Genomic DNA, 142,040 nt, shown 5'->3' with positions numbered 1-142,040 from the left:
ACTAAAAGCAACAATTACGCCACACTAGCCTGACACGGCCAAAACTAGACTGGTCCATTTTAATCTCAATAGCGTGACGGCAGATCAACCGAAGCCTCCAACTGCATCCATACGATAAGCCTCTCGCGTTGCCTTTTAAATCCCTGACCCAAATTGCTGGCATGGCTCTGAGGACGGTGCTGTGGCCGGTTGGCAAACGGTAGATATTAATTATTAAAGAGATGTTGTTGGTTACAAAAAAAAGCTTTGTGGGTTTGTTTGTCTTTTTGTCATTTCACATTCTCTGTAATGGGACCCTTCAGGCCTGCAGGCTGCGGGGATGGGGCAGTATTGCTGCAGGACTTTGACACTGTGTCTTGATGAACATGCAAACATCTGCTCGCCTGTGTGCATTGGACCAGGGCTGACGGAATTTTATAGAATGTGAACAGCTTAAGGCAAAAATGTGCAAAAATATTGTATAATACTGTATTCACACTGTTTGCATTGATGAAAGCGATTGTACAATCATAAAATACAGCGTTATAACGGTTTAAAGGTACAAGTGGCAGGAGCATGAAAGAAAATAGGCCGTCTCTTCCTATCTACACATATAAATGAAGTTGTCCAGCGACAAATTAGCACCTAAAACGCAAAAGAAAGTAGGTCAGACTCAGGGGCCCGAGATCATGTACAATGTATCGACACACTACGTCTATTTCCATCTCCGACCCCCCTGCGTGGTGTAATGTGTCCAACGCTAAAGCCGCGATCAAAACGCTGGGTACACAGTTTCAAGCCTTGCAAGCGTGCGCAAGGAAGCTGTTCTTAAATCTGCCCAAAACAACACAACATTGAAAATACATGAAAAATTGGAGGGAGAGAGAAAAAAACAGGAAATGGACGAATACACTGAGGTTCTTTCCACACTGTAGCTATTTAGTGTGATAATGGCGTTTGATACACAGGACACAAACACCATTGTCACACTCCACAGCTCTGGAGGACAACGCTTGCTTTAGAGATGCAGACGGAGGTGTTGCAAAAACGGACTGGAGCCCGGATGACCTGATGAAACAAGAAAAGAAAAAAGTAGTGTTAGTTTGTTGACGTGGGCAATCGGTGAAAGTGACAGAAAAATAGGTTTGCATGGCCACCTGGCCCTTCACATTTATACCCATTAATATAGCAAAATATAATAAACAGAAACCACTGAATTATTGTGGAAAACAAGCGTACTAAGTCAATGTTAGAGGCTTATCCAAAGTGTCCAAAGTCCAGTAGTGTCCTTCTTTTTTTTTGCTGGTTGTGGGGATGACTGCAGCTGTGTGCACACGTGTGAGAAACTGACAAAGTAAGAGGTCATCTGTGTGATCCCCTTGTTTTCCCACCGTAACAATCAATCTCTCTTTAATTTCTGTAAATGTGGTTGATAAATACAGGTGGTCCCGGCCCTATGGCATGCCCACTTCCATCTTCATTAATACATACATTTATCTATGTTACATGATGTTTATGAGCTGAAAGTGTTTTTTTTCTCTCTTAGCTGTTAAATTGGTCATCAAAAGAATTATAAAGTATCAACTTTGAGTTGTACACATTTCTGAAGGAATACAGACAACAACAATCTCACCTCAAGTTCCTGGAGTGGATCCTCCAGTCGGCCTCCTGCTGCTGCTTCTCCCTGCTCCCGTCTGCCTTCTGCTCATCCCCTCTTGCACCAGCAGGTCACATCTTCGTCTCCCACTCTCTCTGTGCCAAACGGTTAAAAGTCCACTAGTCCGTCCGCAGCTGCACGTTCACGTGGGGATCCGTGGTGTGCGTTCTGGTTTAATGCCGTCCCGTCCATGTCTTTATGTAGACAGAGTAGGGTTTGGACAAACAGCCAGGTCCACATCGGCGATAAGCTAAAGGGGAAGTATTGATCGACCCTGACCAGAGGCAGAGATAGAGGGTGGAGGGGTGGAGGAGGGGGAGACCAAAGAACCTGGTGAAGCAACAGGCCCTCAATGCCGAGGTTTCACCGAAAGTCACTGTGAGCTAGGCGGTGACGGATCTTGGCAGAGGAGTGAAAGATGTAAAAACGTGGAGATTGGTGGAGTTGAGGGGCCAAGAAAGTCAGCAAGGTGCACAACCAGCGGGCACCAGTAAATGTTTGGTTCCATATTTTCATAATCTCATTGAAAGATTCAAATCGCTGCAGTGCTTCGCTCCATTTGAAAACACTGCACACAGTGAATGTCCAAGTGAGTCAATGGGTAGAAAACAGTTAGTAGTTGCTCTATAAGTGGTGCCATGTCCCCGAGGATTAGTTTCATAGTAAAACCTGTCACCTAAAGGGCAGATTGCGAAATAGCATCACTTTAACTGCAGGTCGGACGGTGTCACGCTGCTCGGTGTTCCCCCTCTGAAGCTCTATATGATCCACGCAGTCCTTTACATTATCACATAGTGCACATAGACAGTATGCGTCTATCATAAACCGAACTTAGTCGAGAGTCTCTCCTGTAGAGCTTTATGATGGTGAATATCTGTTTCTGTCCTTTCTCTACACTAAAGTCTGAACTGTATGGATTTTCATGAATGCATGACCTTCAAAATCAAACATTTTAAAGGTCAGGCCGGATTAAACTTTGCAGATGAAGAACATCAGAGTTGAAAATATTATTTTGTATTACAGTACGTCATGATTTCAACCTGCTATCATTCTTTTTTTTGGTGTCGCATCAGGGTATCATAAAGGAAACAGAGGCCTGCGAGAGACTGACAGACCACGAGGCTTCACCTTTACCAGAACACTCTCGTCTCTCACTGGAAACAAGAGGGATGTGTTTGAGCATTGATTCCTTCTCTTTACAGCAGCTAAGATTTTAATCCACTTACATGAAGATCAAACTGCATTCACACTTTGGGACTCCTTTTTCCCGGCAGCTGGAATGTTTTAGAAGGTGGATCTAAAGGAGAGTTGGCTGTCGGCTTGTTTGTGACCAGATCGAGGATAGGAGGTCTTGATAAAATGTCCCCAGACTGGCAGGGTGGCTTTTATTTGCTCGTCCTTGGAGCTGATAACTCCTAGATTGCCTGTGTGAATGAACTGAGGTCCCTTCACCACAATATGTGCAAATACACACACACACACACACACACACAGAGAGACACACATAGATACACAAACACAAAGAAAGTGATAAAGAGTTGTAAACCATGTTCATTTCTCAAGACAGATGCACTAATTCTCTGAAAGGTGATGTTACCAAACAGGTGCACAGTTGAAACTGTGCTGTGGTTGGCTGGACGTCAAGACTCCATCTAAAATGTGAATGAGTGGAAACATTTGCCCTCAGCAGCAGCGGCGGCAGCAGCAGCGTCTGTCCATGTCGCAGCACAGCCTTTTTTTGAGAGCTGTGACGTCCCGTGAAAGGAATATGTAGACACAAGTAAAAAAATGTGTTCTGATTCCTAACAACTGCTTCACTTGAAGGGCCATTCAGTTGTTTCTGTAAAAAAAAAAATTCAGTAAGAAATTACTATCAAGGTAAAAGCAATGCTCAAAGGCACATAGGTCAGATCAACATACAAAAGTCAAGAAAATGTACTTGAAGTATCCACTCCACAAAATGGCCCCTTTCAGTGTTTTTTATGTTAGGTTGGTTAGGTCAGTTTCGTTTAATATCCATTAACATTTCAAAATAATGTTTAAAACCAATAGTTTATTAATGCAAAGATCAAATTCTCAGTTTTTAAACCTAATGTTAATACAGGACTGTTCCAGTCATACATTGGTAAAGGAAAATTTAAAACCTTAAAAAAATAACTAATTGGTGACACATGATAATTTGTCTAAACTTCTTTTCTTCTGGTTTGCTTCAAGTTGAACAAACTTAACTCATTTGTGTTTAAGTCATTTAAGTATAGTAAGTTTTTTGGTGCTGGTTGGTGAGCAATTTTCTTTATCTATAATATCCCTTTTTTTAAAATTGTTATCATGAGTCTTCTAATCATGTTTCCATTTTGAACATGAGTAAAAGTAAAAGTCCAGCCTGAATTAACTCAAACGACAGTCTGAGAATTCTCATTTTTTATTTGACGGAAGCTGAATGAACCACAAAGAGTTGCAGAGAGTGGTGGAATCTTTAACAAAAGTGATATTTTGCATCATTTAGTAAAAAAAGAAAGAAAAGAAAACCCACTAATCTTTACAGTCAGTATGAGAGGATGGGCTCACTGGAGGAGGGAGGAAACACAAAGGAGGAACAGGTAGAGAAAAGAAGAAGCGATCAAACGAGAATACTAAAGAGTGTGAAGTCGCAGCTTCACTCCGGTCAACTTTTTCTACTTTAGCAGCAGCCCAGATTTACAGAATATTTATATTGCACCAGGTACATGCTTTGAATGGGGGGGGGGGGGAAGAATCACATTCAAGTTAGTGACAAGACATACAATTGGTGACATGACCTCAGAGTGATCTATAAAGTGCCCTTTAGGTTCAACGGTGTTAGAAAAAGGAGAGAAAGAAAACAAAAAAGAAAAACTTTTTTCTTTGTAAGAAACGTGCTGCTTTATATTCAGTGGCAATCACAGCTTTTCTCTCAAGCGCACGCGTGCGCGCACGCACGCACGCACGCACGCACGCACACACGCACGCACGCACGCACGCACGCACGCACGCACGCACACACACACGCGCGCGCACACACACACACACGTGCACACACGCGCACACGCGCACACACACACGCACGCACGCACGCACGCACGCACGCACACACACACACACACACACACACAGCTTCATTTTAGAGTTGTTGATCAGTAATACTTCTGTTAAATGTAATACATACATATATTTATATATCATGACAGAATTTAAAATGGTATTTTTTCTTTTCCAAGAACAATTTACAGCATTATGAACAGCAACAGGCTTGAGAATATTAATATAATCATGTGTCCGAGAAACTAGCCCCAGCCCCCGCCCCTCCTCGATTACACGTTCAATTTACTATGTAGTCAAAGCAAACACAAGATACAGTTTCATGCTGCTTCCATAGCACTACAATAAAAAAAACATTTTATTCAACACATTTGCTATCACCATAACAAATGATATGGATGAATCATTTCCCAGACGAGCCAGATTGACACTTCACACACCATGTCATATAGAATGTTTCAAAATAGTAAACAACATTGTTTGTCAGTACAAATACGTTGAGAGTAATTCCCTGCAAGAACGAAAAATCTTTGGGGATTATGTCATCCCCCGGCTCTTGAATCCTCACCAGTGGTTTAGAAAAAGAAAAGAAAAGAAAGGAAAATATAAGTCTACAAAAGGCTGCAGCGGCAGTTTTCCGATAACACATCATACACAAGGCTCTACGGGGGGGTTAGGGGGTAGGTGGCCGATTTCCTGAAATGTGACTGGCTAGCATTCCTAAGGTAATCTGGTGTTGGTCTAAGGATTTTTTACAGAGCCGTGATCACCGTGCCATTGTAGTTTCTCCAAGAAATAGTGCAAGTAGGAGCCAGATTAAGGCCGTGCTAAGACCCTCACCGCTGCTCGAATACTGTGCTATCGTGACATACAGGAGCTATTGAAATGCATTAGTGTTCTCCAGCACTGTAGATTTTCACAGAACAAGGGGTAGAGGAGGAAAGAAGTGGCGGGTCAGAGGCCAGGTCTCGTCATTCATCACTTATGCCTGTGGATGTCAGATTTCATCATTCGACAGTGCAGCGCCGCCGTTCCCCCCCCCACAGCACCTTTAAGGAGTGAGATATAAAGACGTAGGCATGTTGGCTCGACAAGTCGCTGTACAGTTCTCAAACCACTGTGCCGTGTTGGTGGCTCACAGTCAGGCGTTACAGTACAACATGCTTGCACAGAACTGCTACGGCAGCTGGTTTGATCTATCCCCGTGGCTTTTTTGTTTTTTCATTTTCATCGATGGTCGGTGGAATTCACTCGGGTTTAGTCGACGCCCTCGAAGCCCTGCGCGTTCTCCACAGCCATGAGGAGTTTCTCTCTCAGGTCCTCGAATGATTCGTAGGTTGGCAGATCCAAGCGGTTGAAACTGAGAAGGAAAACATTTGATTGATGAATTTGACAAAATGGTTAACAGGGTTTCTGATTCGAAAATAAATCTACTTGACTTTAGTGCACTCGCCTCTCACATGGCGCTTATGCATGGCAACGATGTGCCGTCTATCAGCTGGTCTACGCTGAAATATTTCCACAACTATTTAAAAAAAAATCACCATGGTATTTTTTTACCAACATTCATGGTTCCCAGAAGATTTATCCTAATAAATCTGATGATTCGCTTACTTTTCAAACTTCATATTTCACTCAGTGAAATATCTCAAAATTAAAACACTCATGGCATCAACATTTATGTTTGTTGATATGTGCCAATATGAATAAGTTATATTTTACAGAATGAGAAATGCAGAAAATGTGTATTTGTGTTCACATTCTATGTAAAAAAAAGTATTTCTGTTCTGTATATTTGGTTGTATTTGTGTTTTCTTCATGGTTAAACTGCAACTGCAATTACATTTCCTTTGACGTAAAGGTTTGATAGCGACATCTTAGGAATCTATGGAAAATATTTTTCAAATTTTGGCCTATTTATCAGTATTGGAAATTCTTTGCTCTTAATATCAGTATCTTCCCCCAAAAGTCACTATCTGTCGGGCTCTAGTGGAGATATTCATGTCCATCTCAGGTTAAACCTCTCACATGCCCTCTGGTACGGACATGTCCGATTCTTTTGTTTATGAGCAACTTATCTTCAATAATAATAATAATGTCTAATATTACCATAGGGCCTGAGCTGTGCTTGTGTTGATTAGCAAAGGTTTGCATGCTAAGATGCTAAATTACCAAAACATTAAACATTAAACCTCTCTAGCATGTTTTGATACTAGCAATGCCATTGTGGTCATGTTAGCATGCTGATGCTCAAAGCACTGTTGTGACTAAGTGCCAACTGAAAGCCGCTGGGATGGCTTGTGGTATTTTTCGTGCGTGTGTGTGTGTGTTCCAGTAGTGACTTACCATGTGTGAGCTCTTGGCAACTTTTCAGGTGTTCCCCACTGCTCAATTGTGAACAGCTGAGGACCATTAGAACCTGGCACAAAATGAGAAATTACAATTATGATGACAATGTTGACATGATCCAGAAACGCTTTATTAGACCACAAATTGAACTCGTGGTCAGTTCAAGAGATTGAATTTCTGCAATAGAAAGAGGAAGAAAGACATAATTTGGATAATTCATGTAGATCATTAAAAGCCTTGTGCATAATTTAAAAGTATGCAAAGTAATGCGATAGAATGTAACACTCTTAAGATGTTTAGATTCTCAACAAATCAAGACTTATGTGACAAGGATTCTTACAACGGATTTCTGTGCCCCCGGTGCTTTTACACCAAATATTGATTCTAATTTATTATTTTCCTGTTTCCACTTTATAAAACACAGTATTTCATATAGATGAATGTAAATAATGTCACATAATCTTACATTTTTGGTCATTATCCATCTGCTTAACACACATATATCTACAGTATCTGTATGTGTACAAGCCTAGTGATTCTGTTCCAGGAACTGCAGCAGCAATGCCTACTCATCATTTCTGGAAAATTTATTTTTGTGTCACTATTACTTAATGTATGTTTAAAGAAAGGAAGAAAAAAAACATGAACTGTTATAGAAAATTCAAAATAAAAGGAACTTGGACTTATGGGGTCCACCTACCATAAAGCTCAGCAAAGCCGTTCATTGGTACTCGAGATGTTCCTGTCACAAACTGGAGCAGTCGGATTCTCTTTTCAGCATCCATCAACAGGACGACCTGATAAACAAGGAAACAAATCATTAATAGCTAATCAATAAAGTAAACAAATCATTTTCTTTTGATTTACAGGAAATTATTCAGAAAGATTTGTTCCAATAACCACAATTTCATCACAGAGAAGATGAGGAAATCGCTCAAGAACGCTTTAGCAATGTAGCCTTGGTGTGTGTGTGTGTGTGTGTGTGTGTGTGTGGGCGTTTGAGCCGGTTCACTTAATCAGATGACATGACATTGTTGTCTCACTGTGTGCGTGTGTGAGGGTTTTTTACATGCACAAATTATGGCTTGTGTGTGTTGTTTGCCGTCTGTGAGCGTGTGTGTGAGTGTGCATGTTAAAGTGCAGATGATAACCAGGGCAGGTAGAACTACTTCAGGCTCTTTCATCAGAGCAAACAAGCCTGTTCGTCCAAACAGACTTTGATCTTCAAAAGCGAAGCCAGCAAACCTGCCGCGGGCCGACCAGAGGAGAAAATGACTGGGACTTTTACTGTGAAAGAACCAACTTCCATGACAGATACTTTGGCAAACGTGTGGCTGACGATTCAGACTGTTGATGTCCGAGCGAGGCTGTGTTTTTGGAGCAAGTATGTACGAGTGTCACATCTAACATACATACCTTCCAGAACCACTGTATGACAGGATGGTTGGGGCAGTATCCATTCTTGTAAACAGTGTGTTGTCTCCAGTCGTTGACATCGACGTCGCCCAGACCACACATGAGCAGCTACACAGAGACAGAAAGGGAGGGAGAAAAATTTAGAGATTTACATATAGCAATTGCTATTTTTCTCCTCAGACACTAGTATAGGATGCAATAAATGTCCGAGTAAAAAGCTCAGGATTAAGTAGGGCTGCAACTAATCATTTTCGTTTTAAACTAGAGCACTTAAGAGAGTGCAGACCTCCACTCAGGAGGCTGAGGATTCAAAAACTTTCTGGATCCCTCTCATAATTTAATAACCTTTTACCATGGCCGAGACCTATCTTTGATAACATTTTCATGAAAATCTGTCCATAGCCCTTTGAGTAATCCTGACAAACAAACAAACAAAAACGGAACAATCACATTCCTTGGTAGATCATATCATCAATTATAGGATTGGTAAATAAAACATAAAAAAATGTCATGTTTAGGAGGTTTTGTTCAAACAACAATCAAAAAATCAAAAGATATTCAGTTTACAATAACAGACGACGAAGCAAACTACTAAATATTCACATTTGCAAAGCTGGAGCGGCTACGTTTTTTGGTATTTTATAACAGAAACAATCAATATATTAAAACAAAAGATGACAGATACATTTTTCTGTCAATCCACAACTTGATTTACTGACTAATCATTTCAACAATGTATCCGTACCTCCAGTTCGTTTTCATCAAAGATCTTGATAAGATCTATGAGAATGAGCTCAGTGAATCCCTGGAAAGGAAACAAAATGGAAATTATGACATTTTAATTCTCAGTTCAACTCAACAAAGAACAATTCACCAATATCAATAATAAAGTATTGAAATTATATTCATTAAAGTAGGTTTATACACATTGGCTGAATTTAAGCCTTGTACATTACGTAACCATGCCAACATAGTCTGTGACACACCGCCCCCACGTGGTTAAAAGTATAATTGCATATAAATACCTCCAGGAAGGCGTTCATCTGCTTCTGGACCCGGTTGACAAACCTCCACTGGATGACCAGGCTGTTAGAGAAAATATCATTGAGATGTGAATAAGAAACCTTTTTTCATTATTATTATTTGTTTGATATATTGTTCAGATATGATAACATCATCACTCATTTTTGTCTCTTACTCGATGTATTCCTTTTTGTTGTCGTTGGTGACCACCATGTCTGAGCCGCTGGGCTTCAGGTCGACCTGGTATGTCTGGGAAGAAAAAAGTACAACAACCGTAAAGGACTGAAGACTCCTGATACAAACCATATTTCTTTATTGCAACTAAATTCATATTCAGAGTGTTTGATTTTAGGTTTGCGCACCTGTCCAAAGTTGTCCTCATCAATACAAAACCTCAGGTCCAGCTCAGTTGGATCATTCTCCAGAATCCACTTAAGAGAGTTGTAGTATTCACTGTCCTGCAGGGCAGATAATTAAAAAGTTGGCTTTAATCTGAGTGACTTTAGGGCTTTGTTAATGTAAAACTATTCAAATCAACCCTGAGGTCAGTATTCAGAACCATTAGGCTATTTCTGTTTCACGGCACCAGGTTTAGTGCCTCAGAACTGCAGAAGGTTTGGACAATTTATCAGATGATAATCGAGTAACAATGAGACTTTACCACAGACTCCATGTCTTTAAGGGAGATCTGTTTTCCCAGCATCATCTTGTAAAACGGACGGATGAAAAAACCTAAAAACATCGATGAAAAAGCTGCATTAGTGTCCACTTACGTGACAAACCCCAAAATGCACCAACATAATTACAAAAGAGACGAGATAAAACAGCAGTTTACCATCTAGCAGCTTTCCATGGAACACAGCCATTCCTGCCACGCGGCCGATGAACTTGAAATAAGAGAGGTGGTCCTCGTTGCACAGGCCAGAGTTGGGGTTGATTTGGAGAGTGTAGTTGTCCCTGGACAGACACAGAGGGAGAAAAGTTCAGCAGTGCTAATAGCTTTATTGCTCTTAGTCCCTTTGGTTATTAAATCATTAAAAAGGGAAATACAAATAAAACTCACTGGACTGAAAAATAATTATTTGCAGCTTTAAGGTATGAAAAGGGTTTTGTTTAAAAGCCAAAGAACAGATTTGATGACAGTGCAAGATAATTGATGAATTTACTTTATGAGTGCTTGAGATTTATTGATTTATTTTCTTTTATATTAAATTCATGCCACTTTACTGGATACTTACTTTGATTCAATGCAGCTTGTAACTTAAGTGAAGCCTTATGGTTTTGTAAAGCAGCATGCACGCACACACACATAACATTGAAATATCCCATTTAATTGTTGTTTTCACAAAAAAAAAAAATCACTGTTAAATGGCACCCACGAGCAAATACACAAATGACTACAAAAAACCTCAAGGTGGTTGCCAAGCCTCAGCTTTCCATTTAACTGCAGCTTGATCATAATGTATAAATATAAAATCATATGTGATGCCCACAATGTGGTTTGATTTAAAAGGGTTTCTTGTCTTTTCAATCACTCCATTATTCTTATTATTAGTGTTCTTTCTTGAGCCCATGATGGCAAAACACTTTCATCACGTGATGTGTGCTGTATGTGGGAAACATTTGTTCCAGGAAGGCGTTTTGAATGACAGGAAAAGTTAATCATAGTGGAAGGAAACTTTAAATCTCATTGGGGAACAATACAACACTCTCTACTCCTCACTGTACCTCTGTGCAAAAAGGAGAGAGGAATTTTTCCATGACCTCAAAAGTATAGCATGTTTTTATCAGCTTTGCTTAACACTATGTCCAGTGTCCTGCCTCATATCCTGATGAATGCTTCTTCGGAGCAGGTTGTAAATGTACAGCAGAAGGTAACAAGCAGAAACTTACGTGGCAGAGTATTCGAACAGGCCGTAGTAAGGGTTGAACATCTCCTTGGATAAGAGGAAGAACCACTCTCTGGCCACACCGCCGTAGTCCAATCCCTTCTCCGACTCAAACTCGATCCACAGCCGCGCCTTCAGAACATCTGGCCTCTTCAGGGACATGATGCGACGGTACGACTCTTCGAAGATGTTGTTCCTGTGCAGCTTCATTTCGAATCGGTTGGGGATGTCAGCCTGGAAAAAAAACACAAATAACTCACTTTAATGCCAATTTAATGCCGATAATTTACTGATTGAAATATTTAAATACAATATTGTAATATATGTCATTTAAGAATGGGCAAATGTTTCAAAATGTATAGAAAAAGTCCAGGGAGCTGAAGACTCTCAGAAAGTCATCACATTTTTGTATCAAAAAAAATCAGCAAATACAATTTCAAATACTGTTCAGGACTCAATAGCGTACATTACACATGCTCCAGCATAAGATTGAACAGTTTCAAAATGTATCTTTTCAGGACAGTGTGAAGAAAGTTAAATAATTTTTTTTTTTCTTAAACATCGGTTCTTACAGGTTTCTTCAGTTTCTTCCTGAAGTAGTCGTATTTCTGCTTGAACTCTCTGGAGTAGGGAACAGCCTGCACGGACAACAAAGAACACCCAGTTGAGTAATGGTCACAAATGATCAGTATCCTCATTAGGAATCAACTCGTGAGGTAAATGCTTCAGCACTGAACTTCAAGGAGTGTGACATGGGGAAAGGGAAGTCAGCGACAACATTTGTGGTTCACAGAATGACAAGAAGGTGACGGCATGTTAAGTGACAACCACGGCGACAAAGTGATTCTCTTCTGTTGTGCAAAGACACGCCGAGGCTGATGATAGTGTGTGACAGATAGAACTACAGTGTTAAGAGGAGAGGTTGTCGCCTCTGTGTAGCAACACCGTTGTGGCAGAGACTCTACTCACAGGTCCCGTGATGGCTGGACTCTGCAGACGAGGGTCCTCCCACTGTGTGTTTTTTGTATCTAGATGAAGCAAACACAAAAAAGCTTTTTAGGCACAAATAGGCCGTGAAGTTTTGCTGGTGTGTCTCCGCTTTTTCCAATATCAGAAAGTGATCTGAAAAGCTTGGGCTCTGGGAATCGTACAGTATTAGTCAAAGAAATTATCAACAGTTTAAATCAATAGTGAAAATACCATGGTTGCGGGCGTGGTGAAATCCACCCATCAATAAACATACCTCCATTGTGCCATGAATAAAAATGAGTGGCTCAAATAATATCGATATAGTAGAGTAGAGATAAATGGAGATAAGGAAAATACACAATCAAATACATGCTTGACACAAGAAGTGACACAATGTTGTCTTACTGTGGTCAATGTAGAAAGTGCGTCCGTCTGAGTGAATTCTTTCTTCCCATCCAGGCTGGAAAAACAAGGAGGATGAGGGAGAGTGAGGACAAAACACACAGTCACCATTACACAGCACTATTAAACAGGCCATGTTCAAATAGTAATTTAAATCCATCCACATCGTTTCCTTTTTTTCTTTTCTTTTAAATTTGTGTTTGATTGAACTATGAACACCGGACATTGGCAAGGTCAATCAACCAGCATCAAAGGAACCGAAAGGATTTCCTCTCCTATTTGAGTCAGGTCTGAGACAGCGGCAAAGCAGGGGTACGACCACAACACAAAGTTTAATCACCACTACCAGCTACAAACCAGTACACCACCACTGACATGGTGACAACTCAGTACAGTGTCACAGGCCACACACACTCTTACGGCAACAGCAGTCAGGCAATTAAAAAGGATTACAGGAGGTCGAGAGTCGAGGGGTGGAAAAGAGGGCGAGTCTGACAGTCGGCCAAACAGGGTGTACGTACGCTATGTATACACTATGCATACTAATGTGTGTTTCTAAATAAGCTGCAGCTGCATGAGTGGACACCAGATCAAACACGATAACACATGCAGCGAACAGCAAGTTCCTTTTGTCTTAAACTTCCAACCCTCCCTCTGCCCCTTATCCAGCCACGTTTTCCCTCATTCGATTGCTCCTTGTAAATACTCTCTCATTCTAACAGATGCCCACTCTGCTCGTCTTTGTTCCACTTTTCCTCAACTCGTCTATCTTTGTCCCAGACACCGATTACAGTACGCAAGGATAGAGCAGTCTGCGGGGGGCTCCAAATGTTAAAAATGCTAACAGAAGAAGGGATGGTGGTGGTGAAGGGAGGGAGCACAGAGAGGGGGAGGTGGGGTCATATATTTATTTATTTTTTAAAGGAAGGGAGAGGTACAGTCCATCCATGCCGGTTATGAGAGAGAAAGAGAAAAGAGAGAAAGAGAGAAGGGGAAGTGGGGGGAGAAAAAAAATTGTGCAAGGCTGTCTGCAGGCATTTGACCAGATCGGACCAGATCAGACAGGTAAGAAGGCAGGCAGAGGGAGGGAGGCACCAACCAACCTCCTCTGGTAGGTTCTGCCAAACAGACATGGCCAGGTGTAGAAGAAGAAGTAGCAGACATTAGATCCACCAGAACGGAGTGAAAAGAGAAAAGAGAAGGAGGGAGGGAGAGAGAGAGAGAGAGCGAGAGAGAGAGAGAGAGAGAGAGAGAACACACATGCACACACACCACACAAGCCTGTGAGATGTACAAACCCATGAGGCTTTCATTATTCAACATCTAGCTATGGTAACGTTAGGCCCGTCTGTTGGGAGCTTGTGTTTGTCACATGGATATAAGTGCAGGTGAAAGACAGTCTTCAGCATCTAATTAGGGATAATCAAAGCCCCCGGACTCCGCCTTCTCCCCCCTCCACCCCCGTAACAGGTCTATAAAGCAGACTTCTAATACAGTCTGATCACATGATCATGTCTCATCTTTTTTACTGCAAAAGTCCCATCCACCTACTCTACATCACTGACGACTGAGTGGAGCGAACTAAGTTGGACTGTAAACAAAAAAAAATACAACTTCGACATGAAAAGTCACAGATGGTGCAATAAGCTGAATAATACTTTTTCCACAGGAAACATATTACAAAGTTATGGTAATCAAAACAGACTGATTCGTTAAACACATAATAAAATACATATTGGGAATGGCACTTGTAAATGTGAGAACAAAGCTGAGCAGTTATTGGGATCTGCCAGGTTGTCATTTGTGAATTTGCGGATTAAATATGCAGTTGGTCTAATCGTGACTGTACTTACAGGAAGAGGACCGAGGTCACCAGGCTCCATTGAGTTCTTATGCCTCATATGAACTGGGTATTTCAACCTGGGATCCTCCTGGTTGTCAAAAGATAAATGGAAGATTGTTTTTTGTTTTTTAATCAAATGTTAAATACATTGTGAATGTGAATTTTGATATAGTTTTTTCTGGCTAAAGGCAGCATCTCTTGAAATATAACACAGCTCCCTGATGTTCCCTATTTCTGAGGAGCGGAATCCTAATAAGGGCTGAAATAAATGTGAAATTGACTTTCACACCACCAGGTGTCACTGTCACATTCAGTGTGATCAACACTAACCACTGTCCTAGATTTTCAGCAGCTATTTGATTACTCAAACTGTCAAATACGGCTCACAATCACAAACAGAAACAAAAAAGATATATTATACAACAATATTCTTTCATGTGAATTAGTACAATCTATAAGGAAAATAGAGAAAAGGACGGTTCCTTAATTTTGGCAATTTAGCTTTATGTTTTGAATTTGTGTTCATTTTTGATTGATTTCCAATTTTCCAGGAATTCACCTACAGTACAAATTCAAACCAAATACTCATTTGTTATTGGAAGCTTTATAAATCTTCCTATGCTGAAAAAAACTTTTGTTGAGGTTATGCCAGCAACTGAAAATGGTCAAAAACTGTTATTAGTTATAAGTTATTCCCCTTGAAATAACTAAGAAATTGTTAGAAAGTCAAAGCACTTTTCTTCATGCATATTCACCAAAAAATCTCCTTTCCTAAGGTAACATCACCCAACCTGTTATGACAGTGTGAAAGCTCACCCATGTGGTTGCTCTGCTGTTGTGGTCGATGAAGAAGGGCCGTCCGTTGGGGGCTATCCTCATCTCCCAGCCCGGGGGCAGGAAACTCTGCTGTCCCTTGTGCTGTGACTTGGGGGAACTGTAGGGAGACGGTTGGGGAGACTGGGGATTGGAGAGTGTGTCCTTCACAGCCCTCCGTACCTGGATATTGTTGGCTCCCTAGAAGAACATGAATGAAACGTATAATGATTTCAGTCCCATTTCGACTATAGAGAGAGGATTATAAATGAGTGACAGCAGGAAACAAAAGCATCAATGCAGACAAAAACGAGGGCAGAAAAACCTTCCAAAAGTTGCCTTGATAATCTTAGAAAAAACATCACCATCGTCACCACAATATATCATCATAACTGAGAACGCTGGGGATAGCTCGTCATCTAAAACGTGCAGGGAGCTAATCAACACCCGTACTGCGAAGTGCACTCTGAACCAGCCTGTCAGTCAAGATGTCAAGAGAAAGGTGCATCAATGCTTTGCAGATGGCAGCTTTTACCAAATCTCTGCATATTGCTTCTGAGGTTAATGGTTAAAATTACTGCTTGTTTTTTAGATTTTCACTCTGCCATCATCCCCCAAATGATGCCCAAGTCAAAAAAGTGAAGCGAACATCAGAACTCTTTATATACTTGTTCTGGTAATAGACAACTTGGTCAAGGCTAAATGAAAAATAAGTAACAGCATGATTACACTAGTTGGAAAACAAAACACCTACACCTACAGGAATTCCTTATATTTCTGACATCTTAAAATCTAGTAAAGCAACATTAAACAGTATAATGAGTCTTTCCACATCACATTGTTCTTTTGGAAGTAATTATCTCCGACTGATCTGATTTTTAACAAGAGAAAAACCTGCCTTAATTAATCTACATACCTTCCGGCTCCTCTGTAAGTGGTAATTACAACAGTCTGCTTTGAGCGTTTCATTTCCTTTTACTTCCACAATGCCTTGTTAACATAAACACACACTCACACACACACAAACCTTAATTAAACAGCCTTCAGGTCTGCTCCCTTGCTAGTAGCAAAGGATCGTCTTAACTGACTGAAGCCCTTAAATGCAGTTTAAGTTCGAGAAGAGATCATCCACAAAAATACAATGTGTTGATCCTAATTAGTTGGGTTTCTGTGGTGTATATATAGCTACACTGCATTATTAAAAGTTAAACATTGATTTTTTGTAAAAGTTTCACACATTTTCTAAACTGTGACTCCATCAGCTGCAATAAAAGGCACATGCAAAACTTTAAGATAATGACACGAACGTTCACAATACATACCGCATACACAAAAACACAGACATGATGAGAGCAAGACATCTGATAGATGCAACAGAATCCAATCCAGAAAAATGTTGTGAAAAATGTTGACATTTCAACATACTACCTTTAGTTTCACTTTACTGCCCAGTTTGATTATTAAACCCCATGAATCAATGAGTAAGAGACTGGCTTCATGATAATGTGGCCAATTTGTAACCAGGGCACGAAAAATGCCAACATACTGGAGAGAGATTAAAAAATGACTGAGTCATTACTGATCACTGACAATCAGTCATTGAAACAATTCAGCCGTAATTTAACAACGTACAATTGTTTTTCTCCAAACAAAGTCATAATTCAAATTATCCTCTCTACACTGTCCCAACACCAAGAGTGTACAAGCAGCAGCTTGTACACTCCACTGTTGCCTGTTTCAAAAAATACTTTCCTTCAGATTTGTAGTGGCAAGAAGCTTTTCAGTGTTTAACAGCTGCGGCAATTCTTCCTTTAAGGTATTTATAAAGGATGAAATAACCACAAGATCTACAGGAACAATAGATTTTTTTGAGGCTGCCTTTGTGTTGTTAAAATGGCCTCTGGATTTGATTTTGAGATTTCGTTTCCAGGGTCGGTATGACTTTGGATGTCCTCGGGTTTGCTTAAGCAAATTACACAATCATTTGGGACCTGTGATCAATTTAAATTATAAAACTAGCGGTAAACTGAACCATCTTGGATTTACCACACCAGCTTCAGCCTTTTAGTGTTATTGTTTCAAAAACACACCACACTGCAGAATGAAACTCTTTGACTGTGCCAAGGGTGCAACAACAAATCCATCATGGAACACACAAATCAAATGGTAGTTTAATGGAGAGTTGCTTTGGTGCTCAGTCACCAGCTCATTTAGATAGATAGAAAGATAGATAGATAGATACTTTATTTATCCCAAGTTGGGTAATTCCAGTTCAAATATGTTGAAGATGAAAGACAGACAAGCATGAAGAAAGAAAATTGGCACCAATTGAGAGATGGGGGAAAAAAGAGATGAAGAGAAAAGACCACTTTAATGGTGAGTTAACATTTCCATGGGATAGGCAACAATGGAGTTAACCTGAAAGAAGGAGACACCACCAAAGATGAAAAGTGTCATATTAAAAGAGGAAAAAAAGATGTGGGTATATGGAGGAGTGGGACCATGCAGAGGGCTCATTCTCACCTCTAAGGGGGTGGAAAGGGTGACGGTAGGGGAGCTGAGGCTACGAGGTCGTCGGACTTGGGGCTCATGGAGGTGGTTGTTGGAGGCACTAGAAGAGGAGGAGGGGGTGGGTGGGGGTGCCAGGGACAAGGCTCCTCCTGATGCTGATGTCGATGCTGCTGCTGCTGCTGCTGATGATGCTGCTGCTGCTGCTGCTGCTGCTGACGTGCTGGCTCCGTCTTCAGTCAGCTGTCGGTGAGAGTAGCACTTTTGAAGTTAAAGGGGGTTTGGAACAATACATATTATAAGTCATGCTGTCAAGGGTTCTTGTCTGCAACGGAGAGGTCTGGATGCAAGGGAAATGAGATCCTAAAACGTCAAAACGTGGGTCATTTAGGCGCAGAAAAGCAATCATTTATGTCACTTGAAATATAAATAATCGTTAAATTATGCATCCAACTAGAATACGGGTGCAGGGAAAGGCAACACAATGGGCTACGGCTACAAACTGTTTACTAAATCACTTGTCAGTGTCCTCTCCTTCTGAGTAATGATGAAAGTTAGATGAGAACCAGAGAATGAGAAGACTGCTTGATGATAGACAGATGAACAGGTATAATATAACCGACAGTGTTCTGATAAAAGCAGAAATGAAAGGGTGGATTTCAAAGAGAGACATGAGCATTAACCACCACACCCAGTCCCATGTAGTAGTCTCTCCCCAAACTCAGACTACGTGGAGCTGCCTCACTTGCAGACAGAACGACAGGGGGGAGACGAGTGAAAAAACAGGGTAGAAATGTGGGAAAAGTGAGGGGAAAAAAGTGGTGGTTGCAGTTCCATGCCAGGGTTTGGAAGGACGTGACCAATGCAGTACGCTGTGCTTCATCCAACGTGTCAAACTAAATGCTAGACGAGAAGGAAAATGTATGATAAAGTTGGACAGAATAGGAAACTGGACAGACAGAATAAGAGACTTATGCAAAGTTGTCCCTCCTTCCATCATACTTTACGGCTACACACAGGAGAAACACAGAGGGGATAGAGGAGGAACAGGTGCAGTACACAGGCAGAGGCCATGACAGGGGCCACGGTGAGGTCCAGTCCCATGCATAGAGAGACTGCCAGCCTCCAGACCTGCTGTACCTGCACAATTGGCCTAGTCCAGGTTGTGGTGCGGCTGTTATGGTTGACGTAATAAGTTCTTCCCTTGGCGTCCTTCCTCTCCTCCCATCCAGGGGGCAGGCCAGGGGTGGTCAAGGTGTAAGCAGTCGCCGAGGGAGACTGGCCAAGTGTAGAGAGAGAGCAAAGCAAAGACAACTCATCAGTACAGGCAAATACGCTCATGAACACGTGGAGGGAACAATTCTGCATGGAAAGAGAGTCAGGCCACAAATCAAGGTCTGTTTTCAGTCAAATCGAGTGCAGAGCCAATGTTATTCAACATATTTCTTTTTCCTCAAAATCTTTTCCCCCATTTCAGCTGCACAATGACAGAAACAGTTTAGGAAGAGGAAGTAACAAAGGAGGCTTTACAAACAATGGGGGAAATAGGTGAACACACAAAACACAATGAAACACAAAACACTGGTACAGAAAATAAGCATCATGGGGAAAAGTAATGGATTATTACTACTCCAATGAACTACTAACCGTTTGTAGCATAAAGCTTACTGAAAAACAGCCAACTCAACGTTTACAACATTTACTGTGGTAATATTTAAGATGTGGCTGCACAGAAATGACACCATTGAACATTGGACACATTTTATGCTGTTTTAAGGCTTGCAATCAATAGCGGACCAGAGGAATTACTTAATATTTAATTGACTACCGGGTTGCCAGATTAAAAGATAACACAGATGCATACACGCACACGCAAACGTACAAGTGCATCCAAGCACTTCAGAATTTCATGACATCACTATTATTATGATAACTAGAGAAGAAATCATTTGGCTTCATAGTCAGTTTGTTTTGAAGAACAAATCAATCACCTGCCGGCGACGATGTGCATTTTTATGAATGTTTAGACAAACTAGCATTGTGGATTTCATAGGCAACATTTACTGTTTTATTTTTCATGCATCGTGTTTCACGAAAATGCGGCATTTTGTATGCCGTCTTCTTGGATAGTGATCCGTTTAAACAAAGCTTGATAACTACTGGGCAAAAACTAGAACACGCAGTAGGATATAAATGTCTGAAAGTCGTTGTGAGGCTTTCTACCCTCATTTAGTGAGAGGGGACAGATACAGGCCATCTTACTAGGTGTTTGTGAACCAAGGGGTGTACGACGTAAAGAGTTTTTACTGTATATGAACTGAGATATTACCATAGGCTCCTCACCACCTGAGACTGTTTGAGCTCTTGTTCTTCTGGTCTGGGAACTCTGCTGGTGGTAGACAACAGGGGAAGATGGTCTTTAGTTCACAGTATGTTATGTTTTCATTGCCAGGGGGGGTCATCTTGGGGCAAGAGTGTTCGGGCAGTGGTGAGGGTTGAGTGAGGAAGCACTGAATGGACAAAGGGGGGGAATTAATTCTCAAAGGAGGCGAGGGTTGACAGAGCTTGGGAGATTCTTCTGATTATGGACCTTGGTGGGAAAGTGGTTGTGAATATTTTTTTTAAAAAGGAAAAAGAGAGGACACCCACTGAAGCATATGAGCTGTGATGTGGACAGGCAGCAGAAAGAACAATGTATTGTGCAAGAAACCACTGTTGTCGTGTGGAAGACTCGATTACACAAAAGGTAGGTTAAGAAAGCTTTTACCACTGTGCTGCCAGGGAAGTTTAGATGGTGCAGTGGAAAGTAAATCAATTTAAAACCAAAGAAATTCAAGACAGTGTGATCTGCAGAAGTTTTCAGGCTTGCATTTCCCTGTTGGAGGGAAGACACAGAATCTTTTCCCTGAACAGAGTTTAATCCCAAGCTAACACACAACCGAAGTAGAAAAGCACGTCCTGAAAATATTAGGGCCGTGAAAGTGAATTACTAAGCTGGAGTTCACAGAAAGTTCACAAAAAGAGATTGAATTTCAGACTCAAACTTTGGTGAAAAAAAACACACCAAATGACCAAATACTTCAGTTATTAATACGATGACAGACAGAGGATGTTTTGAGTTTGCATTCACTGGGAAGGAGGGTTTAAGGAGAAATAAAATCCTGTCTTTAATATAAGCCAGTTTAAAATAAGGCCTGATATACAGGAGGCAAGCCACACATACATTGGCCAGTACAAGGAGCCTCCGTCCAACTACATATTCATTTAATATCTGTAAAGAAATTGCTGCTTTCCTGAATAAAGTGGTCTTTCAATCTTTATATAACCAACAATACCTTAAATACTCAATCGCTCACTACATCCAGGGGAAAATATGAAACCCTGGACAGGAAGCAAACACATGCAGAGTGTAGTTTCCGCTGACATTAGCACCTGTATTTTTCCTTGGCTTTCACTATGCAGAGCTCGGCGCTGTGACTCAGCTGTGTGACAAACATCTGATTCAGATCTTGTGACAAGTTTGCTGAGCTGAATCCCCAATGATGAGATTCAGACTGACTCAAGGCCTCTCTGGATAACATCCAAACTGATGTGGTACTGTTCTTAATCTTACTTCCCTGCCACTGGTTTCTTCTGAAATGGACAGGCTGTTGGCACACGGGATTAGAGCCAGTGTTTCTAACAGCACATAAAACACAGCAGCGAGTGAATCACCACGGGCAGAAAGCAAGAGTGGGGGAGGAGGGGGAGGAAGAGGTGTGGTATTCCTAAGGAGGCAGGAAGAAAGGGATGAACAATTAAAATCGAACAAGCAACGGAAGCGGGAAGGAAAGGTCAAGAGTAAGCAGCACCTGCCTTGCAAAGACGACTGGAAATTTTAAGAGGAGGATCAGAGGCGGTGAGTTTAATGTGTGGTACACCAACACCAACAGATGAGGTTAATGACACACCAACACATAGCTGCCGGGGCAATCACAGAACAAAGAAAAGGATGTTCACTACGCTAGAAGTAACATCACAATGAAAGTGAGGATGCCAGAGAAAAACATTTCTCCAGGGCAGGATGGAAAGACATGTGGCGGTTCAGAAATATGTACCGTAAGAGGAGGAGCCTGGGCCTGTTCACTGACGCCATCTGTCATACTAGAGGAGCGGAGTCTGTTTGACAGCTGGCTCTGTTTGAAGAAAAGAAAAAAGTAAGCAGGTAGAGAGTAGAAAAAACTTATACCACCAAAACATTTAGATGTGGATTGGTTTGCGTTTTTCACTACAGAAAACTAGTGTTTAAAGTCTCACCAGAACAGCCGAGCTTGGCCCCGGCACTTCGCCGTTGGTCTCGGCAGTGAGCGACAGCCTCAGATTCAGATCTTCTGAAAACTCCTGGGTGACAGGTGTTGGTGGTTGCTGCGCTGTCGAGATGGACGAGGAGGAGGTGCCCGGCAGCGACGGGGGCGAGCTGTCGCTAGGATCTTCTTCTGTGATGAGCTCCCATGCCTACATGAGCAACAAGGAGACGCTTGGTTCTATGTTTGACTCAACCATGATACAATAACAGCGCGTGTGTGTCTGTGTGTGTGTATACTCTCATTATGCATGTATATTCTCCTCACTCACGTTGTCCAAGTCCATTGGCTCCATCTGTTCATTCTCTAGGTCTTCACTGATGTGGCGTCTTGATCGGAAAACGCGGTGTGCTTCCTGATGGATCTGCCGCTGCTGATTGTCGTTCTCGGTCTCTGAAATCACATCCCTAAGAGAGAAGTAGTGATGACAAACAAAGAATTGAGTTATTAGGTCACACATTTACTGCTAGAAATATGAATGAGCAAAAGTATTACTGCTGTGTAAACGAAAACTAAAAACGCAATGGATAGCTAATGAAGTAGTAAGTCAAAAAAAAATTATTATAAAAAAAACATTTGATTCAGTTGCTGTCAGACTGATGGAAGTCAAGAAATGTCCGCACACCAGCTAATGCTCCAACAAATGTATTCATTTATGCACCTCAACGTAACATGGGAAGTAATTAAAAAGTTTGTGGGAGCTTCAACTGGTGTGTGGACAATTCTTGTCTTCTTGCTTTCGTCGCTTCTGTCCAGCACCTAGTGATTATTAAGTTTGGATGTCTGTGGTTCCCTAGTCTTTCTGAAATAATAAGCCTGATTCCCATCGAACTGTAATTTGTACCTGCTCATTCTGACTCAGGAGCCAATGACATATCTATGGCAAATGTGACTATCAAGATATAGTTGTCTTTGATCTGCATTATTTCTTAAAAGGTATAAATTGAGAAATTCTGCTTATTCAATTTCCTGCAAATGTGATGATGCTCTCATATCTCTCTCAAGTCTAAAACGTAAAAGGGACGTAGAAGAGGGACATTATTGCGTACATGGTGGATGGCCGTTTCCACTGTGTATAGCGGTTGTTATGGTTGACAAAGTATGTGCGTCCCAGGTTGTCCACCTTCTCTTCCCAGCCTGGGGGCAATGGGGGCAGCAGCTGCTGTGGTCGCTGGGAGCCTGAGTCCGCAGACTCGTCCCATCCCTGAAAGAGAACGTTTGAATTTTTTTGTCACAGATATTCCAGTGAGCTGGTTTGAAATACAAGCATCAGTAAATAGGTCTGGTTTAAGTAGGGATTCAAGCATGGAAATACATTTAACTTGTCGGATTTACTTGTGGCTGGATATTTTTTTTTTCTCTCCGAGTGCTGTGTTGTGGTTTGAAAAGTTTTCTTTAACATTTACTGGTGTTTATTTTTGTCTGACAAGCTGCTAGAAGGATGGGATCTTTCCCTGACCACAGGATCTAAGTGCTAGAGGATCCGTGCAAGTGTTTATGATTAACTCTCTTTAAAGGATAGGCAGACAGAGGAGGTCAACCATGAGAAAAGTGTAGTGTTATGTCACTTGTGAAGAGGTAAATAGAATTTTTCACAGTGGAATGTAAGTTTTCATACTCTGCTTGCTAAATGTCACCTTCTCAATGAAACCTCTCACCAGTTCCATGCTCTCCCTCTCTTTCTCACTCACTCTGTCCTTCACAACCCATATGAATTCCACACTTGAAACCCACATACACATGCAAGGACACAAAAGAGGAGAAGCTCCTATTTCTCGAAATAACAGGCCGTATAGTAAATGGTTTTTCCAGACCCTGGAAAAGACTTTCACCACAATTCTGGCTGCATCTCGCTGCCAGAATTCTTCAGAAAAGAGAACAAAAAGAAGAATTGTCCTTTCTCTCCTCACTCTTAAGCAAAAAAACACTCGCACATATTTCTGTCAACGTATGACATTTAGTTTCATCTTTGAGCTCATTTAAACTGTGTTTCCTTTGTGTGTGGAAGGGAACAATGGAATTGGAATCTGGTTTGGTTTCAGGTTATTATGAATAAGTTAAAAAAAATACCCCTTGGGTAAGGCAGAGTCAGCAGTAGAACAGTGGCCAACACCTTACCTCAGCCTCCTCCCTCATTTCTCCGGCCTCCTCCTCGTGACCTCCTTGTTTGGGCAGATAGGCCATCTTCAGACGCAGGTAACCCTTCACCCTGGACTTGTGACTGTAAGATTGACATCGGTAAGAACGGAGCGTCTTGAAATCAACACATATTAAAACCAGGTGGCCTGCACCCTCAGAGCCCAGAGTTTCCAAACTGCCTACTAGAACCAGATGGTTTTTCACCTTTCAGTGTTCAACTAACCTCCACGTGAACTTAGTGCTTCCTGGAAATACGACACCAGTCTGGATGGCGTGGCGAGTTAAATCGCTGTGAGATTAATAATCCGTCCGTCTACTTTACTTGGTAATGGGGGCAAAGAAGATCCAATTCAGACTAAGAAGTCTAACTACTGGCATTTATTTCCCCTGATTACCTGTCACATCCTGTTGGTCACACCTTGTAGAAACTGACCTTCTGGGCCGCAAGAGGAAGTCTTTAAACGTGTAGGGACGCTCCATCGCCGGGTCCTCTGTCTGCGATTTAAAAGGAGGCATTTGTTGACAGCAGTCAATTGAGCACTTGAGCAAAACCACATGTTAGGCTGTATCACAATATCAGAGTCATGGGTCTAGAGCGCAGCTGCACAGCCATCGCACGGTCATTATGCAATGCTGAGCTTCTCCTATTACATATTGAACAGCAGCGAGGTCTGCTGCCAGTCACAGCCGTCTCCCGCTGCCTGTGTCAGCGGCCACTCACCCCTGACTGCTTTGTAATGCAACTAAATCAGAGGGTTAGTTTCCCTATCAAATGTACAATCTTCAGTGCAAGTTTTGTAATAAAGAAATACAAAATAAATGAAAATGTCTACTTTTGAGCAACTGTGACAAATGAATTTCATCTCTCGTGTGGACTAGATAACTCCCCTAATCATCCCATCTTAAACATGTGGAATTGATTCAGCTCGTAGAAGCCTGAACTCAAACGCGAACGTGAGTTTGGGCAAGACCTCATGTTGTATGGTGCATCGCACTGTATTTGGAAAACACCTGAAGGAGCTCAAACTTCCACAAGCAATCCGGTTTTACTTCTGGATGAGTCTGCATGGCCGTCCTGATTCATGAAAACTGAAAGCAGAGTTTCTAGGAAAAGCCAGTATAGAAAAATAGGTGATGACTAAAGTTGTTTCCAGTAACTGTGAGTACAACTGCAATTCCTACAACATGAAGTCATGCTAACCTGATGCACCAGATGGTTTGTTACGCAGAATCTCACTTTCAAGAAACCCAGCTCCCTTGCGAGGTTATAGCAAAAAAACTAAAAATTAAAAAAAACTAATTAAGCAAGTCAAAACAAACCTTAGAATGCAAATCGCAGCATCTACACTTTGCCCTACTCGGCCAATTAGTGTAATGGCTCAATCAATATGTTCAGCATTAGGCAGCGTTAGCCGCATCAGGATCAAATATTCTCTATCCTGTACAACGACTTCACTTCAGCGTGACTCTATTGCTTCTATCTGCAAATAATTCCCTGGCCCTACGGGAGCCAAAAAGGACATTAATAATTAACCCTGACACCTTTTTACAGATATGCTTTCAATGGTTTTAAGACTTGGGACAGAAATTTCAGAGAACCACAAACCAGCCCGACAGCAACCGAGTAGAGGATGTGCTGTGTCAGAATGAGCTGTAGGTCTGTTTGTTTTAGTTCCAGGTCCTGTTCGCACACATCAAACGTAAACTCCCGAGCAACACACACTGGCTCTGCGTGTGACTGTTTTCTTGAGCTATTGTCCCAGCAGTCCAGTTCTCCAAGCGAGCGCATGCCAGTGTGTGAATTTGACAAGTGTAGCTTTTTCCATCAGTTCTGACGGTGGCATGGCCACAGGACAGCCACCACTGTTTATATTCCAGACAGCCCGCCGTCCACTTCCAAAGGAGGAGTGTGCTGTTTGATCACAACAAACCACTGCTTGTGTGTCTAGCACTTTCTCACACTCGAGACAGCTACGCACAAACACACTCTTTGCCTGACCTTCACAGAGGTTACACAGGCAGGGCAAAATTCAAGATAAGAAACAGCTGAGTGTTCAAAACAGTGTTATAATAGTCAGTCTGGCCACACCCACACAGAGATGCAAATAAACTTACCGGCAGATGACTGAGTGGAACATCCACCTGACCCAGGAAATCATCTCTGGTCTAGGAAAGAAAAAGAGAGGGTCACCTTGAGCAGCTTAATTTTAGAAATAACAGCCTTTAGAGTCTGTCTGGGAAATACCAACATTTCCAGCAGGGGAAAAAAAGAGGGGAAAAAACCCACAATGTTGAGGTGAATGAACTTATGCACCAGAAGGACCAGAAGCATTTTGTGTTTATTTATCACAGAAGGAGTGAGAGAGACACTGATTTTCATTTCCCACACTTAGGAATAACCTCTGGTTTTATTGATGAACACTTGTGGAGATCTGAAAATATTGGATGGTTGCAAACCAGGAAAGTGGAATCCTGTTTCAGCAATTTTTAGCAATTTCAACTACATCTTCGTGAAAATATATCACATAATATTTGCTTGCATATTATAGTTTATCAGGTGAAAAAGGCTTTTATCTTCTCTAACAATGAGCACAAATTTCCACAGGTGTCCAGGCACACAACTCAGTCCAGGGTCTGATCTATGGACACGCTTATTGTATAAATATAGGAGGAGAACCCGTGAAGCCAGAAAAGGAAAAATAACATCCATTACAACCAGATAGAAGCCAAGTCAGCCATGACAGAGGGAGAGAAGGGTGAATGTGACAACAGGGAAGAAATCAGGGAAGGTTTCAATTTAGGAAACCTGTAGATTTATCCATCTTTTTGCCATAATTGATGCAGACTGAGGGGAAAAGGGGGAGATTAGACGGATAACTGAGCTGCACAGCAGAAGCCCCTGGGGAGGAGCGGTGATTACCTGTCCGAGATGGAAAAGCCCATTCTTGGTAGAAGCCTGTGTGTGGGACACAACTTATTTAGACAACGGGCATTAACTAATAACAATAATGTCCTTTTTGTAGACACTGGTTTGACAAGAGAGGCTGGATCATACATCAAGAGATAGTGTTTTCCCAGTGTGATCCACCTGTGGGTTATGGGAGATTTAATGTGCTGCCAAGGGGTCAAGCATTAAAAAATAAAAAACAACCTTACCATCTGTTGTCAATTGTAGACTTGCTCTCTTAATAAAAGAGTAACCCTGTAGTGTGTTGGGCTGCACAGTGTTCATTATTTTTCATGCCTTGATGTACAACAGAGGACATTTCCAATATAATGGGATCTGTTTAAGATGCTTCAGCGCTGCAGTGATAAAAATTCTGCATGAATTTACGGGATTAATTTGAAATTGAGCACAAACCCTAGTGAATCCAAAATGAGCAATTCACAGACATATCAGTATCTGCGTTTCTGTTTGCTGGTATGAACATTTTTTATTTTACAGAATAACCAATGCAGAAAAAAAATGTGAATTTACTGTATATTGACATTTTACATGTTCTATATTAGATTACAAGATCTATAAGTTTTGTTGTATTTGTGTTTTCTTTTTATTTATAGTTATTTATAATAATGTTTATGGTTGAACTGTAAAATATCAAGCCTCAGTTACATTTCCTTGTCATGACGACATCTTAGGTTATATATAGGCCAATATATCGGTATCTGACATTTTTGACTTTCTAATATCAGTATCGGCATCATCCCCCAAAAACACCTATCTGTTGAGCTCTAGTTTATTTATAACTCATTTGGCATAATAAAGCTACCATTGCAGCATTCTTATTGCAGTTTGACTGATTTAGTTAAACTAGAGATTTTTCCCAAAAACAATCGATTGGTTGGTACTATTTCAGTCAACCAAGACACTATCCTTGGATTAACTGCAGCCCTATGATTTAGTCTTGAATAATTTTTGAAAACCTGAAGAAATGTAGTTTTGCAATGTATGAACGTAAAAAAAAAAAAAGTAGGACAATCATGAGCCTTTACAAATCGTAGTTTCCTGCAACTATGTTTTCTGAGCACAGTATTTCACTCTGATCTGAGGTTACGGTGTACAGAAGTAACACTGGTTTACTCTGATGGTCAGAAGGAAAAAGTAAAAGCAGAGTGTGTGGCAGTAAGTGGACTGGGCTCCCACCACTGTTAACACACCTGAAACTTAATGGTGAAAGGTTGCAATGAGTCACATAAAAACACAGTTATTAATGCACAGGCATGTATATAGACAGTTGTGAATGCGTGTGTGTTCTCTCTGACACATACATCAACATCAATCCTTCTTGAAAAAGCCAGAGCCACTACTGTGTAAATTACTTACTGCAGTATTTGCTTTCATGACCCAATTCATCTAGTGCTTGCATGAATCCAAAGAATTTAAATTTCAACAGTGAAACATATTATTTATCCGAATTAGGAAAGAGTAACCACAAAAGCTTGAACCACATCATGCATGGCAGTATAGTTGAGACACCATTTCACTTGTGTTGATCTAGCTAATCGGCTAACTGTTTCTCAGCACTCACGATGAGCATTTAATCTTGAGCAATATAAAAAGTAATGACCCCGTAGCTTGCAACATATGAATTGGCAGAAGCAAAAGCAGTTTCCTATGGGACACGTGTAATCCTATGACACAAGGCTGTTGTTTTCTGTCCTTAACCATAACAAGAATTTTAAGCTGTGAGTATGTTTATGCAGAGGGATATAATTGCAGAGTCATCAGAGGGTCACAGTTGAGCCTGCAGCTGCCTCCCAAGGCCAGGTTACACTCAAAGAGGGGGGGGGGGTTGTCCCCTAACTGACGACCAAGATAAGGAGCACAAGAAGAAGAGCTAGAAGCCTCGTTGGAAATTACAATCTAAAAAAATATAAAGTTTTATACTTAATACATTTATAGTTCATTCAAATCACAAAACTCTTCATACTCACATTCTTCTAGCTCAGATTTCGTTATTTACTCATCACTCAGTAATTTTCTGCGACAACATTATCACAGTGTAATTGGAGTGCAATTTAATTTGTAGCCCTTCGGCTATGAAATATGGAATTTTTTAGTTCAACTGCAAGATTTTGTCGCTGTTTATCACAAATAATCCACATTACCAAAAGTTATCAAGCACAATGTTTATTAAAAGTAATTATTTTGCCAATTTTTTTGGTGTGACACCACAGCTTCACTCCTTTCACCTGCATTGGACTTGGACAACTAAAACCACATCTGTAGGCATGTCTGAGCACCACAAGATGAAAGTGAGAAAAAAAATGTGTTTTCTTTTCTTCCCAATTGTTTTTGCCACTTTAGGAAAGCAGATAAAGTGATAAGAACCGTCCATGATAACCGCTGCTGTGACGAACTGCTATGAAACTACATAAAGAAATGCCAGCAGACTGGGAGTTAATGATATAGAGGAACCTGGAACAAGTCCAGGCTGTCAATGAGGTGTGAACAGGTTGTCTCACCTACTCAAGAGTCTCTATAGCTGACACAACTGAATTATACCGGTGCGCAACTCAGATCAGAGCGGACAGAGAAAAGCCCTTCACAACAGAAGATTGGAATCCCTCTCACATGCTACTGGACCAGAGTAAAAACGAGAGTATCCCCATCCATCCCCAATCCTGCCTCAGGTAAATATAACAGGCCCAGGGCCGTTCAAGAGCTATTTCTGAATTGCAACTGGAGGGCATTGAGGCCGGGCTGTAACAACGGTGGAATTGCTGTCGGCAGCTAGTCTAGCTGGCTCACACATGGAGTATCCCATGCAGGGCTTTAAAAAGGGGGCAGTCACACTCCAGCCCACCAGTCGGGGAAGACCCGTCATTATGGTCTAAATGAGGGTTTCCTTGTTGCATGAGAAACAGAGTGCCCTGGGATAACACCGCACCACGTGCTTTCAAATAAAGGAAAGGAGGTGTGTATAACGCATTCAGGTCAAAAAGTGCTGTCAAAAAAAACTGACTTAAGTACGTTAAGATTGTAGATCCATTAGTGGCGAACAGTCAATGTCAGCAATTCAGTTACATCATAGGTCTGATCGTACCTCAGGTCTCCAACTCTGTGACTGACAAAAACAACAAGACATTTCTAACATCTGGGTTCAAGATTAGCAATGCTTAGCATAGAGTGGACTGGAAACAGTTGAGCAGCACTAAGTAGAACCCGGAAATGGTTGTGCAAGTAGCCCATTCACTGGCTTTGCACAATAGTTTGAAGCCTGGGGGGTGATGATGAAAGTGCAACCTTCCGTAATGTTTTGCTTCCAAAGGTTGAACAAAGAATAGAATAGAGAGCATAATTACAAGACTTCAGGCTTGCAGCACTCTGGCGACTGAACGGGTCCCGCGCATAAAGTGTAACTACAATAAAGTGTAACGGTTCAATTTTGGGCGGGGGGGTGTTTTGTTGCATGTCATACTCCTTCTCTCTCTCTCTCTCCCTTCCATGTTTTTATTTTGCTAAAGAATAATTTTTCTGGAAAAAAAGGCTCCAGGCTTTTAAGTAATGAAGCAGCTTGTGGTCATCGTTTGGGCTGTAACGGTAACTTAGTTCTTAATGAGTCACAGGGCAGCTGCGAGGAGGACACAGATCCATACCAGCCGAGAGCCAAAGACGACATGCCGCCTGCCCACTCTCAAAATCAACAACCACGCTCAAAACAGACTAAAGATAGAAACAGTCAACTCTCAAAGACCACTGGCTGCAGTTACGGGTATTACCAAACTTATATGTCACATTTCTGTGAAGCAGAAGGCAACAAATGATCCATTCAACCATAAGCTAAAATTGCAAATTAGATGCCTAAAAATACACTCTTAGCATAAATTTTACTCTGCTCCGGTTTCATTTGTTACTTCCACAGCCCAAATTCTTTCGATTCCATCAGCCACAATACATTATAAACTATCATAAATGCATCTAAATGTCATGAGTGATATGACCCTTCACTATTTGTTGTATTTATTTACAGTTCATTCTCAAATTGTTTTACCGTTGAGACGGAAAGACTATAATGGTGTAGTGTTTTTATAATTCCTACACAAACAGTGGAGAAACATGATCAAATATTTTTTCCCCCATTTAAGAGCACAACTTCCATTTCATCTTTACCTTGGGATTATTCCTTGATAAATCATTGCCAAGGCTCACATCCTGATCTCCACCTCCACCCGAGGTGAAGTATATCTTGAAATGAGGCTGCCTTCGAGGGGTATCTCCACTGATTTTGAAAGTGCAACCATTGGATCTGTTTCTTGCTTCCATTCTCGGTGTCTCCATGTCGGTCTGTGTCTCCTCGATAACTTGGCTATCTGCGCCAGCTTTCTGATGTTGATTCTCCGGCAACAGCCTCTGATAAGATGAGCTTCTCTCCAGTCGAATTTTGGGGTAACGCACCATACGGCTACCTCTTGAGCTGGCAAAGCCAACATCAGTGCATTCTTCCTGTGATGCAGCAGCCTGCTGCCTGTCCTGGCTCTGATCCTGGTCCTGATTTTGCTGGAGCTGAAACACTAGTCTCTGTGCTCCACCGTTAACGCCAGAGCCGTGGTCCAAGCTCTGCTGCTGGACGGACCAGCTAGTACCACCATACGGAAGGATTCTGAAATGCTGGACATCAGAACCATCGGGAGAGTTTCTCCGGATACAAATTCCACCAACACTGATGCCAGGTTGTCCAGTATGCCCATTTGAACCAATACTAAAGACTCTGCGTTTCGGCAGGTTGGGCTCTGTCAGAAAAGTTCGTGAGTTTAAAGAATCTGGGCAGCAGTACGGAGGAGGAGGATGTTGAGGAACATCTGTTCGGATCTGTGGTTCAGTATAGGCAGGTGCAGGTCCTGGGGGAGTATAACAAGGTGGCGGGACATCGTCAGCATGGCCAATGGAATCGCCATTACTTGATCCATTTGAACGCTGCAGGGAGATTTGCATAGAGGAGCTCTTAGTAGGCCGTGGGTCAGTGTAGGCGGCAAGCTGAGGTATAAACATGGAAGAGCTGCGTTTAAGCAAAGGCTCCGAGTGTAAACCAAAAGCCCTCGGTGGTGCGTGCCGTGCAGCGTGCTCCTGAGAGGGCCCAGATTCTGGCGGCGCGCTGGGCGCCCTGACCACGTCATTGTCTCCCTGCTGCTCCTCACAGTCGCCTTCCAGTATTTCCGGGGCTGTGTTACTGCGGCCTGAGCCAAAGTACAAACGCAAACGTTGTGCCATTTTCACCTCGCGTCCCAAAACTCGCGGTCCGTCTCACTTTCTCTCTGACTGGATCTTTGGTTCCTCCTCTCTCCTCTGGCTGCCGTCTCTGACTCTTAGTGTCGCCTACTTCTCTCCTTTGGCTGGCTAGATGACTGATCCCCTTTTTCTTCCACTCTGTCTCGCCTCCCCCCACCCCCCTCCCACCCTGTCAGAGTCTCTTCCACAACTTTCCTTCCCACAATGAACTGTGTGGAGGAATTAAGTCACAAAAACTAAAACAGCCACTGCAAAAGAGCAGACAACTTTAAACTACGCACTGAGAGGAGTGGCAGAGTGAGGGCTAAAGAGAGGAAGGGTGAGGTGGGGAGGGAGACAAAAAAAGAAGAAGGATCCCTCTATGCCAGACTCTTAGCACTACCAAGCACTAGCGACAGACAGCAGAAATAGCCTGAGTCGAGTGACGGCCAGCATTCCTGAAATGATTGGATAAGAGAGGCTGGCGCTCCTGGTTTCCGAGGTGACAGTGGGTTGCCTGTCAGTCACGTGACTAAAAAAAATGGCCCCACCACCTCCTCTTACAACCTCATGCTGCCCTCAAGTGCCAACTGGCCCCCCACACACATCCTACTTACCCCTGTCCATCCCTCCCTCTCTTCACATGATCCCTTTCAAACTCCCGCCCACTTGTCTACCTCCTCACCTCTGATCAACGTCCTCACCCCTGGTTGCAGGCAGTCACCTCATTTTTAGCCCCAATAACTTACCTCTTAATTTAGACATTAACCACCACTTTAATCTGCAATAATCTCTTGCCTAAAACTGCTGCCTGAGTTAATGTGGCTCAATTTACCTTCCTCAAAACACCAATGTCTTCATCATTAAAGACTACTTAAGTAGCTTATGATAAACATTACTGGTGAATATGATCTCTACTCTCAAAACTATCTCTTTATTAATACATGGCCTATTAATGTATGGCCCACAGGAGAGGTGAGGTAAAAAGAAGAAGCATATCCATCTGTTTCATACAAGCACATGTAATATGACATACAGTACGTATCCGCTTTCAAAAGGTACACTGGTCACATTTCTAAATGAACCATTAATTACCACTATAGTCTCACAAAAAACCAAATCCAAAGGACAAATTGAGCCCCGTTACTTCTGGCAGCTTGGAAACAGCAAAAAAAAAAAGAAAAAAGAAGAAGCATAAGGAAGTTGTTGCTAAAAACGGACCAGAAGGAAAAGAAGAAAAAAAGGCAGCGGGAGAGTTGGGAGAGGACTATCTGACAGATTGAAGCTTTGATAAGGCAAAGAGCACATCCCTCTCTGGGGAATGATATCCAAGTCTACTTCAAAAAGAAGAGACACCCACCGCCTCCCATACACAGCCAAACACTTAACTGTCTGGTGGTTTTACAGGCCACTCTGTTTGCATCCCAAAAAACGCCCAAGATACGGCTCAGCTGTCATCCTAGTCGACAATGCCGAAATGCTGATTCTTAAGCACTTGTAATGTTATTTGGATTCAGGCCGAGATAAAACAGACAGAGACATTTCAACTACATAATGTACAATCATGAGGGAGTGCTTTATCCCGAGAGACGGCAAAGTGATTCACCAGTGTATGAGCATGTGAAAATGGGGGGTTTTAGTCTACTTTGCCCTGAGGCCATGAGCTACTGGGGGAGTTGTCAGCCTCCATGCACAGAGGAGAAAAACCCCCCATGAAAATTTGGCCTTTCAGAGATATAGTGTCCAAAAAAGTGGCTCCCTCGTCCCAACTTTTACAACTGTTTTGACTTGATAGTTTACCCTGTATCAAGAAGCAAGCTGCAACAATTCTGACAGCCTAGTCGCTGATAGTGTACCACACTGGGGGGAAATAAAAAAGCACGATGGAAAGGAGGGCATCAAGGAGAAAAGTGCTGTTGACTGAAGACATAGCAACAGCCAAAAGGAAGAGGAGTGCAGAAAGAAACTGTGGCTTGGCAGCCAGCTACACTTAGAGAGGACATGCTGCCTACAGTGTTAGGTACAGTCAATAAATGGGTGCATGAAATGTTATGGAGAATGTTCTGTATAAAAGAAACAAAATACCAACGTGTGGTCCAAAGGCAGCAAGCCCAGCTTGCCAAATGACATAACATGCCTGCTACGAACAAAGCATTTCACTGTATTGTGAACCTTTACATTCTATCTTGACTTCCAGTCTCATATTTAGTCCTCCTATATTTTGTAGAGACTTGCATAAGGTGATATTGAGTGCATCTAGTGCATTAATTCGGGTAAAACACAAGTTTTCATACATGCTATAGCACAAGCTTTGTCAAACTTTTATCTCATCTGACAAATAAACCACAAATTAATGGATGCAGGAGGATAAACAGCCCCTTCAGAGAAACACGGGCCAGTGGTGGAGGAGCTGCCTTGGTATGCACCTAGAGATAGACAGAAAAGCACCTCCAGACATATAAGGAGAGGACGAGGGCTTGAGGCTGCCAGGGCTGAACTTGTGTCATGCTGCAACGGAGAGCTCCCGCTGTACTCAAAAAAAAAATCGGAGCTGCCCTTTTCTTCGCGGGCTGAGAACTAGTGACTCTCCTCTGCCGAAACATGTGGAACATGCACAATACGCACCAATGTGCAATATGCTCTGATTCTGAGAGTGTGCAGAACATGCACATGAAAGAGACAGACTGAGATTTTCACCTGATTTAATTATCATCAAAAGTGAAGAAAACTTTCAAACTCCCACAAAGATCGACCCAACCCCCCCATACACAAAACCAGTAGCCCTGAAGCTGTGAGGAACAGACAGTCTGTGCCTCATCCAGCCGAGAGGACCAATTCTACTTTGGGCAACGTCATGTCTGATTGTTTTTTTAATCCAACACCAAACTCCAGACCCTCGGAGTTGCTGAGAAGCCATTAAAAAAAAAGGAAGGCATAAATTCCTTTTGGAGAAGCCTTTTGCGTCTTCCAAAGAACAATGTCTTCATTATGTCAACAACCACTCACACACCTCTCCGGAGAGGGAATTGATTATCAAGTCCTCCTCCTGATGTCTTAAGTACTGCTACACTTGACGATTGTGCAGACATTTAATCTAGTTGTTATGGCAACTGGGAGCCTGCGACAGGCTTACATTTTTACAAGGCAAGGATCTCTTTTGTGAGGGATATCTGAGAAACTTGACTTAAGAGGAATGTACAAGTTGGTAGTGGACCACAGTCTTGAAGCAGAGCAGACAAACAAAGTCATAAGCTGCCTCTGTCCACTTTTACACACAATGTATTTCTCTAGCTTGCTATTTGCCCAAGCATGCAGCTGAAAACGAAGACATGGGGGGAGCAAATAAAATCAATACAATTCATTCAGGTTGTTAATGATCCCTGTGGTAAAATGACAGTCAAAGTATTCTAGGAAATTGCCTTAGAATGAAATAAAGGCAATATAGTTTTACAATGATCACGTTTTAATTTGGTGGAATATCTTGGTGGCAAAAGTAACAAATGGAAAGCAAACTGTCATTAAAGGAAAGGGAAGGAGATGCTATTAAGAAAACACAATTCTCAAAAGGGAATGTTAAAAACATATCGTATGACATAAAACAGGCATGCAGATTGCAGTGGGTGTGACTAAATAAATCAACTTCAGATGAGGTGTCAAAACATGACATTGTTGAAAAAAATTACTGTGCCATATACAGTTGGCAACAGAGGGAGTGATGGGAAAGAGGTCATGTGAGCGTGAGCCTTACCAATCTGTTTTCGTCAAACACCTCGAAGAGTAGCCTGTGATTCTGCGGACACACCTGAGTTGGCAACAAAATAACAGGGAAGGCGAGAAGCAGCAGTCATCCAATGGTAATGTGTCGTACAAAGCTGATGCATCACAAAATGTCACTGTTGCTAAAAGGTGGACAATAATTTGTTATTTCTAACATGGGACTGAACTGTAATTATTACATTGAAAACTAGTGGAGGAAAAAGCATAAGCTCGTAGAGTCTAACATGGTCTGTGATTACAGTGGTGGAGGAGATGGGACTCGGCTCTCGGTTAAACTACAACCAAAGATTAACAACTCTGACACCACCACTCGAGAGTAAACATGTGACAATAATAACAGGCTGTCATAGTGAAGTGACAATGGCAAAGACTTGGGAAGATTTATTAAAATATAGAAAGAGTTATCGAACGTGAACTCACTCTGAAGTAGAATTCCTCGTTCCATTTGGGATTGAGAGTCTGAAACGCAAAGTACGGACACTGGTTAGAAACAAATACCTAAAAAGATGTGTTAAAGCACAGTGAAGATCATGATTGGTGTACACAGAAAACAGAAAAGATGTATGCAACCTGTCCAACTCAGAGTGAGAGGAGAGGGGAGAAGTGAGAAATTGGGCTCAGTCTTGTGAGTCAATGATCCTCTTACGTTGTTAGAGGACGTTTGTAGCTAACATGCCCCAGTGATTGGCAGTAGGCCCAAGATTAACAGCCTAATATCCATGAGGATTTTCACCCACTTTCTGGATGGATCAGTACGTGAATGCACAGACTTGCTTCTTTTGCCTCACACGTTGAATATTTTACTGGACTGAGAGCTATGTGGCACTTCTCGTTAAAATTCCTCCAATGATTGAGATGACGTAAACACTAGAATGCCAGCGAAGTCTTAATTTCACAAGTCACTCTGATTAATAAACACTTTACAACATTTTATGGCCTGCGATAAAATCACATCTCTGTTAAAGACAAACTGCTGAGGCGTCAGGGTTTTGATGAACCCGATGCCCCTTGACAATAAGCCAATTCAACACGACTATCTGACAAATTCTCCTCGGACGAATGATGACATCATCCTGGAAAGTACGCCAAATATCAACATTTTGGCAAATCCTCAGGGTGACATCTAGTTAACGGTATGCATCTCGGGCTGGCTCTTCACTCCTTTGTCATATTTGCCGTTATTTTATGCCATTTTGCCACAAGCCAAACTCTTAGCTTCAACAAGAAGGATTCCATCAAAGGTGGCCCACTTAAAGACACACCGCCCACAGAAGAGGCGAGCGGTGGTGCTTCTTTTTCTGCTCCACATAGCAGTGCATTGTCGGCTATTTTTAACCTATAAGGCAAGCATGGCCACTGGCAGCATATGTCTGCCTGCATGGAGGCCTGAGCTGCCTGACTGCAGCAGAGGGTTGGCAGCCAGCGACATGTAGTTATCGGTAGCTAACAGGACAGGAGGAATTTACAAAGAAATAAAGGAGCTGCTAGCAGAGTCTGGCTTCATGATGGCCGCAGATGCAGGAACAGTGTCGACCAAGTCTTCTAAGCCCAGCAAATTATACATTTCCAGCGATCCTGGCCTTGGGCAGTGAACAGACTTCATTTTTAAACATATATCTCCAAGTATTAAACTAAATTTGGGATGAATATGGACATTTAGTTAAAAATCACAGCCTGCTTTGAAATTAGGATATGATCTGAATAGAGTTTACACTAGCAGTAATAGCTCCCCCTGCTGTGAACAGACCTCGGCCACTGGGGTAAAAACTTTCCTAATGTCTCCCTCTGGACTCTCGTGAGGAGGAAAAGGAAGCACTGCCGTCTGGTGTCATCCTGTAGTTTCACCTCTCTCAAGATGATATCATAGCCTTGATTTAAAGGGAAAGGTGGTGGCAGTGGTGACTAGAGACTAGTCTGGTGGACGGAGAGAATTAACTTGACCAGCTCGAGGTTACACTTATCTGTTGCAGTGAAAACGCACAACATGACAGAAAAAAGCCCTGCATATGGTCTGCGTGATGATTTTTTTCAGAAACACGGAAAAGGCGGAGAATATGGGTGAAGAGTGTTGTTGTGCTACAGTTCCTCCCCCGGGTTTACGGGTAGACGCACTCACTGCCTGTCACATCACAGCTCACGCTATAGGAGATGGGTTCCTCGCTGGTTCCCCGCTGGTTTAGCCAGCTAGATATCTGAAAAATGTCGCCGAGGCCTCGGTGAGTCACTTTTATCGCGTTGTTGGTAGATCACGCATGGCGATCGAGTGCCGATTTGCGAGCCCCGATTACACGCCCATTTTCCCCCTGATTTGCTGCAACTCCAGTATTTGTCGGCGAGTTGAAACTCACCCTTAAAATCGCGTACTGTGAACTCGGCATAAGTGGCTATTACAGTAAGTGTTTGGTCCAGGTGCGGGAGGAGATTACTGTTGATGAAGTGGGCAATCTGATAATGGTGCAAACACGTTGGAGTTCATAACGTCTCAATCAGCGAGCCAAAGGTCTGCCCAGGATACAGGAATACGCAGCTCAGATCAAAGCAATTATTAACCTTAGGACTTACCTTTTTAATTGTTTTTGTTTGGACTAACGCAAGCTCTTTGTTTTCATCCGCAACATAAAGGGAAAGCTTGACATAAGGATCACTGTAGAAAGAAAACAGAGGGAAAAACAACACATGATTTTAATCCCAAAAACATATCAAAATATGCAGATGGTATTTTCCTCGGTGGAAACACTAATAGGAGGATAGATACATTTCAGTTCCAAAACCATAATGACATTTTCCCTAATTGGTGACAATAAACAGGTAATCAGGTGATATATCGCAATAAAATATTTGAACTAGAGTAATGACATTAACAAGCATTAAATATAGGGATCTCCATTTTTTAAAAAAAAAAATAGAATATATATATATCTATGTATATATAGATATAGATATATACAGCCTTGTGTCCCCAACTTCAGTACCCATTTTCAATCCATCATCATATAAACTGTGGACAGAGGTTCTAGAGCGCATGTTGCTAGGCTACACTCTAATACACTACTTGGGTCTAGACCTGAAATCTGAGCCCAGCAGACAGAAACAGCTTTTGCATTTGGGTATTGTGAGATAATGCCATAAAGCAAGTGTGCCAAAAATAGAAGCTGAAAAGCATTTTGAGGTGAGCAGCGAAAAAATTGTAAGCAGAGTGTTTCTGACTGTGCTGTTTTAGAATAGCCAACTGGTTAATTCGAAGGTGCTGAGAGAGTAGAAATCTAGTTGTGGATTAAGAGAGGCGGAGCTGCACTATTCACCAGGCAGACCAATTACCCTGCTGATCTCCACCAGGTACAGTCAAGTGTTAGGTTATCGACATTTCTAAATCTCCCTTTGAAAAAAAACTTCTCATTAGTCTGGTCCACTGTGATGTCAGAGCAACTAGGCACATTTCCTACATAAAACATTTTACAGTTACACCAAACCTGGAAAACAGAATTATTTTGAGATTTACTTGTTGGAATCAGAATCAGAATATATATATATATATATATATATATATATATATATATATATATATATATATATATATATATGTGTGTGTGTGTGTATAGTAGAAGTGTCCACAAAAAAACCTTGGGAGCTGAAGGGACTTAACGCCTGATTCTGTAATGTGCTTGTATTCTACCAGCTTTACACAGAAAAAAATAACCATGATTAGAGCGACTGCTCTGAATGGATAGTGGAAGGGAGGAAAGGAGGTGACTTTTGAGAGGAGGAACATTTCCAGAACATTCCGTGGCATCTGGGTAGAGCATGCAGTTCTTCTCAGATAATTCTGCTGCGTAAAGCAGTGTTTTTCGTTTACAGTCATCAACGCGTCCACTCACTCTCTGCTCACTCTGACATTCTCGTTTTGGAAAATGTCAAGAGCAACATTCTTGCATACAACCCATGTCGGAAAAGTTCAGGAAAATGTCTGGACTTCAGTGCATGTCTGAAAGCAGCTATGGATATCCAAATTCCAATTCATACGAACTGTAATATAATATCGCACTCAGAGTTAGTAGAGTCAGAAGAATTATTTTGGGGGGAGTTATTATTTGGTGAAAAATGCCTTGTCTTAACAAAAGCCAACGTAGTTCCTTTTGCTATCACTACATAACCGACATTAGCACTATTGGCTGTTTAATCAACAAGAGCTTCAAACTTATAGCTTATAAAACAAGGAGTTTTACTATGCCCCCTTTGGAAGTGTGACCTCTACAAAGTTAAATGCTGACCTCGTAACATGTCGTCCAAACTGGTGAGTAAACGGCTGTCCATGCTAACGCTGGCTAAGTAGCAATCGCAAACAAAACTTACATATATCACCTTTAAATATTTTCATATTTGATAACCTTTTAAAATTTTTGGCGTTTTTTTTCAGACATAATTGATTATCCAAGACGCTGCCAATCAATGAATCGACTTTTCAAACATCTACTTCAGAGATGTCAAAGTTTACCCATAATGCCTCATTTTTCTGTCCTTTTCTTCGACCCATGTGCCCTGAGATAAACTCCTATCACTGTCTTTCTCCAATGTGGATGTAAGGCTACATAAAGAATTACATTTATGCTCTTGGTAAAATGATTAGTGTTGTGCGTTACATAAATGACAGTTTGATCACAGGGGCTAGGTTAACACACAGGGTTGGAAATTAAATTTTAATCACATTCAAACTAAGAACTATGAACAATTTGGATCTGAATCACCATAATAAATTTCCATGGGAAATTTTAGGTTGTTCTTTTGCCATCCAGACCCTAATATAAGCAGTAATCTAATTGCAGTATGGATAAGGCAAAAATAAGATTTCCCTGCCAGTTGGAAAACAGCCTTATGTTTATTCGAAGGAGCCAACTGACGGCGAGGAAAAGGGCACAAGAATTGGACAATATTAATCTGCAAACATCCCCCAAGCAAAACTGCAGCGGCTGTAATGCCAATTAACGTCTTCAGGAGCCCCACAGACTCAAATTGTGAGTTTGTGTGGTTCTGTGATGTGCTGTGTGACTAAACAAAAACAATGGTCCTACTGTGTATCTCTGCTACACTGAGATTTCTTCTGGTCTCCTTCCCTCTATTGACAAAAAAAAAACCTACTGAGGCAGACAGACAGGCTACTTCAGGTCAGCGCTTGGAGATGAAAGCTATCACGGGATGCTGGATTCTAACAGTGGCTCGGGCCACTTGTTGTTTTCTTGCATGAGAGTTCCTCGAGTTTCTATCAACACCTCAATAAAACAAAACAAAATAAAAGACCTCCGAGTGTTTCATTTGGTCGGAAACACAATAGAACAAAGCAGCTGTATGGAGAACACGGCAGCAACAGGAACAGCTTTGGAGCAAAAAGAAGAAAAGAACAAGAATGTCAGTCCCCACATAAAAGCATCTCACGAGGGGACAGGCTGCAAAGTCAGCGCTGTCTCCTGTATTGACAGCATTCAGTGTTTCTACGCTACAGTTCGGTCTTCGCCTGACCATGACTGAGCTGTCATGCCAGCAAGGTATCAAGATGCTCACACATGCACTCATGGCATGTGAGTAGCTCTCACAGTGCTGAACATACCAGGTGCTTTCTTAGCTCAGGTACAATGCATTACCTTAAACAACAGTAGGAACGGTGTTTAAATTTACATCAGATTTAATCCATTTTGAATCGGATAACTGTTTTCCTTCTCCCTGCTTTTGCAGCTCAGACCTCCACCATCTCCCTGCTCCACTGGTTTCCATCCTCATCCATAGCACCATCCATTCCATCACCATCTTCAATAAATTATCATTTAACCTACAACTTGCCAGCCACTTGTCTGCATCTGCACCTGGGTTCACTAGTTCAGAAGCCTGTTCTGAGCATTCCTTAAAATGCCATTACTGCAGTACAGCTGTACATGTTAGCAGTACATCGTTTTATACAGTCCTATTCAGGTATCTAAGAATTATTTTCAGATAATGTGTTATCGAGAATATACATGGGGGGAAAGCACCAAAAGCAAACAGAATAATAAGTGCATCCCCATGTATAATTTTTGACTAGCTTAATATTTGTTTTACTTGGTTCCTGAGTTGATATTTATGCAACATTATGCAAAGTCACATGGAAGTTATAGTAACAGTGGGTTCTATTTCATCACAGAAGGGGAGAGGAAGTCAGACAGCGCGAGACAAAGGGCCCTTGATGAATGTAACAATTCAAAGGCCCTCAAAGGTTTAAGTTTAACGTTTGTCCCTGCTCATGTGTGAGAAAGTATGAGGTATGTATAATTATTAGTCAGACACTCGATCTGGAAAATCTGCAATAGAAGTCGGTTATGAGTAGAATAGGAGGCAGGTAGGTAATCATTGATTTAACACTTAAGAGTTCAAGGTCTTTGTAAGTAGAAGGAATGTAGTGAAACTGTGGAACCCGGTGTGCTCCCAGGTTGAAAGGACAGACTACAGGAGACCCTGCAATTCAAAGTGCAGAATGCTGAATCATTACTGTTGACTAAAATAAAATGTAGTCTTTAAAAGTGCCAAACGCCATCCAAAATGCACACTATCAACATATAAGCCTAGTGCAATGTCTCAGGCAGGGCTGGTGCACCTGATCCCAAGCAGAGCCCACAGCAGGTGACCAGGACACACCACACGTCTCCCGATGACATGAGAGCGCCATAACAGCGTAACTACTAAGACAGCGCTGATGAAAACAGCACTTAATGTTGCTGCCTGTGACGCTCACCTGGCTCCAATGATGTCTTTCTTCGCCAGATCAATTCCTGCAATGACCTTAACCCGCAGCACTCTGGTTTCATTCTGCAGAAGAAAGGGACATTGATGATCAACACATTTCATCAAACTCAAGGGAAAAAAAACAATCTCAAAATCTCACACAATCAAGTCACTGGGCCGCACTAAACCTGTCCTCGTTTTGACCGTCAGCACGGTCTCATCTGACTGCATCTGTACCGAAATACTGCAGAGAAAATACACAATGATCTGCATTTGCTCATAGGTCTTACTTTGACTAACCGTGTGTTTTCATGAGCATTATATTGGTTAATGTGTACATGTATGCATTTATTTACAACAGCAGAAGAAAAAAAAACTCAAGTGAGGATCACTCACGCACATCGCTTCTTGGTAGTTGAGTATTTTACAAAGAGAATGTCAAGCCTGACAACAAATCCCAGGTATGACAAGTGTTTAGCGGAGGGAGCAAAGCAGGGAGTGGGGGGTTAAAGCTCAGCCCCAACCCAGCTGTTGCCTTAGGCCGAGGTCTTGTTAAGTATAGTGTTACTGAATGTTAACATCTCGTGGTATGCAGACTGAAACCTTCACTTTTGGTGATTATATGTGGTGATTTGATGTCATTCACGTGGTGAATGTAAAGCCCCAAAATACTAGACAACCCTTCTTTTCTATGTATTGCCATGTGTTGCACTGACTGTATGTTTCCCCCCTTTAGTAATGAGTGGCACTAAAATGGTAGAAAAAAAAATTAAAAATCACATGAAACTTTAAATCTTCCCTACATGCTGGATGAGTTCAAACTCAGTCATGGGAACGCCCATATTTACCTTCTTGAAGGGACTCGTGTAAATTATTTTCTGTCATCCCCAAAAATCTGCTGCCTATTTCTGACTGCAATGTCTAGCAGGTAGGTGGCTGGTGTGTGTGTGTGTGTGTGTGTGTGTGTGTGTGTGTGTGTGTGTGTGTGTGTGTGTGTGTGTCTCTGTGTGTGTGTGTGTCTGTGTGTGTGTGTGTGTGTGTGTGTGTGTGTGTGTGTGGTGGGGGGGGGCACGTGTGGATGCCGAAGGCATCGCAGAGCTCACCACACACGCGGACACCGACCCTCTTATGACAGGGCAGAGACGTGCGTGCCTCCGCCTCGGTCTTCGAACTCGTTTAGTGGTCAGCTCGCCATCGAACCGCTTCGACCACTGACAAGAGGCGGTGTTTGTCTGGAATTAACCAAATCGAATCCTCCTAAATAGCACTCGCTGGACGGCCAGCGGTCACCCGTACATGAATACAAATGGAGCATTTGTCGGGGCTGTCAAGCTTCCCCGACGAAGTGCCGCAGTCGTGTCTGGAGCTGGGGGAGAGTTAAACGCGGAGCAGGATATTGGCAGCTGCCTGAACATTACTACGGAATGTTGCCCATGGGTTAAAGGCTCGTTAGCTTCGGCTAACGCTGGTGTTAGCCCTCAGTGCGAGAGACACCTATTCGTGACAACGCCGCACACGGCAAAAAAAGGCTTGGTTCACATCGAAGCTTACCTCGTCTTCTGAAAGTCCATATATCGGCTCGTAATTCGCAGCCATATAGCCTGCGGTCCAAGCTGTGCACACAAAAACAAGCCGCTCAGCAAAGCGAGCTAGCTAGCCTTGAACAATAAAGTCCCACTTTCCTCTCTCTGTGTGTGTCGTGCGGTGAGTCCACGGTGAGACCAAGTCCTCAACGGGTGGTTTGCCGGCAAGACAACGTAAAACCTCGCCAGTGTAGTCCGTCCAGGACACTACTGGGAAATATATATTTATTTAAAAACTGTATCCAAAATGTTTCGAGTGAGACAGATCGTTTTTGTCAACTACCGAGCTTATCCCCCAGAAACGCTGTGACACTCGACTTCCTCCTAACAGCTGAGCCAATCGTGGGCAGAGCGGTCACGATTGACGTCAATGTCAGCCAATCGAGTGCGGCGAGCGTCCTTTGACGCTCCTCGTCGGACAATAAAATGTGCAGAGGGCGTGGAGCTGAAAGCGTGTGTGTGTGTGTTGGTGAGTATGTGTGTCGTCTATTTTTTTTAGGAGTTAACTAGTTGTCTGGGGAAGGTGGTCTAGCCATTGCCGTTCAGCCATAGCGTTCAGCGCGTTCATGTCGGAGGCGGGGCTTGCTTGTGACAACCAGACAACCAATCACAGGCCACGAAAACGGATAAGCATCAGACTACTGATCCGCGTCACGAATTTAGGTCGAGACAGCGGCGAAATTTAGGGGAATTAACTCCTGCTTCCTCTGACTCGGCATTCACAGACAGGGCTATGATATAAAACATGCAACAAGCGAGAAAATTGTTTTGTATACAGTAAACCCCAATTGACTAAAATGAGCCTGTGTTATGCGAGGTTATAGCTTTATTAAAATACATGAGCATATAGATTGAACACCGTTGCAACTACCAAAACAATGAGTGATACAAAAAAATACCATTGTGACACAATAAATGTGATATATTATTTTTGTTGACTAAAAGTGTTTGCTGTTAATTATTTGGATTTTTGGTGCCACTCTCTGATAAGGCATTATTTACAATGGTTATAATAAACTGTATTCAAAGGCTTCATTAATGGTTAATAAATCCTTATTGATAATAACAATGCTGTACATATTATTTATATGCCATCAGTGAGAAAAACGCTTGTGTTTCCAGGTTGTGGAAGATTCTCCTCCTGCCTGACATTTAGCTTGTCTTTCAAGTAAACTCTTTGATTCATTAGGGGGTTAAGGAAAAACTGTTTGACCGCTCATCTTCAAGAGTAGAGCTGCAGTGCACCTGGACCAAAAATCCATCTATAAACTCCTTGTAAACATTTACAGCTACAGATTTGACTAGCTCAAAACTTAATACAGTACAAATGCAGAGGGGCAGTATATCAAATGTGAAATGCTGCTGACAAGAGCTGTTTGACGATTTCATAAATTAAAAAGTTCCCATTCTGTTGTTTGACCCTGTTTGACCCTGCTGAATTATAAGGGTGTGGTAATGGATGTGTATTTATTTTCAGTAACATTGTGGTTATTGATTGCTATAACACTGCCATTTACCCTGCAGTGGGAGTAACAAAGGATCATAAACTCTGGTAAACCATTAACAATTTTTACGAGTTTTGCATTTTTTTTAAATAAGTCTAAGGTTTGTAGTTAAAATTCTTAAACAATGAAAATAATAACATATGATGTGATACATTTACATGTACTTTTTTTTAAGGGTGGGATAAGTTTCCCTGAAGTAACATATGAGGACATGAATTCAGTATCAGTATCAGTCAGGATCAGATCCATATTTAAAGATTTAAAGACGTTAAATTGCGTTTAACGACTCAAAAATACATGGAAAACAAAAAAACAGAAACAACAAACAACAAAGTTGCTTGTATATTGTGCAGTTACCGAGTCTGCCAGATGAGCAGAAGTGTTTTGTTTCATGAGCTTTTTGGTCTCAACGCAAAACGTGATCTATTCATCACTTTACTCCACCACCAACGCTCCGAAGTGATGCAACATTGGCCAAGTTTAATTAAAGGGGTCACCACTGCACTAATCATTTTTAGCTCCATGACATTTATTTTGACTGTGCTTGCAGATTTAGGTCAAATATTCAAGATGAGACGACCCCCCACCCAATACCTACAGCTGCTGTTGTGTTGAAGGAAAGCCTGAACTGAAACCCTGACTTTTCCTGAAACGACTCAAACATGTTATTTTCTCACCCTCAACATGAAAAAGGTCACCAATCCAACAAGCCGCACTGATCCAGTAATAGGGTCCGCTGCTTTGGGTTGTCAACCCAGTTCCTACGAGCGTCGCTAGATGTCGCAACAGAGTCGCGATAATCTCATCCTCGTCCCGGTCTGTCCCTGCAACGCGTGCACGTGCCCAGCGATTAGAGAGAGGGGGAGAGAGAGAGCAAATGTCACGCTGACACAAGTTGCACGCTGTGTAAGTGTTTTATTGAGGAAGAGGTGGACCTCGGTGCTCCACTTATCTTCGATTGCAGCTCCTTTTAAACCAATGGCAGCATCAACGAGCAGGTACAGACATGATGCTCACATACCGACTTCTCCGAGGCCCCCACCGCTGCGCACACGCCCCCTAACTCCCATGAAGGACGACAACAACAACAGCAACAACAACAAATGAAAAACGATTATGCTCGAGAGAAAAAAAATATATATAATCGTTGAGGGCAACCCGTCCGGCGTGTCCTTGTCCAAACGTTCACTGGCATTCGCCGGGGCCATGTCCCATAATGGGACTTTTAAATCAATGTGAAGAGCAGATGGCCGCATTACATAACATTATTGCTCCTAAGTAGAGCTGATAAGGGGAGGGCGAGAGCTTTCCCAAGCCACCCTGGATACAAGCAAGGCCACAGTCACCCCGCCCAGAAAGGTCATCTAACACACTGTGTAAACCCTTTCTTAGTTACATTCAATTCACAAATTAATGGCAATGTGCATCAAGGATTTTAATGTGACCACCCACAAAAAGCAGGATACAGTTTTTTTCTTTCTTTCTTTCTTTTTTAAATCAAAACATACGCCTAAAAATTGCACACAGCTGCACTTTTGAAACGCTGCACACCGGGTACCTCACATTAAGAAGGTTTGCTCAACCTTGCCTCTTTTATGACTTCAACAAAGCCCAATACACAATCATCATGTTGAATATCCCAAGAGCCTTCACTTGACCCTTTCTTCATTTTGATGACAGGCGGGCACACGTCGCTGTCAACGCTGTGTGTGTGTGTGTGTGTGTGTGTGTGTGTGTGCGAAAAACACTGGTTGCAACAAACAATAGAGACGATGGTCGCTTACAAAGATAGATTTCTAAAGATCCTTGGAGGCATGTGTTTGTGCTTCCTTCTGTTTCCTCCCAGCTGTGGAGCGGAGTGTCCTTGATAGTCATGCACACTGTGAAATTATTTTCCAATGCTTAGGTTGGGTTAATTTCAGCTACATGTTTTGTGTCTGCAGAGAGAGTTTTTCATGCAACTGCAGTTGCCCCTCATTCTTCTTTTCTTTTTTTAAAAATCCTGTTGTTATGAGATACACGGAGGCACCTTCACATCACGTTCACAGTTACATCCTGTCATAAAAAGTTGTCAAACATGGCTGTACCGTACCCCTCTTTCAGAGAACTTGTATTTGGTGTGAAGACGACTTTTGTAGAATTACATTTTATCACATTTTCATATCATGCATAAATAGGAGCGAGTGTGTCAGGGACAGACCATGCCGGGAAGGGAAAGGAGCGCATGCCAAATACAGGGAGACATTACTATGTTTACTGCTCCCAGTAAGAGGAACCGGTGGAAGGATCAGCACGGTGTCAGCAGGGCACAATGTTCCAAGTGTCACAATGTATTTTACAATATTTGTTCATACGCAGAGCGAGGACGAGTCACTAAGGTAGCCGCAAACGGGCGCCATGTGTTGTCCAGAGGGGAGGCGACTGTCATTGTTTTGCGGATCCCAAAGATGATTATACCCAAAATGAACACAATCACAGCAAGGCCACACTGTAGGCCTTGGTGTAACACAGGGCCCCATTTTATTAATCTCTGTCAGTGGGGATATAGGTTACCTGGACATTTCTAGACATACCTGATAAGTACAAACAGATAAAAGGCCTTGTGTTTAAATTTTTGAAAGCTGCAGGTATACTATCTCACCCTCCCTCACTGTTACATTTCTATTCGTCATCATTTGAGGTCTGCATATACTTCTATTCTTGTTTGGAGCAGCTACAACGAAACCCAAACTCTCCCGGTGGACTAATTAAAGTGTTTCTGATTCTTATCTATGCAACACAGAATTGGCACCTGTCGTAGGTGGATAAAGGTTGATTGCAGGTTTGTGCAATGGAGCTTCCTGCCGGTTTACTAATGACACGCACCCACACATGCAAGTATCATCATTTTTATTTTATTTTATGTAGCACAGTTGCACCTGCACAGTTTGGGGTCTTTGTCTGAGCTTTGTGTTAACTATTTTTGAAAGAAGGTGTAAAAAAACCCCAAATAAAAGTGTGAACCCAATGAAAAAGTGTTGACACTGTTCGACTCCTGCGGTTCTACAAGAAGTTGATGATGAAGATCAAGTGGCTTGTGCGCCTTAGCAATCGAGAGAGAAAAAAATCTGTCCCCGCCCCGCGCCACCCGAGGGGGCGGGGCTTACGGGGAGGCGGGGCAGAGATGGAAAGGGGGAGAGGAGAGTGGATGGTCCCTGGTTACTTCACCGGCTGCAGGGCTGAGCTCACCACACCGAGTCGGCCGGGGATGTGCGCGCCGCGGGCTCCTGTCATCCCGGTAAACCAGTTGCACGAGACGGTGACTCCGCTGCTCCTGGGAGCCGGTGGTCGCCACGGCCGAGGTCCGGAGGGGGGAGACGGAAGACTCCTGTCCGGCTGTAGGTGAGTCTGTATGAACTGTTGACCAAGTCCGACGGGGCCCGGCAGGCGCGCGTCGTGACATGAAGTGGACCGCAGGACTTTGATTGGCTCTGGGTTGAAGCAACGACACAGTCAATGGAACCGCAACGAAGGTCATGCAATAAAAGGCCAGTCGGTTAGTTTGTGGTCAGCCTGAGGGCGCAGGTCTAGTTCATCATCATTGTTAAATTGACATTATATGTTATGCCTGCTACTTGGCTGGACATTGTGAAAATGGGTTTGGAGTGAGGAAACTTTGGGAAAGTGATGACATCACGGTTGGACCACTGAAAGTTGTTTGAGGGGTGGGACTTGGTTTTTCAGGGTTTTGGATCAGAACTGTGTGTAGGTCATGGTAAGGGTCTGGGGGGGCCATTACATCAGTGACCTTATAAAGATGAAAGTACAAGTGTGTGTGCTCCCATAACAAAATGACAACACAATATGGAAACATGCAACAATATGGACTGGGGGGAAAAAAGGAGAGATAGAAAAACTTAAAACTCACTAGAAATCAAAAGCAACTTAAGTCTTTGGATGGAAATCTGTGAGAGTGACAGAAGGTTTCCAGACCTGTCTGTCCTATGCCATGTAAATGTCGACTGTTCACACATATATGTTGTGATGTCTTCCATGGTCAGGGACAGGGAAGGACTGCCACAGTTGTATGTGTGTAGAATTAGAACAAGTGAGTGTGATCTTTTTTGTGTGTCTTGTCCTCGGTGTGGACGCATATTTTCCCCGGCTGTCAGCTGAGCGATTGACGGGATGTATGTATGTCCTTCGGCAATCGTGCGAGGACGATGGTGCTGGTGTGTCGGCTGTTTGATGGGATTTTTACATGGAGCACGTGCTGCTGGTCCTCGTCTGCGTTTCCGTTCACTGTCAGGCTCGCCACGGAGAGGTGAAATAGGCCATTGGCCATTATAGCACCAAGCTGATCAACTCAATACTGGATTAAACTGTGAGGCGCCTGCGGCTTACTGACTCTTTCCACTGAAGTCTTGCACCGGGGCATTGACTACTAAACTACCCCTGTAATTATTCAGTTTCACGGCCGCCTAAAGCATATAATCAAACTCAAAGTGTTTTCACATGTCAAATAATTATTGACATGCTTTATGTTATTGTTAAGCCTTTTTTTAATAGTTTTTTTTTTTTTTTTTACTGAAAGTGTGAATATCAAAGGTTCAAAGCAAAAGAAAGCAAACTGTGATATATAGATTCTCTTTACAGGACAGATATATCATACCTGTGGAAATAATACATGCAAGCTTTACTGGCGTTATGTTGACATAATGTGGTTGGTGCTTAAAGGGTCAACTGTTGCTATGACACACAGTAGTTGTTAATGAATGATAATAAATTCTATTCTCAACCTCATGACTGATGCCTGTAAGACCAGACCTTTGTGGTGAGCTGGGATCTCATTGCACCCACCATCAGAAAAAGCGCACGGCCCGACTGCCTGCAGCTGCAATTGATACTTGGCTGCGCCACCTATATAAAATCTATACGCAGGCGAAATCAGATGTTCAACAATTTCACCACAAAAATATGCAGTTATTGCCTCACCGGGCTAACGTGTCATTTAGAAGTCGCCGCTCAAATCAAATCTGTACCGAAGAAACATTACTTCTCTCTCCTAAAAACACAAGAACCGTAATTAAATATAATATTTATAATATAATATAATAAAGAAAAATACCCCAGTTGTTTCCCATATCTGCCTTACCTATTTGGTCACTTTGAAATGACCTGAGATCAGTGGCATGATTTTTACCCGCAGTTAGCGAGGGGTCTTTTGTCTTCTGTCCTTGAAGCTTATTCTTTCTACTGCGTGGAGTCGGTTTGGCCTAGAGAATAGAGGAAGTGCAATTTTACAGGCAACACATTTACAAGCAACAATGAAGGAACGCTGCTGCAATGGGAATCAAGAATGTTGATTTTGAGGACTTTTATAACGACATGTAGTTAATGGTTTGGAGCTATAAACTGTTTGATGCTCAAATGTAAAAGGTTGTGATGAGAACTTTATTCCTGTCATATATACCCTCTTAGTATCGTGGTACGCTGTTTGTTCATGTAGCCTGTGCGGACACATTCAAATGGTACCTGGTGTGTAAATGCACGCCACGACATTTGTGCACCGTGCTTGTGCCTAATTTGTGTGACATTGTTTTACTTTCTACTTAGGTTTTTGCACATTTTGAACCCTGTGCGTACAGTTAATGATATATTGTGCCTACAAGGAGAACATGGAACAAAGAGAGTAATACACCTGCATATATTAATTAATATTAAACTTTACATGTTTTCAATGTTCAAATATTAATCCTAAATTCTCATATTGGGGTTGTATAAACTCATGGTGAGGGGGAGAAAAGTCTATCCCCACTAGAAGCCTCTCAAATCTGTACTGTTCATTAATCCTGACCATGAATGTATTAAACAGGAAAGAAAACTATTTTATTTTCATTTACTCTGCGACTTCAAGTTCTGGGCCTTGTTTTCTGTTGCTCTCTAACACAGACTGCCCCTACTAAAAATATTCCATGAAAACCACTGAGGCCGGTGATCAGACCAGTTTTTTTCCACAGCGCCGTGTTTAGTCCGCTCCAGTCTGAGCAGGAGTTCAGTTCAAGGTTTTTTTATTTGAAAGCACTGTAAGTGATTCCTAGTATCTGTCACTCCTTCAGTCAAAAGTGTACACACAGTTCACGGCAATCTTACAAATTGTAATGTACGGTATCTATATTTTCTGATAAGATGCCACATTTGTAACTCTCACCTCAAGAACTGCCAGAAGACATATGTGTCATGCTATGTCAGCCTGCTCTTCTGATTTGTGAATATGTGTTCTTCACTGAAAGTCCTGAAAGTGAACGGGCACTTTTTCCCTGTTCACATACTGACGCTTTCAAATCACGTAGCAGAGCGTTCGATCCTTTAGGGATGGGAGTTATCCAATGGGATTCAGTATGTAATGTCCCATTTACTTATTTGCACAGCATGGAGTTACTATAAACCTGAAACACATGACTGGAGAGTTAATCATTTCAGGATACATTGCGCACTTAACTGATTCTTAGAAAAGCTGTACGTCCACTGCTGTGGTGCTCATGCGTGTCCGTCAGTGCCGACCCTGCCTGAGATTCAAGCCTGATTGACCTTTGCAGAGGTGGACTATGTTGCACGGATACGTGTGAGCGGATCAAATGCCGCCTCACTGCTCGTATTCTACCGTAACTTGTCAGTCGACACATCGTCTCCTCACCTCTTGAAGCCGAGAGGCCACTGACGAACGCCAGTCATAAATGTTTCATATTCACGGATCTGAGATTAGGTCTTAGCCCCTTGATGACCAGAATGACACATTTCAGATTCTCTTTTTCATGCATGACACTCTTTACATTGCACTTGGCAGTAATGCCACTAGTAATACCCAAAGTGTGACATTGCATTTAGTTACTTACTTATATATGGATCATGCTGGTCCACGTCAAGGGGTTTTTAAAGGGTTAGGGTTAGGGATTTTAACCTGTGTAGCACATAAGGCCACCATGTTGAAATAAAAGTCCTTTTAATTTCTATTGTGAACAGAGGTGTGACAGTATAAACTGTGTAGTGAACAAAGAAGACGGAGGCTGAATGTTACCGAGGTGTCTTTTTTCTTTTTTCTTTAAAGAGAACGTTCTCCTGATGGGAATCCACATAGCATACTTTAAGTGTAACACACAGACCATAATTAACTTTGAGTGATGAGCTTCGCACTATTGGCCAGTGCTTTCCCTGCTTAGCAGCTTATTCAGTTTGGGCTACCAATTACGTAAGGAGGCTATATGCAGCAGGAGGGTAATCCAGTGCCTCGACCCTAATGCCAATTATCAGATCATGGTGAAGTTCCTGAAATGAAGGCACCGAAATGAAGAGTTGGTAACAGTCACACGGTGCAACTCTTTATGATATTAAGGAAGTTCAAATATTTTCTATTGTATTGTAATTATCTTGAGGCACAGCATGACCATTCAAGTTACCACCGGTCTCGTTGTATGTTGTTAAAGTAGATTTATTCAGGCCTATTTTGACTTGCAAAATGCAAAAAAAAAGTCAAGTCAACAAGACCATCGGTCAAAATTCAATAGCTTTGTTTTTTTGAAATCTTGTCTTTATACGGTGTTTGATTCAATTGTTGTGCCCCGATGTTTCCACTCGAGCTCACTGTTGATGTTTTCAACAAAGTGTGTATGAAATATAAATACACATACACAAACACACACACACACAAACATGGTACAGGCAGGACATGCACTCTAGAAAAGGTCCGAATCAATATAGCAAATTTGGACGGCACAGTGACTTCTCACTGGCCTAACAGAAGTTACGTGGTATTCCTGTCGGTGAATGCATTTTATATTCCATATCCTGGTACCATCAAGCATTTTGCGAATACATAACTTGTTACTTGTTACATTCAAATGAGACTCAAATTATGGAGCATCTCTTCAAACAGTTTGTCAGATGCGGACCTTGTTTTGCAGCTGATTTCTGTGGGAGGGGGTTGTTGTTTTTTTGAGAGCCCAATGACTGTCAGGTGTTGTAGAGGCATTCACATATAACACGATTTATTAAGACTCTGCTGTATTTCATTCGAGGACATTCTTAGTATGTGAAAATCCATTTGTTCATTCTTGAGCTTTCGTCCTGGCTCATGAAGAGGTCTCTCTCTCTCTCTCTCTCCCGGTTCAAAACGTCAGATCCTCCTCGGCAGCAATTCCGCGTGTGTGTGTGTGTTCTTTGGGGGGTGGAATGGGGCAGCCGGCTGTGTGTGTCCCTGGTGTTGAGGCAATAGTCTGAACTCAGGTTATGCAATCGGTTACGCTGCATGTGCCAGCTGGTAGAGGTTGTCAGAAACTGAGAGGATGTTTTTTTAATCCTTAGTGAAACAGCATACATTCTCTGTAGAAGGGGGGGGGGGGGGGGGGGGGTTCTCCACTCAGCCATCACATTAACTGTTCCGTTAATGGCAAGATTCATTCAGTGATGCTCCAAGACCAGTGCTTTTCACGTCTCTTCTCTATCATTGCTGAAATGTTTTCCAAAAGCGCAATTAACCTCAGCGGCAGAAGTGTGCAGTGATTCATAATTATTTTGTTTGTGACATCCTTTTGTTTATATAATTTTTGTTTCTGCGCGTATGACTTAAGTGTCAGAAAACGTGTGTTTGACTGTAAGAAAAACATCCCCGCCGCATCGAGCAGTTTCCCCTTTGTCGTGAGGCAAACATGTTGTGACTGAATACAGGACGTGCAGGTCGTGCTGTTGCTTTGGAACGACATCAAACACTGTGGTTCAAGTGGTTAGTCAAGAGCGCCGACCGGAGAGCTCACTTATACGTGCACCTTTGTTGTGTTTTGTTCCTCGACAGCCCAGGTGCTGTGGTGCCACGATGAAGAAGCCCTCGGAGGCGGTCCTGCTGCTGTTGCTGCTGTTCTTCACGCCGCATGCAAAGGGAACGCGTAAGTGTCTTGAAAAACGCAGGCTAAGTTATCTTCCTGCGCTACTGGCAATAAGTCAAGAGGTTGTTGGTTCGTAATGTTTGGCGCAGGAAACAGGAGCCCGAGCTGCTCAATTTACAGGAGGATGATGTTTTTCTGCTATGTAACATATCAGGCACAGTTTACACTAAGATGTGATCTGCCGGCGTCCGTGCGACAACATTTATATGGTGCCATGATACACCTCGTCTAAGTGTGTCATCTAGTATTTATCTCGATTCCTTCTTTTCAAACATTCCTGTCTTGTCTGTAGGCTTCAGCCCTCCAGGGAAACCCGCTCTGACCAGATGCCGCTCTCCGGAAAAAGAGACCTTCACCTGCTGGTGGGAGCCAGGCCCTGACGGGGGACTGACCACGACCTACGCCCTGTACTATCGCAAAGAGAAGTGAGTGGCTCGGACTTTCATGCCGAGGTCAGATCCACTTAATTTAGTTCGATCCCGGATTTTGGATCACCTAACTGTTGAGGTCGATCGCAGTCACCCGTATGTTCAGAGGGGTGGAGGAGCTGGTTGGATCTCGCCAAGACCGAGGAGCTCTGCAAAGTGTGTCGGCAAGTGTTAGGACATCACATCACATCAGTGTGGGGGTTCTGCCCTGGTTGGATGCGGATTTTAAAAATTGTGCAGGGCTGATAACGGTGCTGACAGAGACGGAGGGGACGTCTCAGACCCCGGTATGATCAATGTTCCATTACTACTTAGCCCAAGCCAGAACGTTCGAGTGATGTGTATGAAATTGCTCCTCATATATCCATCATCTATGGAAAAGGTTTAAATTGTCATTTAATCACACTGGAATCATACGAGCCTGTCGCCTCGCTATGGAGTTGTTATTTAAATATACAGAAGCTTTACATAAATGATGATTTGGACGTACACATTTTTCTCCAGATTTTACTGCAAGTTAATCCCGAATCCAGTCCTCATTAGTGTATTACACTCTTTTTATTTCAGTGAGAACATATAATAGCTCCCTCTCCGTTATGCTCATTCCTTGTATATATCCAAGGTATTTTAGCTCAGTTCACTTCATTTGAGTCTTTTCGTGCAGAGTATGAAATCAAGGAGGCTGATGGACTAGTGCAGCCTCGAGAAAAGCTAAGACCAAGAAATTATAAATGGGATATATCTGTTATCTGTTAATCTAATTTAAATTATATATTTTTTTAAATTTTAAACTGAAGAAAAAAGGTGAAACGCATAAGATAATCCTTCAGAAAAGTAAACACTTCTCAGTACGGTACATTGTTGCAGATGATAACAACTGCCAGCATCTACAGCACATGTAACCTCAGACTCTTGACTTTTAAACCAAAGGAAGCCCAAGCAATTGTTGTATTTATTTGCTGATGTGATGGCCTCTTGTTTTCTTACTTACTGCAGGTTCTCTATAACGTGTTTCATCATTTTTTAAAAATCCTAAAGTTAACCAGATGTTCTTTTACTTTTCAAAAATCAGCCTCTGCTCTGAATATGTCCACTCTTTCCTTGTTATTCTGTGTCATCGTCATCATACACATACTACAAAGAGCATACAAGTCATTTTAAAAGAGATCATTGCCGCATTGTATAAATAAAACTAAAAATGATAGAACTTTATTCCAGAGCACTTATCTTCACAAGGTTATAACGTTCTTTACAAAACATATAGGAATACAACAGTGCAGAGCAAAACAAGACAAAACAACAATTAGAAAGATAACATAGAAGAAAATTATTATTTTTTCCATGCTTTCTCTGAAATAAAGCCATTATGGATATTCCAAATACTAATAACTTTTTTCTGATCAAGATGATATTAATAATATCAGTCTAGGGAGGTTATAGACTACCATATGTCATCCTCTGACTCCAGTACAAGTGTGGTTGGCAGCTGCTTACTTTAACTTCACGGCAATGGGCTTAACTCTTGGGTGAGCTTAATGCACTCACGCCGCTGATCCGCTCCTCAGAACCAATCAGCACCCGTCGCTGCCACTATGACAACGGCACGTTCCTCTCCTCCCATTCTGCTGGGGATTTGACCCCAAGAGTCGTCAGCCGTTGTCAAGTGTTCGTACACGTCAGCAGAGTGACTCCAAAGCAAAACATCCTTCAGATGCAGAGGCAAACCAGGGGAAGCAGGGAAGACAAAAGTGTTGGAGACAAGTCGAACACAATGTAACACAAGATATCGTCAGAACAGGAAATTTGAACTTAATCTTATCCGTTCAAAATAGTAGCTGTCCACTTATGTCTTTTACTGTAGTGAACGGCTCTGAACGTTTTCTTTCATTTCTTTTAGAATTGTGTCAGGGGGAATGCGGTTCCCATGGAAATGCAACAATGCCATACATTCTCATGCCTTTGACTCTTGCCCGTCTTGCAGCTCCGAGGCGGTGTACGAGTGTCCCGACTACCACACAGCCGGGGAGAACTCCTGCTTCTTTAACAAGAACGATACGTCCATCTGGGTCAACTACAACATCACTGTGGTGGCCACCAACACACTTGGCAGCACCTTCTCCGACCCAGTGGACATAGATGTGGTCTACATTGGTGAGGGAATGTTAATGCTACTTTTTTTTTTGGGGGGGGGGGTTATGTCTTGTCACTGTTTAGCATGATGTTGAACGCACAATTTCCTACGAGGATTTAAAAGAATTGTATTTTACACTGGAGGTAAAAAAACTATTAACATTTAACTGAAACGTCCCTTCACTACGATGGACGCCGTCGCGTCAAACCCACATACGACATCCTGCTGCTTAAAATACTCCAGATATGTGTTAATCCATGGCTGAAAATACAGCTGTCCCCAACAACTGCACTATTTTCTCCTCTTTGCGGGACATTCTAAAAAAATATCTACAGTGCCCATCTGTTTTTTGGAAAATACTTAGCCTTCTTTTATTAATGTATTTGTGTCCCATTTTGGAATAAGGTAAAAAATAGGACATGGGGATGAGAGCCACAGACACAGACAACGTGTGTTGAGAGACCAGATATGTCTGGTTTTGGTCCTACTTCATATTATGCAACAATATATAAATATCGTATGAGGTGTGGAATTAGTTACATGCTCTCATGCTACAAGATACAAATGCACATTGTTTGGTTTATAAAAGATATTTAAAAAAAAAGAAGGAATGTAAAGTCATAGAACTAAAAGACTTGCCCTTGAAAGCTGCTTATCTGCGAGTGCTCCTCTTCCCTTTTGTCACTGACCTGATATGTCTATCAGTTCTAAGCGATGTTGAAATTCTTGGACCTCACAACTGACGACAATTTGTATCCAATAAGATAACTCAAAGCCCAGATATTAATGTTTATCTCAAGCATGCCGTCACACACGTCAACACATATTTGGGGGAGTCCTTGGTGCAATGACAGTGTTTAGTCACTGGGGGTTAGTGTTGGGTCACATTTTTCCACATGGGAGGAGACATGGACGCACACGCTGAAAATATACGTTCAACCTGTGGCCTCACAGTCCAAACATTATCCCCCCCCCCCCCCCCCCCCCAGTCAAGCCTAATCCACCAGAGAAGCTGACAGTGACTGTAATGGAGGACAAGGGCTGGCCCTTCCTCCGGGTGTCATGGGAACCGCCGCACAAGGCCGACACCCGCTCCGGCTGGATCACGCTCATCTACGAGCTCCGCGTCAAGTTGGAGGGAGAAGATGACTGGGAGGTACGTAGCCCATCACTGCGCCCTTTGGTCAACATGTTTGTCTTCCAAACTGGAAATTTTAAATTCCAGCCACATGTTAGTGAACTCCTGTGCTGCACTGTCTGACCTCTGATCTGGATGTTGACAGGATGTTACATTTTGCCCAGTGGATCCGTTCAATTAATTCCCTCATAAAATCAAATAAAACCACTTAACCGGATGGTGTGTGTGTGTCTGTCTGTGTGTGTGTGTGTGTGTGTGTGTTGAATTTCCAGATGCATCTTGCAGGCCAACAGAAGACGTTTAATATTTTCAGTCTGCGGTCAGGCGGTACATACCACGTCCAGGTGCGCTGTAAGCCCGACCATGGCTTCTGGAGCGAATGGAGTTCCACCTCCTACATCAAAGTTCCTGACTGTAAGACATCACCCATGGCTTTTGAGATGCCACTACTGGAGCTAGAACAAAGCGCCACAATGTTTTTCATATTCTCTAAGGAATCCCTGATTGAAGTGTATTGTTTTAGCCTCTATTGACTGCGGACACGCCATTTATGATCATTTAATTTTGATGGAGCACATTGTACTTTTCTTAATTTCAGCACAGTCATACATTTCTAACAAGCTTCAGTTGGTCTTTCTAGAGCTATCCCAGCCAAAGCTACCTAAAATTAAAGGAATACATTTATCATAGACCATCAAATTAATATTTTCGCTTATTGTACTTTTATATTTAGGTATGTAGGGGTATCTTAAGATTTCCGGTGCCTTCCCACAAGCCTATGCAGCTTATTTTTCTACACCATGTTTATTTTATAGAAGGTGTAATGCATGTTGTATTGTATTGGGTAGTATATATATGCAAATATACTTAGATGAGTTAGATGAGATTATCACTCTCACATCTCTTTTGTTTAATCCATGCAAACCACACGTACAAATGGCTCGTTGTGGTTTTACACTGGTGTTCATGTTTTGTGGATGAGAGGAGTGTTTCCTAGAGTTCAACCCTAAAACCGCAATGTGTCATTTTCACACTCACTCATGAGAGTGAGCAGATTTTATACAGTATTATACAGTATTAATCCCCATAGAAAGAAATAGATGACGAGATTGTACAAGGTTGTATGTTATGCAGCATCACTCACTTGTTTCTACAGATTTCCATCGAGAGAAGTCGGCGTGGATCCTCATCATGGTCTTCACTGCCTTCATCTTCCTCATCCTCACATGGTTGTTGCACATGAACAGTCACAGGTAAAAGAGGGATCATGAATTCCTAATGCAATTTTTTCAGGGGTCAAATTTGGCTTATATTGTGATATTTATGAATGTGTTATATTCTAAAGACGCACAGGGCTACTGTATTTTTAAGGCTCATTATTTTTAAGGTCACAGATTCAGTATTGGATTATTTTAAGATATAAGGAAAAGGAAAACAGTCTGATTGCAGCTTTATGGGCAAGTTATACTTATATTTATAGTATTTATTTATATTTATAGCATCCCATTAATCCTATCTGTAAATTCTGTAATTACTTTTGTACATAGCACAGACTCTTGCACTATCTGCTTATTGCACTTCTGGTGAGATGCCAAACCTCATTTCGTTACTCTATACTTGTATATGTGTAATGACAATAAAGTTGAATCTCATCTCATCTCATCTCAAGTTCAACGAGACAATGTGTGAATTTACTGTGTAATGACAGTGTGGTATTTCGACATTTACTTTGGTATTGCAAGATACATGGGCTTTTATAGTATACAGCAAGTGAAGAATTTTGTTTTTTATCTGTAGATTTTTCCTCTGCTGCTCTCAATCCCTCAGTTTGATCTTCTTCCTTTTTTTTTCATGTGAGAAGTCTGAAGCATTGTATCCTGCCGCCAGTCCCTGGCCCTAAAATCAGAGGATTTGATGAGAAGCTTCTCAAGGTAAAGCAGCGACATACTGACCATTTTTTGAATGTGCACAACAACAATCTAAATCAAATAGTCAAGTTTAAATGAGTCAAAAAAAACGAAACCTCTGTGTGATCATTCTTTGCGTATAGAACGGCAAGTCTGAGGACATCTTCAGTGCACTGGTGGTGTCTGGTTTCCCCCCAACCATGTCATCCAATTGTGAGGACTTGCTGGTGGAGTATTTGGAGGTGTATGTCCCCGATGAGCATGAGCTGATGCTGGAGGAGGGCAAGGATCTACATGACCATTGCCTGAAATCTGAGGGCTCCACCTCGGACAACGACTCCGGCCGGGGCAGCTGCGACAGCCACACTCTGCTAATGGACAAGTGCGGCGAAGCGAAAGAGCAAGGGAGGCAAACGGAGCAGGAAGAACGGCCAGTGGAGACGCAGCGGCACCAGAAAGAGTGGAATGAGGACACATTGCCTTACGCTCATGAGGACACCGTGAGCCCTGACATGTCCAGTGGAAGGGTCAAAACCTGGCCCTCTGTGTTTTGTCCACTGCCTCAGTACAGCTCGAGCCCACCGAACCATACGAGCTCGCTTGAGATAGCCAAACAGCACTGTCTCTCCGACAGCCTCTTCCCCCCTGGCTCCACCTCCTCCTACCTCACCCATCCTGGCCATAGCACCAAGGAGACTCTCGGACCAAGCCGCTGGGAGTTCAGCCTGAGCAACAAGCAGCCGCGTTCGCTGCATCCCCAGATGCAGACCCGCCAGCAGCTGCAGGCCCGCAGCGACATCAACCTCTCCAACGTTGGCTGCGAGCAAGCACCTGCCGGTCTGCTGCCGCCCACCGCCCGGCCCACTGAGTACGTAGAGGTCCAGAGGGTCAACGAGGAGGACATGGTGCTCCTCAAGCCCGTCGCGTCGGGCCGAGGCTGTGGCGACGGATGCCCGCGGCTGCGCCAGGCGGAGGACTACAGCAAGGTAAAGGGAGTGAACAGTGACCATACGCTGCTGCTCCAGAGAGAGGTGATGGGCGAGGAGGCGGAGAGGTGCCCTTGTCAGGACCAGGAGACGAACGGAGAGACAGATAGCTGCATCACATCCTCCACCGTGACCACCACACAGAAGCCTCCAGCCTGCAATTACACTGCCGCGGCCGTACAGGACAAAATGGCCCCGACAGTGAGTGGCTATGTTGACACTGCCTCCATCTTTACACTGCCGACTTACTAGGCAACCGGCAGGTCTGGGACATCGTGAAACCTGTTGTAAAGTTGGTACTAAGACAACTGCAGTGAAACTTAAAAAATTCTAAAGAATATGATTGATTCTGATTGTATACGATGTTGTAAACGACTATGTATGTGGTACTACATGCTGTCCTTATGATTAATATGTTTATTTTTGTCTGTCATAAATCTTTTATATTATATTTCAGGAGATTCATACTGGTGTAATGTCAGTATTTGTTGAAATTATTTGAATGAAATCAAACGTGCATGCTCAGGCATAAAACCTTTTGAGGTTTGTTTTATTTCAGTTTTTCTATGTGCAGTTGAATGTAAAGCTGTCGGCTGGATCCCACACAGATACAGTATATACAGAGATTTTGTGTCAAGAAGAAGAAAGAGAAAGAATGTATTGCTGTAATTTTTCCTTGTGAGACAATTTATTTATATACAGCATATTTATTACTGCTTTCATCTGTGAAGTCATAAATACATATTTCTACAAAGGGTTTTTTTTTAGTTTGGGAAAAAAGTGTCATGATAATTGCTTGACAATGTACAACACTAACCTTAAGTGACTTTGTCTCTGTTGTTTGACAGTGATAAAATGCTGTGTTTGGTCTTTTTTCACCCCACTCATTTTGCAAGTACATGCATCTATGTATAGCTTTATAAACAGCCAATCCAATAAACCTATACACAAAATGCAATCTGAATCAGCTCTCAATATTTCCGGAGAGCTTGCTGTAAAAATGATCCTTGTAATAAATGGACAGATTTTTTTTTTTAATTGTTCCTATAAGGTTTTAAGCATGTTATCGCTACCAGTTTGTAATAATCAATGATGAGGCAAAAAATGTGTGATTTACCAATACCCTCTGATACAGACTGCTATTGTTTTTCCAATGTTTTAAAATATCAGATCATAACAAATAGCTCTGAGGTTCAGAATCTGTAAAAGAAAAAAAAAAAAAAATTAAAACAACCCACCTGGCATAAATGTTTCCACTTTGGAATTTTTTTACAACATTGCCATATGGATTTTAAAGTAGATTTTGTACACAAGAAAGTTACCACTTCATGCTCAAGCTACAGTATCATGAGCCGACCCACCTGGTCCTCTGCTGGCCTGCTCCTCTCGCTGTCGACGGTCTGGTCCGTGGCAGACGACCTCCAGGTCCTGGACCTCTTCATGTGCAACTCGCTGAACCTGGTCAAAGAGAAAGCTCCATTTTTCTTTTAGGCTACTGCAGTAGACTGTATGGTTTGACATGGCATAAACATCCTTATTAAAATATGAATAAAAGGCCACAGCTAAACACAGACACATTTCTTAGAGCTCGTTATCGTCCGTAAAAGGTGTGCGTGCGTGCGTGCGAGCGCATCCGGTGACGTCACGGGTGGGCGTGGTTCGCTGTGGTTCATTGGCCCCCAGACTTTTTTTTTCTTTTCTTTTTTTTCGCTGAGCTATAAAAGTATCCGAGGCGACAGGTCGGCCGCCGAGAGTGACAGGAGCAGGACGTCCGAGTGTGTCCCCCGGCACCTGAACGTCATGTACAAAGCGGCGTCCCGCCTCAGTGGCCGCCGTGCGGCTCTGACTGGACGGTCCTGCCGTGGCCCCGGATTCCACATAGCAACTGGTGAGTCGCCATGGAGACGAGGCAAAGTCAGAACTAACTGGTTCAGTCGGTTGTGGTCCGTCGTGCAACCTCAGATTACATGGAAGTAGAATCCGTGCAAAGTGACATTTATTGTCACTTTGCACGGATGTATTCCAGTTTAGATCTGGAACTATATGATGCTACACATCATATATATATATATATATATATATATATATATATATATATATATATATATATATATATATATATATATATATATATATATATATATATCGAATGCTTCATTTTGTCCAACACCCAGAGATATTGATGTGTTTTTGATTTGATTTACAATGGTATGTGAGCTGATCACCATGGCTTTTGAGGAATTTTGAGAGTTATTTTTCATTTGGTGTGTGAGATCACAGATCACCTTGGGCAAAGGGGAGGATCCAGGAAGAAAATGTTTTTGTTCTTTCTTCAACATTGCAAGACAGGGTGTGGGGTAATTGAGCATAGTTAAGGGACTGTTTGTGTGTTATCAGAATTAAACCATCCTATTTTACACTTTTAAAGAAAATTGAATAAATGTCACTGAACGTCACCATCTTAAATTTCAATTGCAATTGTTTCACAGGTGCATTATGTCACAAAGCGTCCTTCAGGGACCTTCCCACAGACATCCCAGAGATGCCCCCTTGCACTTTCAAACCAGAGGAACACAAGGTGAGAAAAAACAACGTCTTCCAAGCGCCACCACTGTGTGACGAGCTCAGCCCGAGGGGGAAAACGAAAAGATAAACTACTGTACTCACTGTTACTCCTATTCTCCTGTTTGACTGTATTTGCCTCTGTTCAGGGTATGTCCAAAGAGCGGATGATGGAGATCCGCAGGGAGAACTGCAACCCCATGGTCATGAAGGTAACCTCCTACAAGAAACCCGTGTTTCTCCACCAGGGACACATGCAGTGGCTGTGGGATGTGGATGGGAAACGATATCTGGATTTCTTTGCCGGTGTGGCAACTGTCAGTGTGGGCCACTGCCACCCGTAAGATCTTTTCTTTTTTCTCATTATGTCACACAGTCATAGTGAACACGGTAACAGCGGTGCCGGTGTCATTTGGATCTGATTTCCGATATCTGTGTGTGTGTGCAGGAGAGTAACAGCAGCTGCGGTGCAGCAGTTGAAGAGACTGTGGCACGCGACCAACCTCTACGTGTATCCTCCTCTCCATGAGTACTGTGAGAAACTAGCGTCCCTCCTCCCAGATCCTCTTAAGGTACAGCAGTGGATTTTTGCTCTTATTATCTTCTATTCGCCTGGAGGAAGGAGTTTGGGTCCATATGTTGGATAAAATTTGTTTTTCTTTCTCTAGGTGATATACCTGACCAACAGTGGCTCAGAAGCCAATGACCTGGCTATGATGATGGCTCGACTTTACACAGGCAACTTTGATATAATCACATTCAGGTACAAGTCTTTTTTCCTTCAAATTGTAGATGGAGAAAGACTGGCAATCATTTTGGGCTTCATAATGATGTAAAAAAAAAAAAAAAAGATTTGTCAACTTTTATGGTAATGCTCTTACTTAATTACTTTGACTTTTAGAAGGCTAAAGACTAAAAAAACGTTTTAAAAATAAAATGTTATTGTCTCGATGGCAGTTAGTCCCTCTCGCCAGGTAATTCAAGAATCTATCAGGTCAAAAATACAAGGTTGATGATTCCAGCTTCTGCTGGGATATATAGTAAATATTCTTTGTAAATGTGTTTATAATATATTTTCATATCCACCAGTATGCCACACATTAGCATGGTCATTAAGAAGAGGTCACTATGAACAAAATTTCCCCCAATTATTTCTTTCATAATTTTTTGTCTTCCAGGGGATCGTACCACGGTGGCAGCCCACAGACCTTGGGTCTTACTTCCAACGCACAATATAAATATCCCATCGGCACTGGTTCAGGCTGCGCAAATGTATGTATACAGTTATAGAATGGAATCAGTATATGGAATACAAGGAAATATTACAGGAAAAGCACACAATTGCCACACTGTGTAATGTTGATCATAAGGTAAATATTTAAACTTGGTCGTATAAAGTTACTGCATACCTGTACACACACACACACACACACAAACACGCTACCAAAACCCTCAGGCAGCATCTGTCTAAGTAAGTTTGCTGTTATTCCCAACTCATTTTGTGTCTCCTCTGGCTGTTGAGGGCTCATGTTATGTGCATTGATTGAATTATTTCCGTTTCACAACTTTGGCACAAAAGTTTTTTTATTCATCTGAAATATACAGGCACACTAATGTCACGATTTCCATGTGCTGTGCTAATTATGAGTGACTGGCTGCGGCTGTCGGTGCGGCCCGGCTGATTAGGTTTCTGCCCTATAAACAGACCATCTGTCCTGATGTGTTCCGAGGTCCTTGGGGAGGAAGCCAGTGCAGGGACTCTCCGGTTCAGACCATCAGAGAGTGTAGCTGCGCTCAAGGTACACAAACGCATGCACACGTAACTCAACAAGCACGCCCGCACACCTCGCTTTTATTGAATGTGTTGTGTTCATTGTTTTAATTGTGTTCCTTTTTAATTGCATGTGAATTTACACGCAGCGCAACATCTTTTGTTAGACTGAATGCATGAATTTTGAGTGTTCTGTGTCCATCCAAGGTGAAAAAAACATATTAAGGTGTGAACTTAGTTTCATATTGATAACAGGCCTCCATCCTACTTAAAATGTATTTTACTTAAATTATCTGCTGTTTCTTCGGCGGGTACAAGGTTACAATACACAAAATGGTTCCCTTAGATAAAATCCGAAAGAACTCTAGAGTTGCCTGTTTGAAGTTCAGTGTCACCTGCTGTTGATCATTTACCGCTTTTACCTTTAACCTTTCACCATTTTCAAGAATCTTAGTTAAAGTGTGCCTCTCAGCTCGACAGTGTGAGGACTGCTTTCCTCAATACAAACAACTGTTAAGCTGCACTATGTCAAAATCAGCAACGTTGTTGCTGTATATCTTTAAATCAGCTGCAGGGCAAGTTGTTACAAAATGTTTAGAAAGTTATTCCATGAAGGATGAAACACAATACGTCAAACCATTGCTCAGCCCAGATATTTAAAATGAAGATAAACATTCTTTTTTTGAAAGTCCTATTTGTTTACACGTGTTAATGTCTGGGGTCTAGGGCTATAAACGACTTGTCTTTGTCTATCCGACAGGTCATTGCATGGCAAATGAACAATACATTGGACAGCTCAAAGACACACTTGCTACTAGCGTCCCGAGTCAAATTGCTGCTTTCTTTGGGGAGCCCATTCAGGTACCATATTCTGTTGTGGACTACAAAGATAGCCTTAGAATTATAAATGTTACCCATAGCCGTGTTTGTTACTCATAGCCGTGTCTGTTGCAGATCTGTTGCATTGCCACATTGTATGTTACCTTCTTTTTTTTTACCACATGTCAAAGATGGACTATTCGCAAGTAAATACACAATTGCACTTATTGAATACTTCCAGATTAAATCAGAACAGTCAGAATAGAGTCATCTGTAATCATGCTGTACACGTTTACTTTCTGTAAGTGCATGTGTTGTTTACAGATGCGGCCACTTGATGTGCATTTGTTTGGTTTACACAGGGAGTCGGGGGAGCTGTGCAGTACCCCAAAAACTTCCTCAAGGAGGCTTATCAACTTGTGAGAGAAAGAGGAGGGGTCTGCATTGCAGATGAGGTTAGATGCATACTTTTTTTTTATACTTTATTTTATATTTACAATTTAAAAACAACACAACAAGTTCTGCACATTTCAGTGGTTTAACAACATGCTGTTTTCACGTCTGCATTTATGAATGGATGAAAATCTTTGGATTGGGATTACATCATCATGTTGTGATATAAACAAATAAGTAAAATTGTGTTGGACCGACATTTTCAATCTGCATTAACCGATTTTTTTTTTTGCCCACTTGAAAGCAGAGCAACGAGCTGTAAACACTGAAACATTGTCGCTAACGATAAAGTTGACATTGCAACACAAAAAGATCCCTATTTTTAAAATCCATTAGACACCAATCGATATCATAATTTCTTTGGCGATTTGTGCGTGGCAACCTGCCGAATTTTGAGTCCCACCTTCATTATCCCCAGACACTCTGTTTTGGTTTCAATCAAACCCCGGATGGAAATATCTGGCTACGTGCTCCGTTATGTTCACCAGTTAGTGGTTTGCCGTGTCAGTCTGCTGTTCAGTGCAGGGCAGGTTTTTCGCCCTAAACAACCGCTCGCTGCTGCTGGAAATTAGGCAATGACACAGAACCAGAGAGCGAGATTACTTACCTTGACAGATAAGGACTTCTGCACACGTGAGCTTACTGTTCCATAACAAAGTTCCCATATTAGGCCCAAAAAAAGCTACGTAAAGCTTATACCATAAGGTCAGGTACTGTTGGACTGCTATGGTGTCTTTCACTATGTTTCCATCACTACTGTTTCAAAATGTAAAATAAATGTAAACACCTACTTTGCGCTGAGCAGGTGCAGACTGGATTCGGACGAACAGGAACCCACTTTTGGGGTTTCCAAGGGCATGATGTCATTCCCGATATGGTAACAATGGCAAAAGGCATCGGTAATGGATTCCCAATGGGGGCTGTTGTTACAACACCAGGTGAGATGATACTGTCAGACATAGACAACTTGCAATATATAAAAGATTATATACAGGTGTATAGTTTGCGTGGTTTATTAGTGCAAGTTGACAAGATGCTTGGGGGAAAAAATTAGACAGATTTACGCCAGTAGTGATGAATCAATAGGGGCCAATAACACTCGGGCTCAAAGCAAGAACAATTGATTCACAGTTGGACGGATATCCAACGACATTTCCATGAACATACTCAGAAATGAAAGTTAAACACCGGTACTCCCAGGAATTTTATGTTTTGTTTGCATTCTAAGGACATTTATTTTTGGATGAGGTTTTTAATTCGAAGCAGCAGTGGGTGAGGGTGTGAGCATGTTTGTTCATGCTTTTTTCCCAGAAATTGCCGCCTCGTTCGCCAAGGGGATTCACTTCAACACCTTTGGAGGAAATCCTGTGGCTTGTGCAGTTGGTTCATCTGTGCTCGATGTAAGAATTAATCTCCTCTTTTCTACATTAGCCCCATTTGTCCGCACGAATGCGACCACATTTGAAAAGTAAAGCCTCTTGATCACGGAGGCACTGTATGACCCCTTCTTTCACCAAACAGACTATCAAAGAGGACGGCACACAGCAGATCAGCCTTGAAGTGGGCACCTATCTAATGACAGAACTGGCGAAACTCAGAGACAAGTATGAGATCGTCGGTGACGTCCGTGGAAAGGGCCTGCAGATCGGCGTGGAAATGGTCAAAGACAAGGTATGGAGTTCCATCTCTGCTCACATGCTTGTTCAATGTGTGTCTGTGCTGGCCCCGGGGGCAGGGTCCGGCGGTGCCCCAGTTAAACATTAGCCGGTGCTGCATTTAACCATCTCTAAAAACAATCTCAGAGGCACATACTCCAACATGCCACTTAGTTAGTGATGGATACAGTACAGAGACGTGCGTTGGAATGGAATGAAATTGAGAACTGCGATGCTATCTTGCTGTATCATTATTGTCGAGGATTTTTACCATTGAGTCCTACCCCCAGTGATCAGTCATCCCCCAGTCGTCATGTTTGTGAGGCAAACTTTAGGGATCGCATGACTCTGGCCTCTTGCTAGAAGTGGTGCATGCAGCAGCAGTAAACACCAAAAAATTTTAACTGGCCCCATAGAAGTGGCTTAAAATTTGTAATGGCCTCTAGGAAACACAGGGTTGTTTCAAATATCGACACAAACGACAGCCTCAAAATGACTGTTGGATTAAAGCCACTGTGTAATATTTAGAGGAACTTATTCACAGAAATTGAATATATTGTCCATAATTATGTGTTCATATATGTATAATCACCTGCAACAAAGAACCAATGTTTTTTCGTCAACTTTGAATGAGTAAGATATAGTTACATGAGGTGGACCCGACCTCAGTGTAAGACGCCACGTTTTCGGCGCGCCACCATAAAGGGTCCCTTGTCGGGTGCTCAATTTGTTGCGTTTTGCAACTTTACCACCAGATGCCGCCAGAAAAGTACAAAAATTACACACCAGGGCTTTAAATAAAGAGACAATTTCACAAATGTAAATCTGACAAAAAATGGATGTCCCCCCGTCAATGAAATAAGACGAGGTTAACAGACCTTAACATGTCCAGTTGTTGTTGATTATGAGATTATCTGCATCATCTGTGCATGGTCATAATGTTGTGGTACATTGTTGTAGTTTATTTTACTTTGTCCTTTATGCTAACTGTAGCACACTCTGTCTCATTCACGTTTTTTGTCTGTCATCCACAGACCAGCAGAGACCCGCTGCCTCCTGCGGCGATAAATGAAATCTTTGAAGACGTCAAGGACATGGGGGTCCTTATAGGGAAAGGAGGAATACATGGACAGGTATCTGCACTCACATCCATCATATTGTTTTGCTGGATCTGCATGTGGGAAACCAATACAGTTTAAAACAAAAAATTTAAAACCAGTTAATGAAAGATGTCTGCATAGCATTACATTTTGATATTGGCTTGATAACAGTTTTGTGATGCTTTGGTTTAGATGGAAATTTGCCCACAGCTCTGATTATCACTTATGACTCTAAAGCTGCTTTCAGACATGCGCAAATGTTACTGAGGGCGTTTTCTGAAAACCTTTTCCTGCCAGCCCCCCCCCCTTGTAAAACTTCCAGAAAATGTGCGAGCGAGCACCTGTGAGAATACAGTAGGAAAAATCTCTGGACCAATTCGACCCAGGTGCTGCCTCACCTCTCTGACCCCGGCAATCTGCATTTCTTCGGACGTCGACGGCAAACATTCGAAAATGTCCGGACGCAATTTCATGGACATTTTCCAGAGTTCATGTTTGAAAACAGCATAAAAGTACAATAATTGTGGTGCAGCCTGCCTTATAAAGGCAGTCGGACCGCAACGGCACAGCATGTTGCTTTTAGCAGCTTCGTGATTATTATCCTCAAGAGAAAAACCCATCACACTTTAATATAATTTGAACTGCAATTTACAGCTTTTTCTGAAGAACACACAAGCCCCAGGTTTCACACAAAAGCCCAAAGCTTTGTGACCAAAGTTTTATTTTATGAATATTGCTACCTTTACTTGAACAAATATTCCAGATTCAAGTGCTTGCCAAGCCGTCAATATGGGACAGAATAAGGCACTTTACCTCCTTAATCTGCATCTCAGGTATTTAATAATCCCCACTCTTGTCTTCTGTTTCATCATTTCAGACGTTTCGTATTAAACCCCCCATGTGCATCACAATGGAAGATGCTGATTACTTCCTGGCAGTTTTTAACAAGTCCATCCACAACTACATGGAAAGAAGATGAAAGCCATTTCGACCATCTGAGTGGTCACATAATCACAAAAAAGAAAAATTGTATCGTTCATTTTTAACAACTGACAATGTTTGTAACTGACTTTTTTAATTCACTTACTTGTTCGAGGACTGAGTAATTTCTTCTTTCACAAGATATAGTCTTGTTTTAAATGCCTGAACAAGTTGGTTTTTTTTGCACTTAACTCCCTAATGTTTTGTATTATAGATTCATGAAATTACACCTATATCCTGATCAAAATATTATAACTTTAGAAAAATAATTTTCTTTAGCACTGTGAGATTTTTACCAAGAAGTGCCACTGTGATGAGGAACAGAAATTGTATGCATATTCCAATTTAACTGATGGATGATTTTATGATCAGTTAAATGCAGCTGACCACTTGTACCAACTATTAAGATAAAAGTAATTGGGGTTTTTTGGGGGGGGGGGATTAGCTTTTAAAGTACAATCTTGGTTTCCTATCTTTCTAACAAAAATATAATCTAAAAGTACTGGTGTATGTTTTGTACAGGCTTATCTAATTACAGCTTATTATCAGAAACATTAATTGAAATCATTGCAGAGTTGCATAAATACCAACGTGCATTATCACATTTATTTTCATAATACCACTACAGAGCTCTCTGTGACAAACAAAGAGACATGGTTCTTCAAACAGTGAATCATCTGATAATGGGTATTGAGTGTTTATCGTAGAGACGTGTGGGTTTTCATCCACTGGTTCAGAAGCACAGTGACTTAAGTTACAATGAAAGGTACTGAAAAACTGCTATTCACATCTGGAGCACTCAGTCTCTCAAACATATACAGCCACCACAATGACAAGAACATTGTGTAATTTAAAAAAAGACTACCCTCTCTGAGCTCAATCAACCATTACAGTCCTCCTCAAGGGCTTATTTTATATTTAGTTCATCTTCCTCCTGGGAGACTTCTCAGAGAGTCGTTTCTCATCGGTCCAAAGCAACGTGTGTTATCTGTTCTTCTTCTTGTCCTTTTTGCTCTTGCTCGTGGAGCTGTGAGAAGCGCTTGCGGACAGAGCGGTGGAATGGCCGCTGGTCTTCAGATGGTCAAACAACTTGTTTCTTGTGGGGAACTCTTCGTCACAGATCACGCAATGGAGGATTACTTCCTTCTGGGGGTGGAAATGGGGGATATGTGATTTAGTCAAATTACAACCAAACTTGATTAAAATGTGCGTGTGTGAATGGATAGTGTAACTTGTAGTTTAAAATGCTGAGAAAAAAAAGGGTTTTCCTGTACAAACCTCAGGAAACTCTTCTCCTCCTGTATTTGACTTGACGTTCTTTGGTTTGTCTTTTCCTCCTCCCTTCTTTCCCTTCGTCTTCCCAGAGCTGTGGATGCAACATTAACACTATAAAACTCTAAAACAACTTATGTTAACTAAGGAATCGACTCTGTTTCATCCTTTATTCCTCAGACAGCAGTCAGCTCTCCGTCTCCTGCTCAAAACTAGAGCTATAAGAAAAGACTCGCATTCACTGGACAGTCAGACACAACTCCTGATCAGTTGTTGCTGTTGCTCGGTGTCTGTGCAGAAAACAGAAGTGGAGACAGCAAAACCTGGACTGACCTCTTGACCTCTGTGGGAGGGGGGTCATCCTGCATCTCAGGCTCTGTAGGGTCTGCAGACTTGTCTGGGGCGTCTTCCTCACTGGTGGTTGGTTGTGTTGGTGGTTTTTCATTCTTCTCCTCTTCATCTTCCTCTGGAGCACTCTGCTGTGGACGAGGAGAGCGTGAACAGAGAAAAGAGGAGGTTTTTATAATAACGGTCATCGAGGGAAAATTAAACCAAGCAAAATGGATTTATAAGAATAAATACATCACTCACGTGTACGACTTCCTTCTGTTTCTTTTTCCTCTTTTGTTTTTTGGACAGCCTGTGTAGGTGGAGAGAAAAATATTTTTGATGTAAAAAGATTTTTTTTTTCTATTATGACATCCAGCATTAGCTACATACCTTTGCCTTGGCTTTTCCTCCTCCTCCTCCTCCACCTCTTCCTGATCATTTCCCTCTTCTCCTCCCGCCTTCTTGTCAAGATTCAAACCCAGGCAAACCTCCTCTTCCTCCAGCTGTTGTCGTAGCAATGCAACCATCTCCCTGTGTTTTTTAGACTTTTCATGATTTTTCATACTGTAAAAGACAAAAGAAACGATTGAAAAGAAAAGTAAAAGGCATAAAGAACAAAGATTAGATAGTGTATAAAGAAGCCCTTTACAGATTTATATCGTAATTGCCAACAAATACTGAGGGAATCATTAAAAATAATTACAGACAATGCTAAATTAGAGAATTGTTATAATTTTTGTTAATCACAATTCTGATGCACTCACACAGCCCTACTTGTCAAATGTGAAAAAATAAAAATAAAAAATCAGGTCAAAATATGTCCTATTTGTTTTTCATCATTGTAATTATTGTTTGTTTTGTTTAAGGAACTAAATCAAATTCATTTAAATGAAGTAAAAAAATTATTTTACTTCATGAAAGTTTTTTCTGATTTTTTTTTAATACAAAATTGGTTAATTTGAATTTATTTCTTAAGACACAAACAGTGTGACTTTATAATACCACGCTGAAATCAATCAAAGTGAAAACATTTGACGTTGCGACCTGTACATCAGTTTTTAAATTTTGGCCCCTGTGCAGTTGCAGAAGAGCGGAGGAAGGTGGAGCAGGAGGGAGGATACTCACGCTTTATCTGATTTGAATGATTTGTCACAGGCCGGGCAGTACAGGTCATCATAATAATCAATCGTCAGTTCGTCTCCATCAGGCTGATCTGCATTTGTGAATGAATATTTTATTCATAGGTTAAAAAAAAAGACTCAAAAAGACTAACATTACTCATCAATGTAAATATTTGGAAACCGCTATCAACAGCAGCAAATGTATCTAATGGTGTAATGCCAATTATTACCTGCTTCCTTTGAAATAATTTCAAAATTAAAATGTAACCTTATAAACTACAGTTTACTGGGTGTAAACAGACAACTGGGATGTTGTGACTGTGTCTTCAGTTCTTTGATTATTCAGTGGAACAGAAAACAGTTTCCTTTAGTTTTAGCCATGGAGCTGATTGTATAATTGACACGTGAGCTAACTGGGAGTGCAGTAGGAGGCTTCCATTTATAGTTCAGCCTCAAATCTCACCCGTTGGAAATCATCAACCACATGACAACATTAGATAATTCATGCTCAGGTTGTAATATGCTTTAATCGTATTCCCCACAGTCACTGTGTTTACTCTATTTCATTTGCTTTGCGACACGGGACATCCACTTTCTGTCAGCACTGAATGAGGCTTTTCAGTGGGCATGACTTTGTTTCATCTTGTTCATGTTCTCTTCTCTCTTTGTTTCTCTCTACCGTCAGTAGAAATGTGTAGGAGCTAATGTTGACTAATCGCAGTTCTTGAAGTTCCCACTTGATTATCTTCATATTCCCCTAGCCCTGATGAACATACATCCGGAGGAGTATAAATAAAGCTTAAGTCTCACACTCACTGACCTCCTCCCTCTTCGCCGTTCTTCTCCTGTGTGTCCATATCATTTTCCTCTTCTTCACTTTCTGAGACATCACCAAACTCCTCTCCATACTGAGCCTCGATCTGCTGCAGCTCCTTCTCCAGTTCAGACATGGCCGCCCAGCTCTGCTCCTTGTACTCCTCTGCCAGTCTGACATGGACATAGAGTACAACACAGTAATATTAGTATAAAAAAGAAAAAATGCCACACATTCGCCAACAATCCATCCACCGCTCACTTGGCCTGGCTGAGCTTCTGCTGCCGCCTCAGCTCCTCCGCCTTCTTGACCTTCTCAGCGTTCTGCTCCTCCACCAGCTTCCTGTGGGCCTGCACACGCCGGTCGCGCTTGCGAACGAAGGCCACAAGTTGCCGCACCAGCTCGTTGCGCTCCTTTCGAGCCTTGTCCCTGGTCTTCTTGTTCTCCTTCTCCATGGCCCTCTTCTCCCAGCGGTTGGAGGCCTGCCTCGTGTCGTACTCCTCCTTCCAGGCAAAGTTTTTGCGAGTGCAGAAGCTCTGCCAGTAGCCATAAAACAGGTGCACTACCTGCAATATGGAAACAGAGGCTGTTTAAACACATCAAACAAGTACAGAGCCTTTTTCACTGTTTCAGATATATAATATTTTAGTCTGTCACAGTTAAATTGGTTTGGTAAAAACAGTTTATTCATGTGTAAAGAACTCTTTACGAATCAGGGGGAGGAACAACCTTTGAGTTAGGTATTAAAAGTGTGGGGGCCAGCTTACAGTCTCATAGTCACTGTTAGAGTCTCCAAAAGGAGGAAACTCCTCCTCGTCTTCCTCATCTTCCACCTTGGCGTGCTCCATCTCCTCCTTCACAATGGACTCAAAGAGATTCCTGTATACTGTGTAAAAACCCTAGGGACAGAAAGTGGATAAAAAGAAAACGATACTTATTTAGGAAATAGATGTTTCTGAGATGCATTTGTACCATCTGTCTCCACATTCCCAAAGGATGAGGAGCCTGACGACCACGTGCTGTGGTTAAAGTGGTGGCCTCTAGTGGTTCTCTGCCAAACATGTTTTTTTTTTATTTAGACAAAAAAAAGATTTCTACTGGTGTTTTATCAAATCTTGGGATTATTCCCTGTGTGGTTTAGTTCGTGTAAGGAAAAGTGAAGCTTGCCCACAGTCCATCAGCTGACATAAATATTATCATTGCCTTTTATCGACCTTTTGGTAATCTCTTACTTCCTGTCTTATTATAAACACATATCAAACAAGGACAGACAGTCTGGCCTATTATTAGGTCGTGTGGTGCCACAAATCCTGGGTTACTTTGACTTTTGAAATTAGGAGACATCAAATCAAATTGTGTGGAATGCTTAGAGTTTAAGATTCTTTGTCTAGCTAAACCTGTGCAGATTACCATTTAAGCATATTATTATACTTAGATGCCTCATATAGCTTTAAAACTCTTTGAAAGTCCCCAAATATCATTTGGTCTCAAAACAGATTTAACCCTCCAGCGGAGGTTTGAAAGCAATTTTCTCTGTCAGCCTGGGGTCGGTTGACGTTTCTCTGGTCTATAATTATTATTTCATACAACTGTGTGTGCACATGAGCAAAAACACTCACCTTCTCGTCATCTCCAAAGCCAGAATAACAGGTGACCGTGAAGTACTGCAGCAGGTCAATACTGTCATCTTCATAATCCCCACTCACTCCTCCTTTCAGCAGAGCCTCCCTATGATTGTCGTACCTGCAGAGACATAAATAAGCCACACGGTCACAGTCTGCACATAACACAGTAGTACTGCAGAGCTCTTCTTGACTCAATACTGCAAAAGCTGAGAGAGTATTTTCATGAATAGCACTGAAATAAATGTATATATTTGTACGCACCAAGCTCTTTCCTGTGGATCACTCAGGACATCATAAGCTGCCTGAATCAGCTTGAAGTGCTCTGCCGCCTCCTCGGCACTGTCCAAGTTTTTATCTGGAAATTAAAAGGGAAACCACAAATTAACCATTTCAATTTTAAAGAAAGAGATGCGGCAAGTTCCAAAGGCACAATTCCGTCATCGAGTTATTATTTACATTGTGTGTCTCACTCGATGATGGAATTGTCGTCATCGATGGAATTGTCGTCACAATGTAAATAATTATGTCATGAATTGATTCTGCTATCATTATCAATTATTCTGCTGGTTATTTTCTTGATTAATTCTTTGTCTACAAAATATTCAGCACGTCTTTTAATGTCTTATTGAGTCCGAGCATCGGTTAAAAAAATGGAAAGATATTCCGTCTACATTCACGTCAGAAAAAACCCCAAGCATAAACTCCTCACATTTGTGAGCTGTAACAAGCAAATATTTGCCACTTTCTTAAGAAATGTGGTTTGAAACAATCATTGAATTATGTCAATGTATTTTCTGTCAATTAACTGTTTTTTGCAGCTCTACAGACAATTATAGGTGCTATGGATTGTTATCTTTTTCAGTCAGCTTCACTTTGTGAGGCTAAATACAAATCTGCAGAAAATTATATAACAAGCAATAATCATAACAAGCATATTTTTGAGGATTTAAACGATAACAATCACAAAGAAATATGAAGAGTAGTCCACGTCATACTAACATATGACTACATCTTTAACAAATGCAATGATCCTTTGGAAATGTTGCAAACAGATCTTAAATTTTCACACTGTAGAGGTGAACAGAGCATTTCATACAGGTGAAGTGTTGACACTTTTACATCAAATCTCGTTTCTACAACTCACCTGGATGCCATTTCAATGCCAATTTACGATAAGCTTTCTTCAAATCGTCCTCTCCCGCGTCTCGTTTCACGCCCAGTATCTCATAGTGGCATTTCATAGTGAGACAACCGTGAACAGAAACCTGCCTCCACAGTGAACACTCAGTAAGATGTTGCTCACGTTGTCCCTGGCGAGGATCACTTTAGCATTTAGCTAACCGCAGTATGCTAGCAACCAAGCGGCATCCCTGCTTTATCTCTGAAAGTATCCAGACTTCTAGGGTGAAAGCGACAGTATTGTAATCGTTGGTCCTCACATAGTCAAATCTCTGCGAAGTTCTTTATACCGACAAAACAGATTCTACACAATAAGTTATTTTTGCAAAAGCTTGTGGCTGGGACCGGTTAGGACTACCGACACGAGAGTTGTGCCTAGTGCCGCTGAAATCTCGCGATAATCCGTCTTCTTCTCTCAACAATTTCGGCTGATTTGAAGCTTTAACTACACATTGCTGCCCTCTGCCGTTCTAATTATGCCAAGATCTCAGATTTACCGTCATTTGGCTTAAAAATAAAAGTTGGAACAAAAAGACCAAGAAATATTAATAAGATATCTTAATTTATTGACCTGTATTTCTTATTATCAGTTGCACCAGCTGTATGTAATGCATCATTAAATGTGATGGATCCAGGACCAAATTACATTTACATTGTAAATTCAATTCAGTCTTGATTTTATCTCCCTGAGCAGAACTTTTGCTCATAATGTGGTTTATTCTCAGGTTGTCCCTGTCTCATATTGTCAACGATCCAACCAGCTTTGAAATTTGGATTTCTGCTAAAGGTCAGATTCATCATCTGTATTATTCACTATTTAGCATTGTTGCTTTGTGATGATGCGATTGGGTCACAGGTATCGGATTGTGTCATTAGTTTGCCCATGATGTCCTCTAGTGGTTGACAAGAGACTTGCAGACTTAGGGCAATTATATATACAACTCTAAAAATATGATTATAGTTTATTGAACCAAATTTCCCCACTGTGGGACGAATAAAGGAATATCTTGAACATTTTAATTTCCTTGGTGTCAGTCTTTAGGTTTGGTCTGTTGCATAGACTGTATATGTTTATGCTCTGTAATTCTTTTTGATATATATATATTTATTTTATTTTATTTTACCTACAGTACCACCTCCGCGACACTAGGGGGCCCCATCGCCTCCCCCGTCCACACGTGCGTTGTTTGGAGTTCGTCTCTGGGGCTTCACGAGACTCGAGTCGGCGTGTTGAAGCAGTCATGTCGGCGTTCAAGAGAAAACGTGGGGGACAGGGCGCCGTCGGCAAAAAGGCAAAGAAGGCGAAAGTCGTCGCAGACCGAGATGGAGCACCGAGCGAAACCGAACAGGGGACGAAGAACGAAGTCACAGTTCCAGCGCCGGTGTCGTCGGTAAGTTGTTAGCCTCTGAGTGTGGCTAGCTCCTTAGCTCGTTTCACCACGTCTACCTGCGTGCGGGGTGTTTACTTTACAGAGTGTCGCACTGAAACGACCAGTCAACCTTCTCTCCGAGTCGATTCATCGCTTCTCAATATGACATATAAGGCTCGTGTACAAATGGGCAAAGCGGATCGCCAACGCACGAGTTGATCGGGAGTTTGATCGCCAACGCACGAGTTGATCGGGAGTTTGATTGAAAAATGCAAATTTCCTGCCAGTTAAAAGACCTCCTGTAGCACTTGATGCTCGACGAGATTGCTGCAGTTTGTCAGAAGTGACCATCTCTCTCGAACAGGGCAAATGGACCAACAAGGAGCGAGTTCTCATCTTCTCCTCAAGAGGCATCAACTTCCGGACCAGGCACTTGATGCAGGACCTGAGGACCATGATGCCTCATTCGAAAGCAGGTGGGTCTCCTCCTGTGTCGTCCATGCTGAACGATGTTCCAGCCAGATACACGTGATGCTGCCACTCGTTATGTTGTCGCGTTGAGCAGAAGTGTGGGTGCTGTTGGACTATCATAACTAAATATGTTTTTTCTTGATCCCTGTTAGATACAAAAATGGACAGAAAGGACAAGCTGTTTGTCGTCAACGAGGTGAGTGTGTTGTCCAAACTCTGGCCACACTTTGATAAAAACCGCAGACGTTACGGCACAGTTAAATGTCATCGTTGTTTTTGCAGGTGTGTGAAATAAAGAACTGCAACAAGTGCCTCTTTTTTGAGGCCAAGAAGAAGCAGGACCTCTACATGTGGTGAGTGTTTTACATTCTCTTAAGCACGAACCTCCGGTGTTGTAGAACTTATTAAAAGTGAATTCATGAATGTTCTTGTCTCTCCAGGATCGCAAACAGCCCTCACGGACCTTCTGCAAAGTTCCTGGTTCAGAATAGTGAGTGATTTCTTTCCTTCAGTCCAGATGTTCAGCAGACAACAGCCACCATGTACCACGTGGGAGAAAAAAACTGAGTAATGTTATCGTCTCGTCCACAGTTCATACACTGGCTGAACTCAAAATGACCGGAAACTGTCTCAAAGGATCCAGGCCGCTGCTGTCGTTCGATCCGGTGAGTAGTACCGTTCAATTCAGTCAACTTTATGTTATCGTGGGAAATTCGTGTTGCCAATGTGTGCCGTGTGCAAATTCCAATTAACGATGACACCAGATCATTTCACTCAATAACACAAGAGCTGCTATGATTGGAATTTAATTACTGATTTGGATTGAGTGTTTGATTCATAAAATGTCAGAAAACCGAAGAAAAAAAATGCCTAAGAAGAACAAACAGGTTATAAAGGGAACATTAATCATTCTTCTCATGTTTAGAGCTGATAACTCGGGGAAAGGCCAATTTCAAATCCTGAACAATGGCTCACCTTTCGTTTCCTCTACTTATTTTCACCAACAGAAATTTGACAAGGAGCCCCAGTTTGCTCTACTGAAGGAGCTCTTCATCCAGGTCGGTAAACAAGACGCCTGTCGGAACAACGATCTGACTAAATTTTACATTGTATCTTCAAGCATTAGTTTGTTTGAAAGCTGAGCAGGTTGTTCATCTCCGAGGAAGTTCTCACTGCGTTTTTCCCCGTTGCAGACATTTTCCACTCCACACTACCATCCTAAGAGTCAGCCGTTTGTGGACCACGTCTACACGTTCACCATTGCAGACAACAGGATATGGTTTAGAAACTACCAGGTAATGCACCTTAAGAAAAATGTATCTTCTAACGTGATGTTTTCAAATTTAATGTTAAATTATTTGTATTTACTTTTTCCTTTTGCAATAACTTCCTAGTCCACTCTTTCCATGTTCAGATCATCGAGGAGGATGCCTCTCTGGTGGAGATTGGACCTCGCTTTGTTCTCAACCTCATTAAAGTCTTTCAGGGAAGCTTCGGAGGACCTACCCTCTATGAAAACCCTGATTTCAAGTCTCCTAACATGGTAAAACCCAGTTCATGCCTGTTGAAACTATACGCATGGTATTTCTGTAAATAAATTATGCAGTTTGATGGTCACACTTGGAGTGTACAATGCCTTAAACACATTGAATGTCTCCAAAAGTTATACAGAGTTGGAACTGTGTACAGTCGTAGTTCCTGATTGGGTTAATCGCGTTCTCTTCACACCCTGACAGCACCGGCGAGAGATCCGAATTGCGGCAGCGGCAAGAGTCCGCGAGAAGCAGATGGTGAAGGAGATGCAGAAAATGAAGAGGACAGAAGCCAAGCAGGATTTGTCCAAAGACATCACGGCCGATGTCTTCCTCACGCCGGCTCCAGAGAAGCCCGTTCACATCGAAACGGAAGCGCCCGAGCCGAGATTTTCAAATAAAAACAAACGCAAAGCAATGAAAAGGCAAAGGCAACGCAGGTAGCCGAGTGGACTGGATGACGAGTGAATGACTAATTGCTGCCATTAATCAGTTTTGTCTCAAGAAAGTAAAACAATGCAACAGTGTGGTCGGGTCTGAAATCGAATATTATGAGGCATTTGCTAGGTTAAAAAATACTCGTCATAATTATGCACATGTTTGTGTTTTTGTATTCATACATTATATATTTAGCTCCCTTATCACAAGGATTGTAGCTGGTCAAAAGTCTCAGCTTTTCTGATGCTGCCAACAATGTTTGCCCATCCTTATTCATACAAAGTACATTGAACATCAATGTAAAACAAAAAAAACTTGTTTATTGAGTTTGTCTACAACTGTTTTCTATGTCATGGAAATAAAAACAATTCAACCCTTTGTCTGTATCATCCGATGTGTTCTAAAGACAGATGTCCATCCACATTTCAACACCAGGGACACATTATAGCGGAGTAGTGACGTAGACTCACGGATTTACAGGCAGTGTTCATATGTCAAGGGGCTTCTTGTCTTAAGCTTGGTCTCCACAGTAACAATACCACATACATACAGTAACTTTATATGCAATCATGAACTCAATATAGTGATGTAACTACACCACAGGCACACAACAAGAACAAGTAGGTGACATTATTATAGTCCAGTAACAATGTTCCACTCTAATGTATGATTTTCTATCCTTTATCCATCATGTCCTCAAAGTCCAGCACCGGCTGTACTGCCTCCTCTGGCAGACGGAGTCTTTTCATTCTTGCAACCAGTCCAAAGCAACTGGCCGCAACTGAAGATGAGGCGCCTGTGTAAAAGTGGGGGAGGATTTCGTGGATGCGCCGTAATCACTCCACCTCCTCGTCGGGACAACAGTAATATTCCACGAAGCAGATCTGTCCGTCGTCGTTCCTGACCAGGTACTGCAGGGAGAGGAAGCCCCTGCTGTCGGTCCTCACGGACACTTTACAGGACAACGCCAGGGCTTTGGTGGACGGCTTCAGCAGGGACATCTTGTACCTGTCCGCAGTCAACAGAGGGGACGGCACAGAATATAGAGCTTTAATTATAGTGCTGTGTGTGTGGTGAAGGAGGTTAATGTTACTAACACTGGAGCACCGCTAAGGGTTGCATGATGTCACTGGCTTGTGTGAAACACTTAAATGGAACAGTGATAAATTAATATAATGTAATGAATGAATTAGGAAACTCACCTGTTCAGACTGCACCTTACTCCCTGAATTTATTATATAAAAAAATTTCAAATATATATTCTACAATGAGCACTTGGGAAGCAGTTTTTGCCTATTAATAAATGTTTATGTATTCTATTAATCCTTGCACTTTCGGGTAATATCTTCATGGTTGAATGCACTTATTGTAAGTCGCTTTGGACAAAAGATTCTACTAAATGAATGTAATGCAATGGAAAGGAAATACAGCCTATACCACACATTTAATTGCCGCACATTTAATGCCAGAGCCACTGCTGTGGCTCTGGCATTGTTTGTTCTGGTTGTCATGCTACTGTCCAATTCCCTCCCAGTCCACCTCAGAGTAGTGACAAGTGTTGTTTATTTCTCTGTAGTTTTTAATGATGTGCCTTGCTGTTCAGGACTCCGTGCTCACCTGTTGGTTTGTGTCTTGGTGCACTGGAACAGCTCCATCATGTCAGAGTCTTTGGGATAATCATAATGAGCGTTTCCGGAGTTCCCAAACGTAGATAACCTGAATGGGGAAGAATAAATTGACGGGAAAGTTGTTTGAAAATTGAATTTAGATTTTGCATCACCCAACAGAAAATGCTTTACACATCCCTGCATCCTTAAAAGACTAGGTAGGTGAGTATTTAAAAGTATTTAAGCTTACTGAACATGTAGTGATGCCTCATAAAGTAGTAGTTTAACTAGTAGCGGCAGTATACTGTATTTGGTAGTAGACAATTGTTTTCCTATACATTTAGATAGTTTTGACAACAGACCTAAAGTATGGCTGGCTCGGGGACATGGTGATCTGCAGCACCTCGCTGGTCATATCCAGTTCAGAGAAGGGTTCTTTCAGACTCTCCGACTGCAGGATCACCTTTAAAAGACACCCAGAGACACATAAGTAGAACCCAATTACATGTTTTCAATCATATGTAATAATCTGTGGCTTTCACGGTGGATACCGTCTAATATAAACTTAATTAATCTGTAAATTAAGTTAATGATCGCAAGCTACAGAAAACGTTGTATACAAGGATCTAAAGAAACAGATTAATATTGGTTTACTATCTGTTTTTTTCTAGAGCTGACAAGTTCATGTAGATCATTTAAGTTTCATTATATGAAAGTGTCAAAGTTCACCTTGTTTGTGACGTTGGTGCTGCAGAACTCAAAGTCAATCGGCTCGTCTGGTTCTTGTGTGTTGATCTTGCAAACCGTCACCACGCCGCCCTCCTCCAGGAACAGGGTCAGAGGGAAGCCGTACCCTCCGTAGCACATCCGCAGGGCTGTCGACACTCCTGCAACATCAGACGGGGGCGATAATGAAAAGGTTGAGTCAGGTGTTGAAATAGAATTTGATGTGGCTTTTTCTTCTTTTTTTTGCCTACTCTAAAATCTGGTTCTTCTTTTTCTTTACCTGGCACTGAGCTTCCTCCAAAGATATTGAGACAGTCCAACAGAACAGTGAGATTGACCTGAAAACCCACCAAATCTTCCTTTATGGTGAACTCCTGGAAGATCTCAGCCTACAATCAAAAATTTGCTATTAATAAAGTCGCCTTCAAAGAAGATACAACACAGTGTTACAGTTTGGACAAACCAGGACAATGTGCACTACACGATCCCTTTCCAGGTTCAATACAAATGTGAATCTAACACACCTGAATGAATGCATTGGCCTGCAGACACTTGGAGTCTTCCACTGTGACTTTCAGGCCGTTGGGTGTTGCGTTGAAGATGGCGTGGTCTTTGAAGGTGATCGCTTTCAGTATGTTGGAGAGATTACGAGCATTGTCCAAACTGGCCACGAGGACGTATTGTTCATCGTCAGCCTGCAACTGGGTGGACAGAGGCATCGCGGCACTGAAACGAAGACACATGAGAATAATGGTTTGGATGTCCGAAATTCCGAATGGGTAAAAACCGACATGTTAAACGTTAAATGTATCTTTCACGGGGCTGTTTCTTCCATTACAACAAGGATACCATTTAATATTTCAACATGAAGCTGAATATGTAGAAGATTGAGTGTTCCCACCCAGAACTACATCAGAATGAAAACCCGCTTTACTTATCAAAACTTAAGACAAAACTGGACTAGATTAAACCAGGAAAGAGTATTTCAAACACATTTTCAAATGCGGCGAATAAGTATATAAACATGTTTTTAGAGAATAGGTTAGTGGCAGCAGTGATGTGTGTGTGTGTGTGTGTGTGTGTGTGTGTGAGAGAGAGTGAGTGAGTGAGTCGATTACAAATTTGGAGTTCAGACACTCACTCGGTGGTGTTTTCAACAACTGCGCCACGGTTTGTTACTTCCGCTCCTCCTGTCCTCTTCCACCGGAAGTAGGTCCTTGCGCATGCGTGGTAACATTCCAGCGATATCGCCAGCGAGAGTCCAACAACAGACGAGGAAATTCCTCTCCACGCCGACAGTACGCGACAACGCCGGTGTTTTGTGATCCACAGAGGTGAGGATGACTGCTTATTGAAAGAGGCGTGGGCGGTAGAATGTTGTCTCGTAGGCGGGGGTTAGCTGTAAACCTTTACACCTGTGGTGTTGTTAACCGTTGCGCGGCGGCTGGAAGCTAGCGTTAGCGTTAGCGTTAGCCTGACATGTCGGACGTGTTTCTCTGATCGGTAACTAGTTACTAGGTAACAGACGGGATCTGGAAGGGTTAAAGATTAAGGACTTGACGAGGAGAGCTGACAACACATGCATGTCTAAGTGGCAGGTCACCGGGCGCTCGCAGCCTGGTGAGGTGTTGACGGCAGGTAGGTGGAGATGTGTTTGCCTGCTATCAGATACAGGTCGTGTGTCTTGAGACCTGCCTGTTGTGGCCGCAGCTCTGTCGCACTAACGCCCCCTGTCAAAGTCTGTCAACACTGCAGCGGAGCAGGCCAATCATCTGTGTGCCACACTTCTGCCAAAACGTCGTTACTGCTGGTCACGACACGCACCCTCTTGAAGATTGAACCATCTTGTGGTTAAAGAATAACACATTTGCCCCGATGCTGCACAGAGTACACATTTCCTGCCACTTAATGCATCTGCACCGCAATATTGTATAAGGAAAATATTTGCTTTTACTTCACTAGCCGGAAATTGCTGCCTGCACATTGATAAATGAATAAATAATAATCTGATATTTGTACATCATTCACAAGGGATCATTTTCTGCCCTGAGAAATTTGACTGTGCATTTTCAGACTGTACTTAAATATGTCAACATATGGAGGATTTTGAATTCTTGGCTTTAACTTAAATCAAGGCTCTAGATAGTCCCCCCTCCACTGGTTGGTCAAAACACTGATTCAGAGACAAATAGTTAAAATCGTTTAAGTTAAAATTGAATTAAACCCAAAAATACAATTTGAGATTGTGATTTTTATTTAAATACCCCATAAACAGGACACCATGGTTTGAGCTTTATTTATCGACAATCTTCTCCTATATTCATCAAAGGTTAAAAGGTTTGAAGTCCTGCACATTATTTAGAGTCTTGATCAGGTATCAAATTCCCAATTGTGATCCCATTGTGCTCTGTCCACAGTGCTGAAACATTAATGGACCTCATTCGCGAAAAAATCACACACAAATCTTCGCAAACCACCTCGTATCAACCCACTAGCACAGAATGTATTTGTCCAAATTGTAGGAACCTCTTCATAAGTTCTCAGTAGTCAATACTCAGTCTGCTACTTTGTAATTACAGTGGCCTCATGGACATGTAAAGTATGTAGGAATTTATCCAAACCTTTTAGATCAATTTAATTACCCACAGGACTATCCCCATTTCAGTCACATGTGTTGTCTTGAATAAGAAATATATAAACTGCCCTTCTTAATATTTTCTTTCTGTGTTTTAGGTTCTTCATTTTGGACGTATTTTTTTGTCTTCGCCACAGTCATGGTGTGCATTCCCTGTATTGTGATTCCTGTCCTTTTGTGGATCTACAAGAGGTTCCTGGAGCCCATCGTTTATCCCTTCATCTCACCATTCATCAATAAATTCTGGACCAAAAAAGCAGTGCAGGAGACTGGAACCAGTGACCAAAAAGTTAGTGAAAAAAGTAATGGGACATGCAAGGTAAGCTCGTGATCTGAATAACACAAATATTCCTTTTAAAATACTTTAATTATTGTGCTATTCATTTCATCTTGATTTCCATAGTTCTCTATTACAGCGATTTCAGATAAATGCTTTAAATCAGTATGTCTACAAGAATGAAAATGTTTCCACAACTCGCCTGATACACAAACAGCAACCAATTAAACACAGCAAGCTCATGTATTTTGTCATATTTATGTTAATAAAAGGGAATTTTTAGGGTTAATTTGGGTTTCACTTGACCACATCATGACTCATACTAGTGTTACCGTTCAGCCTCTTGCATGAGTGTCAGTTGTTTCAGAAGAATTTATTTTTTTCCTTTCAGGATGAAGGCAAATGTGACACCACTTCCAATGGATCTACTGTAGCAGCAGATAAGAAGACAGACTGACGACTTGAAATGTTTTTAATGCATCCAAAATACTGTAAATATTCCATTAATATAATATAGATAAACTATGAATTAACTTATCAGTCTTCTTTGAATCGATTGGTTTTTATAACCTTCCAATATTTTGTGTGAATTCTTTTTTTCACTCGTCATTTACTTCAACATATTGGTTATTGTTATATTTTCCCTGTTAAACATGAAATAAAATATGCATTTACTTTATTGAGTATTCAGCCTCAATGGAGAAGATTTTTTTCTTAATTATGACCTAAAACTGAATCTAATAAAAAAAAGATACTGAATTTATTTCTGCCCTACTCTACTCTCCGCGCTTCCACCCCAACCCGCTGTCTCACTTCATATAGTCAATTCATTAAGGAATCAATATGACATACAAATGTCATACAAATAATATCTCTCTGTAAAGCTGGTTTGAGTTTGATCTTTGTCACAGATTTAAAGAAAACAAGATTTTAGCAGTTTTGACATAGTGACACTTCCTATAAAACATTGGCGGTGGAATGGTTAAGTACTCGCCTGTTGTTGAACAAACGCTGACAGACATTAATTAAAATTAACCTGTAATGAATAAATCGAGATAATTACTCAATCTTTTGAAACAAATGCTTTTTACCCAGAAGAGCAAAAACTCCTTGGTGTACCCCACTTCTCACCTGATTGAAGCAGGTATTGGCTCCAGCCCCTTAAAACCCTCAAAGTACACAAGCTATGGATGGAAATCTATTAGATGGAAGATACGGACACTCAAACAGGATATAGCAGTAGTTAACATGGGAGTGACATTGAACACTGCACCAGTGTTTCTGTGTCTGTATCTGTGAAGCATTCAGACGCAGTCTCCCCCCAGTGATGTAAAACATTCACCGCCCCATGTGTATTTATACAGACACTCAACATTGAACACACCTGCCTCTTACTAGGTCTAATAATTGACAATATTTTCATTTGTCAATATTAATTGGCAAATGAAAGATATGATGTGCTACCTATTAATGTATACAGTTCAAAATATATTGTATCCCTGTAGTCACTGACACACACTCATTACTCAGCTTTAAAAAATCCTTTGATGTTGTGTCCTTCAAGATCTGTTCAATTTAAGAAGTGCATGTTTATGTTGATTGTATTCAGTAATCCAGAGGGGATATCTGAAGTTTTAAATGACTTCAATGAATTTATGACAGACTATTTATTTTATAATGTATTCTATTTTATTGTATTTTTGTATCTACATCTACAATATCAAACGCTTGGGGTTCTATCTGCCCTAGTTCTACCTGCGACGTCACGTTACGTCAAAAACAACAACGTCATCACGCAAGGGGTTGGCGACGTGTAAAACATGGAGGAAAGCAGTGTGTAGAGTAAAGTTAACAGCCTGGAATTCAACACAATTTCAAGGATTCGCCTTCGTCAATCACACTCGGCGAACAAATTGGACAAAGCTGCGCGTTGGTGTGATAAAACACCGTCGCCGCCGATCGGCCCCGAGAGCCGAGAGAGCTACGGGAAGCCGCGAGGAGCATTTATGACAGGTAAGCCGAGCCGTCAGCTGAAGATGGCACACGAGCAGTGGACGTTAGCCCCTTTCGGGACAGCGACTCTGTCGACCTCCGTTTGACTGGACGCGCGCCTGAATGTAACGTGTACCTCGCTCTTATCCGTCGTGTGTGTGTGTGTGTGTGTGTACACCACGTTGACCGTCCCAGTTGCGTAGGCGAAGACTACTTGCGGCGCTGGGGACCGGTTGAGCTAGCTAACGTCACACAAGTTGGCTCGAGCGAAGCAGCTAAAACACGAAGGAGGTTTACTCCGCAGGGAAATTATAATTGGAACATGGCATGTTGTTTTCATCTTCTTCTTCTTCTTCCCCTCTGGCATGTGCAGTGTAACCTCTCGTGGTTTCTGCCGTGTGTCCCAGTTCACTTGAGCTAATGTTGGCTCACTGGCTACACCTGTATGTCAAAGGTGTGTCGTCCTGTCACGGACAACAACACACCGAGTCCTGGTTCCGTGTGTGTCACTGTCCTGGTGGCAACGTGTGGAAACAGGATGAGGACAAAATCCTTTCTCTCTCTCTCTCTCTCTCTCTCTCTCTCTCTCTCTCTCTCTCTCACGTGATTGTCATATCAATCACACACCTCACTAAATCTAATGCAGCAGTCCAGTGATTATAATGTGTTATAATGTTCACGTTTATTTCAAACTGTTATTAGAGTGGTGCAAACGAACTATACTGTCTTATAGGCGTATTTCTATTATGTAGCCTACCTTCATTGTTATGAATAGAGTGGACAAAATATAAGAAACAGCCGTGAGTATAATGCAATACACAGCACTGCAAATAGAATGCTCCAAATTTACCACTGAGTTCACACAACATTGCTGAAGTGGTTTCAACAAAAACTGAATGTTATAACTGATATATCGGTTGGGTGATGATATCGGGCCTTTCACAGACATATATTTGAAGAGCCCGATCCAATATTATTGGCCGACTGATTTGAGCCTTTGAATGTGCATTTATAATGAATGTTTGTTATAGGTTTTACGTATTTGGTTGTATTTGTAACCTCAATTTATAATTATTTATGATAAAGTTCATGGTTGAACTCAAATATCAAGCCTCCATTACATGTCTTGTGTCATGAATGTTTGATAATGTCATCTTGGAAATCATGACAGATAAAAAAAAAAATATATATATATATCGTTTGATGTATCATGATACATGTACTCCCAAATATCGATATCGGCATCGCCCCCCAAAAAATCCATATCGATCGGCCTCAGTTATAACCTTGTGTTGGGGAGGAGCGATCTATGCATTAATTAGAGGGCAGATAGTGCAGTAATGAGAGGAGAGAGATGGTGCCAATGACATGGAACAAATAAAGGTGCCTCCCAGGCCGAGGGAGCTGTGATTATTTAATCAACGTCTTACACCCCTGGGCCGACGGGGAACCTCCCAGCAAAAATATTTGACTTTGAGTCCGCAGACGGAGAGACAGAATAGCTCTTTATCAAACGGAAGAATAATTTCTAATGAAATTATTGGTGTCTGAGTAGGATCGTGGGATGGAAGAAATCGTTAAGCATGTCATTTGTCACTGTCAGAAGTATAACACGAATAGAGAAAAGCTGAAGAAGAATTGTGCGATTGGAAGTTTTGAATCTTGGACACTCGTGTTCACGAGAGAGAGAGTAGAGATCTTTGTTTTAGTTTTGAATGAAAGCAGATCAATGAAGATAATTGAGTTTGGGTTTCTTTTTGAGCTTTGGCCCACACTCCAGCATGGTGGATGGCGGTAATGTTATATTCATGTTGATATTTTAATTTGGATTGTTACTTGAAAAAGGTTTACATGTACTAATGTTCAGTAAGCATATCAGTTTCCTCACACTGTCCATTCCTGCAGCCTCTGTCTGCCCCCTCCCCCCAATGAAGCCCGGCCTGCTCTGATTGGCCAGTTGGCACACTCTGTTGTGATTGGTCAACTGCTTCCAGTTAAATGTGTCATTTAAACTAAAAGAAGAAGAAAATCTGAATGCAGCCTCATAAGCATAACATGTTATGTGCGATGGCACTAACAATTAACGAATTTCCTCTGCTCCAGGATTTGCATATGCCCGGTGAAACAGCAGTGAAGAGTGGTGAGTCTGGGTGAAGTGTAAAGATGGGAGCCAACACCAGCCAGGTCAGTGAGCTGTCTGATAACCCAAGCCTCAAGGCCCTGGTGGGCAAAGAGTCCATATCGGAGAATGACCCGTTCTGGAACCAGCTCATCTCCTTCACCTTCATCAGTCCCACCTGCAGGTAAAATGCAACGATCTCAGACTGCCCCACTGTTGGCCATCCTCCTGTCAGTGACAGCAGCTACTGTACCAATGAGTTGTGTCACAATCCATGGTGCTCGACTTCTTTCCACTAATTTTTTTGATGATTTAGTTAAATAATTAATTAGTTGGTTATGTGGCAATTGACAGAGCTGGAACAGAATGAGGATCCACACTGAACTCTATTGAAAATATATAAATCACATTTTTCTGTGTAAACGATGAAATTAATGTCTCAACTTATATAGAGGACCAATTAATATTATAGAAAGAGTTGTGCAGTACATCCTAACATGTCCCTGTATGTCTCATTCTGGTTTGTATGTCCCCCGTCCATCTGCAACAATTGCAACAAGAGCACTAAAAAGAGTGCAGACCTCTGCCAGGGCTGAACCAATCCCCCACCTACATGCCGTTCACCCCATTTTTGGATTTTAAAATGTTAGTTATTTGTGAAGATTAGACTCTAGACTGTTGCAATGGTGACGAATCCTCAAAAATAATTTCCTCCCACATGACCCAGACTTATCTTTGAAAAATCCATAATGTTTTCAGTAATCCAGCTAACGATCAAAGAGACCAAACCGATCCAATCACATAACCTCCTTGGCGCAGGTAGTGACCGACCATTTGAGTGCTGTTATCATTTGTTTTTCTTGCAGTTTTGTTGTGTGACAGCAGAGGGCAGATGATCAACCAACTCTTCTGATCCATTTAATCAGTAAATCTTTTTTTTCTTCCTATTTTTTCTGGTTAACAGTGGAGACTCAAAGTTACTGGAAGAGGCCGTCATCCCCCTGGCCAAGATCCTCAGTACGTCGGTTATAATATGAATATGCTAATTTTTGTGTGTTTTCTATGACTGATCAATACCTTAGTGGAGTTGAGCCTGTGAATATTAGCTCCGATGAAGTAAAGATCAGTTGTTGTTTGCATGACAATCATATAATATTTCTGTGTGGCCCATGTAACGCTGTTGATGAGTTCTCTTGTTTTTTTCCCCAAGTTGAAAACAATCCCAGAACAGGGAACTTTGGCGCTCTTGTGAGAATTTTCCTGGGAAGAACCAAAGAGCTGAAAATCTCTACCGAATGCCAAGAGTGAGTATGGTAACCTGAGAGAATGGAGTCAAGTCAGATGACTGTGTTGGTAATAATAGACCCTGTACACGGAAGTTATTTTTTTATCACACGCCAGCAGGGAATCCCTATTTTTTGCCGAAGCAGAATAAAACTAGTTGGAGTTTCCCATGAGAAAACGTCCGAGGTATAACCATCCACACATGTGGCATTACCCTGCTCAGGCTGCCAAACTCCATTTCCACAAAGTTTGACCCTGCCCAAGTCACCAAATGCTTCTGGTGGGAAATCTTCAATCTGAAAGGAACATCATTAGAGGTTGGAGTCATCTCTCCCCAGCCACTCATATGTTATTTTCTCATGTTTCATAACAGGTTCAGTTACATTCTTTTTAGATGCAACATAATTGCCATGTGCAAATTGTCAATTTGTGGAACTGATTGCACACCCCCGTGTTGGCGTTTAGTGGTTATGAAACCTTGTGGCTCGCACTAGATGGTTCAAAACATTTTTTCCCTCCCTCTACATTTGTTTCTCGACAACTTTGTCCCGATGCTGTCTCTGTCCTACATGAAATATCATAATGGCGATATCATTGTACGGAATGGTTAATGTTACCTGTAACATCATAATTTGGGAATTGTCACAGGGTCTCAACTTTGACTGTTACAGTGTTATATCCCGATGGATTATTTATTGGCATCTTCCCTGGGTCTTTCCTGGCAGGTCAGAGCTCAAAACAAAACACCACTGTTAGAGCGGTCAGATTCTAGTTTCCAGTTGCATTAGGCAAAAATTCACAAGGGCATGATGTATACTGAGCTTTAATAGGACTTTGTGTAACAGTTTACACAAACTGTTACACAACAGACCAACATATTCCTAAAGGACATACATGGCCAGCTCTGCTTAGCCAGAGGAAGGCCCCCATTTCTGTCATTTCTGTTTTACCTTGAATGACGTGATGTTCTTGTTTTGTCTCTCCTCCACAGTCAGCTGTTCATCTGGCAGGCGCACAACGCACTGTTCATGATCCGTTGCCTGCTGAAGGTGTTCATCAGGGAGATGAGTGAAGAGGAGCTGCACCTACAGTTCTCCTACCAGGAGAGGGCGCCAGGCTCCTGTGGAGGTGAGGAAGGTGTGACGCAGGGAAAATGAAATGGGGCCACGCATTGCATAAAGGAGTCTGCCTCACAGTGAACCAACTGTCAGTTCGTAAAGATGAAGTGACAAGAGGTGTTTTTACACAAAAAATCGACAACATCATCTGAGAAATCTTGCATTTGTCTCCTCATAAGGTGTGAGTTATTAAAATGTTCTCACAAGGGTCAAATGTGTAACACTTCCCTTCATACCTAAAGAGAGATAAGAAATTGACTTTCTAATTGAGAACGAGCACCCCTGGCTACTGACCTGGATCAGCCGTCTCCGAGAGACTCTGTTAATAAAAGTCTAAATCTGCAGCCACAGACTGAACATCTTCTTTTTTTGGCCTCAAACAGTAGCTCTGTCTGAGCTAAGTCCCTAAATACACACTCATTTGCAGCTCCCTGCAGACTGTGGGTTGGAGGATTTTTGTAAATGTACCTTTTTGTGATTCGCCTGCAAAATTCAAAAAACTAACTACAGCTTGATGAAAGTGGTAAAAAGAAGATAACTTGGAGCTACAAAAGCATCTTAAACACTTTGAATACAGTTTTAGAAACCATGTAATCCTAATTGGCTAATTTCTCTCAGTGCCTTTCATCTGCACAATGAGCATGACATGCAGACTGATGGGAAGGATAGAGAGAGGGATTGGTACAGTGGGAGTCGAAGGGAGCAGAGAGAATCTGATTATGAGAAACAGAGAAATGCCATGTCCGGTTTGGGTCTGGACATTTTCCGGAGTTTGCCATTTCACATATGTAGGACGCAGCAGGAGATTGTCTGAGTCAGACGCGTTCGCGACTGCAGGAACATTTCCCGAAACATTCAGGTGAGGAGTGGCGCCTGGGTAGAGGGCCCACTCCCTGGTCGCGAATCTTCGGGAGATTTTTCTGCTGCATTCTCACGAGGGCTTACTCTGGACATTTTTTCTGGAAATTTTAATTAGGAGCTGGCAGGAGAAGTTCAGGAAACTGTCTGTACTTAAGTTCAATGTCTGAGAGCAGCTTACGTCTCATGAAATAACTCCCTCATCCCATTGTGTAGAAACAGGAAGTGAGGACCTCCTGGAGGAGCTGCTGTCCAACCTCGTTCACTTGATCGTTGAAGTTCCCCTGCTGTAAGTATCTCCCCCGTGTGTGCTCGTGTGCTGCATGTTTGTCAGTTTGAGGGGAAGCTTGAATTAAACACCCACTGTGTCTTCCATACACTTAAAATGTCACACATGCAAGACTGATTATGGTGCAACATGTGCAAGATATTTTCACTGCCCACGCATAGTGATTTAATAATATCTCAGTGCTACTTGTTCACTTGTTTGACATTACACTGTAAGCATAATAATCACATAAAAAACATCAAAGTATTGTTGCCTTTCGTGCAGTTTCTCAGCCCATCTCTTTGTCCGAGTTCCTTGTTTTTATTCGTGTTTGTTCGTCGTAAATGTATCAAGGATGTTAGTCTTTGAACAGTTAATGAAAAGCAGTTTGCAAAAAACTGAATGTGTTGTTTCCCTTTGCGTGCTCTGCTTGCTCATTTGCTCCTCGGTGGTTCGCTAACCGAGAAAAGATGAAATCCATTATGGAGCATGCCAGACTGACATGCTGAGACTCTGAGCTGGCGATGTAGTGAGCAACAGGACAGAATAAAGAGCTTAATTCAAAAAAAAAGAAAGGGATAAAGTGTTGGGTGTGTAGCAGAAGAGATAAGGCTTGAAATGAACGTTGGATTAGGAGCGTTGCCATTGAGTGGGAGTGGAGGGAACATACAGTATTGACTGACAAATGGTATCAGCCTTAACTCTCGTGGGTGCCGTGCACACTAACGCACTCTGTGTGAATGTTGCAGTGTGCTTATATCAATGGAAGAATTATCCCCTGTCTGCCACTCAGTCGGGCACAGAGACACAGAAGATGCAGTGTCCTCGACTTTGCAGATAAAAACCTCCTCTGCAGTGTCGACACAAGTTCACTGAAATATGACAATTGCTTTTTCCGCGACGCAGCGTCTTCTATTTCTCTCTCTGTCTGTCAATTTCTCTTTCCCTCTCTTCTGTTGTCTCTGCACACCAGACCCCTGGCTCTTGTGTAAATCCATTCAGTATTCCAACATTATTCATTGTCCCAGGCTTCAAGACTCTCCCTGTTTTTTTCCCTCCTCCACTTAGTGGCCATCGGCCCATTTCCTCTGTATGTTGTTCTGGTTTGGATAAGAGTCTCGCCATTCTTTTGGTATAGCTCACCCAAATCCCCAACAGTCTTCCTTTTGTGGTTTCATTTTACAAAAGAAGATAGCAGTCAGTGATTTATTCTTTTCCAGGTTAGTGGTTGATGCATATGGATACTCAAATCACACTTATGCTCTTTTTTAAATGTCAAAATAAAATTATCCTGCTCAAGCCTCAAATGTGAATATTTTGTGGTTTGATCGTAAATATGTTTGGGTCTTGGACTGTGCTCGGATTATCAACCTGGGCTTTGGGCGTTAGCGAAAGACATTTTTAACTTATTATTATTAATTGAAGCTGTTAATGTCACTTGCGTGCACCTGTGTAATGAACAGCCGAGTGACTGTCGTTCAGAAAGAGACATGAGAGGCAGACAGTGTGTAAAGGTGAAAATTATTCTGAGCAGACTATTTATTCAAATCATATCTAAAGGAGATCTTTAAGTTTACCAAACATGCATTGCACTGGAACAACCCTCTTATTTAGCTCTGTCACTTTCCACTCATCAACCATGTTACCTTAACACCCCCTTTACAACACGATGTAGTCGGTGCACACAACTGTGACATCACAGCCGCACATAACCTGCTTCTCAAAATGCAGTTGGTCAAAAAGAGGTGACATTCTGATACTCAAGTATTCTGATAAGATTATCACCTGATTGGATACGCGAGATAAGCAGTGAGACCAGACATTTGTATTAATTTACATTATCTCTACGTTATCTGTCCCTGCAGTGACATCACCTATAGCATCCTGTTTGAAGCGGTGACCACGCTGCTGGTCTTCTTCTCCTATCAGCTCTTCCACAAAGAAATCCTCCGAGATGGAATAATCTACCAGCACATCATGAATGGGAGATGGTAAGAAAACACACACGAGTTCATAGTCCATTGAGGACCACCACTGACATAATGCACCCAGCAGCAACTGAAACCCTTGAAACTACAAGGCTAACTTACCCCCATCATTCCATGATATCTCCAATCTCCAACCCCCCAAAAACCAAGATGAAGATATTAGAAAAATGTGATAACATTTCTACTTCTGATCAATCCTTATAATTGGGTCATTCACAATCCGTTGAACGAAGGCCCAGATCATCTCTGATGCTCTCCAATCCACTGTGACACCGTACGTTTCTGCCTTCTGTTCCTCTGTACAGACACCGATATGTCTCTGTGCTTCAAAACAATGTCTTCACGTGTCATTAAAAACTAAAAAGAGAAAAAGAAGCAAAAAAATATCTACACTAGCCAGCAGAGAACTTTGCCTCCGCTGCGACCTTGCAGTTTGTAAATCTGTGCAAAGGTGATCCAAGGAGTCTTGTTTTATTAAATGATGATAACAACTATAAACTTCAGAATGCAGAAGTATAATGTGTTGATAAGATAACTTAATGAATGCTAATTAAAAAAGACTTGTGAAGTTGACCGGTGCTTTGAACTCATTGAAACTTTCTTTGTTATCTTGTATAAGAATAAATCTTGATGAATTTTGAATGCATTGTTAAGTGTATTAGTGCAGTTGAAAGTCAGAGAAGCGATGTGATTTTCTTTGAGGGCTCTCACAGCATAAGAGCCAGACGAGAGCACTTTGGATTAATTACCGCTGAGCCGAAGAGAGGCTTTGAAGTTAGCTGATGTTGGCAAAACAGATTATAAGTCTATCTGAAAGGATTTTGCTGTTTGTTCTGTCAAGAAAGCGAGGCTGTGTGTAACTCCAAAAGCAGCGATATTAGATATTGTTCATAACCAATTGCAGGAAAGAGTGGACTCTCAAACTGACACCTGTGGATGCTCTTTGTGTTGGTGTAGTGTGTTTTGGACCTGGCTTTTGAAACTTCTCCCCGTTTGCCTCTCTTTTCCCCAGTTTGTCGCTAACCAGTCGACTGGTGAAGACGCTGCTCTATAACTTCATCAGGCAGGAGAAGTGTCCACCTCCAGCGACCCACATCTTCGAGCCCAAAGCTGAGGGCGGCCTCCTCTATGGCCTGGCGTCAGGGGTGGCAAGTACGAGTACACAGATCCTCACGCAAATAAAACACAACGAAGCAGAATGAAGATACTGTTTCACAACCTCGTTCATGTTGTTGCTAATCATTTTTTATTGATTCTCATAACATTTAACACACCAAGTTAATTGGTGTGGTGTTTGGATGCAAGTAGATTGATCCCCACTTTTTGTGGCCCTATTTTTTTTTACCCAAACTCTCTCATAAGCCTTTTTTTTTACAGCAGACAATTCGATATGTCAGCTAAGCACAGAACAGATAACGCATCTGAACTTCCTAGAATAAAAATGCAAGACATGTCAGTGCGTTTCAGTGAAGCCTTCAGCCAATCAGGGCAAAGATCTGTGGTCACAGAGGCTGTTCCCAGTAGCTGTTGCTGCTTTCGGAATTCTGAGTGCAGCAGTCTTTCTCCTGCGATGTTTTAATGTCCCATGTGACATGGTGACGTTTTGCAGCGCCGGAGAAAGTCGGACACAAATTTTGAACCAACATGCATTGTGTTAACTCCGGTAGGCATCCCATCAAGTCAAGTCAAGAGCCACATAAAATCCAATGCACCTAATGTCTGTTGTGAAAAAAGGCCTGTGTCTATTAAATCTTTGCAAGGCTGTATCCTTTCTAAACTTTGACCTCGCATCAGTATTTTTATTGTGTTGAGCGACTGTAATGGGCAGTTTGGAAGCGGTCACCTTGTGTTTTTCTCTCAGACTGTTCCAAACCCTCTTTGGCTTGTGACTCCTTAAAGTTAATCAATGTCTTCTTATGACCTGTGGTCACAGGTTATAGCCTTAATGTGGACATGATCGGTCAGCAGGTTGACCAAAGAAAGATATATTTTTTGTCCTTCTCAAATTGCTTAATTTAAATGATTTTAAGGGGCCAAGAAGATGAAAAAGAGAAATTTTAAAAAGGACCTGTGTGAGAGAATTATACTTGTCCTTTTGTGTTCTTTTAACTGTCTTGTGACTCTGCTGGGGGAGATGCTTTAATCTGTCTCATTATTTGCTCACTGCTCGCCCCCCTTTCGCACTTTGCCCCAGTGATGTCACCCACAGTGAGGCCGGCGAGTAAAAAATGTTCTCATAAATGAAAGGATTGAGATCAAATTACAAAATAAGAACTTGAGAATTGAGACTGTCAATTATTTTTCCTTTTTCCTCGGAGCCAAGGAGTGAGAAGTATGTTTAAACGGCAAGATGAGAGTGTGAGCTATGCTGACAGGCAGCGTGGATGAAAGTGAGTGTGAGTGTGTGTGTGTGTGTGTGTGTGTGTGTGTGTGTGTGTGTGTGTGTGTGTGTGTGTGTGTGTGTGTGTGTGTGTGTGTGTGTGTGTGTGTGTGTGTGTGTGTGTGTGTGTGTGTGTGTGTGTGTGTGTGTGTGTGTGTGTGTGTGTGTGTGTGTTTTGAGTGCATGTTTGTTTGCGTGTGAGAATAGGGCCGGGTTTCCCTTGCAGATAAATGCTTCTTGTCTGTTGCTGGTGGCAGATTCCTATCAGTGAGCCATCAGCATTCAACCCAGCCTGTCTGTCTGTAGCCAGTGATCAGCTCGATGAGTTATGGTGCCCTGTCCTGTTCTGTAATCCCCTAGAGCCTGTCTGTCTGCAGCCGCCTCCCTTATGCACACACACGCAGACCAACAAAGACACAAGCTCTCTTATTCTCTGAAAGCAGAAACAACACTTGTTTTCTTTTCTCCATCCCTTACAGTCATTTGGGATTGACAGAGTACACAAACAAGCACATTTCACAAGCGCACACAAGTCTGTCCTCCAGGAACGGTAAATATGAGTTTGCATATCCGCAGCGTGAGCAAATATTCAGGTAGTTAAAAGCAACTGAACCATGAAGGTCAGTTGACCTGTCAGGGTTAGTACAACTCAGCCTCTTACTGGTGGTGAAAGAGGAGATTTGTCAAGCCCTGAAGAAATAACTGTAGCAGGACTGGGTGATATGGCCAAAAATGTTATCAATGTTGATAATCACAATAAATGTCACAGTATTTTTTCAGGATTAAAATCTGATTGTTGCTCCTTGGTGTTAAACTAAGTTACGGACACAGAATGAAAAACACTTGTTGAACAACAAAGCTTTTCACAAATCTGAGATAGAACATTTACCTCCTTGTTATTGTTGTCATCATTATTGCTGTTGATGAAAATTGACTCCCAGAGCTGTCGGAAAAACACATGAAAGAAATCAACAGCAAAACTGTGTAATTTTTAAAACCCTGAAACACACACTATAAAGTCTGTAAAACCACACACACAGAGCTCTGGAACCAGGACGCTTCTTTACATCACCTAAATTCTTGTTCAGAAATGACTGGTCCTCGTGTTCAAAATCACTCATGTCTACACATTCACTTTCACAGATGGGCTGGGTTTTCCCCCGGAACCCAACACCAGTCACTGGCAAAGCAAAGCATTGCTTGACTTCTGTCGCCAGTTTAATGTCTTGGGAGATAGGATGTCTCTTCCGGTCTTGCTTTTACACACTCTGCTGTCTGAGCATCTGCAGGGGGGTTATCACCCCAGTGACTCAGAACATTTTGCACTTCCTCTCCTCTCCTCTCCTCTCATCTCCTTCTATTATAACTTCTGTATTAGTGGAGGATTCATTTTAGGGATAGTTTTATTATGATTATATTAGTTGTTCTAAGTCTAAGTCTGTGGAATGTTCTCATGTGTTGTATATGTTTATGTCAGAGTGTTTTTTAGATTGGGTTTGGATAAAAGCGCTTTGAGCATATATTTTGATTTGTGTGAGATTATCAGAAGAGTGTGTTTATTTATTGTCTGTACAGCATGTTTCCCCACGTGCATTTTTGGATAATCGTCATGAGTTTGGTGTTTCTATCTGCGTGCTTGGCTAAGGCTTTGGCCTGAGGCCCTGATGTCATATTTCATTCAGTGTTATGCAAGTGAATAAGTAAATAGCACATTGTGCCTGTCCACATTTCTCTGTCTGAGCTGGAAGCGTGTGTTCTCAGCTTTACAAACTTCCCACCACATCTCCCTTCGGTGTTGTCTCCACAGACCACTGAGGTCTTCACACGTTAAAGTTGCAGGTGGTACAGGTGAAATGGAAAAAGCAGATGTTTTAATTATTTCACAGAGATTTAGACTCCTAATAGACTCCCAAATAATAATAGTAGTAATAAACTTTATTTATATTTATTTAAAGCACTTTTCTTAACAAAGTGTTCTAATGTCAGCTGGTAAGTCATTCCAAAGTTTGGTGGCCCGTACTGCAAAAACATGATTGCCTTTAGACACCAATCAGGCTCTGGGAACAACCAGAAGACCACTATCGGCTGATCTAAGATGGCAACCAGGCTCATGGAAAGTTAGTAAATCATATACATTGGGGCTTGGTTGTGTAAAGCCTTAAAAGTCCTCACTTAAATCTTGAAATCAATGCGAAAAAGAAACAGGAGGCCAATGCAGGTAAGCCTGATTAATACCTTTATTGAGGCAGTTACAGAGATCTAGTTGGGAAAAGTTAATGGGCGACCCTGTCCTCAAATGTTCAGAAAGATTTCATCTTTGAAATTAGTTAAAGTACTGGAAGGAGTGCTGTAATTATTTTTAGCCTTGCTGATAGCAGGGCAATGCTCAACTTTTGGTCCACCACTTTGGTCCAGACTGAACTAACCGGATGGATTTTGTACAGATATTCATGGTCCCCAGAGGATGAATCTTAATGGGTGACCCTCAGATGTTTTCTGTAGCACCACCAGCAGGTCAGAGTTAACTTGAGAAAGCTCTCAGAATTTATGGTTCTCAAACAATGTTTCACTATGGTTTTGGTGAAGCTCAGACTTTGAAGCTACCACGACCACGACTTGACGAAATATCTGTTGGATGGGTTACCTTTAGATAGGTGCAGGCATTCATTCACCATCCCTCAGGCTGAATTGTAAAAACGTTTGAGCTCAAAGCTTCACGCTGTCCACTCCTTTGGTTTATAACTACATACTTGCAGAATTAACGACAGTCCCTTTTGTCTCAGTTTTACTCTGTTTGTAGCGCACATTAGCAGATGTCAACATGTTAAACTAAGATGATGAACATGCTAAATACTTTGCACTAGCATTGGCAAGTTAAAGCTGATATTGTGAGCATTTTAGCATTGCCGTTGCTGGCATTTATCTAAAATCGCTGTTTTTCTTGAGTCACAGAGCTGCAAGCGTTGCTGCGCTTGATGGACTATGTGAGATTTTCCACAGGCGAAGTCTAAAATTAGACACCGAACCGAATCTGGTTCTGTGAAGAGAAAATTGTGTTTATGTCTACAATCATGTAGAGTTATGTCCTCTTCTAGATGCCACTTTAAAATAAATCCTGTTAAACTTGGTTATTACCTATTGTTTTAGTGCTGTATATTATAATCATAGTGGAGCAATCCTTTGTGGTACGTTTTTCTGACAGTCATTGCTACATTTCGCAGGTGCACGGAGTGAATTGCTGCAACAGAAAAACAATTAAAGGGGTAAATACCGATCTTAATTCCGACTAAAAAATAATAGCTACTGCCGCATCGTTGAATGAAAGTTGAGCAATAATAATCCCCCAATCGACAGACTTATAACATTGCCGTCATTGGGGATCCTCACTAGAACTTGCGTGCGTTGGATGAGAACCATGATTTGAGTTCACATTAGGTAATGGGGCACGGTCTTGTGAAGTGGATGCCAAGATGAAAGATGTGGAGTTAGAAGGGAGGCATTTCCAGCCTGTGTAATATTTAAATTTGAATATAGAAATGACTGTGGCCCAACAGTAATTTCTGTGACCATGGTGGTCGTTATGTCATCACAATTAATTAATGACCATGTAACTACGATTTGGACATCACGTCCTTCTGTCTTTTCCCACAGTTTTTTTTGTATCGATAAAGAGGCGAGCAGTGGGATAGTTTTTCTGAGGCCTGTATTTTTTAATATATAATAGCCCTGTGTAATTGATTTTTATAAACATCTGTTTGTGTGTTAGACCTGTAGAGAAGAAAGGATTCTGTCGCCCTTGTGAACACAGACTCCAGCTCAAGTAAAGAAATACTTTTTCTGCTGCCGTTGTGTTTTGCGTGTCTCGCAGTAGGATGCCTTCACTGTCCCAGAGTCCCGAAACCCTGATTCAAAAATGTCAGCATGCCAGCCACTGTGTCCGCGTGTGACCTTCTCTTTTCCTCACTTTCCCCTTCCCTTTCCTTCTCTTCATGTCCTCCTCCTCTTTTTCCACTCGGCGGGCGGCCAGGGCCGGGGCAGCCTGAGCAGTGTAGCATTATTGGGTTTATGTTGTGGGCAGGCAGACAGGCAGAGGGAACTGAGCCAGACGGATAACAAACAGCACCCACTAAGGTAAAATAGAGCAGGGGTGTGTGTGTGTGTGTGCGTGCGTGTGCGTGCGTGTGCGTGCGTGTGTGTGCGTGTGTGCGTGTGTGTGCGTGCGTGAGTGAGTGAGGGAGTGAGTGCGTGAAGGAGAGCTTGTGCGTGTATGTGCAGGAAATGTGGCTGCCAGACCGGGCTCTCTGACACTGTTGGGCTAGTCACTGTGGTGCCAGTGATGAGATGAACAGGGCTCCGTCACAACTTGGCTCTCTCTTTCTCTCTCTCTCTCTCTCTCTCTCTCTCTCTCTCTCTCGTTCTCCACACTCGCTTCTCTTTCTGGCCAGTTGAAGGAAAGACGAGTGTCATGCCTGGAAAAGGGGTCGACAGACTGACCACTGCAAATTACATTACTTCTCTCTTGGGGTTTTCTTTTTTTTTTTTTTATCGTGAAGCAGTTTGTTGATGTCACTTTGGCTCGAACATAAACAAATACGTTCTCCTCTTTACTGGAATCGTGAACACATTTCTACACACGTCACACTGAGCAAAGTTTTTCTCGTCATCTGTGAATTAAGAGGCAAACCGACGTATAAGTCATGGATGTTACTTGGATTTTAATCCGTCACGAGTTGTTTAAAAGAAGCTCTCAGGCAGAGAAAGGAGGCATGAAAAGCCTTTATTTTGGTTTAAAACTTTTATGACTACTCTTAACATCACAGTCTCTTCATCAGTCACAAGCTGTTCCTTTGTCCCATCTCCTTCCTTTCCCAACGCTACAAAGAGAAGGCAATGGGATTTGACCGCCGGGTTCTCCTTGACTTAATGTTATTTATATAGCAGGAAGTCCTTGTACATGAAGCATGTCACCCCCTCTTATGTTTCTAAACTAAATTGTCCTCGTTCACTTGACTTAAATCTTTTCGGGTCCAGTAACTAAACAAACAGATGATGTTAGCGTGTCATAGTTGGGTGGATCAGGATGATTTCTATGACGTTACTCTTACATCAAGAAGAGAGAATAAGTTCAGCCAGAGAATGGTCCAACCTTTGCCACTAGATGGCAACAAATCTACTTGGCTTCTCCTCAAATTCAGTAGCTTGATCAGTGAGAACCTACAACACAAACACACTCACACGAACTGCGTCTCACTGGAGCTTGGTTCATGTATTCTGTGTGGCTAGACGTGCAGGAGCCAGAGGCTGTCATTGTGTACCTTGGTGTTCATGCTTCTCATGACGCCTGAAAGCACCACTACTTCAGTTACTCCGCAGGAAATTCAGCTCTCTCTCATCCCCCAACAAGAAAAACCAAGTCCGCTCCAGTTGGCCAGTAGTTCCAGTTTCTCTTTGTTCTGTGGCGCCGTCTATGTTGTTTCAAATTTCAGGTGCTGCAAACCATCGTGCATGACTCCTTTGTGCTTTTTGGCCTTGATTACATCAGTCTGACCTCACGCGCTCTTTTCCCTTCTCATTTCCCTGTGAAATGTTGTAAGATTGAGGAACCGCAGGTTGTGACAATACTTTGGTGCTTTACATAAGGAGGTTGACATGAACAACCTCACTGCTCTTGACTACTAGATTTTGCAAAGATTAACCCTCTTTTTTGTACTGAAACAGAGCACTGCCTTTCTCAAAACTCTCTATGCTGAAGTTTACTATAAAGAACACCGGGAGAAGATAGAGAATTTTTGTCCATGCTAAACTAAAAAAGTAGAGAAAAATGTGAATAGAAAACTCAGTATAACCAAATTTATTGCAAGAAAAATGATCACAATGAACAAAACAAAACCCCCAAGTCAATAGTCAAGTATTTTGATTCATTAATAAGTCAATAAATAATGGGGAGGAATAACAGGAGTTGTCGAGTGTCTATCTTAAACTGTGTGGGTTGACCTGCCTCTCTTTCTGATCTGCAGGTGGGCTGTGGAGCGTCTTCACATTGGGTGGATCCGGTAGCAGAGCAGGAGCGGACCAGGAACACAACCCCTTACCTTTGTCTAATCAGAGCCTTCTGTTACTGCTGGTCCTAGCCAATCTGACAGATGGGCCCGACTGGCCCAACCCCTACCGCCAGGCTATCACTTGTTTCAGAAACACGCAAGGTAAATACATTTACAATCGACACATTTATATATTATTTTATGCTCATATTTGAGACAGACTTTCAAGTACCGCCTATGTCATTTACCAGGGTGTTATTATGATTTCCTCTGCCTGTGTAGACACATCGTCACTGCCCGTGGAGCAACCTCACAGTTTCCAGATCAACTTCAACAGTCTGTACACGGCACTGTGTGAGCAACAGCGTTCCGACCAGGCCACGTTACTGCTGTATACCCTACTTCACCAGAACGCCAACATGAGGACATACATGCTCTCCAGAACCGACATGGACAATCTGGTAGGGTAGGGTGGGAATGAAGACTCTGATTTTGTCGTTTTCATTTACAGAGGGAGGTGAACTCGTCCATGTGCATTCATTATTCCCATCTACAACTGACATTTGGGGTAATTTTCTGGCAAGGTGGAAGCAGAGCGCCCTGTTAACAATGGGTCTAAGTGGGATCGGTCAATCCTGAACGAAGCACATCCTCCTGTTCCTCCTTACACACATGCATATGGCCATGAAATCATTTCATCTAGGGCCAACGCTACGGCTCAGTAAACACAGAGGATGTATGCAGTGGCAGCTGGTGCTATTCTGTCCATGTGGGACTGTGCCAGTTATTCCTTATAGCAGAGTGAATGTACTGAGGTAATAAGTGAGTGAAAATCAATCTATAGCTCAGCTGTCACATGGCTTCATATGCTGTGTGATTATGGCGAACAATCGCAAATGAGGCTCTTTGACACAGTGTAGCACAGTAATTTGGTCTCATTGCATAGGAAATGGAAGTCGGTGTTAACAAACTGTATACATATCTTTTGTAGCAGGGTTTAAAACGAGACGTTGGCAGCTGAAAAACCAAACATTTTTGATCATGGCCCCACATGTGCGGGCAATGACCTTAATTAACAGTCACATTTTAAACCGTAGGTCTATTAAATTCCTTAACTTCTGATATCACAATGACCTTTCTGTGTTATTCAATATTTATGGCTGCTATAATAAAATACCGTCATTAGCAGGTCTAGATCGAGCCTATTATGCAGGGGGGCTGCTAATGAGTCCAACTACTTTCTCTGCCGAACAATAAAGCACTGCTGCACGACAGCATAATGAGCTAACGCTCAAACTGTGCGCGCGTGTTGCTCACCATGCTAGCTTGTAACTGCTCTCACTCTCGACAGGATGACTCCGTCTGTTCTGCTAATTTCTCAAATGCAGCATGTCTCCTCCTTGAGCTTAGTAGTCATGATTCAGGACTCTCAAAAAATTGTTTTTATATAAAGTAAATCCTAGTGTCTCAACTAATATCTGGGGGGCTGCTTTTTTTAATCTTTTATTTTACCTGGTACTATTGGCACCTCAGGTTGGATTTTATACAGTTAATGAATTTTTCATACATTCTGATTGTGTAAACCTTATGACACGTCGAACAGTTTTTTAGCTCTTCAGTGACAAAAAAATGGTCTTTTCCTGGTCTTTTACGTTTTCCTGCGCTGTTCGTACAATTCTTCCGTTCATGCTGTTTTTGTCGTGTGCTCACAAATTGAAGGACATATACACGCTCTGAATCCCCCAAAGTCATTGGCAACAAAATTAGAAAGAAGATAGCAGTGGTGATTCAGTAATAAATAAGAAATCAATTTAAGAAAGGAACAAATGTAACTGCAGGTTTCCCTCTGTTTGAGCCCTAAATGGTCAACAAGAATTTGATGAACAACACCAACACGTTCTGTATGATCAGATCTTCTCCCTACTCTCCCCCTCCTCCTCTCAGGTGTTGCCCATCCTCGAGATCCTTTACCACGTAGAGGATAGAAATTCTCATCACGTGTACATGGCGCTCATTATCCTACTCATTCTTACAGAGGACGACGCCTTCAATCGCTCAGTCCATGAGGTGGTGCGTAGACACACTTTAACACACACTGGTCAGGTGTAACACTCTTACCTTCTATTACCTGCACTTGCTAAGAAAATGGTCCGTTTTCCCCCCTTCCATTCCTGATTGTGTTTCATTTCTGTGTGTGTCCCTCTTGGTTCAGGTATTGAAGAACATCTCATGGTACACAGAGAGGTCACTGACAGAGATCTCCCTTGGCAGTTTGCTCATCCTGGTGGTTATACGCACCATCCAGTTTAACATGACCCGGACAAGGGTAAGATGAACACACATTCACACACACTTTGTACACTTGAAAACACAACATGCAATCACAAAACCATCCGCTGTAGTCATATTTACTGGTCCAAATCAGTATACGCTTAAAATAAATTTTTCCTGAAGATGAATTCTGTCATTCTAAGTAATTCTTATCACATTACATGGTCTCATTTTTTGTTTTTAAGTTGTAATTTGATGCTAAAACAGAAACGGGGAAGCGTCATAATTTTCAGACTGAGACTGACTCACAATTGTTCGGTCCGGTGTATCAGTGGGACCTTGATACCACGGCTCCACTCCCCAATCACCCCTGTGCAGACACTCACTCCTAATGACGTCACCAGACTTAGATGGAAGTGGGATATTTTTGCTTAATTTTTGCACAGTGGGAGCTGATATAACACAAAGTAAATTGCAATTTAACAGTAACTTAATTGTGGTGTGTTTATGTGTGTCTGGCTTAGGATAAATACCTCCACACCAATTGTCTGGCTGCACTAGCCAACATGTCAGCCCAGTTTCGATGTCTGCACCAGTACGCTGCCCAGCGTATTATCAGGTGAGAACGGAACAAAAGATGAGATATTACCTGGCAGCTCTGTTCCTCTATGCAACCATTTCCCAAACACCCTATTCCAGCTTTTATCTGGATCTTACCACCTTATTCTAATAAATTAATCACTTCAGAGTAAATTAATGGTAGCTTTAAATAAAAAAAATATTTTTGAATTAAAGGTGCAAAATGGCCATGCTTATTTTTATCTTCTACTGCATGTTTGACATTCAACTTGTTATCTTTGGTTGGTTCTAATTAGCATGTGAATCTTGACCTTTAGATTTTTATTTTTTTTTACAGCCACTTAAATGGATGAAAACCTCAGCATATGTAATTCTGCATTACAATATCTATACAAATGGTGATTTAGTAAATTGAGGAGGTCCAGTGAATTAAATGCCTGGCAAATAAAAAATACTAATACAAATTATATTGATCCCAAACATATAATATAAAAATTTATACATTTTTTATCCCATTTCTCACAATGATTTCAATACAACCACGACTTAAAATGAAAAGCTGCCAATTTATAAAAATGGCACGGCAAAACCTCTGAAAGCAGAGAAATGTATATTGGCTCACAATGTGTATCGTCTAAAAACTCAATAAATGTGCTGAATATGCTTCTTCTCTGTAGTACAGTTTAAACAATAGACAACAAGTGTGCATTTCAGGGACAGAGTTTTTTGGATGCTCGCCCTCAAAAACATGTCAGCTGAAGCAGGAGAAGGCAGCACACTGTCAAAGTAGACAGTGTTTTGTGTTTCAGCTAGAGGCCTTCTTCAGAGCAAACCACAAAAAAAGGATGTGGTGATGATCTGACATTGTAGTTTCATAGACTGAAACAGCACCGCATCACTGTCAGCTGGGGTGTATTCCAACTTCATTATGTAAGCGGGAGGCCTCGGAACAATCATGTGCACCAGATTTTAATAAAAGCATCTGTGCGAGGACGAGAAACCAGTTGGGGAGACGGAAAACAATGGAATGGAAAGTCTACTTCGTGCACAAACATGCTCTTTTGTTTTAGCGATTCACATTGACTCAGCACAATACATTTAGCATCATTGTAACTTGAGTGTTTACTGCAGAAAACACTAAGACATGAAATATTGACAGAGGTGTGTCTGTATAGAGAAGAACCTTATGTAACACAAGCGAATGGAGGGAAAGGGTTTGGCACTCAAGGACACGGAAGACTTAAAGAGGACAAGGTCCAAAACTACACACTATCGCACGCACGCACGCACACGCACACGCACACACACACACACACACACACACACACACACACACGGACAACAAGTCATTCATGTCTGTTTGTTAACTCCAGGCACAAGGGGAGCAATGTTTCCTTCCCCATCAACGCTCACTCGTTCCCGCATACTCAAGGATCCTCTTATCTCCCTGCCGCTGTCTCTCTCCGTATCTGTGACTCCCCAGTGTTTTGAGTCAGAGAGGAACAACACTGTCTGTGAACGTGTACATGTCCGTCCTGCCGTGGTGCAGGGCAACTGACTCCATGTCTGATGATAATGATAATGATGATGACTATGATGGCCTGGCCTGGGTAAAACCGGCTGCCTGGCTGGCTGTTAGATAATGGGAAATTTCCTGGCAGGAATTTCCACATGGCAGCCAGACATAGCTGAACTCAGCTCCTTAACAGACTCTGAGAGAATCGCGTCCGGAGCTGTTTATTTACTAGGAGCGGCTGGTTGATCTGCCCAAACTTCTGCCTGCCATTTTTCCTTATGTTCAATTTATCCTTTCCCCCTATATATATATTCCCTCTTCTGGCCAAATTGTTCCCCCCTCTCTGCCAAATTAATACATCTGTATTGAAAAGGGACGTTTTTCATGACGACAGATTTAAACAGATGCTTTAACCTGCTGCAACTCACCATAACATTACCCACTTCAACAGAAAGCCCCCCCAAAAATAACAGGGGTGTTGCAGGTGTACGTACATTATTGCAACATCTTTGGTTTGAGATCTTACTTTTCAGAATCAGAATTGGCTTCATTGGCCAAGTATGTGAACACATACAAGGAATTTGGTTTTACATTGCTAACATTACTTGCATATAAATAGACATACAGCAAGAAAGATAAAGATAACAAAAAGAGAAAAACTCAATAAACAAGATAAAGAATGGATGAAATAAATAATACATACTTGATAAATGGATGGATATGTACATTGTGCACTATACATTTCTTTATACATATATTTTACACTGTGTAGGGTTTACATGAACAAATTTTAACATGCAGGATATCTATTGACAGTGACCGTGTATGATAAGATCACACAGGTAAAAAGCCTGGCATTTTAGGCTGTAAAAGTACAGTTTGTAATGAAAGTACTTTGTTGCACATTTTCCAAAAATTTAGAAATTTGGCATTTTAAGCAAGCCTTAAAATGAATGTGCACAATTTAAGTCACCTCACACATGCAAATGTCCTAGTGCAGATTTTAAAGAACGACGCATGACCACCCACTCTGTCCCCAATTGAAAAAAAACAAAATCTCTGGACAGTTAGTGACAGAGCACCTTCACATTGTCCACGTCCTTCGTCAGCTCAGCCTTATGACTGATTTTGGGATTAGGGCCAGCAGTACGGAAATCCTTTTGTGTCGCCTCTTCCTGTCCGTGTCCGTCACTGCCTCGGCATAAATGGGGGATGTGACAGAGCAACTAGTCAAAGTGCGTTATTGTGGACAAGGGTCCCAGGTGGAGTCCTTGGTGGTCTCTCGTTAGAAATTTTAAAAAAAACTGCCAGGATAGTACAACAGGTCCTTTAAGCAGACGTGGCTCCTTTGACATAAAGTCTGTAGATAACAGCCAGACCTCCTCGTAGCTGCTCTGATACGTCCATTCAGCTATCATTCAGCCAATTAGCCTGGATAAAGAATGATGAGAGATATAGTATGCGTGTGTGTGTGTGTGTGTGTGTGTGTGTGTGTCTGTTTTCCAGTGCTGACAGATGGACAGGTGTTGCTGCGCTGGACTTAGTCCAGATCTGTTTGTGCATCTAAGGTTCCTTAGCCCTATGCTGTCATTGAATTTAATTTATTCTGCAATTTTATCACCTTGATTAACACACAGATTAAAGATTGAACACCCCTGGGGGCGCAGAGAGGGTATTAAAAAGTTGTAATTAAAATGCAAGGTCATCAAATGATTTTAATAACACTTTGTATTAAAAAGGATGATCAAAAAAGAATGGAAAAGTTAAACTATTACAAATGATATATTCTTTTGTTCTCAAAAGGTAACCAAGGTTGTGAACTGTGGCAAAAAAAAAACAACGTTAGAAAAAGGAGTTGTGATACAAGTTGCGGGGGAAATTAAGCCAATTTTTTGTATTTTGACCCATCATTTTCATGATAATTTTGTTATTCCAACACTCACTATTATTCACCATTTTAAATGCCTCATTTATAAAGAAAAACATCCCGTCTTTAATAATAATCTGTCTAAAATAGAGGCTTTTCTCTTTAGTTAAGATGTGTAAAGGCCACCGTTTTATTATTGCATTAATTACTGGTAAACATGTGCATTACGACAAGTGTGTATTTGGGTTTTGTGTTATTTTGTCTTCATGGCAGTGTAATCATTCATCCGTCACTGCTGCTCTGACACGTTTTCCCTTCTCTCCGTCTCTCCTGCAGTCTGTTTGCTTTGCTTTCTAAGAAGCACAACAAGGTTTTGGAGCAGGCAACACAGAGTCTCCGAGGCAGACAGGCAGACAACACAGCCTTGCCCGACTATGTGAGTAATAAACACACACACACACACACACACACACACACACACACACTCGCGCTCTCTGTCTGCACTCAGTCTATAGTGGCTACAAAATTATGTCTACTTGGGTAAGGACCAGTTTGGTGAGTCTGAGGTGAATTTGTACATGAAGTTGTATGAATTTTGAGTTCTTGATCATTAATTTTATCGATTTTATGAATCTATCATATTTTTCCCAATAAGTCATATATCATTCGTAGCCATTGCCTAAAAGATTGTCTCAAAGATAAGGCTCAAAATGTTTTCTCTTTGTCTACTGTAAAAGTGACATGACTTTACATTTTACTGTTGGGACAAAAGTTATGGTATCTAGTTTAGCTTCCATTTGAGGATGTCGTTAATGATTGGATGCTGGAGTTAACAAAATGGTAGGGCTGTTGCTGCAGCTCCTCTGTCAAGTGGCAGACTGCAGCTCTGTCTACAACACTCCTTTGTGTTTTTCTCATTACCTTCACAGTCCGTATCCCCCATATTTAATTAGCATTAAAATAGTGCCACTTTTAGACTAGTATTTGATGAAACTATTGATGAAAAGTTTGCCAAAAACCAATGAATTAAGGGTGATATTCTCCGAATGAAATATAATGAATAGATAGAGATCTTAGTGGCAGCCACACCTGAGCAGTCAGTGCACTCTGTTGACTATCGACTGCGTGTAATTGTTTATATTTGTGTACAGGCACCTCTGCCCTCAGGTTGGTCTGTCTGAGTCTCAGTCTGGCTGTCTCATTAGATTTGCATGATTCTTGATAACTCTGTGTTTGTGAGTGCGTGTGTGTTTGGGGGTTGGAGATTCATATTCTGAGGTCCCCATGGATGCCCTTAGGTGTTGGCGGAACGAGCATGTGCTTGAATGCTCCTTCAGCCATGTAGCAACTGTCTGATGAGGCCCCACAAACAGACGTCTGTGCAAACACGTCAACACACACACACTCATAAGAACATATAAAATGCAATTATCCAGCTTTGTTTGGATGCTTGCTACCTTCAGGGCTTATTTTAATGTTCCACTTTATAAATACACACTATATATATATATATATATATATATATATGTATATATATATATTTTATATGACTGAAAATGGAGGAGAGATTACTTTTCCATGATCTTCCCCATTAAAGATCACTTCAGCCGTCAGTTCCCATGAGAGAGATCATGTATTTAATAGTAGTGACAAATATAATAAGACGTACATCGTGAGGGGTCAGAGTGAGAGGTCGCCTACACAACAGCATTGTGTAGGCCTTTGTAAAATATTCATCGTGCTGCTCAAGGGCACGAGCCAGATTTCCGGTATGATTATTTCATGGGAATTTTAAATTGAGATTCCCCTTGTCTCAGAATAGTGTCTGACATCTCGTCTGGGTCATAGACTCATAAGAAAGAGCTGGTCAACATTTTTGATACAGTTATCCTTGAGCTTAGACTATACTAACTCAATGTGACATTGGTTCCCATGTCTACAAAGGTTCTTCTATCCAGGGCTAGAAGTCGGTGTTGTGCTTCATTGACATCTCAAGAACATACTGAGTTCTCCCTCTGAGCATGTGTGCACATACAGGGTGTATCCTCAAGATATAAATTCACTTCGATTGTGTCTCGGACAAAAGTGGAACAAGTGTGTTCTCACGGAAGTGCACAATTAGCTTTTCCCATGTGTTTGGAAGTAACGTGTTTGTTCTTAGTCTGAGGTGTCTCTCAGTGTTTGATAAGGCCAGTTGTGTTGTGCCGTTCAGAGGGAAGGGGACCTTCCAGCCTGGCCTCGATTTCGCCTCGTAATCATTTGTTGTCATTTGTTAGTCTGTGTGAAATCTTCCTCAGGTTATTTTATTTTTTTATTAGCCACAGCAGCAGTGACTTTATGGATGTCCGCAAAATTCAGTCCACTTTGTTTGCAGAGTTTGCCGTTCACCTATAAATAACGCAGCACGAGATTGTCCGAGTCAGACCCATTCACAGCAGCAGGAAAATGTCCAGAACAGTGTAGAGTGCCCACTGGTTAGATGCATTGCCAGAGGATGATTCTTACTTTGCAGACTTTTTCTCAAAGTGTCACTTTGACAATGAAAATTGTAAGATTCCAACCTTTACATGACGCTCTATGCTGTGTGAATATGTGTGACTGTGAGATGAGGAATCAAACTGTCTTTGCATTTAGACAAAATTTTAAGCAATCTGTTCATATCAGTGGAGTAAGACTGTACATGAGAAATGAACGGCTAGTTATATATTTAATGCAGCAGGAAATGTGAAAGGAGGTTTACTCAATACAGGAGATAATAGTTGCAAATGTAATCTATAGGCTGAAAGACATTTATTCTGCCCTCCCTGCCATCAGTATAAATCGTAAACTGAAATTTACTTTAAACCTCATGCAAAGTATTTCTCATCTGAGCAGTAATGAATGACCTTACACACTGGCTAAAGTGTGTCACTGGTTTCAGAGATGTGACGTCTAAAAGCAGTACTGCTGTCTTACTGTTCCCTCTTCATCTCTTGCCCTCGTCTCTTCCTCCGGTAGCGGTGTAATTGTAAACCACTTGCTCTAGTATTATTCACAAACCCGCAGATTAACTTGGGTAGTTTTGGCGAGTAGAGGGAGAGATAAAGAGGAGCAAAAATGTGAGGAGAAAAATGGGAACACAAGAAGGTTTAGGGGGAAGAGAAGTGGGCAGGAGGCGATGAGATGAGCGTGTGGGTTGTAAGTGTGTTTTAGTGACGTGGCATCTGGAAACAATGTAATTTGGCTGAGTCTGGCTCTGGAGAGAGAACTAATGTTTGTTTAATGTGGGATTGTCCTGGACGTGTAATTGCTCTCTTTACAAGGAGGAGACTGAGAGGAGGATATGAGAAAACGTCGTCCAGTGCTCGAGAGCCGTGGGTTAAAGCCGGGTTCATTCTGCTCATGTGTTGACGTCTCCCTCTGTCTCTCTGTCCTCTTCCTCCCTCTCTCTTTCTTTGTCTGCCCCCTGGTCTCTCTCTCTCTCTCTCTCTCTCTCTCTCTCTCTCTCTCTCTCTCTCTTTATCTTTCTCTCTCTTGTTTATATATACAGCCACCCGCCCCCCATTCCTGAATATGTTTGTGCTGCTGTGTCTGGTTAGTGTCAGGGAAGAAAGAGGGAAGGGTTAGGGCCTCTTGAGCCCCCAGGGGACCTCCAGAGGCTTCCAGTCCAAGCAGGGCAGCTCTCTAGGGGCCTCATAGTTGCTCTCTGCAGCCTCTGCACCTTTGATTGCAGATGCTTTTGTTGTTTTATTATTTTTCTTCCTTTCTTGCCCTTTGAGATATGTGCAGTGACAAGCAGTATGTGCCTGTACACACTAACAAACATAAAAAGCTTTGCATTGTGTGTCACTGTTTATGCTCCCAGCTAGTGGTATTGGTAATGTTACTTCTCTGCCTCTTAGTCTGTTTACTGTTGCACATTTCTGAGAAGAGGCTACACACATACACACACACACACACACAGACGCACACGCACGCACACACACACACACACACACACACACACACACACACACACACACACACACACAAACACACTCACACACACACACAAACACACGCACACACACACAGACACACACACACACACACACAGACACACAGACGCACACACACACACACACAGACGCACACAGACACACACACACAGACACACACACACACACACACACAGACGCATACACACACACACACACACACACACACACACACACACACACATACACACAGTGCCAGAAGCCTGTTGGACCACCCTGTCTATGTGTTTACGTGCGCCGGTTGAGTCACAATCTGTGATCTCTTTTTAATAGCCAGAGTAGACACATGCATTAACTCCGTCGCACCATTCATCTTGTTTAGGGGAAAAGCAGAGCCCGAGGATGTATCAACAGATAATAAACATCATGCCTTCTGTTTATTAGCGGGGCTTTCAGGAATTATCCACTTTGTTATTATGCTACGAAATATTTTTTTCAAAAATCATACAGTTTTCCATGAATTCAACTACGGCTCATAGATAATAAGAGTTGGTGTTTTTGAAATCGATTATTGTGCAATCTTTGCCTTTGTAGGCTACTAGAAAATATATCAATATACATAATAAATCATATGGCATTTACATGCCACATAGCTGAAATTGATTAATTGGATAATTTGAAGTAGCCTGCATCAAATAATATTTTCATTAACTGTGTGGATTTTTTTAATTGCTTTATGTATGATACACACTAATAAATTCATCTAGTTTCACATGTAGAGCTATAGACTGAAAAGTTTGTCAGGCCAGTATATATCATATTATATATACCAATATACACCAATGAATATTGCTGTACAGTAATACCAAACTCTGATGTTTCTGTTATGTAGTTTGTCCTCAAAAGTAAATTTTTTAACTCTAAAATCTCCCGCTGAGTTTGATCTTGATCATAATTAAAAAGGGGAAAAATCTAAGCGAAGATTTTTTGTTTATATCATTGTTTATCGTTTAAATTTAACGTTGCACCAACATTGGTAGGAGACAGGCTGTAGTCATGTTGTACATGGGATAAGACTTGGATATCTAATATGGTTTCAACACCAGTGTTGTAAAAGTAATAAAAATGTAATGTAATGTATCTTCCTGGAAATTTGCAAGGGAAATTTAATGATGTATCTCAAACAGTGTTGCTCACTTCCAATCATACTTTTCCAACCTTCTCTCCTATATCTCTCCGTCCTCCGCACGTTTTCAATGAATGATTTGAATATGTTTAAGTTCAGTGTAGCCTCCACGCTCAATCACAAATTGGAATCTCATTTATTTTTCAACGTCTACTTCTCATAATTGCTGTCTGACTTTATTTCATGTCCATTTCATATAATTCCATGGTTCTGATGGAGCCTCTGGAAAAACACCGATACATGGTTTACCTGAAAGGAGGAATTGATTGAATGAAGTATGAAGGTATTGCTTATGGTCTTTGCATGTAGAGCCAGTCTCTCTGCAAGGTTGATGTACATTATCGTTCTGCTTTGCACGCGGAAGTTCTGTCATTTTATGAGAAAATACCCAGAGGGGAGGAATGGAGAGAAAATTAATGATCACCTATACATTTTCTCCTTTTAACGATTTTAAACCATTTCAAACCTTGAATGTATATTGCTTCAGTTATTAACACTGTTATTACATCAGGCTCCTCTTAACTGATCTTGTGTGGTGATATAGTGAGCAGCAGTTTGTAGAATGGCGGACAAAGTATTTTTCCCTCTTTTCATGTATACGCACATTGGAATCAAAGATGTCAAACAGATTATTGTAATTTTTTTCACCCATCAAATATGCATTGCTGTTACAATGGTCAGACGCATTAGCCCAGCATGGAAAAAAATGCAGCTTCCACAGCATATGAATGGGATCAGACCATCGGCACAGCAGGGGGGGTGCCAGCGCAGGAGGCTCCAGTTGTTCTTTGATCCGTCCAACTGAAAAACAGCTTTGTGGACGTGTGCGCTCTGCATACTGTTCAGCTACGTTGGCCAATATGTGCGAGAGCATATTTCACGGTAGATAATTTCGAAACCTGTTTCTGCCGTTTACCTCACGATTGCCTCAGCGACAATATGAACAACAACAGCCACCGTGATCACTTTCCGCACTAGCAAAATACTTCAATCTGAGTAGTCTGTTCCGTCGCCTCACTGCTACCCGATGTAGCACGGCTACATTTTTTACATTTTTTTTTTTTACAAAGTGGAAGTTTAGATTAATTACAGCTCTAAGGTGTTGTTAGTAACAAGCTCTTGGTGATATTTGATGGTTTATGCTAAATGAGCCAAACTCCAGGTTTAAAAGTCTGTGGTGGTCTTGTTAAAAGTTAACTCTGAAAAGAATGATCCATAATGAGGTCCACATTCACAAATTATAACTAACCTTCGACTTCAACCTATGTCTCTATGCCTTTTTATGTGGCTCTTTATGTCATCCTGTCAGTCTCCACTTACGTCTGTCTCCTCGAGTTCCTCTCATTAAGGCAGTGACCTACTGAGAGCTGAGAGCTGACTGACTTACCCCCTCCCTTTTTTTAGTCTCATCTGTCAAATTTTTTTCCCCCTCACCTGCCGAACAAAGAAGGTGTTGGTTCTAGTTGTTAGTCTACTTGCCATGCTGTCTCTGTATATCTGTCATCCTGTCCTCTCCTCGGTCTCTCTGACTCTTTCTGTGTTTGTTCTCGGGCCGTAGGATTGCCACCCCTGCAGGCAGCAGGTGCTCTGGGGTCCTAATGATTGTCTGCTTTCCAAATGGTAATTAGGGCATCCCTGCTGTGCCCTGCTCTTTTCCCGATCGAGGCATAGCGAAACAGAGCACAGTGGATCAATTAGCACTGCCCACCTTTTTTCGCCAGAGAGCTGTTGCAGCTGTTGGCATCATCTTTTTTTGTATTTTTTTTTTTTTTTCTCGTTATCGCTCACCGACATCACTGCTGTTTTACCCTCTGGCCTCCAGCCGTTAGTGCTAGCCAAGTCTCAGAGAAGTGCATTATGTAAACTGATAATAAGTTGTCTGTCTGCAAATATGCTGGACTTCCCCTCCACACAGACAGTGATGCAGCGATTGTCCGACACAGACTTTCCGAAAAACAGACTCTAGACTCAGACTGGCAGACTGCGCTGATGTGTTGGTGCTGTTGTTCTGGGATGCAAACACTGTCCTATGCCTCATTCTGTATCTGTGTGTGAGTGTGTGTGTGTGTGTGTGCAACAAAGGATGTTTTGTGAACGTGTGAGGCTATGGGGTAATAAGAGGTTGACCTGCGTACAATACTCACAAAATGGTGTGATTATGACACGGCCATCGTACCATAATGCAGGTCAGACAATGACCTATTTAAAAAAACTCCCCAAAGACAGGGCAGGCTGCGGCTACTCAGCCAGTCCGACCCGCTCTGTCTGTCCACATGATCTTTCTTCTTCTCATGCTTTTCCTTTTCAGTGTCTTTTTTAAAATGCTGCTTTCTTTTGGTTCTTAGCAAACAACTTTTTCGGTATTTCTGTCGTTTTTGCACGTGACACGACGTGATGGCATGTTTAGGTGTGGCTTTTCGTCTGTTTTCGTTTGAGTATCTGTCTGTGTTTATCTCCATGCCCTTGTCTTAATATGTCTGGTTTGTCTGCCCTGCAACAGCCTGCAGTGAGCAGCGGGGCCAGCCAGGGAATCACTAAGCTATTGGTTTAATGATGCCAGCGCCTACTTTACAGGGATTTACATGTCTGTGTCTCTAAACACCCTGTCCACACACACAAACACTTGCACAAAAACATGCATGGGTATGATAGGGTGGCTAGACGAACCATAGACGATCTATAAAGATGGCCAACATTACAGCTCCCCAAAAGTGAAACCGCATCATCTGGATCGCCCTCCTGGTGGCTGTTTGCAGTATAGGTCATGAACCTTGCCCCCTTCTATGTTTTCGGACAGGACCTGGATCAAACTAAAACAGTCAAAGTACACGTTAAATACATTTTTCTCAAATATGGGTTTTTAGGTAGTTTAATTAGATATTTGATGTTAAAACCTGTGAAATGCCATGATTGACCTGCTGCATTCTCCACACCACGATCACTCCAGGGCAAACTCTACTTTCAAATGACGCCAACATCTCAAACCAGCGGCACCCATATCCGGAATGTTTTAGCTTCTCTTTTAGCTTCTCTCTTTGTCCAACGAGAGGAAGTGGAGACGGGTCGTCCATCTTTATATAACAGTCTATGAGGGAAAACACATATACACACAGATAGTGTCGCGCAGGCACTGTCCTTCCCATGCACAGATTGCATCTGCAAACTGTATAATTTCCCTTGTCAGACAAATAGCAAATTTTCAAACATACCTGCAGACATAAAATATTTGTGCCCAGCATGCTGAAGAATTAGCAGCAGAATCAGACAGATAGAAAAGCCTGCCAACACACACACACACACTCACAGCTTCCTGCCAGGTTTGAGTAAACGGTGAAGCAAGTAAAATGAGCCAGGATCATTGAGACTAATGATACAGCTCATGTATGAGGCCTGTGTTTTCTTGGGTGGAGAGAGGACATTAAACAGCGGCATGAGTGCTTGTGACTAAATGACAATGCAGGAGGAGGCTTGAAAATAGCACATGACCGGAGGAGACAGAGAAGAAAAGCAGAGAGGAGGGAGGAACAACTGAGGAAAGGGAGAGAGAGAGAAAGAGAGAGAAAGAAAAGGCACTGATGGTTTCATGCCGTCATAAAAGCACATGTCAGGTGTTTTCTGGTCGTCTAGAGGATAATATTTTTAGGAAAACAAGTGTTAAGAACTGAGTGGGAAGTGGAAGAGGAGGAGCCCAGATATTTAAGTCCTGTCTGGGTTTCAAGTAGACCATGGGCCTTTTAATCTCATCCACTTGTCAAACATACACACAGGGCCAGGCAGACGTCTAGCTAGCCTATTTTCATGTGACCTGAATTCCCCAGTGTGGCATTTTTTCCCTGCCAGGCTAATCTCATTACGTTGGGTGCAGGGCTAGAGAACAAACACACAAGGCATCTCTCACTCCTACTCTGCCCTCCTGTCTCCTCTTTTTGTCTCTCTTCATCGCGTTCACTCCCCCCCCCCACCCCCGTCTTCTTTCAGGCTTCCATTTCTGTTCCTGTCCTCCTTCCTCTGCGTCCTCTGCCGCCTCTTCCTCCCGCTCACTTGTCTCCCGTATCTGTCCCCGCGCTCTATCTAATTATGGCCTGCCACAGCAGAGGAGAATAGAGCCGGTCTAGCTCGGCGATGGAGTCGAACCTCTGGAGCCACCTCTGCTCCCAGACGCATAATCAATCCTCATTATTGCCAGCTCTCTCGCCTTCCACGTTGCCTCTTTGCGTCCGCCTGTTTAAGCTCTGCACACCTTCATCTGCCAGCTCGTGTAAAATCAGTGCAGTGCGTTATTGCATCTGTGTGACGAGACTGATTCTCCGTCAACGCACGACAGATTACACAGTTATTTACAATCATCGCAATCTCCCTGCCCACTTTCAGGGGTTGATTGTGTTCTCACGCATGGGACTGTGCATATAGTTATGTGTAGGTACTGCAGGAAAAAAGGGCCACACAGCGAGCAAAGTTATTTATAAGATAAGCGCTTCTATCTGAAGCAGGGCACAGAAGATGGAATATAAAAATGCTGCCACGTGCAGTTCTGTTCCAGATGGTTCGCCCAGATTGGAGTTGGAATCTCAGCTTGCTCACCAGGCTGCTGTTCTGAATTTGGTCTTAACTGGGATAAGCAAATTCTTGGGCTAAACAGGTCATCAGCAGAACAATCATTTTTGTCATGAAAATAAATCCTTAAAGGATAAGTGTGGTCCTGGAGAACATGAAGGCCTATATTATCTCCTATTACCGTTCTTGTTATTTTGTTTTTCCATGGCAACATAAGGAGAGAAAAAAATGTGAATGTTCTTTATTTCACTTTCTAAGGTCTGAAATGTGTCTCACGGAGCAGAGGAAACAAGCTTTATTTTATCATTAAGCTTTACTGATTTATACATCTACACATTAAAGATTAAACTAGCTTACTCAGTGCCTTATTCTAATGTAGTTATAGAGGACTTATAATACTTCCAGGGAATATGCTTTCCTCCTTTCAAGTCCAAAATGAAGCAGGATGTAACCCCAGAGGAAGTTACTGATCAGTACTGTCTAAGGCGAGGCTTCCTGAAAAGCAAAGAGGATGATTAAAGCTCAAGGACCAACTACACTTATGATGCTTTGCTTGTTCCAGCATTATCTTTTCAATATCCTTGTCCTTGATTGGTATTCAGTCCTTTTCAGAGATGCTGTCACATCATGATCAAGTCAAAGTCTGCACTTTTTGTACTGGCTTAAGACTGGTGGTCTCTATGTCAACCAATGCCCACTATTGCAGGGAAGCATTATATCTGTATTTCGACTAAAAGTACCTGGAACTGTTTGTCAAGGAAGTAAAAGCCTGTGTTTCCACCGTGGTCTAAAGATCAGGCGAGATTCTGCAAAATTGACCTGCTGACGTATGAACAAGTCCAACCCCAAAGATTGTGGTTGGTTGGACCGAGCAGGGCCTTTTCGGGGGGTAAAAAGATTTCCCAGGAACTAAATGTAGAACCTGATCTCTGTGGCGAAAAACAAGTTCCTTTAGAGGTTTCTAGTTCCTGGGGAATGTTCTTGCAAAAGGAAACTCAGCTTATGCAGAGTAGCGCAGCAGTCTTCAAGACCAAATCTTTAAATGTATTTATTTTACACACAAGGCACAATATTGTTAAGAAAATAAATAAATAAATCGGACCAATCTGTGATATATTGTAATATCTGCTTGTTATCTGTATTCATCAACGTCATGGCTTTGTGTTTTGATTTGTGACAGTCCTTCTTTGTGTGAACAACTTTGTAAATAACTCATCATGTCATCCACTCAGCCCTCGACATCTTTTCTCCATCCTTCCCACACCTGTCTCTTCCTTTACTGTCACTTGTCACTAGCGACACGTCTCTTAGCCCCAAGACGAAACGTAGTGTGACATGTCCTGATCAGTGACTTAAAAGGTCACCTCCCTTCCCTCACCAAGACCTTGGCGGAAAACTTAGTAACATCATTCACTCCCCCCTCTCGCCGTTTAATCACCCTCTCTCTCCTCCCTCCTTCCCATCTCTTCCCACATCTCCGTTAACCCCCCCGCTGATCAATCTATCAGGAGGAAATCATTTAAAAACACCATTATAAGTGAAACCACTGTTATGGGAAACCAATTAACCTTTACATCCTCCCTCTCCCCCAGGCCCAGGACCTGAATGTGATTGAGGAGGTGATCCGCATGATGCTGGAAATCATCAACTCCTGCCTGTGCAACTCTCTACACCACAACCCCAACATGGTATACGCGCTGCTCTACAAGAGGGAGCTCTTTGAGCAGTTTAGGATGCACCCATCCTTCCAGGACATCATGCAAAACCTGGACACGGTCAGTCTACCATTATTACATTTTTTGTGCTAATAAAAATATCAGAAGTGAATTGAGAGAAGCATGGAACTGGATGAGCTTTACATCATGGCTGATTTGCGGTTATTATTCAGTAGATCAAGGTTATACAGATTTTCCCGGGATGTCCTCCCCCTCTGCTGGGAAAGTTTCAAAAAGCCAGGCGGCCCTGGAACACATGCAAGCTGCATCATTAACATGGTGTGTAGTTGGACTGTACGTCACGCGGAGCTCTGTAAACTTAAGTAGTATTGATGAATTAATCAGTCCCCTTGTGTCGAGAGGCTCTGTGTCAAATATTCAACGAGAGCGTTTGGTGTACGGGGGAGGAAGGGACGGAGCAGGAGAAGGCTGTCATTCACAGCTGTATTAGTCATGTTGAGGAGGAAAAGGAAGCTTTGGTGTGTATGTATGAGAGATGGGGGTTGCCGCATACACTGCCATGGGCTTTGCTGTTATCCATAAGTATGAGGGAAGCATGCTAGCTAGAATCCCTCAGTTAAGTCAGTCTCCCCAAGGCTATTCTCCAAAGCCTTCCCCATGCTCGCAAATCCTTGTGTGCGAGCACGAGATTCAAGATGAGGGGCTGCTTTTTTGCTCCTCTAAAATTAACCCCATATGGAAGGCCTTCGGAGTTAATGAAGAGATTAGTATTAGATAGATGTAGACGCGCACGCACACAGTGTTCTTGCGGGGCTCTGCTGCATTCAAATTTTAAAAGCAACCGCAGAGCACGGGCTGAGAAAACATTGCCTGTAGATGCATCTCTCGCTGTTGGTTTGACAAAAAAAAAAGAGCATTAAAAAGAATCGGTAACATCTAGAGTTGTTTAATGATCAAATATCTAACGGCTCTCCGGGGGGAAGAACCTGGCACTGCGGTAGAAATGCAGAAATACAGTTTCCTTGATCTTTTGTTTGGCTTAAACCCAGAAGGCATCAGATAATTTGAGCTTCAGTGAGGTGCTTATTAGAAGTGGGAAGAAACATGTTCAAACCCTATAGTGACTTTGTCGACTGAAATACCTCATGTGTGTCTTCACTGAGTATGCAGCCTACAGGCATTTTAGCCAAGTCTATGTCTGTGGCAGAATTCATGTACTTTCATTATCATTTTCTCAACGTTTATCCGCTGCATTTCAAACATTCTCGTCCAGTTGTGTGATATGTAATTGGCAAATAAGTGACACTATATGAAGCTCTGTATTTCTGCTTAGTTCAGAAACATCTCCAAAGCAATGGAAACATCTCCAAAGCAATGGAAACATGCATCTTATGGGCTGTCGTTGCAAAATCAACACAAGCGAGCTGCATAGATTTAACAGCGATTTATGTGACACTTGATGTTGTTAACAGGGTGGAACATTGACATCCGTGTCACGTCTGTCAGAATGAGACACTCTTCATGAAGCGTGATGCCACTTTTCTTTCTTACTGAGATCTTCACGTTGCACCTTGTGTCATCATATAGGGTGTGGCTACATCAGTGTGATAACTCCAAACAGCGGGATTAGACAAAGAGCTTCATGACAGATCTGGGACTTAAACCTCAGTGAGATCAAGATAACATGGAATCCTATTTCTATAGAATCAGGAAGAGGATCTAGAGGTGAAAGAGTTAAACTAGAGCCCGATCAATACTGGATCACTGAAGGCAATGCTGATATTGACACTTAAGTGCAGTATAAGTGACAACGTATTCCTGTTTAAAAAAAAAAAAAGTGTAATAAATACCTTAACACATATCATAAATCATTGAATCATTTATGGAACAATATAATGTCATTTCAATTAAATTGATTCAAATGCTAAGTTTGAATTGAGTAAAAAAAAGGCAAGTAAGCATTTAAATACTGCCAACACATTTATTACTGCAGTTTGCTGCTCCGCATTTTCTTTTTTATTTGTGCCAATGTACACGCTAATATAGATTTATCTGTCATAACCCAATTTTGGCTTTACAAAAAGAAGTGTCAAATTGTGGTTTTAATGGGATCTATGCACAGAAACTTTTCTTGACCAGCAGCAGTGACTTCCTGAAGTGTTTAGTTTTCAACTGATGTTAATTAGATATTAATAACTTAAAGGTGTATTTTGAACAGAACCAGACTGGGACCTGTTTCTTCATGCTAAGCTTACCAACTGCTAGTGGTAGCCTCATATTTAGACCACACTGAGTGAGTAATCTTTCTTTCGAACAAGCCACTTAAATAATCCTTCTTTATGCTCCATACTGTTAGAACACAGTAGGCATCATAGAACAATCTTTATCAGACCAAATGTATTTTTTTTTAAGCAAAGTTGGGGTCTGTATTATGATTGGCTTTTTCCTCTCGTGCCACCATTAGGTGATTGGCTTCTTCAGTCAGCGTTTGGAGCAGGCTGGAAGTGACCTGTCAGTTGAGAGGGTTCAGGAGGTCATCATGAAAGGAGCCCAGGCCCTGCCCAATGACAGGCTGAAGGTAAATCACACACTCACACACGGGCCTGTTAGCATTTTGACATTGATTCGTCACTCAAGTTTTCGATGACACTCTATCCTGCAAAACAAGAAGAGCTCGACCAATTAAAGCGCTTCATTCATTCCCTGGGCAATGGTAATACAAGCTCCTAGAAATAAAACTGGCGAGGTGAAAAAAGCGATTGGTTTGTCTGGGCAGGTGAGAGAGGTATGGACTGGGGGCAAGGGAGAGATGGAAAGAACCATTGGGACGTGAGACAAAAGGCCAAAGCCCAATTCTCATTAGCATTAATACCCATCTTCATTCCATCTCTGCTGGCTTGCTACACGCGAACATGTAATGACATTTCAAGGAGATGGGACAGGGGGCTATGGGGCACTTTGTCATGGGCACACAAGATCAGGAGGAGGGGGCGAGGGGACATAAATCTGCCACAGCGCCTCGTTACCCAACACCCAACACTCCTGGCGGGTTCGCCAACCCCCCGCCCCTCCCAGTGCTTCGCCATTAATCAGTGAGGAAATATGTAACCGGCGGTCTCCCCACTCCGCTCCTCACCAGCACTGAAGCTCTTAATTGCATGTTTCATCATGTGTTTCATGTTCTATACTTGGCGGCTGGCTGCAAGGCATTTGTCTCGCTCGTCGATGTGGAAGAGGGATGGTGCGTGGCCACGTGTGCACCCTCCGTCTCACTCTCAGTCACCACCTCGGAGCGCTAATGTAGCGATCGACCATAAAGCTGTAGAATTACACGCGGAGCCGTGTGGATAACCCTGCCATGTCCTTCAGCAGGGTTGCACCTGTAGCACACACTGGCTGGGATATGTGCATACGTCAAATGGGTGTGTGTCGTCGTCGTCGTCGTAGTCTCTAACCGCGTGTGTTTGCGTATGCCCATTTTGTGCGTGCAGCCATGCGTGCCGGTTTTTGTTTCGATGCAAAAAAAAGTGTTGTCGAGTGTTTTCCAGTTCCTCCGGGTGACGTGAAGCAAAGAGAATATCTGGGCAGTGTTTCCTCTGGGAGAAGTCCCCTCCGCTTCATGGTGCCATCGCTCACACAAACAGCTGTCCCTCTACCTCTCGTCTCCCTTTTATCTCATGAGCTCACTTCTGCTTTTCAGCCTCCAAAGCGAAAATCCATAGGTTGGATTAATGTTGCGTGGACTCGTCGATACGTTGTTAATTAAGCAGTAAAAGCTCTTAGAGGGAGTATTGGTGTCTCAGTCGCTTGCGTATGCAAAAGAGAGAAAGGAGATGTTTGTTACTGTCTAACAAACAAACACAAGTCAAGTCCAAGCAGGTGATGCAACAACACTCTACACTGTGGTGATTAATACTTTTAGTATTAATATATAATAGTAGAACAGTGCATGTCAATGAATGTCGTTTTCTTACCACCTACCTGAAAGTAATAGTGTGGACACTACAACGGGGTTTCTGAGGCGCCTAAAACAGAGAAGTTTGGAAACTGTACTGGCCTTGTTGTAGTTGGAAAACTCTGGTTCCGCGTTCTAGTATGGACGAGCAAAGTAAATACTTACTTTAAGTGCTAGTTCCACCCCATCATCACTCCAAGAAAATAAACGGCTTGTCTTACTTTTTCAATATTGTTGTGTCTCGTTCGTAGTATTTCCTCTAAGTGAGCAAATGCAGAGTAGTCAATCTGCTTCCTGTTCACGCCATCACACGCATGCCCAGTGTACGTGAATGGTTTTGAAACTAAAACATATTAGTATGGATGTAGCCCCACTGGCTTGAAATCTGTTTGTTGGGAGGATCTGACAGTTGCTAAGTAAATAATTATGTTGATATTTTACTGGGGGGGAACTGAACTGTGTTGTTTAAGGCGAGGGCAACACTGTACACACAAGAGGACAAAAAGCCTGTTTACGCAAAAGAACTTAAAAGCATTGACACAAAGGCGTAGACATGCAAATTAGGTCCTAACTGAAAGAAAGGGTTAAAAGAGGGTGGTAAATACCTCAGGGACGACCCTCAGTGCCTTGTCACTCAAGCTCCCCTTTCTCCCATTCTGTCTGCCTGTCTGTGTGTGTGTGTGTGTGTGTGTGTGTGTGTGTGTGTGTGTGTGTGTGTGTGTGTGTGTGTGTGTGTGTGTGTGTGTGTGTGTGTGTGTGTGTGTGTGTGTGTGTGTGTGTGTGTGTGTGTGTGTGTGTGTGTGTGTGTGTGTGTGTGTGTGTGTGTGTGTGTGTGTGTGTGTGTGTGTGTGTGGTTGTTTGGTTTCAGGGTGTTTGGTCACTCATGTGCAGTGCCTGTGGAATGTGTTGTTCAGCTCGACCAGCTGAAATCTGCCTTATTGAGCAGCGATAGCCCACAGACTCTCTGGCTCCTCAGGCCAGGACGGGGGGGGGACATGGTGATGGTGGGAGCTTACCAGCTGTTACTCAGTACCTGGGCCTTTAAAGGTCTGATGGCTGGTCCATGCTACATTTTTTTAACTCTGAAGCCTCTTTTTGACACAAGTATTCACTTCTGAAATCCCAATTGACATTACGTCATGTGTGTAATACAAACCGTCTTAAAATCTGATCTTTGGCATTGGATTCATTAAACATCTACTGGAAGAATTCAAACGTTGACCTGATCGTGCAGCTTCGTAGACGGAAACTATACCTAAGTCCTAATAATTTATCCTGAGGGAGAAGAAAAGTCAAAAGATCAGCAAAGTCGGTCGGATTCATCGTCTGGGAAATTACGAATGTCTGTACAAAATGTGCCATTCAATCATAACATATTTTAATAGTGTTCTCATCCAAACTGTCTATGAGTGTTGCAAGTGCCCCCTTAACAACATACAGTTACCCTCTGTGATCAGAGCCAACAACAAAACAGTCCAGCTCGCCGGCGCGCAGATGGGTAAAATGGATCCCTGGCCTCTGACACACAGTTTGGAAAAGGGACCAAAAATGAGCGCGTCCACCACTTGTCATGTTTACATTACTGACAATCAGAGCTGGAGCCATTTTTTTACAAAGAGGGATTTGCCTGCACTCGTTCGGCCCAGCAAACCCGAACAAAGAACAGAGTATCCCGGAATGCAACGCTAACAGAGGGAGTGTGACTTCATCCCCTGCTCAGGTCACCATTAATAATAATAATAATAATACATTTTGATTAGCAGTACTGCTTATCCTTCAAGGGTCGGGGGGGGGGGGGGGGCTGCAGCCAGTCTCAGCTGACATTGGGCAGGAGTATACACCCTGGACACCAGTCTCTCATAGAGCAAACGTTTAGAGACAAACGAAAAGCTCACAATTTCACCTACGGGCAATGTGGAGTTTCTTATTAGCCTTTGCAGTCTGCAATTAACCTAAACCCATTGTCTTTGGAGAAAGACTCACAGAAAAACCACGCGGACACAGAGAGAACATGCTAACTCTTCACTGAAAGACCCCGGTCAGCTGGCAAATTTGACACCACAACATTGTTGCTGAGAGGCAACAGTGCTGACCTCTAGACCACCTCGCCACCGGAATCATATATATATATATATATAAACATCCCAATTTCCCCGTTGTGGGACGACTAAAGGAATATATTATCTTATAGTACAAAAGTAATTTTATATGAATGACTATTGTACTATACATTTTTTTTACGGTGATACAATATTAATTTACAGTAGTTGCACATAATAACCATGTTTTTTATCAAACGTTTACATGCTGCACTTTGTAATATAACACACAATGCTTGTGTGTGTACCTGCATGCAAGTGTGTGTGTGTGTGTGTGTGTGTGTGTGTGTGTGTGTGTGTGCGCGCACGAGTGTGTATGTGTGTGTTTTGTACTGACTTCATAGTTGCTCCCTTGCCGCATTCTTCTCTGTCTGGCCGAGCTCTGACAGCGCGGCAGCGTGCAGAGGAGGAAAGGAACACAGAGTCCTGAGTTGAAGATATGAGGCCAGCCAGTCAGTCTGTGTTCAGGGGCGAGGGCCTGACCCGCCAGGACCTATAACTAACTGATATGAGCCTGGGCCAATTGGGCCCAGACAGCTGCCAGACTGAGAACAAAACAGAGGAGGGCACGAGAAGAGAGGCCAGGGCGAGGAGGGAAGGCCACAGTATGGACAGACTAAAGGGACAAGGAGATAATTTGAAGGTGTTAGATGCTCTGATTTTTCCACTGGAGCATGGAAGGTCCATTTTTTCCTTCTTTCTGTGAGGCGAAATATGTGTAGTGATATCCAAGACTTCCCTGGTGACTCGAGTCCAATATAACAGTAGGAGGAAAAACGGAGGCCATTGTGATTCAGGCGTCATTTTTCTTTGTTTTTTCATTTTGTGTTCAGCGTGTAGTGAGATTGGTTGAATGTGCACTGGGGACTTTATAGTCACGCACTTCTTCTTCTCCAGTAGGCACTTGTCTGGGGAAAAACTCATTTGGATAAAGGATGTTTGTTTTAGCGGCACAAGATTCATCATTTTCACCTACTTTTCAGTCTCTTGGCAAGTATTGCCTGCTTCACTGATTTGACACCGCAATAACAGCTTTTGTCATCAAAGGAGTTGTTGGATATTGTGCAAAATACGCTTACTTGCTTTCTTGCAAAGAGTTGCATAAGAAGATGGATACTACTGTATCATCTGTGCTTAAGATACGAAGCTCGAGCCTTGAGATGGTGAGCTCAGTTTAGCAGGAAGCCTGAAAACGGGGGAAATTGAAAATCTGAGTTTATAAATGAATGCTGGAGCCAAGAAAAAGTCCCCTAGATAAACCTCCATAAACCTGCAAATTGTCATTTTTACACTGTACTAGATCATATTACACAAACAAGAAAGAACGTGTTAATTCACGAGCTTTAAAGCTGCTAGTTTGACAGACAGAGGTAGTCCAACACCAGCTGTGTCCAATTTTTATGCTAAGCTAACTCGGTGGCTTCATATTCACTGTGCAGACATGAGAGTGATACTTATCGTCTCATCTCGCTCTGGGCAAGAGAGCAAATTATCATTTTCCCAACCTCGACAAAACAGGATTTTCTTTCTCTTTCTTTGCATCATCGTTCTATTTTATTTGGCACATTTTGTTTTACTGTTGGCAGCTTCATTACTACCTTAACAAAATACATTTGAGAAATGAATGTTTGTATGGATTTATTTTGAGTATACCAGTGGCATTTCATGGTGACAGTGTGGTCTGCACACCAGCGCCTTGTGATTGCACTTTTTTAAAATCACTTTCCTCGTTTGTTTCGCATGTTCACGTTGTGGAAATGTTGTGGTGAGTTTTTATTTTTTCTTTATTCCCCAACAATAGTCTTTCCATGACACAATAAACCAGAGAGGCCTGAGAGAGGAACAAACTTGATCTTAAGAGAGATTGTTGAATGATGCACGAGTTGAAAGAAATTCTCTGTCGCCGTTGCCGTCGTTCTGCGAAGGCACAAAGCCTCCGGATGTACATCGCTGAGTTTGAAACATTTGCATGCTTCGAGTCGATCGTTGATTGGTTTCACCTGTTCCTGTAAACTGTGTGTGCTGCGTTCTGAGGTCAGGACGATGAAGTGCTCCTCCCTGGTCACAAAGAGCGTATACATGGTACAATATGGTTATTTAAAATGCCCACTATGGCAACTTGTGATGTTGCAGCATTGCTGTATATCACCAAAGGGGCTCATGTCTGTCTTTAGACATGTTCTTATGAATCCAATAACTCAAATATCACACGACACGATACGGCCCACACCGTCCGTCTTAATATAGACGATTGTTTTTTGGAGCGCCAATGCGTATATCTGCACTTATATTAGGGAGACGTTTGCAATGGTGATATAAATACCACACGCGTTGTTTCGAAAATAGGTTGACATTGCAGTATTTGCTGATTAATGCCTTAATTATCTTAATTACCTGAATTAGCATAACTGGTAATGTTTCATATATCACGGTGATTGCAGCAGGACAAGCGGCGCAACTGCCTTCTGCTTGTTTTGTTTGTGCTAGTAAATCACTTTCCACCTTTTTTTTTACTTAGAAAACTAAGCTGAATTACACGACAAGTTAAAGTCAGCCCGGCCTGAGTAACTGTCACCATGTGAACATCTGATGAGTAGGTTAGCTCGTCCACGAGACTTTCACCTAGACACAAATATCAGCCGGATAATGCAGCAGCCCCCTGCATTGTGTCTAGCTTGTCACAATGGCAGCAGTGGTGTGCGTGTGTGGTCTAGCCTCAGTAGCCCGGCATATGGCCTGTGACCCCACAGCCCCTCCGTCTGTGTCAATATGATACCAATGATGTGGCTGTGAATGGAGGCAGCGGAGGACTCAATAGACCAGACTGGGAGCATCTCATAAAGGCCCCCAGCGTCTGTCTTTCATCGCAGACTGATTACCGGCTGCATGTGAGCACACACATGCATGTGCGGACGGGAGGATATAATGAGGCACCGTTGTATAATTGATGCTCCTCTTTCTCGCTACCTGCCTGCTGTTCGGTGGGCTGGCATGGCAGGAGCTTGGTTTGGTCCATGTCGGTGGGCATGGCAGTCTTTGTAAAAAAAGGGAGATTGTGTGAAATGGAGCTGAAATGATAAGACCAATAATTGATTTGATGATCACCAGAAGATTTCTTAGCGTTGATCCTGAGAACTAGAATGGCTAAGCCTGTCAAGATAATAACATAATTGACTTATCGTCCGATACATGAATATGAAATCAATAATTTGTATTGACCTCAATAATGGCCATAGTGTCTACATGCATGTTTGTTGACATAAGATCGAACGTCAACAACAGTCCAGCAAAGTCCGCTGCTTCTGTCCTCTCATCTGTTCCCGTCGTATTATTAATAAATCACTGGTTTTGGTTTATAAAATGTCAGAAAATATGGATTAGTATTAGTATTTTTCGAAAATTTGGGCTAACATTTCTCTGAGCAGCAACACAAATGTTGTAGGACTTGCACACGCATCGACCAAGCTCACATTAATTCAGTATCAAAAAAATGGTCTCTTAAGGACGATAATATTGTTTATCGCAATCATTTCGGGGACAATATATCATAAAGTAGTTATCGTGACCGGCCTAAGTAGTGTGCACCCCATGTCCAAAAAAAAATTGCCCCATCTTGCAATGTTAAAGTACATGTATGCGGAAGTGATGAAAAATTCTTGGATCAGCCGCTATGTCCGGATCTGCGTCAAAACGTTTTGGCCCCATGTCCCACACTACAACCAAGTTTCGTCACTTGTGCTGCTCCTGTCAGACACTTACATTCCAGACATTTATTTAATCAGTGAATCTTTTTGTTCTGGATTTTGGATTTATCTTTGCTGAAATGTCAAGTTGAAATTAAATGTTTTGAAATAAATGTCAACAGAAAATATTGACATTCATATTTTCCTCTATGTATAGCTCTTAAAATTGATGACTATGGCGCTGGATCAATGATATTTGTCAAAGTTTTTTTCTTATACTCAGTCCCACATCTTTTTTGTTTTGTGGAATTTATTTCACTTTGTCTTACAGGCATAATGTTTATTGATCAATAGGAGCATTAGTGAGCTTAGAAGACCAATATTCAGATGTTAATCTGCTTTATCTAACACATAGTTTCAGCTATAAAACTCATTTATACAATATAATAAAGATGCACAGTCCACATCCACACTATGACATGTACTCATCCTCTCTTTTCCTGTGGACCGGCCGAAATGAGGCCCTACAATACAAAGCACACAACAAGGTCCCAATGGCTGACGCGCTAATGTTTCATGTAATCAAAGAACTGTTTGTTTTTTATGTATTTACCTGTTGTGTATCAGGTTTAGGCAAATTAACTCTCCCCTGTATCAGATGGTACGATTGACTCTGCAGTCACACGTCTTTCTTCATAACAGCACAGCGGCAGTTGTTCGATATCCAGTCGCCTCCCGGGGTTAAGAGGTGACAGTAGCACATTAGCGAACCTTTTTAAAAGGTCAGTGGTTTGGACCGCCGAGTGATACCTGTCTGTCTGCTTTGACCGTATTCACCTCACCGGTCAGACTGGATTACATCTGCCAGCAAAACTACTGTACCTGATGGCGTGATGACTGAAGCTGTTTACATACATACATGATGAAATGTCTGGACGTTTTTATGCGTTTGCCATTCACGTACGAATAACGCAGCAGGAGATTATCCGAGTCAGACACGTTCTGGAACATTCAGTGGCGTATGGGTAGAGCAGCACGAAAACAGGAGATGATGACATGATGTTTTTTCATTCACAGCCATCAACACGCTCGCCGTGAGTCTTCCGGATATTCTCCTGCTGTATTCTCACACTGACTCACTCGGACACTCCGGATATATTATTAGGGGGCTGGTCGGGAAAATGTTCCGGAAATTGTCCGCCGCAACATTTGCGTCCTCGCATACAGGCCCTTTGGAGAAGTTCAGTGAAATGTCCCATCTTCGATGCATGTCTGAAAGCGGCTTGAGAGAGACGGCTGGTTTGGACGCGATTCCTTGGCGGTGTTGGGTTTGGAGTCCATTTTTTTCTCAAAAAAACGCTGCCCTCTCTCTAACTTAAGTGCCTTTTTTCCACAGCGCCTTTGCAACATCATTAGACATTATACTGTGCTGCCTGATCAAACATAAATCAAAACCCGTCTCTGTGCTTTGAAGTGTTTCGTCTGCTGACAGGGCCTTTCTACACAGAAGTCGTTTTTCATATTAGTGAAATGAAAATATGCTACATTTGCGTGGAAGCTTGACTTGTGTCATGGCTTTACTGGGACACAAAAGAGCCATTGTTGTTATTAATAAATCAGTTTTTGTTACTATGAGGAGAGAGAGAAAAAAGTCTGCTGCGAAAATGCCAATGTGTTTCAGTCAGAAACAAAAATGTGGGATTGTCCGATTCTGCTTCTTTTATCCATTTGTGTATCCAAACAAAATTTCTCTCTTCTTTCTGTTTCTGTGCGAACAGAAGTTCCCCGAGCTCAAGTTTAAGTACGTGGAGGAAGACCAGCCGGAGGATTTCTTCATCCCCTACGTCTGGTCCCTGGTCTTTAACTCCGGAGTCGGCCTCCACTGGAGCCCGCATGGCATTGAGCTGTTCAGCATGGACTCTGGCTGAAAACACCTGCTTGCAGCGGACTGTGTTTCCATCACCCGTTCCGTGCAGAAGAAAAGACTGACGGCTCGCGGGTGTGTGTGAGTGTGTCTGTGTGTGTTTTTTGGGTGGGTGTTTGCGCATTACCCTTTATGTGTGTGCACGCTGCTTTGAAAAGTGCCTCGACCTTGTACAGAATGTTATTTCTTTTTGCGCAGCAACAGCCTCTTCTCACGCCTCGCGTCCTCATAATTCCTCTGATTCGACACTGCGAAGCTTCTCCTGCGCTGGTTGACCTTTCACACAGCGGCGCCCCCACACATGTACAGTACAGTCCTGTAGAAAAAAACATATTTAACATATGATCAGCTCCACTTCCACAGCACATGTTGAGTTACGTCTCTTCTGTAAAAAACATCTGGACGCTGGCGATGGGTAATCGAGCATTTTTATTTAATTTTTTCGTCTTGCTTACAAAGAGAAGGTCAACTAAGACATATGCACCTGCTGCTCCGGTGAACGTACATTTGCCGCTGCACTGCGATACTGAGAGATAGTACCAACTCTGTTGGTTCACCTTTTATTAAATATCCTCTATAATGCAGAATTTTTAAGTATGATTATCTCATAAATGAGTGTTTTATTTTGACCGTGCTCAGTTTTTTTCCGGCGGGTTTTGTAGAAAGGATTTGCGTTTGTGTAATTAAGTTTAAAAAAGGGTCAGATCCGTTGTCGTAATAAAGCAAGGTTTTCAGATTGGAGTCCCACGCACATTGAATTACAGTTAGATTAATGCTTAATTCCAGTCCCTGGATAATGTTAGCGCTCCGAATCGCTCTGAATCACGAGGTTTCATTGTTGCTACTGGCCCTTCGACATGACTTTACCCCAGCTTTGTCGTTTTCCATTTATTTTCCCCTGATAGTGACCTGAGGCTGAGATGCTTAAGCTGGGGCGAGTCGTTAAACCCTGTTGTGCATAATTACAGTCGTCTCTTTAATTTGTCACTTTATTGGCATGTTTAACATGTTAAGAGACTTTGTATTAAATTATTTATTTTCATGTATATTGTTTTGTTTTTTTTACTTTTCAGCAGCCCCCTCCCACCCCCCCAAAAAAAGAAAAAAGTAAACTGTAGTAGAACCGAAATGACTACTATTTATGGAAAAGGAAAACAAATAAACAGTGGTACTATACTTTGGGAACGTGGCTTTATATTATTACATATAATATGACAACAGCTGTCATTTTGTGGCAACTATTACTTTGAAAATAGGAGTTTAAATAAAAACATAAATCCAAGCAACAAAGTATTATGTGGTTATTCAGCGAAGGGAAACACTTGCACTATTCGGGCAGGATGTAGACTTTCAAGTAGATTTGTCATAATCCTTGTAAGAATGTACACCTTTGTTGCATTAACACATGGATGTTGTCAGGCAGATGACACGGGAGATGTTGACAGTGGTCTCATGTTAGTTCTAGTGTCCTAAGCAAAGCAAAATGTATACAATAACCTCCAGTTAAATGTCCAGTAGTATTAATAAGTAGGCTGGTTGTGTTACTAACTGTAACTGTACTGTAATAGAAATAAGACAAACTGCATGTCGTTTTTGAAGCCTCAAGTCCTGGAGCTCTCTCCACGGAGTCCGTCCCAGGTTCACTCTTGTTTTATCTCCCTTCTATCACTCTACCTTCTTCGCCTGCCTTTGTTCCTCCGTCAAAGGGATTCTTCTTCTCTTGTGAGGTTGAGTTGATTTTGTCAGTTTGGCTGTTCCTCCATCCAACATTTCCATCACTGCGGACAGATACCTCTATTCTCATCCTTGTTTTGGTTACGCAATGGGTGACGCAGTTCCTTCGTGCTGTAAATCAATTCGTCCTTTTTCCGCGGAAACCATGTCCCGGTTGCAAAAAGAGTAACATGGTGAAAGCAGTAAGCGTGGATGGGGCTGTTTTTCTGTCACCATCACACTGTGCTATCAGTTTTAAAATCATTTACAAGTTTAAGCGAAAAAGTCGCCTATTTCCACTATAATTTCTAAAGGGAGAGAAAGTTCTGTTATTTTATACAGTCAGTAGCAACAACAGTGCAGCTATAGACTCCATCGGTGCTTTTCTTCGTGCCTTTTTTGTGCTTCTGTCCAGCAAACGGCACAAAGGAAAGACGAGCCCAACAGCGTAACTGTCGCACACTGTTTATATCTGCATCACAGAATATTAATATGCTCCAACACTCAAGTGTGCCTCTCATGTCTTATTGTCGCCCGTTGCGGTCATCGCTGCAGAGGCAGCAGAAACGGAGGTATGAAACCACTTTGGGGTGCGGGGGGGGAATTCACAGCACAATGGCACCCACTGTGTCGCATGAGCTCCCACTTCCCCGGGAGAATTTCATGCCTTTCGTCCTCCTTTGTGTTGATTTTCATGCCTGAAATTCTCTTATTCTCAAGGACAATATAATGGATGCAATTTGATGTAAAGAATGGCCCATTTTGGAGCGCGGGGTCACTGGTGGGTTACAGTGGGACTGTACGCTCGAGGAGACTGAAGCGCTCTGTCTCTCCGCGATCGACTCTCACCTGCTCCCAGCTCCATTGTCGCAGTGCCAGATGGTTGAGCCGAGGCTTTCACAAAGTGACACGGCTCTCCTTGTTCCTCGGCGGTGCTGGGGGGGGTCACCTTACCGACGGGCTCCCGTTTCAGGTGGCAGCAGGAAGACGGATGGAGCAGGGGATTCTGGGATGGGTAGTTTATTTATTTATCTATTTTTAAAGAGGCCAGGTCTAGGTCTGGGCGAGATTACATTGCGACGTGGCACCAGACGCAGAGGTCACACCCAGATCAGCGTCTGCCGAGCGCTGTAGAAAGTAGGGCACTGGAGACCAGTTCGCTGAAGAGGCTCCGTTATGAGTAACCCCCCCCCCCCCCCAGTGACACCGAACTCATTTATATGTCAGATTGCCATGGTAACGACGGAAGGTCGTCAGGCTCAGGGGGTTTTGGGGATGAGGTCACAGCAGCTCGCTCGCAACATGAAAAAACTGTCAGATGTAAATATGAATGGACACGAAACGGATAATGCTCCATCTCGCTGTCGTTTCCTCGCTGCACACCTCCAGTGGATGCAACAGTGTTTCAATGGAAAACGAAGAGACAGACACATGGCGTCACCATCTGGACGTCTATCCTGGTTAACAGGAAGAGAACAATCTCTAGAAATACTTTTTACTTTGCTCAGATGATCTCTGGGCCGCCAGTTGTTGACCTTTTTACACGGAGTGACACGACACGACATGGCAGAAGCTTTGTAAGGCAGGAAACGAATAGACGGTGTCGGCCTGTCGGTCCACCACTTTGCTCCAGACTGAAATATCTCAATAACTGTTGGGCAGATTGAATTTTGACATTCATGGTCCCTGACATCACTTTGGTCATGATCCCCTGACTTTTTCTCTTTTGCCACCAGCAGGATAAAAAAATGTCGGCATTTAGTGAAAATAGTTTAGATTGCCGTGGACGTGGGTTCAGATATCCATGATCCCCAGAAAATAAAATCGATGTTCATCCCCTTATTTATTTAGCAGCCCAAGCAACATCTGAGCATCTACTCGAAAAGATCGGCAGAAAATCACGGACAGATGATTTATGTTGGCCAGCTCATGGTAGTCCTGATAAAACCGACGACCCCCTGACTTCCTCTGGTGCGGTTAACCTTTGTGGTTCTCCTCAGGTTCCTCACCAACTTTGATGATTCCCTGACTTTTCCTCTTTTTAAAAATGCCCAGTTCTGCGTTCATGACCAGATACAGCAAAAGAAATGACCTTCCCGTCACCTCCAGCAATGTTTAGAGCTCAAAAGCAAATTTGAAGATGGTATACATATATACATATATATATACATAAACATCAGCATATTACCATTTTTGCTGGGAGCATGTTGGCACTTAAGGATAAGACATAAGATCAGAAAGCTCCGTAGCTACAGTACAGAGAATAAAAACGTGTGTTTAGTGGCAATGACAAAGGAGAAGAAGTAAAATTGCACATGATAATGAACCTGACATTGCAAATGATATGAATTGAACTGTACATGATGATAACAACTTGATAATAATAATGACGGAGCTGCTTTTATAACTCTGAATGTAACACGATTCTTATAAGCTGGTCAGTATTTCCTCAAAACTGTTCTGTTCGTTACACCTCACAGTGCAAAAGCGTCGGAGCGCAACAGCAGCGTTCTAACGATCACATTATTCATACAGATTAAACAGTATTATGAGACGTGTTCTCGTTCAAAGTTCAGGGTGATGCGGGAGCAAACGGCTCCTAGGTTGTCAAAAAAGAGAGAAGGATCCGTCCTCCAGAGAGCACGAATGTGCTCATTACATTTCATGGCCCAGTGCATTGCGCCGCTTCTTGTGTACAAGTCCGTATATTTTGTCACACTGCGGAGGGCCGGGTAGATTCTCACAGGGGCCATGAATTATCCCCACCGCATTTCAGCGTTAGGCCAAAATGTCGGGTGAACAAAGAGACTTGAGCCGTCACCATTTTTTGGCCTCTTGTGTTCTATGTATGCAGACCAATTACCCATATGCAGATCTTGAGAACTGTTTCACTCTAATAGCCTATAAAGGGAACTGGGTCACCGAGTCCTCCAGCTACCTCAATAAAAAATGTCACAGATTAAAAATCCCTCAACAAAACCAGTCGAAAGGAAAGTGAACGTGAACTGACCTTCGCTGCATACACGCCTTGTCCTCTGCTGAAACATTAATCAGACATATTTTACACAAAAAATGTAACATATATCATATATAAGAAAAAAAATCCTGGTTCCCAGTTTTAAGAAATGTTCTTGCAGAGAGGAATACGTCACAGCCCTTTGTAGTTGCATGTGATGCTTGGCTACATATAAATTTTTAAAAAGTGCTGTACATAAATATATGATGGACGTATGTCGGGCTGAAAAAAACAATAACAACACACTGATGCATCATTGATTTATTTAGTTATTTATTAGTTATTTTTCAAGGCATAGCACTTTTTTACACAAAAAATTGTATGTAATAAATTAAAATGGATTGCTAGAAAATTCTGCACTGGTGAATGAATCATAAATGACTCTTTTTTTTTTTTAATTGCCGTTGGTTAGATGAAATCCTCTCACCTGTAGTGTATGAAGTTTACTAAAAGGGAACAACAGACACTGGAGAGGTATGGGCCGTGTTTGCTCTGTGATATTTGTGAAATATTGATGAAGGACTTTATGAAACAGTTGTGTAACAGTTGTACAAGTAGCAGAGTGAAGTTAATTTACAGTGTCGGTCCCACGGCAACATCTTTACAGTTGGCAATGTTAAACACAAGAGGGAAAACTCCACTACTTAACATTGAAGTGAGTATTTATTAATCATTTCAAAACCTCTCAGATCTATTTTTGGGAACCATCAGGAGGCCGCAAACCTTTTGCATTTCTTTGTTTGACATCATTTGCTGCTATAATTTGCCTCATGTTTCTAATCATAATTGAACGATATAGGGCCCATTTTCCTTCTACACTGGGTTTACACGTAACACGATTATCCCTGTTGAAACATGGTTTTATTATTCAATTTGTCTATTCTGTTGTATATTTTTCTATTTTTAAAACCCCCATTAAAGATTAGAAAATTATGAAAGATAGGTCCGTCAGCGCTTAAATAACATGAGTTGCTGGTATGTAGATTTATTCGTCGTATATGTTTGGAGTTTATTTGCATCCGGCACCTGCTCAGAGAGTTGCCTTTTGATCATGTCTTTTGCTCTTTTGATTAATTATTAAAAAAACTGCTCCTGCAACCCTTTTTGCACATGTTCCGGTTTGGCTCAAAGCTAAGCTATAGGAAGGTTTTGGTACTACTACCAGGTTTTGCTACTCGGAGGGCTAAAATGTTCTATTTGCCCTTTCTGAGACACTTTTGGTGAAACCACTTCCCTTTAAAAGTAATTTTTCAATCAGAACCACCGGTTTTAGCTTCATTGTTCCCCTTTGGTTTAAGAAAGTTGTGTTTTGATTATTTTTTTCTGAGATGTTTATAGATGCAACAATCTCTGGCATTTCTTGAGCTTTTCTGTTTCACTTGTGATGAGCTTTTAGACTGTCATGCATGGGCTTCTTCATCTCCGCTGGTCTCCTTACCTTATGTTTGTAGCAAGAATGGAGAAAAAATGCGTTCACTGCGAGGGCAGCAAGCTAAAACGAGCATAAGGCGAGTTCATCGAAAGGCTTTTCGCTTTACATCCGAGGATTTTTTTATTTCTTTTATTATGCAGTGACATTTACCAAATGTGGGTGTTTTTTGCTCTTTCCTGACAAGATATCAGATGTGCAAGTTGTGTGTATGTGGGGGGGTCTCCTCTATCTTTTTTAATTAAAGTTGTCTTATAATAATAACAATAATACATTTCATTTATGTTTATTGTTCTTATCTCAGCAGTGACGAGCCTCCAGTGAGCCACCGTCAGCCTGCTCTGAGCATTGTGCCTCAGACAGAAAAGGCCCCTCTTTAATTGCATATGCATGGCCCCTTGTGTGGAAGCAGTCAGTGTGTCAATAAATTATAGTAAAGGCCAGGACTGCTATCTAGAATATTAATCATCTCAGCTTTATCTATACTTGCTGTTACACGCCATTGTATGTCCTCCTCTTTGGATCAGCTGTGTGGGCCACATGACAAGACTAACGCAGGGACTTCCTATAGTCAACTTTATAAAACCATAGTTCGTCATCTCACGTACAGTACCAAACCATTTCAGACTTTTTCTTTTTTCAACAAGGAAAAATGTGGGGAAGGAAATTTCTGATAACAAAAAATAGTCAGATATGATATATATATACAGTATATATATATATATATATATATATATATATATATATATATATATATATATATATATATATATTTTATTTTTTTTCTTAATTTTGTCTTGAATGTGTAATTTGTTTTATAATTTATTTCTAGAATAGTTATTTTAAGACACGTGGCTTCAGTTTAGACGTGGGTTTTACGATAAAAAACAAGATGCACAGATGTAACTGCCAGTTGTTGGGTATGTAGGGGGTGCTGCAAGTGAGGTGAAAGAAAAACATTCATAACCTTCAGCATTAGTTTCCCCCACTATCACAGTAATTTTCACCGAGTCACTATGACATTAGGATTCACCCATCCATGGGTCCTCAACAATGAATGCACCATTGGGTGATGACGTGTGTTGTGGCTCAAACAAGATGCTGCTGCAAAAAAAGAGTCAGATAAAATTCAATCTTGTGAGTTTCTGCAGTTGGCCTGAAATGTGAAAACGTGGATAAAGTTGGCTACTTCCAGAGAGTCTGGAGAAGGGTCACACACACACACACACACACACACACACACACACAAGGCAGTGCAGGGAGACGCAGAGAGAGAGGGAGGGAGGGGAGGGGACAGTGTGCGTCTGCAGTCACTTCCGCCATCCCTCTGACATGACAGACCTTTTCCCCTGACTGATTGCTTCCAGACTGCCTCGTAAAAATGCGGCGCAGTCCCGTGCGCCGTTTGGGCTCATTGCGCTGCGCTCCTGCTCGGCGCCAGTGGGGGATCCTGGGACAATGCGGGGTTGAGCCTTTGACTACCCCCATCGACACACACACACACACATACACACACACACACACACACCCTCCCTCCCCCGAACCACACGTCTCTCCTATCATCATTATCAGCCGCCCCCCCCCCCTGCCCTGCAGCGACACTGCCACATTAACATACTGCCGCCTGCACCTCCTCCCCCGGAGAGGCTGCTGTCTGTCTGGGGAGCGCTACCAGGCTGCGGAGGAGACACACACACACACACACACACACACACACACACACACACACACACACACACACATGCATGATGTTGTTTTCTAAATTGAAGATTCTTATTCATCCTGAATTCATGCAGCACAGTGTCAGTGAAGGATGCTGTGGAGAGCCGGTCCTCTGACAGGTGCTGTTGATCTTTTCTGTTGATGTAGTTTGGTGTCTTTTACAGGTTATACGGTTCCGGCTCTCTATGCCAATAAACTGAACCCGACTTCACTCACGTCAAAACATGTTCACTGCCTCTTTGGTGATGGTTAAGTCATGTAGGCTATAGATATCATTTTTTTTTAAAATAACAGACTCACTTAAATATATCAAAACTGCATGTAATAGTGTAAATAGATCAGATCAAGCCACTGTGCCTGTAACAATAAATATGGATGTATCTCACAAAGACAGT

The 142,040-nt window shown here is 42.1% G+C and overlaps 9 protein-coding genes across 26 annotated transcripts in view; 6 read left to right on the top strand and 3 right to left on the bottom strand.

Moving 5' to 3' along the window:
• Positions 1-853, top strand: part of alpk2 (alpha-kinase 2) — a 9,754-nt gene extending 8,901 nt beyond the window's left edge. Inside the window, exon 9 of one of the 2 annotated variants that reach the window (XM_035608860.2) lies at positions 1-853. This exon is cut by the window's left edge and continues 1,073 nt beyond it. The gene's annotated coding sequence lies outside the window, so the exon portion shown is untranslated. The other variant, XM_035608859.2, reaches the window with a different exon arrangement.
• Positions 854-4,042: 3,189 nt separating this feature from the next.
• Positions 4,043-45,018, bottom strand: nedd4l (NEDD4 like E3 ubiquitin protein ligase). 12 transcript variants are annotated; one of them, XM_035607877.2, is made up of 32 exons: positions 44,669-45,018; positions 43,128-43,201; positions 38,936-39,017; positions 36,794-36,832; positions 36,345-36,398; positions 27,308-27,343; positions 26,503-26,553; positions 24,806-24,882; positions 24,367-24,469; positions 23,298-23,452; positions 22,520-22,655; positions 22,202-22,399; positions 22,003-22,080; positions 20,235-20,294; positions 19,046-19,183; positions 17,921-18,148; positions 15,401-15,598; positions 14,595-14,672; positions 12,745-12,799; positions 12,340-12,398; positions 11,943-12,008; positions 11,375-11,604; positions 10,317-10,438; positions 10,143-10,213; positions 9,844-9,939; positions 9,657-9,730; positions 9,484-9,544; positions 9,204-9,263; positions 8,459-8,566; positions 7,743-7,839; positions 7,040-7,112; positions 4,043-6,053 (listed from the first exon to the last, which is right to left on the bottom strand). In XM_035607877.2, exons 1-32 carry the CDS (start codon positions 44,711-44,713, stop codon positions 5,951-5,953), a joined length of 3,105 nt encoding a protein of 1,034 aa, XP_035463770.2. In that variant the 5' UTR covers positions 44,714-45,018; the 3' UTR covers positions 4,043-5,950. The 12 variants fall into 12 exon arrangements, with proteins under 12 accessions (XP_035463770.2, XP_047185378.1, XP_035463771.2 ...); XM_047329422.1 differs by having other exon boundaries at positions 24,821-24,882; XM_035607878.2 differs by lacking the exon at positions 27,308-27,343.
• Positions 45,019-49,407: 4,389 nt separating this feature from the next.
• On the top strand, positions 49,408-62,957 carry prlra (prolactin receptor a). 2 transcript variants are annotated; one of them, XM_035608702.2, is made up of 9 exons: positions 49,408-49,586; positions 55,033-55,123; positions 55,416-55,548; positions 57,533-57,702; positions 58,672-58,838; positions 59,093-59,234; positions 59,977-60,073; positions 60,682-60,751; positions 60,871-62,957. In XM_035608702.2, exons 2-9 carry the CDS (start codon positions 55,054-55,056, stop codon positions 61,963-61,965), a joined length of 1,944 nt encoding a protein of 647 aa, XP_035464595.2. In that variant the 5' UTR covers positions 49,408-49,586; positions 55,033-55,053; the 3' UTR covers positions 61,966-62,957. The 2 variants fall into 2 exon arrangements, with proteins under 2 accessions (XP_035464595.2, XP_035464594.2); XM_035608701.2 differs by having other exon boundaries at positions 60,679-60,751.
• Positions 62,958-63,424: 467 nt separating this feature from the next.
• Positions 63,425-72,922, top strand: agxt2 (alanine--glyoxylate aminotransferase 2). Its single transcript, XM_035607199.2, has 14 exons — positions 63,425-63,601; positions 64,203-64,291; positions 64,425-64,615; positions 64,724-64,847; positions 64,944-65,038; positions 65,454-65,547; positions 65,981-66,074; positions 66,807-66,907; positions 67,228-67,320; positions 68,124-68,256; positions 68,630-68,718; positions 68,840-68,989; positions 70,008-70,106; positions 70,951-72,922. The coding sequence occupies exons 1-14, from the start codon at positions 63,514-63,516 to the stop codon at positions 71,050-71,052; spliced, it is 1,542 nt and encodes a 513-aa protein (XP_035463092.2). The 5' UTR covers positions 63,425-63,513; the 3' UTR covers positions 71,053-72,922.
• dnajc21 (DnaJ heat shock protein family (Hsp40) member C21) lies at positions 71,487-77,801 on the bottom strand. 3 transcript variants are annotated; one of them, XM_035607196.2, is made up of 12 exons: positions 77,361-77,799; positions 76,478-76,571; positions 76,211-76,334; positions 75,359-75,490; positions 74,853-75,157; positions 74,598-74,764; positions 73,782-73,869; positions 73,047-73,220; positions 72,918-72,966; positions 72,660-72,805; positions 72,333-72,420; positions 71,487-72,200 (listed from the first exon to the last, which is right to left on the bottom strand). In XM_035607196.2, exons 1-12 carry the CDS (start codon positions 77,455-77,457, stop codon positions 72,039-72,041), a joined length of 1,626 nt encoding a protein of 541 aa, XP_035463089.2. In that variant the 5' UTR covers positions 77,458-77,799; the 3' UTR covers positions 71,487-72,038. The 3 variants fall into 3 exon arrangements, with proteins under 3 accessions (XP_035463089.2, XP_035463090.2, XP_035463091.2); XM_035607197.2 differs by having other exon boundaries at positions 72,660-72,802; XM_035607198.2 differs by lacking the exon at positions 71,487-72,200 and having other exon boundaries at positions 72,254-72,420; positions 72,660-72,802; positions 72,918-73,220; positions 77,361-77,801.
• Positions 77,802-78,577: 776 nt separating this feature from the next.
• On the top strand, positions 78,578-81,584 carry bxdc2 (brix domain containing 2). The gene is made up of 10 exons (XM_035607200.2): positions 78,578-78,786; positions 79,130-79,241; positions 79,389-79,432; positions 79,519-79,589; positions 79,677-79,726; positions 79,828-79,901; positions 80,244-80,294; positions 80,430-80,531; positions 80,651-80,779; positions 80,973-81,584. Exons 1-10 carry the CDS (start codon positions 78,637-78,639, stop codon positions 81,210-81,212), a joined length of 1,023 nt encoding a protein of 340 aa, XP_035463093.1. The 5' UTR covers positions 78,578-78,636; the 3' UTR covers positions 81,213-81,584.
• On the bottom strand, positions 81,507-84,839 carry rad1 (RAD1 homolog (S. pombe)). 2 transcript variants are annotated; one of them, XM_047329372.1, is made up of 7 exons: positions 84,681-84,839; positions 84,064-84,265; positions 83,820-83,928; positions 83,543-83,700; positions 83,176-83,276; positions 82,824-82,922; positions 81,507-82,214 (listed from the first exon to the last, which is right to left on the bottom strand). In XM_047329372.1, the coding sequence occupies exons 2-7, from the start codon at positions 84,256-84,258 to the stop codon at positions 82,043-82,045; spliced, it is 834 nt and encodes a 277-aa protein (XP_047185328.1). In that variant the 5' UTR covers positions 84,259-84,265; positions 84,681-84,839; the 3' UTR covers positions 81,507-82,042. The 2 variants fall into 2 exon arrangements, with proteins under 2 accessions (XP_047185328.1, XP_035463095.2); XM_035607202.2 differs by lacking the exon at positions 84,681-84,839 and having other exon boundaries at positions 84,064-84,640.
• Positions 84,724-87,137, top strand: LOC118284479 (UPF0729 protein C18orf32 homolog). The gene is made up of 3 exons (XM_035607203.2): positions 84,724-84,873; positions 86,273-86,493; positions 86,843-87,137. Exons 2-3 carry the CDS (start codon positions 86,314-86,316, stop codon positions 86,906-86,908), a joined length of 246 nt encoding a protein of 81 aa, XP_035463096.1. The 5' UTR covers positions 84,724-84,873; positions 86,273-86,313; the 3' UTR covers positions 86,909-87,137.
• A 1,090-nt stretch (positions 87,138-88,227) lies between these two features.
• On the top strand, positions 88,228-135,047 carry dym (dymeclin). 2 transcript variants are annotated; one of them, XM_035607195.2, is made up of 17 exons: positions 88,228-88,464; positions 90,547-90,746; positions 91,527-91,579; positions 91,773-91,866; positions 92,838-92,974; positions 94,039-94,111; positions 95,956-96,081; positions 97,091-97,230; positions 104,476-104,661; positions 104,782-104,960; positions 106,444-106,569; positions 106,712-106,825; positions 107,295-107,389; positions 111,069-111,168; positions 122,021-122,203; positions 124,569-124,682; positions 133,620-135,047. In XM_035607195.2, exons 2-17 carry the CDS (start codon positions 90,607-90,609, stop codon positions 133,767-133,769), a joined length of 2,010 nt encoding a protein of 669 aa, XP_035463088.2. In that variant the 5' UTR covers positions 88,228-88,464; positions 90,547-90,606; the 3' UTR covers positions 133,770-135,047. The 2 variants fall into 2 exon arrangements, with proteins under 2 accessions (XP_035463088.2, XP_047185326.1); XM_047329370.1 differs by lacking the exon at positions 88,228-88,464 and adding an exon at positions 88,465-88,568.
• The last annotated feature ends 6,993 nt before the right edge of the window (positions 135,048-142,040 follow it).

This window comes from Scophthalmus maximus, chromosome 20 (assembly GCF_022379125.1).
Source record: "Scophthalmus maximus strain ysfricsl-2021 chromosome 20, ASM2237912v1, whole genome shotgun sequence".
Taxonomy (NCBI): domain Eukaryota; kingdom Metazoa; phylum Chordata; class Actinopteri; order Pleuronectiformes; family Scophthalmidae; genus Scophthalmus; species Scophthalmus maximus.
The sequence above is the reverse complement of the archived record's forward strand: the minus strand, read 5'-3'. Positions and strand labels throughout refer to the sequence as shown.

Bases quoted from the DNA above. Each gene is read 5' to 3' on its own strand.
- nedd4l (XM_035607869.2), bottom strand. From the start codon at position 32,599: ATGGCACAACGTTTGCGTTTGTACTTTGGCTCAGGCCGCAGTAACACA. The intron at 12,800-14,594 runs GTAAGTACAGTC...TTGTTTTTCCAG, and splicing joins GTGACCTCGGTCCTCTTCCT to CCTGGATGGGAAGAAAGAAT. The intron at 7,113-7,742 runs GTAGGTGGACCC...ATTTTGTGCCAG, and splicing joins CGGCTTTGCTGAGCTTTATG to GTTCTAATGGTCCTCAGCTG.
- prlra (XM_035608701.2), top strand. From the start codon at position 55,054: ATGAAGAAGCCCTCGGAGGCGGTCCTGCTGCTGTTGCTGCTGTTCTTC. The intron at 55,549-57,532 runs GTGAGTGGCTCG...CCCGTCTTGCAG, and splicing joins CTGTACTATCGCAAAGAGAA to CTCCGAGGCGGTGTACGAGT. The intron at 58,839-59,092 runs GTACGTAGCCCA...TTGAATTTCCAG, and splicing joins AGGGAGAAGATGACTGGGAG to ATGCATCTTGCAGGCCAACA.
- agxt2 (XM_035607199.2), top strand. From the start codon at position 63,514: ATGTACAAAGCGGCGTCCCGCCTCAGTGGCCGCCGTGCGGCTCTGACT. The intron at 64,292-64,424 runs GTGAGAAAAAAC...GCCTCTGTTCAG, and splicing joins TCAAACCAGAGGAACACAAG to GGTATGTCCAAAGAGCGGAT. The intron at 68,257-68,629 runs GTGAGATGATAC...CTTTTTTCCCAG, and splicing joins GGCTGTTGTTACAACACCAG to AAATTGCCGCCTCGTTCGCC.
- dnajc21 (XM_035607196.2), bottom strand. From the start codon at position 77,457: ATGAAATGCCACTATGAGATACTGGGCGTGAAACGAGACGCGGGAGAG. The intron at 72,806-72,917 runs GTGAGTGATGTA...CCTCGTCCACAG, and splicing joins AACAGAAGGAAGTCGTACAC to CAGAGTGCTCCAGAGGAAGA. The intron at 72,421-72,659 runs GTCAGTCCAGGT...TTGCATCCACAG, and splicing joins CCTCCCACAGAGGTCAAGAG to CTCTGGGAAGACGAAGGGAA.
- bxdc2 (XM_035607200.2), top strand. From the start codon at position 78,637: ATGTCGGCGTTCAAGAGAAAACGTGGGGGACAGGGCGCCGTCGGCAAA. The intron at 78,787-79,129 runs GTAAGTTGTTAG...TCTCTCGAACAG, and splicing joins TTCCAGCGCCGGTGTCGTCG to GGCAAATGGACCAACAAGGA. The intron at 79,433-79,518 runs GTGAGTGTGTTG...TTGTTTTTGCAG, and splicing joins AGCTGTTTGTCGTCAACGAG to GTGTGTGAAATAAAGAACTG.
- rad1 (XM_035607202.2), bottom strand. From the start codon at position 84,282: ATGTGTCTTCGTTTCAGTGCCGCGATGCCTCTGTCCACCCAGTTGCAG. The intron at 83,701-83,819 runs GTAAAGAAAAAG...CTGATGTTGCAG, and splicing joins TGGAGGAAGCTCAGTGCCAG to GAGTGTCGACAGCCCTGCGG. The intron at 83,277-83,542 runs GTGAACTTTGAC...TGTCTTTTAAAG, and splicing joins GCACCAACGTCACAAACAAG to GTGATCCTGCAGTCGGAGAG.
- LOC118284479 (XM_035607203.2), top strand. From the start codon at position 86,314: ATGGTGTGCATTCCCTGTATTGTGATTCCTGTCCTTTTGTGGATCTAC. The intron at 86,494-86,842 runs GTAAGCTCGTGA...TTTTCCTTTCAG, and splicing joins AAAGTAATGGGACATGCAAG to GATGAAGGCAAATGTGACAC.
- dym (XM_035607195.2), top strand. From the start codon at position 90,607: ATGGGAGCCAACACCAGCCAGGTCAGTGAGCTGTCTGATAACCCAAGC. The intron at 97,231-104,475 runs GTACGAGTACAC...TCTGATCTGCAG, and splicing joins CCTGGCGTCAGGGGTGGCAA to GTGGGCTGTGGAGCGTCTTC. The intron at 106,570-106,711 runs GTGCGTAGACAC...CTCTTGGTTCAG, and splicing joins ATCGCTCAGTCCATGAGGTG to GTATTGAAGAACATCTCATG.